The sequence below is a fragment of the Dasypus novemcinctus genome, chromosome 10, assembly GCF_030445035.2.
Source record: "Dasypus novemcinctus isolate mDasNov1 chromosome 10, mDasNov1.1.hap2, whole genome shotgun sequence".
NCBI lineage: Eukaryota > Metazoa > Chordata > Mammalia > Cingulata > Dasypodidae > Dasypus > Dasypus novemcinctus.
Genome location: NC_080682.1, coordinates 129193650 through 129337828, shown reverse-complemented (window position 1 = coordinate 129337828; position 144179 = coordinate 129193650). Strand labels below are relative to the sequence as shown.

Here is a 144179-nt window from a genome sequence, read left to right as displayed (position 1 = left end):
CTAGCATTTACACTATAGGAAAGCGTAACCGGCGGTATAGCAGCTAACTCTTTAAACCTAAATGAAACAACATGGCACCTATCATTTACTTCTGAGAACTAAGCATTGTGTGCAGAGATTTTGCGTCTATCTCCTTTCTTTCAGTTTTTGTGCTAACATTCCTATCTGTAAAACTAGCTTTTACACTATAGGAAAGCCTAACCCGCGGTATAGCAGCTACCTCTTTAAACCTAAATGAAACAACATGGCACATATGCTTTACTTCTGAGAACTAAGCATTGTGTGCAGAGATTTTTCAGTTATCTCCTTTAATTCAGTTTTGGTGCTAACATTCCTAGGTGTAAAACTAGCATATGCACTATAGGAAAGCTTAACCGGCGGTATAGCAGCTAACTCTTTAAACCTAAATGAAACAACATGGCACATATGGTTTACTTCTGAGAACTAAGCATTGTGTGCAGGGATATTGCGGCTATCTCTTTTCTTTCAGTTTTTGTGCTAACATTCCTATCTGTAAAACTAGCCTTTACACTATAGGAAAGCATAACCGGCGGTATAGCAGCTAACTCTTTAAACCTAAATGAAACAACATGGCACATATGATTTACTTCTGAGAACTAAGCATTGTGTGCAGAGATTTTTCAGCTATCTCCTTTACTTCAGATTTTGTGCTAACATTCATATTTTTATACTCGCATTTAATATATAGGAAAGCATAACTGAGGGTATAGCAGCTATCTCTTTAAACCTAAATGAAACAACATGGCACATATGGTTTACTTCTGAAAACTAAGCATTGTGTGCAGAGATTTTGCGGCTATCTCCTTTCTTTCAGTTTTTGTGCTAACATTCCTATCTGTATAACTAGCATTTACACTATAGGAAAGCATAACCGGCGGTATAGCAGCTAACTCTTTAAACCTAAATGAAACAACATGGCACATATGATGTACTTCTGAGAACTGAGCATAGTGTGCAGAGATTTTGCGGCTATCTCCTTTCTTTCAGTTTTTGTGCTAACATTCCTATCTGTAAAACTAGCCTTTACACTGTAGGAAATCCTAAACGGCGGTATAGCAGCTAACTCTTTAAACCCAAATGAAACAACATGGCACATATGATTTACTTCTGAGAATTAAGCATTGTGTGCAGAGATTTTTCAGTTATCTCCTTTACTTCAGTTTTCGTGCTAACATTCCTATGTGTAAAACTAGCATTTACACTACAGGAAAGCATAACCGGCGGTATAGCAGCTAACTCTTTAAACCTAAATGAAACAACATGGCACATATGATGTACTTCTGAGACCTAAGCATTGTGTGCAGAGATTTTGCGGCTATCTGCTTTCTTTCAGTTTTCGTGCTAACATTCCTATCTGTAAAACTAGCTTTTACACTATAGGAAAGCGTAACCGGCAGTATAGCAGCTAACTCTTTAAACCTAAATGAAACAACATGGCACATATGATTTACTTCTGAGAACTAAGCATTGTGTGCAGAGATTTTTCAGCTATCTCCATAACTTCAGATTTTGTGCTAACATTCATATTTTTATACTCGCATTTACTATATAGAAAAGCATAACTGAGGGTATAGCAGCTAACTCTTTAAACCTAAATGAAACAACATGGTACATATGGTTTACTTCTGAAAACTAAGCATTGTGTGCAGAGATTTTGCGGCTATCTCCTTTCTTTCAGTTTTTGTGCTAACATTCCTATCTGTAAAACTAGCATTTACACTATAAGAAAGCATAACCGGCAGTATAGCAGCTAACTCTTTAAACCTAAATGAAACAATGGCACATATGATGTACTTCTGAGAAGTAAGCATTGTGTGCAGAGATTTTGCGGCTATCTCCTTTCTTTCAGTTTTTGTGCTAACATTCCTATCTGTAAAACTAGCCTTTACACTATAGGAAATCCTAAACGGCGGTATAGCAGCTAAATCTTTAAACCTAAATGAAACAACATGGCACATATGATTTATTTCTGAGAATTAAGCATTGTGTGCAGAGATTTTTCAGTTATCTCCTTTACTTCAGTTTTGGTGCTAACATTCCTATCTCTAAAACTAGCATTTACACTATAGGAAAGCGTAACCGGCGGTATAGCAGCTAACTCTTTAAACCTAAATGAAACAACATGGCACCTATCATTTACTTCTGAGAACTAAGCATTGTGTGCAGAGATTTTGCGGCTATCTCCTTTCTTTCAGTTTTTGTGCTAACATTCCTATCTGTAAAACTAGCTTTTACACTATAGGAAAGCCTAACCCGCGGTATAGCAGCTACCTCTTTAAACCTAAATGAAACAACATGGCACATATGCTTTACTTCTGAGAACTAAGCATTGTGTGCAGAGATTTTTCAGTTATCTCCTTTAATTCAGTTTTGGTGCTAACATTCCTAGGTGTAAAACTAGCATATGCACTATAGGAAAGCTTAACCGGCGGTATAGCAGCTAACTCTTTAAACATAAATGAAACAACATGGCACATTTGGTTTACTTCTGAGAACTAAGCATTGTGTGCAGGGATATTGCGGCTATCTCCTTTCTTTCAGTTTTTGTGCTAACATTCCTATCTGTAAAACTAGCATTTACACTATAGGAAAGCATAACCGGCGGTATAGCAGCTAACTCTTTAAACCTAAATGAAACAACATGGCACATATGATTTACTTCTGAGAACTAAGCATTGTGTGCAGAGATTTTTCAGCTATCTCCTTTACTTCAGATTTTGTGCTACCATTCATATTTTTATACTCGCATTTAATATATAGGAAAGCATAACTGAGGGTATAGCAGCTATCTCTTTAAACCTAAATGAAACAACATGGCACATATGGTTTACTTCTGAAAACTAAGCATTGTGTGCAGAGATTTTGCGGCTATCTCCTTTCTTTCATTTTTGTGCTAACATTCCTATCTGTATAACTAGCATTTACACTATAGGAAAGCATAACAGGCGGTATAGCAGCTAACTCTTTAAACCTAAATGAAACAACATGGCACATATGATGTACTTCTGAGAACTGAGCATAGTGTGCAGAGATTTTGCGGCTATCTCCTTTCTTTCAGTTTTTGTGCTAACATTCCTATCTGTAAAACTAGCCTTTACACTATAGGAAATCCTAAACGGCGGTATAGCAGCTAACTCTTTAAACCCAAATGAAACAACATGGCACATATGATTTACTTCTGAGAATTAAGCATTGTGTGCAGAGATTTTTAGTTATCTCCTTTACTTCAGTTTTCGTGCTAACATTCCTATGTGTAAAACTAGCATTTACACTACAGGAAAGCATAACCGGCGGTATAGCAGCTAACTCTTTAAACCTAAATGAAACAACATGGCACATATGATGTACTTCTGAGACCTAAGCATTGTGTGCAGAGATTTTGCGGCTATCTGCTTTCTTTCAGTTTTCGTGCTAACATTCCTATCTGTAAAACTAGCTTTTACACTATAGGAAAGCCTAACCGGCAGTATAGCAGCTAACTCTTTAAACCTAAATGAAACAACATGGCACATATGCTTTACTTCTGAGAACTAAGCATTGTGTGCAGAGATTTTTCAGTTATCTCCTTCACTTCAGTTTTGGTGCTAACATTTATATTTGTAAAACTAGCTTTTACACTATAGGAAAGCATAACCAGCGGTATAGCAGCTACCTCTTTAAACCTAAATGAAACAACATGGCACATATGATGTACTTCTGAGAACTAAGAATTGTGTGCAGAGATTTTTCAGTTATCTCCTTTACTTCAGTTTTGGGGCTTGCATTCCTATGTGTAAAACTAGCATTTACACTATAGGAAAGCATAACCGGCGGTATAGCAGCTAACTCTTTAAACCTAAATGAAACAACATGGCACATATGATGTACTTCTGAGAACTAAGCATTGTGTGCAGAGATTTTGCGGCTATCTCCTTTCTTTCAGTTTTTGTGCTAACATTCCTATCTGTAAAACTAGCCTTTACACTATAGGAAATCCTAAACGGCGGTATAGCAGCTAACTCTTTAAACCTAAATGAAACAACATGGCACATATGATTTATTTCTGAGAATTAAGCATTGTGTGCAGAGATTTTTCAGTTATCTCCTTTACTTCAGTTTTGGTGCTAACATTCCTTTCTCTAAAACTAGCATTTACACTATAGGAAAGCGTAACCGGCGGTATAGCAGCTAACTCTTTAAACCTAAATGAAACAACATGGCACCTATCATTTACTTCTGAGAACTAAGCATTGTGTGCAGAGATTTTGCGTCTATCTCCTTTCTTTCAGTTTTTGTGCTAACATTCCTATCTGTAAAACTAGCTTTTACACTATAGGAAAGCCTAACCCGCGGTATAGCAGCTACCTCTTTAAACCTAAATGAAACAACATGGCACATATGCTTTACTTCTGAGAACTAAGCATTGTGTGCAGAGATTTTTCAGTTATCTCCTTTAATTCAGTTTTGGTGCTAACATTCCTAGGTGTAAAACTAGCATATGCACTATAGGAAAGCTTAACCGGCGGTATAGCAGCTAACTCTTTAAACCTAAATGAAACAACATGGCACATATGGTTTACTTCTGAGAACTAAGCATTGTGTGCAGGGATATTGCGGCTATCTCTTTTCTTTCAGTTTTTGTGCTAACATTCCTATCTGTAAAACTAGCCTTTACACTATAGGAAAGCATAACCGGCGGTATAGCAGCTAACTCTTTAAACCTAAATGAAACAACATGGCACATATGATTTACTTCTGAGAACTAAGCATTGTGTGCAGAGATTTTTCAGCTATCTCCTTTACTTCAGATTTTGTGCTAACATTCATATTTTTATACTCGCATTTAATATATAGGAAAGCATAACTGAGGGTATAGCAGCTATCTCTTTAAACCTAAATGAAACAACATGGCACATATGGTTTACTTCTGAAAACTAAGCATTGTGTGCAGAGATTTTGCGGCTATCTCCTTTCTTTCATTTTTGTGCTAACATTCCTATCTGTATAACTAGCATTTACACTATAGGAAAGCATAACCGGCGGTATAGCAGCTAACTCTTTAAACCTAAATGAAACAACATGGCACATATGATGTACTTCTGAGAACTGAGCATAGTGTGCAGAGATTTTGCGGCTATCTCCTTTCTTTCAGTTTTTGTGCTAACATTCCTATCTGTAAAACTAGCCTTTACACTGTAGGAAATCCTAAACGGCGGTATAGCAGCTAACTCTTTAAACCCAAATGAAACAACATGGCACATATGATTTACTTCTGAGAATTAAGCATTGTGTGCAGAGATTTTTCAGTTATCTCCTTTACTTCAGGTTTCGTGCTAACATTCCTATGTGTAAAACTAGCATTTACACTACAGGAAAGCATAACCGGCGGTATAGCAGCTAACTCTTTAAACCTAAATGAAACAACATGGCACATATGATGTACTTCTGAGACCTAAGCATTGTGTGCAGAGATTTTGCGGCTATCTGCTTTCTTTCAGTTTTCGTGCTAACATTCCTATCTGTAAAACTAGCTTTTACACTATAGGAAAGCGTAACCGGCAGTATAGCAGCTAACTCTTTAAACCTAAATGAAACAACATGGCACATATGATTTACTTCTGAGAACTAAGCATTGTGTGCAGAGATTTTTCAGCTATCTCCATAACTTCAGATTTTGTGCTAACATTCATATTTTTATACTCGCATTTACTATATAGAAAAGCATAACTGAGGGTATAGCAGCTAACTCTTTAAACCTAAATGAAACAACATGGTACATATGGTTTACTTCTGAAAACTAAGCATTGTGTGCAGAGATTTTGCGGCTATCTCCTTTCTTTCAGTTTTTGTGCTAACATTCCTATCTGTAAAACTAGCATTTACACTATAAGAAAGCATAACCGGCAGTATAGCAGCTAACTCTTTAAACCTAAATGAAACAATGGCACATATGATGTACTTCTGAGAAGTAAGCATTGTGTGCAGAGATTTTGCGGCTATCTCCTTTCTTTCAGTTTTTGTGCTAACATTCCTATCTGTAAAACTAGCCTTTACACTATAGGAAATCCTAAACGGCGGTATAGCAGCTAAATCTTTAAACCTAAATGAAACAACATGGCACATATGATTTATTTCTGAGAATTAAGCATTGTGTGCAGAGATTTTTCAGTTATCTCCTTTACTTCAGTTTTGGTGCTAACATTCCTATCTCTAAAACTAGCATTTACACTATAGGAAAGCGTAACCGGCGGTATAGCAGCTAACTCTTTAAACCTAAATGAAACAACATGGCACCTATCATTTACTTCTGAGAACTAAGCATTGTGTGCAGAGATTTTGCGGCTATCTCCTTTCTTTCAGTTTTTGTGCTAACATTCCTATCTGTAAAACTAGCTTTTACACTATAGGAAAGCCTAACCCGCGGTATAGCAGCTACCTCTTTAAACCTAAATGAAACAACATGGCACATATGCTTTACTTCTGAGAACTAAGCATTGTGTGCAGAGATTTTTCAGTTATCTCCTTTAATTCAGTTTTGGTGCTAACATTCCTAGGTGTAAAACTAGCATATGCACTATAGGAAAGCTTAACCGGCGGTATAGCAGCTAACTCTTTAAACATAAATGAAACAACATGGCACATTTGGTTTACTTCTGAGAACTAAGCATTGTGTGCAGGGATATTGCGGCTATCTCCTTTCTTTCAGTTTTTGTGCTAACATTCCTATCTGTAAAACTAGCATTTACACTATAGGAAAGCATAACCGGCGGTATAGCAGCTAACTCTTTAAACCTAAATGAAACAACATGGCACATATGATTTACTTCTGAGAACTAAGCATTGTGTGCAGAGATTTTTCAGCTATCTCCTTTACTTCAGATTTTGTGCTACCATTCATATTTTTATACTCGCATTTAATATATAGGAAAGCATAACTGAGGGTATAGCAGCTATCTCTTTAAACCTAAATGAAACAACATGGCACATATGGTTTACTTCTGAAAACTAAGCATTGTGTGCAGAGATTTTGCGGCTATCTCCTTTCTTTCATTTTTGTGCTAACATTCCTATCTGTATAACTAGCATTTACACTATAGGAAAGCATAACAGGCGGTATAGCAGCTAACTCTTTAAACCTAAATGAAACAACATGGCACATATGATGTACTTCTGAGAACTGAGCATAGTGTGCAGAGATTTTGCGGCTATCTCCTTTCTTTCAGTTTTTGTGCTAACATTCCTATCTGTAAAACTAGCCTTTACACTATAGGAAATCCTAAACGGCGGTATAGCAGCTAACTCTTTAAACCCAAATGAAACAACATGGCACATATGATTTACTTCTGAGAATTAAGCATTGTGTGCAGAGATTTTTAGTTATCTCCTTTACTTCAGTTTTCGTGCTAACATTCCTATCTGTAAAACTAGCATTTACACTACAGGAAAGCATAACCGGCGGTATAGCAGCTAACTCTTTAAACCTAAATGAAACAACATGGCACATATGATGTACTTCTGAGACCTAAGCATTGTGTGCAGAGATTTTGCGGCTATCTGCTTTCTTTCAGTTTTCGTGCTAACATTCCTATCTGTAAAACTAGCTTTTACACTATAGGAAAGCCTAACCGGCAGTATAGCAGCTAACTCTTTAAACCTAAATGAAACAACATGGCACATATGCTTTACTTCTGAGAACTAAGCATTGTGTGCAGAGATTTTTCAGTTATCTCCTTCACTTCAGTTTTGGTGCTAACATTTATATTTGTAAAACTAGCTTTTACACTATAGGAAAGCATAACCAGCGGTATAGCAGCTACCTCTTTAAACCTAAATGAAACAACATGGCACATATGATGTACTTCTGAGAACTAAGAATTGTGTGCAGAGATTTTTCAGTTATCTCCTTTACTTCAGTTTTGGGGCTTGCATTCCTATGTGTAAAACTAGCATTTACACTATAGGAAAGCATAACCGGCGGTATAGCAGCTAACTCTTTAAACCTAAATGAAACAACATGGCACATATGATGTACTTCTGAGAACTAAGCATTGTGTGCAGAGATTTTGCGGCTATCTCCTTTCTTTCAGTTTTTGTGCTAACATTCCTATCTGTAAAACTAGCCTTTACACTATAGGAAATCCTAAACGGCGGTATAGCAGCTAACTCTTTAAACCTAAATGAAACAACATGGCACATATGATTTATTTCTGAGAATTAAGCATTGTGTGCAGAGATTTTTCAGTTATCTCCTTTACTTCAGTTTTGGTGCTAACATTCCTTTCTCTAAAACTAGCATTTACACTATAGGAAAGCGTAACCGGCGGTATAGCAGCTAACTCTTTAAACCTAAATGAAACAACATGGCACCTATCATTTACTTCTGAGAACTAAGCATTGTGTGCAGAGATTTTGCGTCTATCTCCTTTCTTTCAGTTTTTGTGCTAACATTCCTATCTGTAAAACTAGCTTTTACACTATAGGAAAGCCTAACCCGCGGTATAGCAGCTACCTCTTTAAACCTAAATGAAACAACATGGCACATATGCTTTACTTCTGAGAACTAAGCATTGTGTGCAGAGATTTTTCAGTTATCTCCTTTAATTCAGTTTTGGTGCTAACATTCCTAGGTGTAAAACTAGCATATGCACTATAGGAAAGCTTAACCGGCGGTATAGCAGCTAACTCTTTAAACCTAAATGAAACAACATGGCACATATGGTTTACTTCTGAGAACTAAGCATTGTGTGCAGGGATATTGCGGCTATCTCTTTTCTTTCAGTTTTTGTGCTAACATTCCTATCTGTAAAACTAGCCTTTACACTATAGGAAAGCATAACCGGCGGTATAGCAGCTAACTCTTTAAACCTAAATGAAACAACATGGCACATATGATTTACTTCTGAGAACTAAGCATTGTGTGCAGAGATTTTTCAGCTATCTCCTTTACTTCAGATTTTGTGCTAACATTCATATTTTTATACTCGCATTTAATATATAGGAAAGCATAACTGAGGGTATAGCAGCTATCTCTTTAAACCTAAATGAAACAACATGGCACATATGGTTTACTTCTGAAAACTAAGCATTGTGTGCAGAGATTTTGCGGCTATCTCCTTTCTTTCATTTTTGTGCTAACATTCCTATCTGTATAACTAGCATTTACACTATAGGAAAGCATAACCGGCGGTATAGCAGCTAACTCTTTAAACCTAAATGAAACAACATGGCACATATGATGTACTTCTGAGAACTGAGCATAGTGTGCAGAGATTTTGCGGCTATCTCCTTTCTTTCAGTTTTTGTGCTAACATTCCTATCTGTAAAACTAGCCTTTACACTGTAGGAAATCCTAAACGGCGGTATAGCAGCTAACTCTTTAAACCCAAATGAAACAACATGGCACATATGATTTACTTCTGAGAATTAAGCATTGTGTGCAGAGATTTTTCAGTTATCTCCTTTACTTCAGTTTTCGTGCTAACATTCCTATGTGTAAAACTAGCATTTACACTACAGGAAAGCATAACCGGCGGTATAGCAGCTAACTCTTTAAACCTAAATGAAACAACATGGCACATATGATGTACTTCTGAGACCTAAGCATTGTGTGCAGAGATTTTGCGGCTATCTGCTTTCTTTCAGTTTTCGTGCTAACATTCCTATCTGTAAAACTAGCTTTTACACTATAGGAAAGCGTAACCGGCAGTATAGCAGCTAACTCTTTAAACCTAAATGAAACAACATGGCACATATGATTTACTTCTGAGAACTAAGCATTGTGTGCAGAGATTTTTCAGCTATCTCCATAACTTCAGATTTTGTGCTAACATTCATATTTTTATACTCGCATTTACTATATAGAAAAGCATAACTGAGGGTATAGCAGCTAACTCTTTAAACCTAAATGAAACAACATGGTACATATGGTTTACTTCTGAAAACTAAGCATTGTGTGCAGAGATTTTGCGGCTATCTCCTTTCTTTCAGTTTTTGTGCTAACATTCCTATCTGTAAAACTAGCATTTACACTATAAGAAAGCATAACCGGCAGTATAGCAGCTAACTCTTTAAACCTAAATGAAACAATGGCACATATGATGTACTTCTGAGAAGTAAGCATTGTGTGCAGAGATTTTGCGGCTATCTCCTTTCTTTCAGTTTTTGTGCTAACATTCCTATCTGTAAAACTAGCCTTTACACTATAGGAAATCCTAAACGGCGGTATAGCAGCTAAATCTTTAAACCTAAATGAAACAACATGGCACATATGATTTATTTCTGAGAATTAAGCATTGTGTGCAGAGATTTTTCAGTTATCTCCTTTACTTCAGTTTTGGTGCTAACATTCCTATCTCTAAAACTAGCATTTACACTATAGGAAAGCGTAACCGGCGGTATAGCAGCTAACTCTTTAAACCTAAATGAAACAACATGGCACCTATCATTTACTTCTGAGAACTAAGCATTGTGTGCAGAGATTTTGCGGCTATCTCCTTTCTTTCAGTTTTTGTGCTAACATTCCTATCTGTAAAACTAGCTTTTACACTATAGGAAAGCCTAACCCGCGGTATAGCAGCTACCTCTTTAAACCTAAATGAAACAACATGGCACATATGCTTTACTTCTGAGAACTAAGCATTGTGTGCAGAGATTTTTCAGTTATCTCCTTTAATTCAGTTTTGGTGCTAACATTCCTAGGTGTAAAACTAGCATATGCACTATAGGAAAGCTTAACCGGCGGTATAGCAGCTAACTCTTTAAACATAAATGAAACAACATGGCACATTTGGTTTACTTCTGAGAACTAAGCATTGTGTGCAGGGATATTGCGGCTATCTCCTTTCTTTCAGTTTTTGTGCTAACATTCCTCTCTGTAAAACTAGCATTTACACTATAGGAAAGCATAACCGGCGGTATAGCAGCTAACTCTTTAAACCTAAATGAAACAACATGGCACATATGATTTACTTCTGAGAACTAAGCATTGTGTGCAGAGATTTTTCAGCTATCTCCTTTACTTCAGATTTTGTGCTACCATTCATATTTTTATACTCGCATTTAATATATAGGAAAGCATAACTGAGGGTATAGCAGCTATCTCTTTAAACCTAAATGAAACAACATGGCACATATGGTTTACTTCTGAAAACTAAGCATTGTGTGCAGAGATTTTGCGGCTATCTCCTTTCTTTCATTTTTGTGCTAACATTCCTATCTGTATAACTAGCATTTACACTATAGGAAAGCATAACAGGCGGTATAGCAGCTAACTCTTTAAACCTAAATGAAACAACATGGCACATATGATGTACTTCTGAGAACTGAGCATAGTGTGCAGAGATTTTGCGGCTATCTCCTTTCTTTCAGTTTTTGTGCTAACATTCCTATCTGTAAAACTAGCCTTTACACTATAGGAAATCCTAAACGGCGGTATAGCAGCTAACTCTTTAAACCCAAATGAAACAACATGGCACATATGATTTACTTCTGAGAATTAAGCATTGTGTGCAGAGATTTTTAGTTATCTCCTTTACTTCAGTTTTCGTGCTAACATTCCTATCTGTAAAACTAGCATTTACACTACAGGAAAGTATAACCGGCGGTATAGCAGCTAACTCTTTAAACCTAAATGAAACAACATGGCACATATGATGTACTTCTGAGACCTAAGCATTGTGTGCAGAGATTTTGCGGCTATCTGCTTTCTTTCAGTTTTCGTGCTAACATTCCTATCTGTAAAACTAGCGTTTACACTATAGGAACGCATAACCGGCGGTATAGCAGCTAACTCTTTAAACCTAAATGAAACAACATGGCATCTATCATTTACTTCTGAGAACTAAGCATTGTGTGCAGAGATTTTGCGGCTATCTCCTTTCTTTCAGTTTTTGTGCTAACATTCCTATCTGTAAAACTAGCCTTTACACTATAGGAAATCCTAAAAGGCGGTATAGCAGCTAACTCTTTAAACCTCAATGAAACAACATGGCACATATGGTTTACTTCTGAGAACTAAGCATTGTGTGCAGAGATTTTTCAGTTATCTCCTTTACTTCAGTTTTGAGGCTAACATTCCTATGTGTAAAACAAGCTTTTACACTATACGAAAGCATAACCGGCGGTATAGCAGCTAACTCTTTAAACCTAAATGAAACAACATGGCACATATGATTTTCTTCTGAGAACTAAGCATTGTGTGCAGAGATTTTTCACCTATCTCCTTTACTTCAGATTTTGTGCTAACATTCATATTTTTATACTCGCATTTCCTATATAGGATGTATAACTGAGGGTATAGCAGCTAACTCTTTAAACCTAAATGAAACAACATGGCACATATGGTTTACTTCTGAAACTAAGCATTGTGTGCAGAGATTTTGCGGCTATCTCCTTTCTTTCAGTTTTTGTGCTAACATTCCTATCTGTAAAACTAGCCTTTACACTATAGGAAATCCTAAACGGCGGTATAGCAGCTACCTCTTTAAACCTAAATGAAACAACATGGCACATATGCTTTACTTCTGATAACTAAGCATTGTGTGCAGAGATTTTTCAGTTATCTCCTTTACTTCAGTTTTGATGCTAACATTCCAATGTGTAAAACTACCATTTACACTATAGGAAAGCATAACAGGCGGTATAGCAGCTAACTCTTTAAACCTATATGAAACAACATGGCACCTATCATTTACTTCTGAAAACTAAGCATTTTGTGCAAAGATTTTGAGGCTATCTCCTTTCTTTCAGTTTTTGTGCTAACATTCCTATCTGTAAAACTAGCTTTTACACTATAGGAAAGCATAACCGGCGGTATAGCAGCTACCTCTTTAAACCTAAATGAAACAACATGGCACATATGCTTTACTTCTGAGAACTAAGCATTGTGTGCAGAGATTTTTCAGTTATCTCCTTTACTTCAGTTTTGGTGCTAACTTATCTATGTGTAAAACTAGCATTTACACTATAGGAAAGCATAACCGGCGGTATAGCAGCTAACTCTTTAAACCTAAATGAAACAACATGGCACATATGATTTACTTCTGAGAACTAAGCATTGTGTGCAGAGATTTTGCGGCTATCTCCTTTCTTTCAGTTTTTCTGCTAACATTCCTATCTGTAAAACTAGACTTTACACTATAGGAAATCCTAAACGGCGGTATAGCAGCTAACTCTTTAAACCTAAATGAAGCAACATGGCACATAAGATGTACTTCTGAGAACTAAGCATTGTGTGCAGAGATTTTGCGGCTATCTCCTTTCTTTCAGTTTTTGTGCTAACATTCCTATCTGTAAAACTAGCATTTACCCTATAGGAAAGCAAAACCGGCGGTATAGCAGCTAACTCTTGAAACCTAAATGAAACAACATGGCACATATGATTTACTTCTGAGAACTAAGCATTGCGTGCAGAGATTTTTCAGCTATCTCCTTTACTTCATATTTTGTGCTAACATTCATATTTTTATACTCTCATTTACTATATAGGAAAGCATAACTGAGGGTATAGGAGCTAACTCTTTAAACCTAAATGAAACAACATGGCACATATGGTTTACTTCTGAAAACTAAGCATTGTGTGCAGAGATTTTTCAGTTATCTCCTTTACTTCAGTTTTGGTGCTAACTTTCCTATGTGTAAAACTAGCATTTACACTCTAGGAAAGCATAACCGGCGGTATAGCAGCTAACTCTTTAAACCTAAATGAAACAGCATGGCATATATGGTTTACTTCTGAGAACTAAGCATTGTGTGCAGAGATTTTGCGGCTATCTCCTTTCTTTCAGTTTTTGTGCTAACATTCCTATCTGTAAAACAAGCCTTTACACTATAGGAAATCCTAAACGGCGGTATAGCAGCTAACTCTTTAAACCTAAATGAAACAACATGGCACATATGGTTTACTTCTGAGAACTAAGCATTGTGTGCAGAGATTTTTCAGTTATCTCCTTTACTTCAGTTTTGAGGCTAACATTCCTATGTGTAAAACAAGCTTTTACACTATAGGAAAGCATAACCGGCGGTATAGCAGCTAACTCTTTAAACCTAAATGAAACAACATGGCACATATGATTTTCTTCTGAGAACTAAGCATTGTGTACAGAGATTTTTCAGCTATCTCCTTTACTTCAGATTTTGTGCTAACATTCATATTTTTATACTCACATTTACTATATAGGAATGTATAACTGAGGGTATAGCAGCTAACTCTTTAAACCTAAATGAAACAACATGGCACATATGGTTTACTTCTGAGAACTAAGCATTGTGTGCAGAGATTTTGCGGCTATCTCCTTTCTTTCAGTTTTTGTGATAACATTCCTATCTGTAAAACTAGCCTGTACAATATAGGAAATCCTAAACGGCGGTATAGCAGCTACCTCTTTAAACCTAAATGAAACAACATGGCACATATGCTTTACTTCTGAAAACTAAGCATTGTGTGCAGAGATTTTTCAGTTATCTCCTTTACTTCAGTTTTGATGCTAACATTCCAATGTGTAAAACTACCATTTACACTATAGGAAAGCATAACCGGCGGTATAGCAGCTAACTCTTTAAACCTATATGAAACAACATGGCACCTATCATTTACTTCTGAAAACTAAGCATTTTGTGCAAAGATTTTGAGGCTATCTCCTTTCTTTCAGTTTTTGTGCTAACATTCCTATCTGTAAAACTAGCTTTTACACTATAGGAAAGCATAACCGGCGGTATAGCAGCTACCTCTTTAAACCTAAATGAAACAACATGGCACATATGCTTTACTTCTCAGAACTAAGCATTGTGTGCAGAGATTTTTCAGCTATCTCCTTTACTTCAGATTTTGTGCTAACATTCATATTTTTATACTCGCATTTACAATATAGGAAAGCATAACTGAGGGTATAGCAGCTAACTCTTTAAACCTAAATGAAACAACATGGCACATATGGTTTACTTCTGAAAACTAAGCATTGTGTGCAGAGATTTTGCGGCTATCTCCTTTCTTTAAGTTTTTGTGCTAACATTCCTATCTGTAAAACTAGCATTTACACTATAGGAAAGCATAACCGGCGGTATAGCAGCTAACTCTTTAAACCTAAATGAAACAACATGGCACATATGATGTACTTCTGAGAACTGAGCATAGTGTGCAGAGATTTTGCGGCTATCTCCTTTCTTTCAGTTTTTGTGCTAACATTCCTATCTGTAAAACAAGCCTTTACACTGTAGGAAATCCTAAACGGCGGTATAGCAGCTAACTCTTTAAACCCAAATGAAACAACATGGCACATATGATTTACTTCTGAGAATTAAGCATTGTGTGCAGAGATTTTTCAGTTATCTCCTTTACTTCAGTTTTCGTGCTAACATTCCTATGTTTAAAACTAGCATTTACACTACAGGAAAGCATAACCGGCGGTATAGCAGCTAACTCTTTAAACCTAAATGAAACAACATGGCACATATGCTTTACTTCTGAGAACTAAGCATTGTGTGCAGAGATTTTTCAGTTATCTCCTTCACTTCAGTTTTGGTGCTAACATTTATATTTGTAAAACTAGCTTTTACACTATAGGAAAGCATAACCAGCGGTATAGCAGCTACCTCTTTAAACCTAAATGAAACAACATGGCACATATGATGTACTTCTGAGAACTAAGAATTGTGTGCAGAGATTTTTCAGTTATCTCCTTTACTTCAGTTTTGGGGCTTGCATTCCTATGTGTAAAACTAGCATTTACACTATAGGAAAGCATAACCGGCGGTATAGCAGCTAACTCTTTCAAGCTAAATGAAACAACATGGCACATATGATGTACTTCTGAGAACTAAGCATTGTGTGCAGAGATTTTGCGGCTATCTCCTTTCTTTCAGTTTTTGTGCTAACATTCCTATCTGTAAAACTAGCTTTTACACTATAGGAAAGCCTAACCGGCAGTATAGGAGCTACCTCTTTAAACCTAAATGAAACAACATGGCACATATGCTTTACTTCTGAGAACTAAGCATTGTGTGCAGAGGTTTTGTGGCTATCTCCTTTCTTTCAGTTTTTGTGCTAACATTCCTATCTGTAAAACTAGCATTTACACTATAGGAAAGCATAACCGGTGGTATAGCAGCTAACTCTTTAAACCTAAATGAAACAACATGGCACATATGGTTTACTTCTGAAAACTAAGCATTGTGTGCAGAGATTTTGCGGCTATCTCCTTTCTTTCAGTTTTTGTGCTAACGTTCCTATCTGTAAAACTAGCATTTACACTATAAGAAAGCATAACCGGCAGTATAGCAGCTAAATCTTTAAACCTAAATGAAACAATGGCACATATGATGTACTTCTGAGAACTAAGCATTGTGTGCAGAGATTTTGCGGCTATCTCCTTTCTTTCAGTTTTTGTGCTAACATTCCTATCTGTAAAACTAGCCTTTACACTATAGGAAATCCTAAACGGCGGTATAGCAGCTAACTCTTTAAACCTAAATGAAACAACATGGCACATATGATTTATTTCTGAGAATTAAGCATTGTGTGCAGAGATTTTTCAGTTATCTCCTTTACTTCAGTTTTGGTGCTAACATTCCTATCTCTAAAACTAGCATTTACACTATAGGAAAGCGTAACCGGCGGTATAGCAGCTAACTCTTTAAACCTAAATGAAACAACATGGCACCTATCATTTACTTCTGAGAACTAAGCATTGTGTGCAGAGATTTTGCGTCTATCTCCTTTCTTTCAGTTTTTGTGCTAACATTCCTATCTGTAAAACTAGCTTTTACACTATAGGAAAGCCTAACCCGCGGTATAGCAGCTACCTCTTTAAACCTAAATGAAACAACATGGCACATATGCTTTACTTCTGAGAACTAAGCATTGTGTGCAGAGATTTTTCAGTTATCTCCTTTAATTCAGTTTTGGTGCTAACATTCCTAGGTGTAAAACTAGCATATGCACTATAGGAAAGCTTAACCGGCGGTATAGCAGCTAACTCTTTAAACCTAAATGAAACAACATGGCACATATGGTTTACTTCTGAGAACTAAGCATTGTGTGCAGGGATATTGCGGCTATCTCTTTTCTTTCAGTTTTTGTGCTAACATTCCTATCTGTAAAACTAGCCTTTACACTATAGGAAAGCATAACCGGCGGTATAGCAGCTAACTCTTTAAACCTAAATGAAACAACATGGCACATATGATTTACTTCTGAGAACTAAGCATTGTGTGCAGAGATTTTTCAGCTATCTCCTTTACTTCAGATTTTGTGCTAACATTCATATTTTTATACTCGCATTTAATATATAGGAAAGCATAACTGAGGGTATAGCAGCTATCTCTTTAAACCTAAATGAAACAACATGGCACATATGGTTTACTTCTGAAAACTAAGCATTGTGTGCAGAGATTTTGCGGCTATCTCCTTTCTTTCATTTTTGTGCTAACATTCCTATCTGTATAACTAGCATTTACACTATAGGAAAGCATAACCGGCGGTATAGCAGCTAACTCTTTAAACCTAAATGAAACAACATGGCACATATGATGTACTTCTGAGAACTGAGCATAGTGTGCAGAGATTTTGCGGCTATCTCCTTTCTTTCAGTTTTTGTGCTAACATTCCTATCTGTAAAACTAGCCTTTACACTGTAGGAAATCCTAAACGGCGGTATAGCAGCTAACTCTTTAAACCCAAATGAAACAACATGGCACATATGATTTACTTCTGAGAATTAAGCATTGTGTGCAGAGATTTTTCAGTTATCTCCTTTACTTCAGTTTTCGTGCTAACATTCCTATGTGTAAAACTAGCATTTACACTACAGGAAAGCATAACCGGCGGTATAGCAGCTAACTCTTTAAACCTAAATGAAACAACATGGCACATATGATGTACTTCTGAGACCTAAGCATTGTGTGCAGAGATTTTGCGGCTATCTGCTTTCTTTCAGTTTTCGTGCTAACATTCCTATCTGTAAAACTAGCTTTTACACTATAGGAAAGCGTAACCGGCAGTATAGCAGCTAACTCTTTAAACCTAAATGAAACAACATGGCACATATGATTTACTTCTGAGAACTAAGCATTGTGTGCAGAGATTTTTCAGCTATCTCCTTTACTTCAGATTTTGTGCTACCATTCATATTTTTATACTCGCATTTAATATATAGGAAAGCATAACTGAGGGTATAGCAGCTATCTCTTTAAACCTAAATGAAACAACATGGCACATATGGTTTACTTCTGAAAACTAAGCATTGTGTGCAGAGATTTTGCGGCTATCTCCTTTCTTTCATTTTTGTGCTAACATTCCTATCTGTATAACTAGCATTTACACTATAGGAAAGCATAACAGGCGGTATAGCAGCTAACTCTTTAAACCTAAATGAAACAACATGGCACATATGATGTACTTCTGAGAACTGAGCATAGTGTGCAGAGATTTTGCGGCTATCTCCTTTCTTTCAGTTTTTGTGCTAACATTCCTATCTGTAAAACTAGCCTTTACACTATAGGAAATCCTAAACGGCGGTATAGCAGCTAACTCTTTAAACCCAAATGAAACAACATGGCACATATGATTTACTTCTGAGAATTAAGCATTGTGTGCAGAGATTTTTAGTTATCTCCTTTACTTCAGTTTTCGTGCTAACATTCCTATCTGTAAAACTAGCATTTACACTACAGGAAAGCATAACCGGCGGTATAGCAGCTAACTCTTTAAACCTAAATGAAACAACATGGCACATATGATGTACTTCTGAGACCTAAGCATTGTGTGCAGAGATTTTGCGGCTATCTGCTTTCTTTCAGTTTTCGTGCTAACATTCCTATCTGTAAAACTAGCTTTTACACTATAGGAAAGCCTAACCGGCAGTATAGCAGCTAACTCTTTAAACCTAAATGAAACAACATGGCACATATGCTTTACTTCTGAGAACTAAGCATTGTGTGCAGAGATTTTTCAGTTATCTCCTTCACTTCAGTTTTGGTGCTAACATTTATATTTGTAAAACTAGCTTTTACACTATAGGAAAGCATAACCAGCGGTATAGCAGCTACCTCTTTAAACCTAAATGAAACAACATGGCACATATGATGTACTTCTGAGAACTAAGAATTGTGTGCAGAGATTTTTCAGTTATCTCCTTTACTTCAGTTTTGGGGCTTGCATTCCTATGTGTAAAACTAGCATTTACACTATAGGAAAGCATAACCGGCGGTATAGCAGCTAACTCTTTCAAGCTAAATGAAACAACATGGCACATATGATGTACTTCTGAGAACTAAGCATTGTGTGCAGAGATTTTGCGGCTATCTCCTTTCTTTCAGTTTTTGTGCTAACATTCCTATCTGTAAAACTAGCTTTTACACTATAGGAAAGCCTAACCGGCAGTATAGGAGCTACCTCTTTAAACCTAAATGAAACAACATGGCACATATGCTTTACTTCTGAGAACTAAGCATTGTGTGCAGAGGTTTTGTGGCTATCTCCTTTCTTTCAGTTTTTGTGCTAACATTCCTATCTGTAAAACTAGCATTTACACTATAGGAAAGCATAACCGGTGGTATAGCAGCTAACTCTTTAAACCTAAATGAAACAACATGGAACATATGATTTACTTCTGAGAACTAAGCATTGTGTGCAGAGATTTTTCAGTTATCTCCTTTACTTCAGTTTTGGGGCTAGCATTCCTATGTGTAAAACTATCATTTACACTATAGGAAAGCATAACCGGTGGTATAGCAGCTAACTCTTTAAACCTAAATGAAACAACATGGCACATATGGTTTACTTCTGAGAAATAAGCATTGTGTGCAGAGATTTTGCGGCTATCTCCTTTCTTTCAGTTTTTGTGGTAACTTTCCTATCTATAAAACTAGCTTTTACACTATAGGAAAGACTAACGGGAGTATAGCAGCTAACTCTTTAAACCTAAATGAAACAACATCGCATATATGACTTAGTTCTGAGAACTAAGCATTGTGTGCAGAGATTTTTCAGCTATCTCCTTTACTTCAGATTTTGTGCTAACATTCATGTTTTTATACTCGCATTTACTACATAGGAAAGCCTAACTGAGGGTATAGCAGCTAACTCTTTAAACCTAAATGAAACAACATTGCACATATGGTTTACTTCTGAAAACTAAGCATTGTGTGCAGAGATTTTGTGGCTATCTCCTTTCTTTCAGTTTTTGTGCTAACATTCCTATCTGTAAAACTAGCATTTACACTCTAGGAAAGCATAACCGGCGGTATAGCAGCTAACTCTTTAAACGTAAATGAAACAACATGGCACATATGATTTACTTCTGAGAACTTAGCATTGTGTGCAGAGATTTTGTGGCTATCTCCTTTCTTTCAGTTTTTGTGCTAACATTCCTATCTGTAAAACTAGCATTTACACTATAGGAAAGCCTAACCGGCGGTAAAGCAGCTAACTCTTTAAACCTAAATGAAACAACATGGCACATATGATTTATTTCTGTGAATTAAGCATTGTGTGCAGAGATTTTTCAGTTATCCCTTTTACTTCAGTTTTGGTGCTAACATTCCTATCTGTAAAACTAGCATTTACACTATAGGAAAGCATAACCGGCGGTATATCAGCTAACTCTTCAAACGTAAATGAAACAACATGGCACATATGATTTACTTCTGAGGAATAAGCATTGTGTGCAGAGATTTTTCAGCTATCTCCTTTACTTCAGATTTTGTGCTAACATTCATATTTTTATACTCGCACTTACTATATACGAAAGCATAACTGAGGGTATAGCAGCTAATTCTTGAAACCTGAATGAAACAACATGGCACATATGATTTACTTCTGAGAACTAAGCATTGTGTGCAGATATTATTCAGCTATCTCCTTTACTTCACATTTTGTGCTAACATTCATATCTTCATGCTCGCATTTACTATATACGTAAGCATAACTGAGGGTATAGCAGCTAATTCTTGAAACCTGAATGAAACAACATGGCACATATGATTTACTTCTGAGAACTAAGCATTGTGTGCAGAGATTTTGCGGCTATCTCCTTTCTTTCAGTTTTTGTGGTAACATTCCTATCTGTAAAACTAGCATTTACACTATAGGAAAGCATAACCGGCTGTATAGCAGCTAACTCTTTAAATGTAAACGTAACAACATGGCACACATGATTTACTTCTGAGAACTAAGCATTTTGTGCAGAGATTTTTCAGCTATCTCCTTTACTTCAGATTTTGTGCTAACATTCATATCTTTATACTCGCATTTACTATATACGAATGCATAACTGAGGGTATAGCAGCTAATTCTTGAAACCTGAATGAAACAACATGGCACATATGATTTACTTCTCAGAACTAAGCATTGTGTGCAGAGACTTTGTGGCTATATCCTTTCTTTCAGTTTTTGTGCTAACATTCCTATCTGTAAAACTATCATTTACACCATAGGAAAGCATAACCGGCGGTATAGCAGCTAACTCTTTAAACCTAAATGAAACAGCATTGCACATATGATTTACTTCTGAGAACTAAGCATTGTGTGCAGAGATTTTGCCGCTATCTCCTTTCTTTCAGTTTTTGTGCTAACATTCCTATCTGTAAAACTAGCATTTACACTATAGGAAAGCATAACCGGCGGTATAGCAGCTAACTCTTTAAACGTAAAAGAAACAACATGGCAAGTATGATTTACTTCTGAGAACTAAGCATTGTCTGCAGAGATTTTTCAGCTATCTCCTTTACTTCAGATTTTGTGTTAACTTTCATATTTTTATACTTGCATTTACTATATACAAAGCATAACTGAAGGTATAGCAGCTAACTCTTTAAACCTAAATGAAACAACATGGCACATATGGTTTACTTCTGAGAACTAAGCATTGTGTGCAGAGATTTTGCGGCTATCTCCTTTCTTTCAGTTTTTGTGCTAACATTCTTATCTGTAAAACTAGCATTTACACTATAGGAAAGCATAATCGGCGGTATAGCAGCTAACTCTTTAAACCTAAGTGAAACAGCATGGCACATATGATTTACTTTTGAGAACTAAGCATTGTGTGCAGAGATTTTTCAGCTATCTCCTTTACTTCAGATTTTGTGCTAACATTCATATTTTTATACTCGCATTTACTATATACGAAAGCATAACTGAGGGTATAGCAGCTAACTCTTGAAACCTAAATGGAACAACATGACACATATGATTTCCTTCTGAGAACTAAGCATTGTGTGCAGAGATTTGGCGGCTATCTCCTTTCTTTCAGTTTTTGTGCTAACATTCCTATCTGTAAAACTAGCATTTACACTGTAGGAAAGCAAAAGCGGCGTTATAGCAGCTAACTCTTTAAACGTAAATGAAAGAACATGGCACATATGATTTACTTCTGAGAACTAAGCATGATGTGCAGAGATTTTGCGGCTATCTCCTTTCTTTCAGTTTTTGTGCTAACATTCCTATCTGTAAAACTAGCATTTACAGTATAGGAAAGCATAACCGGCGGTATAGCAGCTAACTCTTTAAACCTAAATGAAACAACATGGCACATATGATTTACTTCTGAGAACTAAGCATTGTGTGCAGAGATTTTTCATCTATCTCCTTTACTTCAGATATTGTGCTAACATTCATATATTTATACTCGCATTTACTATAGACGAAAGCATAACTGAGGGTATAGCAGCTAATTCTTGAAACCTGAATGAAACAACATGGCACATATGATTTACTTCTGAGAACTAAGCATTGTGTGCAGAGACTTTGTGGCTATCTCCTTTCTTTCAGTTTTTGTGCTAACATTCCTATCTGTAAAACTAGCATTTACACTATAGGAAAGCATAACCGGCGGTATAGCAGCTAACTCTTTAAACGTAAATGAAACAACATGGCAAGTATGATTTACTTCTGAGAACAAAGCATTGTCTGCAGAGATTTTTCAGCTATCTCCTTTACTTCAGTTTTTGTGCTAACATTCATATTTTTATACTCGCATTTACTATATACGAAAGCATAACTAAGGGTATAGCAGCTAACTCTTTAAACCTAAATGAAACAACATGGCACATATGGTTTACTTCTGAAAACTAAGCATTGTGTGCAGAGATTTTGTGGCTATCTCCTTTCTTTCAGTTTTTGTGCTAACATTCCTATCTGTAAAACTAGCATTTACACTATAGGAAAGCATAACCGGCGGTATAGCAGCTAACTCTTTAAACCTAAATGAAACAACATGGCACATATGATTTACTTCTGAGAACTAAGCATTGTGTGCAGAGATTTTGCGGCTATCTCCTTTCCTTCAGTTTTTGTGCTAACATTCCTATCTGCAAAACTAGAATCTACTCTCTAGGAAAGCATAACCGAGGTTATAGCACCTAACTCTTGAAACCTAAATGAAACAATATGGCACATATGATTTATTCTGAGAACTCAGCATTGTGTGCTGTGGTTTTGCAGCTATCTCCTTTCCTTCAGTTTTTGTACTCATATTCCTATCACTAAAACTTTTTTCCTATATAGGAAAGCATAATCGAGGGTATAGTAGCTAATTCTTTAAACCTAAATGAAACAACATGGCACATATGATTTACTTCTGAGAACTAACCATTGTGTGCAGAGATTTTGCAGCTCTCTCCTTTCCTTCAGTTTTTGCGCTAACATTCCTATCTCTAAAACTAGCATTTACTATATAGGAAAGCATAACCGAGGGTATAGCAGCTAACTCTTTAAACATACATGAAACAACATGGCACATATGATTTACTTCTGAGAACTAAGCATTGTGTGCAGAGATTTTGCAGCTAACTCCTTTCCTTCAGTTTTTGTGCTAACATTCCTCTCTCTACAACTAACATTTACAATATAGAAGGCATAACCGAGGGTATAGTAGCTAACTCTTGAAAAGTAATTGAAGCAACATGGCACATATGATTTACTTCTGAGATCTAAGCATTGTGTGCAGAGATTTTGCAGCTATCTCCCTTCCTTCAGTTTTTGTGCTAATATTCCTATCTCTAAAACTAGCATTTACTATGTAGGTAAGCATATCTGAGGGTATAGCAGCTAACTCTTTAACCTTAAGTAAAACAACCTGGCACATATGATTTACTTCTGAGAACTAACCATTGTTTGCAGAGATTTTGCAGCTATCTCCTTTCCTTCAGTTTTTGTGCTAACATTCCTATCTCTAAAACTACCATTTACTATATACGAAAGCCTAACTACCGGTATAGCAGGTAACTCTTTAAACCTAAATGAAAGAACATGGCACATATGATTTATTTCTGAGCACTAACAATTGAGTACAAAGATTTTGCAGCTATCTCCTTTCCTTCAGTTTTTGTGCTAACATTCCTATCTCTAAATCTAGTTTACTATATAGGAAAGCATAACCGAGTGTAGAGCAGCTAAATCTTTAAACCTACTTGAAAGATGATGTCACATCCTCTTGACTTTCAGGAACTAAGCATTTAGTGCAGAGATTTTGTGGCTTTCTCCTTTCCTTCAGTTTTTGTGCTAATATGCCTATCTCTAAAACTAGAATTTACCGTATAGGAAAGCATAACCGAGGGTATAGCAGCTAACTCTTTAAACCTAAATGAAGCAACATGGCACATATGATTTACTTCTGACAACTAAGCATTGTGTGCAGAGATTTTTCAGCTATCTCCGTTCCTTCAGTTCTTGTGCTAACATTCATATCTTTATACTAGCATTTACTATATACAAAAGCATAACCGAGGGTATAGCAGCTAACACTTTAAACCTAAATGAAACAACATAGCACATTTGATTTAGTCCTGAGAAATAAGCATTGTGTGCAGAGATTTTGCAGCTATCCCCTTTACTTCAGTTTTTGTGCTATCATTCCTATCTCTAAAACTAAAATTTCCTATATAGGAAAGCATAAACGAGGGTATTCCAGCTAACTCTTGAAACCTAATTGAAACAACATGGCAATAATGATTTACTTTTGAGAACTAAGCATTGTGTGCAGAGATTTTGCATCTATCTCCTTTCCTTCAGTTTTTGTGCTAACATTCCTATGTCTAAAACTAGGATTTACTATATAAGAAAGCATAACCGTGGGTAAAGCAGCTTACTCTTTAAACCTAAATGAAACAACATGGCACATATGATTTACTTCTGAGAACTCAGCATTGTATGCAGAGATTTTGCAGCTATCACCTTTCCTTCAGTTTTTGTGCTAACATTCCTATCTCTAAAACTAGCATTTACCCTATAGGAAAGCATAACCGATGCTATAGCAGCTAACTCTTTAAACCTACTTGAAAGATGATGTCACACGTGCTGTACTTTAGGGAACTAAGCATTCAGTGCAGAGATTTTGTGGCTATCTCCTTTCCTTCAGTTTTTGTGCTAATATGCCTATCTCTAAAACTAGCATTTACACTATAGAAAAGCATAACCGGGGGTATAGCAGCTAACTCTTTAAACCTTGTGGCAGCTGCGGTCTGAGCCCGGCTGAGGGGCGGTGGCCATGGGCCAGGCGACTTTCCCGGAGTGGAGGACGAGGCGGGAGACTTGGCCGAGTCTTTGGTGGAGGCGTGCAAGGTTAGGAGGGTGGCGGGGATGAAGGAGACGAGACATACACTTGTGGAGCTGTAACAGAGCCATTTATTGGGGAATATACAGAGATTATATAGGGCTGTGGCGGAGGGGTGGGCAGGGTTCTTGCTGGGATGCCTTATAAGGCGTGCTGGGGAGTCTTTCGATGAGGATTGGTAAGGAGCAACACAGAATTGCTAGGAGGGGGGTACGGGAAGGGGTGGGAATGGCGTCACAGCGAGAAGAGGCAGGAAAAGGAGGGGGAAGGGGGAGTGGGTGAGCCATCTGTATGTTGCCTTTTGGTGGGAACAGTGGGCATAGCCTAGATGACTGGGCGGGCTTTGGAGCGCTGCATACCAATGGCTCGAGAACGCGGCATCCGTACCGGCCGTCTCATAGTGGGCCTGGGCAGGCTGAGGGCTTGCACCCGTACCAGCCCTTCCCTTGACCACTGGCTCCAGGTTACGCGTCTACCTTCTGCCAGGGCTGGCCCCCTACTGAGGAGGAGGCTATCCCACATTTCCCCCTGGTTTTTTAATTAAAAGAATTGGGGGCTCCCCCTATAAAGAAAGGGGCAGGGTAGGGTGGAGAGGGGGGGGAAGGGTATAGGGAAGAGTCGGGTAGGGACTGTGTGGGGAGGGGGGTAGATGGACAGCTGATTGGGCTCGATTGGAGGGTGGCGAGAGTCTCTGGATGAGAACAAGTAAGGCAAAAATTATGAAGTTATTGAGCTTGGTGGCTGGGGGACAGCAGACAGTTCTGAAGTCATATGGTGGTTATCTGGATGTCAGGACAGTGGGAGGGTTTAGTTCTTCTCTTCAGACGTGTGGGCCAGGGCTGGGCAGGGGGGCCGTCTTCTGTAGCGAGTCGCTGGTACTGGACGTGCACATAGGATGTGAAGACTGCATTTGCTTGGTCTTTGGCGAGCTGGATGATTTTTCTGACGGCCCAGTGACCTATAGTGAGGGCTAGGATGATTGTTATTAGTGGACCCAGAAAGGGGAGGAGGTACAGAAGGAGGGTATGAAAGACTCCAGAAAAGTAGTTAGCTGCTTCGCGCTCTCTTTGGCGTCACTCTAATCCTTCTCGGACCTTTCTCAGGCTGTCCACTGCGAGACCTGTAGAGTTAGCATAAATGCAGCATTCTTCCCCAAGGGCGGCACAGAGGCCTCCCTTCTTGAGGAGAAGAAGGTCAAGGCCCCGGCGGTTCTGGAGGACTACCTCGGAAAGGGAGTTAAGAGAATTTTTAAGATGGGAGATAGCGGTTTGGAGATGGGCAATGTCTTCATCGACAGCTTGTCTGAGGGAGGAAAGAGAAGAGGATTGTGTGGCGAGGGCGGCGACTCCTGTGCCTGCTCCGGCGAGACCTAGAAGGGTAGCAACAGTGAGGACAGTGATGGGCTCTCTTTTTTTGCAGGTGAATGGGGAGATTTTGACCCTGCAAGTGGGAGAAGAACTCTTTGTTAGGATGGAAAAGGACTCGAGGGGTGAGAAGAATGAGCAGACAGGTTTCATTGGTGGCATTGAGGGTGGCAACATTGAGGCAGGGGGTTAATCCTGTGGATGTGCAAAGCCATTGAGAGGTGTTATGGGGGATTATGAATTTGGCGGAAGCGCCGGGAGAGGAGTAGTTGGAGCAAGCTTTTAGGGGGGGATGGGAACTTTGGCGAGAATGAATGCAGCGCCCTGTGGAAGAAAAGGATTGAAAGGTTAAGGGGACAGAGGAGGTGTTCCAGTTGCATTTGGCTGGATTCTGTTCAGAGGATTCACTGAAAGTGAGGTTAGTGGCAACAGGCTCGTACAGAGGAAGAGAGGGGGAGAGACAAAGCCAGCAGCTCGCAGTGAGGTTGGGGTGGGAGGTGTTCAGAGAGGTGTACGAAGCTTTGATTAGGTTGATGAGAGGGCTGGAATACCGAGTAGGGGATAGAGCGAAGCTTGGGGTTATGGGAGCTAGGGGAGACAGTTGTGAGAGAGGTGCTGGGCGAAGGAGAGGGTGAGGCAGAGTGGGGCGGAGAGGAGGGTTGTGCCTGTGGAGGATTGAGAACTTTATTTGGGCCAATGCCACTTGGGATGGGGGTGGTGGGGTGTCTCTTCTGTATGGAGAAGAGGCTACCCCAATCATAGCCTTCCATGTAGAGGCGGATGCCATATGTGCGGCCACTAAGCCAGTTGTCCTCATTGGGGTTTTTAACCATAAGGGTTATATTGCACCAATTTTGGTTTGCCCATGCTACTTGGAGGTGCTGATCTCTGTTGGGAGCCTTAGACCATCCGTAGGCCACTGTTTCGCACCCCCAGGAGGGGCAATAAAAATGCGAGGGGTCAGCACAGCCCCTGCCTGTGGAAGGACAGATGTAAAAGCCAGAAACGAGGTTGGATTGGCATTGATTACTTAGCCAATTATTATTGTCTAGATCTGCGAATAGAAAGAGATTACATATATGCACAGTAAGGGAAGGAGCGCCTGCTGTTATATTGAAGGCTAAGATTTTGTCTGGGCTGAAGGTTTTGAGTGTCCAATTGTAAGGTTGATGGGCAGGGTTGACTTGACCTGTGGTAGCAAGAGAGAGGAGGAGGACAAGGAGAGGGACTAGGGAGGGTGAGGGGGGTTGAGATGGGGGATGTAGGGTTCTGGCTTGCCAGTATAGCTGCAGGAGGTTTGCAACTTCTGTTGCAGTGGGGTCTTCCGTTGGACAGGGAGGGTCGTGCAGGGTGACCTGGGTTACACGGCGGATCAGGCTACGGAGTTGACGGCGTTCCTTCCGTTTCAAGCGAGGCTGTTGCTGGGGCGCAATTGGCGTTTCAGGTTGGGTTTGAGCCGGCTGTGGTGTGGGGGCTGGTGGAGGGATACTGTGCTGGGCTTGATGCATCCTTGCCCTCAATCAGCGGCACTCACGTCGAGACAGACTGCTCAGCGGTGGCTGGTCGGACATTCCGCCCTGGGATCCAGATGGGGTGGGAGGCATTTTCTGGAAAAACACAAGAAAACCCTCTCCCTTGGGTGAGGAGGGGGCTGGGTCCCTTCCAGCTATTAGTTTCGGGGTCCTTCCAATAGACCATTGGGGCCTGGGTGGGCCAGTATGATGGCTCCCAATGTCTATGTAGGGGCGAGAGCCCTTCTTTGTTAAATGTTAAGAGGTTTAGATGTATAAGGGCCGCGGTAACCAGGTCCCCTGGGGATGCTTGGGGGAGCATTGCCCTTTCTTTTTCTATTTGTGTTTTTAATCGGTGGTGCTGACTTTCAACGATGGCTTTCCCCTGAGGGTTGTAGGGGATGCCGAAGTGATGGGTGATGTTGTATAGCCGAAGAAAGGCAGCAAAGGAGGCACTGCAATAGGCAGGCCCATTGTCTGTTTTTATGTCCCAGGGAACTCCCATGAAGAGAATTCCTTGTCTTAAGGCCTTGACACAATGTTTGGCTGTTTCCCCAGCAAGGGGGACTGCATGGCACATGGCTGAGAAAATGTCAATTATCACATGCACGTATTTGAGACGCCCAAAGGAGGGAACGTGCGTGACATCCATTTGCCATCTGCAGTTGGGCTTTAGGCCTCGCGGGTTGACCCCTTGAGGTTGTAGGGGGCCAAGTGGTGCGAAGGGCGCGCAGACAGCACAATTGCGGACTAAGTGTTTGCAGGTGTTTAGAGGGAGTCCACACAGATGATGCAGAGATATGGCTGAGAAGTGAAATTTGGAATGTAGCAGCTTGGCCTGGTTGATAGTGTCTCCCGGGGGGGCTGCCGAGATGGCCAGTACCACTTGGTCATTTTGGGCTGAAACTGCTTGGTCTACTATATTATTGCCATTAGCCAATGGCCCAGGGAGGCCCGAGTGACTACGAATGTGGCTAATGAACCAAGGGTTCTGTCGGTGTTCTAAGATACTTCGGAGGTCTGCAAGGGCTTTATCAATGGCTGAGTCCCCCGGAAAAAAAGTGGAAAAGGTGAGGACTCGGCAGACCTGATAGGTGTAAAGGCTATCTGTGAAGATGTTTACTGGGTGGTCGCGGTGGTCCGCGAGCGCACAGGAGACTGCTAGGATCTCACCTACTTGGACAGAATGGAGGTTGACATATCTGGTCAGGTGGGGTTCAGCAGCATTGGGGAGGTAGGAGAGGGTGGCAAACTGGGTTTTGGAGGCATCTGTAAAGACGGTGATTGCCCCGGGGATGGGTGCAGAGGAGGGGAAGGGATGGAAGGGGCTGCAGAAGGGGAGCTTAGCCAGCCCTTGCAGCAGCCGATGGCTAAGATAATGACAGCTGAACTCACCATGAAACCCTTCCAAAAGGATTTGCATGTCTGGGTTATCCCGTATGAGCAGGCTTGTTTGTCCGGCGTCTAGGGGCCAGACAATCTTTTTTGGTTGTGCCCCGAAGACATGGATAGCCAATGTGACTGGATCTGAAGCCAGGCTGATCCAGAGCCACACTGCAGGGCAGATTGTTCTTAATCGGCTCTTGGTGGGATGCACCCAGAGCAGGGGGCCATCTTGCCACAGGCAGCCCATGGGGGTCCCGGGCGTGGGGAGGACAAGTGCTATAAGATGGCTCTCTCTAGTACTAATTCTATGGAGGCAGCAGGTGGCGAGTGCCTTGTTGATGGCGGCTATGGCTTCCTTTGCCTCTTGGGTGAGTTTAATGCGCCGGGAGACTGCTTGCGGCGGGGCTTCGGGGACACTTAATAGTGCAAAGAGTGGTTGGAGCTGTGCGGTGGTAATGGGCAGCGTGGAGCGGAGCCAGTTAATTTGACCGCAGAGCTGTTGAAGTTCAGTTAAAGTGACCCGGTCAGGGATGTCTAACTGGGGGGCGGATGGGGAAATGGTCTTATCAATAGTGAATCCCAAAAAGGTTAGGGGTGGTGTCATTTGGACCTTATCTGGTTGAACGGAAAGGCCGATATCAGCTAAGTTAGTTGTCAGGTCAGCAAGGATCTGAGGAAGAGCAGAGGCGTCTTCAGAGGCTACTAATATGTCATCCATGTAATGAATGAGCATAGCCTGCTCCCGTAGGGGGGCCACTGCATGGTTGACATACATCTGGCAGATAGCCGGACTGTTTTGCATCCCTTGCGGGAGGACCTTCCATTGGTACCTGCTGGCTGCGCCCGCATGATTGGGGACAGGAACAGTAAAGGCAAAGCGAGGGCGGTCCTGCTCATGTAATGGGATGGAAAAGAAGCAGTCTTTTATATCAATTGTGGCCACATGATAATGAACTGGAATGGCCATTGGATAGGGGAGTCCCGGTTGTGGGGATCCCATAGGAAGAATATGCTTATTAATTTCTCTCAGATCATGGAGGAGTCTAAATTTCCCTGTGGACTTCTTTTGAATGACAAATACTGGTGAATTATAGGGGCTGATAGAGGGTTCAATGTGGCCAGTGCTCAATTGTTCCTGAACGAGGGCTTGGAGCGTTGCTAGCTTATGTGTGGGGAGGGGCCACTGCTCCACCCAAATGGGTTCCTCGGTGTCCCACTGCAGAGGAATGGGTGCTGGAGGTGTTAAGCGAGCAATGGCGTATATCATTGGGGGGCTGTGTGGTAAGCACTGCCCCAGAGGCGGCGAGGATATCGCGGCCCCATAAGATTTGGTCTATGGTATGGAGGAATAATGGGTGGAAGGTGCCTGTTTGACCATCTTCATCTTCCCATATGAGGGGTCTCATAGCTTGTAATGAGGGAGAGGTGCCGGTGGCCCCGATTACCGAGGGGCCATCTAGGACCTGCCAAGGCATAGCCAGTTGGGCGGGCATGCAGGAGACTTCTGCCCCTGAATCAAGTGTACCTGTATACCATTGCCCCTCGATCTTTAATTTCCAAGTGGGCCTTTGTGGGGTAATGGGGACAGTCCATAAAAGCATTTTGGGTGGCTCCCCTGGCGGGCCTGCAGGAGTGACTTGGCTCTCATTTGCAGAGCCCGGTTCGGGAGGGGGCTCCAAGGGTGCCTCATTGGTCTGGATGATTCCTTTGGAAATAGTGTGCCAGCAATAAGGGCAATGCCAGTCTCTACAAGGAAACTGGGGGCAGTGGCCATTAATGACCCATGGAAAGGCATCTGAGTGGACTTTGTAGCGGGTGCCTCTTAGGGACGGTCCTGAGGCATGCCCCTTTGGAAGTTTAAAGGCTTGTTGGCCGGTTGTCCAGAGGGCATGGAATGGGGGGCGGATTGGCAGTCATGTGCCCAATGAAACCCCTTACCACAGCGAGGGCAGGGGGTAGTTGGTGGGCGGCCTCCTTGTGGCAAGGGCCGAGGGGGAGGCTTGCCCCTCAACAGCTGACTGGGGCCCTCTGGTGGCAGGGCCTTGTGAGGGCACTCTCAAGCAAAGTGCCCGGTTTCACCACAGCGGAAGCAGCCGGCGGTAGCCGCTAGTGCTGCAGTGACAGCGCCGGAAACCGCATTAGCGAGGGCTGTGGCGGATGGATCAAGGCCGCTACAGGCAAGGACCCAGTCATGGATACCCTTGTCTCGCACTGGAAGGATGGCTTGTTTACATATTGGATTGGCCCCTTCTAGGATTAACTCGCACGCCAATGCCAATTGCACTTGGGGGTCATGAACCTTGCGGGAGCAGGTGTCCTCGACCCTTGAGACAAAGGTGGCAAATGGCTCATCCCAGCCTTGGGTTAACTTTGCAAACTTTTCGGGTTTGCTAGCCGAGCAGTTGCGGAAGGCTCGCAAGGCGACGTCTCGAAGAATTGGCCAGAAGTCAGCCGGGACCCGCTGGTAAGCGGTCGCCTGGACAAAGTCACCCGTACCCGTGTAGGCATCAGGAGGGTGGAGGATTCCCGTGGCTGCGTTTTGAGAGATTTGCCTTTCCGCCTCTGCTTGGAAGTGGGCACGCCAATCGACAAATTGCCCGGGGTTTAATATGGCCCGGGCGAGGGAGGTCCAATCTTGGGGGAGACATGAGCTGGATGGCATAGGGACTACCCAATCCGTCCTCCCTGACAGCTTTCTGGAGCTGCTTAACTGTTTCGGAATCGATTGGGTACCAGTCGTAGGGGCGATTAGCGGTAGGGGCAATATTCAAGGGAAAACAGCTGAGAGAGGGAGGCCCGCGAGAGGGAGGGATGTTGGAGGCAAGCTGGAAACGGGGAGAGGGCGTGGGTGCAGAGTGAGGGGGCCCGGTCCATTGACTTGCCGCTGGGGCTTGCGGGTGATCCCAGTGATCAGAAGATGGCGGTGCGGAGGGCGCAGCCGAGGCGTAAGATGGCAGAAGGCCCCGCCCTCAGAAAGGGAGGGGTAGAGTGCACACGCCTGGGGGTGTGGTGGGGAAGTGACATCATGGTCGGGGTAGTTCTCCTTTTTGGCGCCCTTTTCGGCCAAAGGAGAAGGAGGAAGTGCGCCATCTTGATGAGGTCTCGTGTTGTCTTGTCTAGGCGGGTGGAGTTCGAGCACATTGTTAAGTTGCTCGACTAGAGACTCTGTATCTGAAGGGGGGTCTGAATCAGAATCTTTGTCCTCCTTGGATGCTTGGGCTGATAGGGCCTCCTTTGATTTACTGGGGCTCCTATCTGGGGGATGAGAGCCCTGTAGGCAGGAGCGAATGGTTATTAGGGTGGGCAGCATGCCGGGAGGGAACCGCTTCCCTTCATGCTCCATGGTGGAGGTGACCTGATCGATTAAGCGATCATACGTGATAGGGTCCCAGAGGTGGCAAGTGGAGAGCCATGGATTAAAAGGCAAGAGAAGGTCCCAATAAACTTGCAGTTGTCGAACGGAGACCTTACAGCAGTGAGTATCTAAAACTCCCGCCAAGGCGCGGACCTGAGGCGCTTGCCGGGCAGATAGCCGGCTGCCCATGATATTGCCCTAGAGGGTGAAAAAGGCTAGAAGGGCCGAGACTACAAGGCTAAGAGAGGCGTGGAGAGCAAAGAACAATACTCTTTGGCGACAGGACCAATCCGAGGGAGCAAGTTCAGCGAGACACCAAGTGCCGATTAGAGGGACGATTATACAGACAACAACGCTGAAGACACGAAGGGGTAACAGGGAATCGAGCAGTGGAGTAGGTGAGGGAGAAACAAGCTGGGGTGTGGGAGTCATGAAAGTGAGGCTCTCTGAATTGGGCGTGTGGGGAGAGGTGGCCCCGGGATGGGGGTGGCGAAGGGTGAGGAGAGGCGGCACCGGAGTGGGGGCAGCGAAGGAGGGGCCCTTACCTTGCAGGCGAAAGGAGAGGGGAAATGGAGAGGCGTCCAGGAGAGTGGACTCTGGGCTGGACAGCTGCGCGAAGGCGAAGATGCCTCACATGGGGCACCAGTTGTGGCAGCGGCGGTCTGAGCCTGGCTGAGGGGCGGGTGGCCGTGGGCCAGGCGACTCTTCCCGGAGGCGAGGGCAAGGCGGGAGACTTGGCCGAGTCTCTGGCGGAGGCGTGCCAGGTGTGGAGGGCGGCGGGAACGAAGGAGACGAGACACACACTTGTGGAGCTGTAACAGAGCCGTTTATTGGCGAATTTACAGAGATTATATAGGGCTGTGGCAGAGGGGCAGGCAGGGTTCTTGCTGGGATGCCTTATAAGGCGTGCTGGGGAGACTTTCGATGAGGATTGGTAAGGAGGAACACGGAACTGCTAGGAGGGGGGTACGGGATAGGGTGGGAATGGCGTCACAGAGAGGGGAGGCGGGAAGAGGAGGGGGAAGGGGGAGTGGGGGAGCCATCTGGATGTTGCCTTTTGGCGGGAACAGTGGGCGTAGCCTAGATGACTGGGCGGGCTTTGGAGTGCCACATACCAATGGCCCGAGGATGCGGCATCCGTACCGGCCGTCTCGTAGTGGGCCTGGGCAGGCTGAGGGCTTGCGCCCGTACCAGCCCTTCCCTTGACCACTGGCTCCAGGTTACGCATCTACCTTCTGCCAGGGCTGGCCCCTACTGAGGAGGAGGCTATCCCACAAAACCTACCTGAAAAAGCATGGTATATATGATTTACTTCTGAGAACTAAGCATTGTGTGCAGAGATTTTGCAGCTATCTCCTTTCCTTCAGTTTTTGTGCTAACATTCCTATCTCTAAAACTAGCATTTACTATATAGGAAAGCATAACCGAGGGTATAGCAGCTAACTCTTTAAACCTACTTGAAAGAGGATTTCACATGTGCTTTACTTTAGGGAACTAAGCATTGAGTGCAGAGATTTTGTGGCTATCTCCTTTCCTTCAGTTTTTCTGCTAAGGTGCCTATCTCTAAAACTAGCATTTACACTGTAGGAAAGCATAACCGGGGGTATAGCAGCTAACTCTTTAAACCTACCAGAAAAAGGATGGTACATATGATTTACTTCTGAGAACTAAGCATTGTGTGCAGAGATTTTGCAGCTATCTCCTTTCCTTCAGTTTTTGTGCTAACATTCCTATTTCTAAAAGTAGCATTTCCTATATAGGAAAGCATAACCGAGGGTATAGCAGCTAACTCTTTAAGCCTAAATGAAACAACATGGCACATATGATTTACTTCTGAGAACTAAGCAATGTGTGCAGAGATTTTGCAGCTATCTCCTTTCCTTCAGTTTTTATGCTAACATTCCTGTCTCTAAAACTAGCATTTACCATATACAAAAGCATAACTGAGGGTATAGCAGCTAACACTTTAAACCTAAATGAAACAATATGGCACAGATGATTTACTTCTGAGAACTAAGCATTGTGTGCAGAGATTTTGCAGCTATCTCCTTTCCTTCAGTTTTTGTGCTAACATTCTTATCTCTAAAACTAGCATTTACTATATAGGAAAGCATAACCGAGGGTATAGCAGCTAACTCTTCAAACCTACTTGAAAGAGGATGTCACAGGTGCTTTACTTTAGGGAACTAAGCATTGAGTGCAGAGATTTTGTGGCTATCTCCTTTCCTTCAGTTTTTGTGCTAATATGCCTATCTCTAAAACTAGCATTTACACTATAGAAAAGCATAACCGGGGGTATAGCAGCTAACTCTTTAAACCTACCTGAGAAAGCATGGTACATATGATTTACTTCTGACAACTAAGCATTGTGTGCAGAGATTTTGCAGCTATCTCCTTTCCTTCAGTTTTTGTGCTTTCATTCCTATCTCTAAAACTAGCATTTACTATATAGGAAAGCATAACCGAGGGTATAGCAGCTAACTCTTTAAACCTAAATGAAACAATATGGCACATATGATTTCCATCTGAGAACTAAGCATTGTGTGCAGAGATTTTGCAGCTATCTCCTTTCCTTCAGTTTTTCTGCTAACATTCCTATCTCTAAAACTAGCATTTACTGTATAGGAAAGCATAACCGAGGGTATAGCAGCTAACTCTTTAAGCCTACTTGAAAGAGGATTTCACATGTGCTTTACTTTAGGGAACTAAGCATTGAGTGCAGAGATTTAGTGGCTATCTCCTTTCCTTCAGTTTTTGTGCTAATTTGCCTATCTCTAAAACTAGCTTTTACACTATAGAAAAGCATAACCAGGGGTATAGCAGCTAACTCTTTAAACCTACCTGAAAAAGCATTTTGCAGCTATCTCCTTTCCTTCAGTTTTTGTGCTAACATTCCTATCTCTAAAACTAGCATTTCCGTTATAGGAAAGCATAACCGAGGGTATAGCAGCTAACTCTTTAAACCTAAATGAAACAACATGGCACATATGATTTACTTCTGAGAACTAAGCATTGTTTGCAGAGATTTTGCAGCTATCTCCTTTCTTTCAGTTTTTGTGCTAACATTCCTATCTCTAAAACTAGCATTTACAATATAGGAAACCATAACCGAGGGTATAGCAGCTAACTCTTTAAACCTAAAGGAAACAACATGGCACATATTATTTATTTCTGAGAACTAAGCATTGTGTGCAGAGATTTTGCAGCTCTCTCCTTTCCTTCAGTTTTTGTGCTAACATTCATATCTCTAAAACTAGCATTCACTATATACGAAAGCATAACCAAAGGTATAGCAGCTAACTCTTTAAACCTAAATGAAACAACATGGCGCATATGATTTACTTCTGAGAAATAAGCATTGTGTGCAGAGATTTTGCAGCTATCTCCTTTCCTTCAGTTTTTGTGCTAACATTCCTATCTCTAAAACTAGCATTTACTATTTAGGAAAGCATAACCGAGGGTATAGCAGCTAACTCTTTAAACCTAAATGAAACAACATTGCACATATGATTTACTTCTGAAAACTTGCAGTCACCCCTCGGGCTGAAGTGTGGTTTGCTGACCTGGCGGGGGAGCAGCCGCGGCAGGCCAAGCCGCTGCCCCCATAATAGGGTGGCTGGTCGAACTCACCGCACCCCTGAAGGGAGCTCGGCATGGGCGCAGAGTGCCCTCGGGTCTCCCCTTCTCGGCAGCCATGCTTCCACGGCCGCCCCTCCTCCCGGATGGTGCCACACGATGCCTGTGGGGCGGCACCCTTCTTCTTCTTTCTCCCTGCACAGGCGCAGTGCGGAAAATTCCAGTCTGCCCTTTTCCCCTCTCCCGACAGCAGCAACAGCCAGGCGTGGGCGGGAAACTCCAGTCTGCCCCTCACCCCAGCAACAGCAGCCACCAATCACTAAACCCTGCCACTTCCGCCAGCAACAGCAACAGCCAATCCCTAATCACCACCCCTTCCCCGTCCAGTACTGCCCACTGACCTTTCACCAGCAACCAATAAGAACAGGGCATGGCTTCGACCAATCAGCCTTCCCCAGCCCCTATAAAACTGCTGCCTCTCCCTCAATAAAGTTGGACCTGGGTGTTTACCTCGTCTCTGCGGTAGTTCTTCTGCCATGCGCCCTCCAGTCCTGAGAGCCCCCGACAAGGGCCTGGCCTCCCTTGTCCCCAGTTCGTCGCCTGCTTCTCCGGGTGACCCCTTCGTCGCTGGCTTCGCCGGGTGACCCCGTCAGCCGAACCGCGCAACCCCTGTGAGACTGACCCCTCGTCTGCTGCTGGACCGACCACTCATCCCAAGTGGGACCGACCCCTCATCCCAAGTGGGACCGACCCCTTGTCCTAAGCTGGACCGACAACTCGTCCGCAGCAAGACCCCACCTCTACCAACCAAGCAAACCATCGCAAGAACTAAGCATTGTGTTTAGAGATTTTGCAGCTATCTCCTTTCCTTCAGTTTTTGTGCTAACATTCCTATCTCTAAAAGTAGCATTTACTATATATGAAAGGATAACTGAGAGTATAGCAGCTAAGTCTTTATACCTAAATGAAACAAAAGGCACATATATGATTTACTTCTGAGAACTAAGCATTGTGTGCAGAGATTTTGCAGCTGTCTCCTTTCCTTCAGTTTTTGTGCTAACGTTCCTATCTCTAAAACTAGCATTTCCTATATAGGAAAGCATAACTGACGGTATAGCAGCTAACTCTTTAAACCTACTTGAAAGAGGATGTCACATGTGCTTTACCTTAGGGAACTAAGCATTGAGTGCAGAGATTTTGTGGCTATCTACTTTCCTTCAGTTTTTGTGCTGATACGCCTATGTCTAACACTAGCATTTACACTATAGGAAAGCATAACTGGGGGTATAGCAGCTAACTCTTTAAACCTAAATGAAACAACATGGCACAAATGATTTACTTCGGAGAACTAAGCATTGTGTGCAGAGATTTTGCAGCTATCTTCTTTCCTTCAGTTTTTGGGCTAACATTCTTATCTCGAAAACTAGCATTTACTATAGAGGAAAGCATAACCAAGGGTACAGAAGCTAACTCTTTAAGCCTACTTGAAAGAGGATGTCACATGTGCTTTATTTTATGTAACTAAGCTTTCAGTGCAGAGATTTTGAATCTATCTCCTTTCCTTCAGTTTTTGTGCTAATATGCCTATGTCTAACACTAGCTTTGACACTATAGGAAAGCATAACCGGGGGTATAGCACCTAACTCTTTAAACCTAAATGAAACAATATGGCACATATGATTTTCTTCTGAGAACTAAGCATTGTGTGCAGAGATTTTGCAGCCACCTCTTTCCTTCAGTTTTGTGCTAACATTCGTATCTCTAAAACTAGCATTTACTAAATAGGAAAGTATAACCGAGGGTGTAGCAGCTAACTCTTTAAACCTAAAGGAAACAACATGGCACATATGATTTATTTCTGAGAACTAAGCATTGTGTGCAGAGATTTTGCAGCTTTCTCCTTTCCTTCAGTTTTTGTGCTAACATTCCAATCTCTAAAACTAGCATTTACTATATACGAAAGGATAATCGAGGGTATAGCAGCTAACTCTAAACCTTAATGAAACAACATGGCACACATGGTTTACTTCTGAGAACTAAGCACTGTGATCAGTGATTTTGCAGCTCTCTCCATTCCTTCAGTTTTTGTGCTAACATTCCTATCTCTAAAACTAGCATTTACTATATAGGAAAGCATAACCGAGGGAATTGCAGCTAACTCTTTAAACCTAAATGAAACAACATGGCACATACGATTTACTTCTGAGAACAAAGCATTGTGTGCAGAGCTTTTGCAGCTATCTTCTTTCCTTCAGTTTTTGTGTTAACATTCCTATCTCTAAAACTAGCTTTTACTATATAGGAAAGCATAACCGAGGGTATAGCAGCTAACTTTTTAACCTAAATGAAACAACATGGCATATATGATTTACTTCTGAGAACTAAGCATTGTGTGCAGAGATTTTCAGCTCTCTCCTTTCCCTCACTTTTTGTGCTAACATTCCTATCTCTAAAACTAGCAGTTACTATATAGAAAAGCATACCCGAGGGTATAGCAGCTAACTCTGTAAACCTACTTGAAGGAGGATGTCACATGTGCTTTAGTTTATGGAACTAAGCATTCAGTGCAGAGTTTTTGAAGTTTTCTCCTTTCATTCAGTTTTTGTGCTAATATGCCTATGTCTAACACTATCATTTACACTATAGGAAAGCATTACCAGGGTTATAGCAGCTAACTCTTTAAACGTACCTGAAAAAGCATGGTATATATGACTTACTTCTGAGAACTAAGCTTTGCGTGTAGAGATTTTGCAGGTATCTCCATTCCTTCAGTTTTTGTGCTAACATTCCTATCTCTAAAACTCGCATTTACTATATAGGAAAGCATAACCGAGGGTATAGCAGCTAACTCTTTAAACCTACTTGAAAGAGGATGTGACATGTGCTTTACTTTATGGAACTAAGCATTGACTGCAGAGATTTTGAAGCTATCTCCTTTCCTTCAGATTTTGTGCTAATATGCCTATGTCTAACACTAGCATTTACACTATAGGAAGGCATAACCGGGGGTATAGCAGCAAACTCTTTATACGTACCGGCAAAAGCATGGTACATATGATTTCCTTTTGAGAACTAAGCATTGTGTGCAGAGATTTTGCAGTTATCTCCTTTCCTTCAGTTTTTGTGCTAGCATTCCTATCTCTAAATCTAGCCTTTACTATATAGGAAAGTATAAACGAGGGTATAGCAGCTAACTCTTGGAACCTAAATGAAACAATATGTCACATATGATTTACTTCTGAGAACTAAGCATTGTGTGCAGAGATTTTGCAGCTGTCTCCTTTCCCTCACTTTTTGTGCTAACATTCCTATCTCTAAAACTAGCATTTACTATATAGGAAAACATAACCGAGTGTATAGGAGTTAACTCTTGAAACCTAAATGAAACAACATGGCACATATGATTTACTTCTGAGAACTAGGCATTGTGTGGAGAGATTTTGCAGTTATCTCCTTTCCTTCAGTTTTTATGCTAACATTCCAATCTTTAAAACTAGCATGTACTCTATAGGAAAGCATAACCAAGGGTATATCAGCTAAGTCTTTAAACCTAAATAAAACAACATGGCACATATTATTTACTTCTGAGAAGTAAGCATTGTGTCCAGATTTTTGAAGCTATCTCCTTTCCTTCAGTTTTGTGCTAACATTCCTATCTCTAAAACTATCGTTTACTATATAGGAAAGCTTAACCGAGGGTATAGCAGCTAACTCTTTAGACCTAAATGAAACAGCATGGCACATATGATTTACTTCTGAGAACTAAGCACGGTGTGCAGAGATTTTGAAGCTATCCCCTTTCCTTTAGTTTTTGTGCTAACATTCCTATCTCTAAAACTAGCATTTACTACAAAGGAAAGCATAACCGAGAGTATAGCAGCTAACTCTTGAAATATAAATGAAACAACACGGTGCATATGATTTACTTCTGAGAACTAACCATTGTGTGCAGAGATTTGCAGCTATCTACTTTCCTTCAGTTTTTCTGCTAACATTCTTATCTCTAAAGCCAGCATTTTCTATATAGGAAAGCATGACCGAGGGTATAGCATCTAACTCTTTAAACCTAAATGAAAAAACATGGTACATATGATTTACTTCTGAGAACTAAGCATTGTGTGCAGAGATTTTGCCGCTATCTCCTTTCCTTCAGTTTTTGTGCTAACATTCTTATCTCTAAAACTAGCATTTACTATATAGGAAAGCATAACCGAGGGTATAGCAGCTAACTCTTTAAACCTAAATGAAACAACATGGCACATATGATTTACTTCTGAGAAGTAAGCATTGTGTGCAGATTTTTGCAGCTATCTCCTTTCCTTCAGTTTTTGTGCTAACATTCCTATCTCTAAAACTAGCTTTTACTATATAGGAAAGAATAACGTAGGGTATAGCATCTAACTCTTGAAAGCTAAATGAAACAACATGGCACATATCATTTACTTCTGAGAACTAAGCATTGTGTGCAGAGATTTTGCAGCTATCTTCTTTCCTTCAGTTTTTGGGCTAACATTATTATCTCTAAAACTACCAATTACTATATAGGAAAGCATAACCGAAGGTACAGCCGCTAACTCTTTAAGCCTACTTGAAAGTGGGTGTCACATGTGCTTTATTTTATGGAACTAAGTTTTGAGTGCAGAGATTTTGAATCTATCTCCTTTCCTTCAGTTTTTGTGCTTATATGCCTATGTCTAACACTAGAATTTACACTATAGGAAAGCATAACCGGGGGTATAGCAGCTAACTCTTTAAACCTAAATGAAACAACATGGTACGTATGATTTACTTCCGAGAACTAAGCATTTTGTGCAGAGATTTTCAGCTATCTCATTTCCCTCAATTTTTGTGCTAACATTCCTATCTCTAAAACTAGCATTTACTATATAGGAAAGGATAACCGAGGGTATAGCAGCTAACTCTTTAAACCTACTTGAAAGAGGTAGTCACATGTGCTTTACTTTATGGAAATAAGCATTGAGTGCAGATTTTGAAGCTATCTCCTTTCCTTCAGTTTTTGTGGTAATATGCCTATGTCTTACACTAGCATTTACACTATAGGAAAGCATAACCGGGGGTATAGCAGCTAACTCTTTAAACCTACCTGAAAAAGCATGGTACATATGATTTACTTCTGAGAACTAAGCATTTTATGCAGAGATTTTGCAGCTTTCTCCTTTCCTTCAGTTTTTGTGCTAACATTCCTATCTCTAAAACTAGCATTTACAATATAGGAAAGCATAACCGGGGGTATAGCAGCTAACTCTTTAAACCTACCTGAAAAAGCATGGTACATATGATTTACTTCTGAGAACTAAGCATTTTATGCAGAGATTTTGCAGCTTTCTCCTTTCCTTCAGTTTTTGTGCTAACATTCCTATCTCTAAAACTAGCATTTACAATATAGGAAAGCATAACCGAGGGTATAGCAGCTAACTCTTAAACCTAAATGAAACAACATGGCAGCTATGATTTAATTCTGAGAACTAAGCATTGTTTGCAGAGATTTTGCAGCTCTCTCCTTTCCTTCAGTTTTTGTGCTAACATTCCTATCTCTAAAACTAGAATTTCCTATATAGGAAAGCATAACAGAGAGTATAGCAGCTAAGGCTTTATACCTAAGTGAAACAACATGGCACATATTATTTACTTTTGAGAACTAAACATTGTGCACAGAGATTTTGCAGCTATCTCCTTTCCTTCAGTTTTTGTGCTAACATTCCTATCTCTAAAACTAGCTTTTACTATATAGGAAAGCATAACCGAGGGTATAGCAGCTAACTCTTTAAACCTAAATGAAACAACATGGCACATATGATTTATTTCTGAGAACTATGCAGTGTGCACAGAGATTTTGCCACTATCTCCTTTCCTTCAGTTTTTGTGCTAACATTCCTATCTCTAAAACTAGCATTTACTATATAGGAAAGAATAACCGAGGGTATAGGAGCTAACTCTTTTTTTTTTTATTGACATTGTAATAATATTACATTAAATATATATATATGAGGTCCCATTCAACCCCACCCCTCCACCCACCTCTTCCCCCCCAGCAACACTCGTTCCCATCATCATGACACATCCATTTCATTTGGTAAGTACATCTTTGGGCACCTCTGCACCTCATGGTCAGTGGTCCACATCATGGCCCATACTCTCCCCCATTCCATCCAGTGGGCCCTGTGAGGATTTACAATGTCCGGTGATTGCCCCTGAAGCACCATCCAGGGCAGCTCCATGTCCCAAAGACGCCTCCACCTCTCATCTCTTTCTGCCTTTCCCCATACCCATCAGCCACCATGTCCACTTTCCCAATCCAATACCACCTCTTCTATGTGGATATTGGATTGGTTGTGTCCATTGCACATCTATGTCAAGAGGAGGCTCAGATTCCACATGGATGCTGGATGCAATCCTCCCACTTTCAGTTGTAATCACTCTAGGCTCCATGGTGTGGTGGTTGTCCTTCTTCAACTCCATCTTAGCTGAGTGTGGTAAGTCCCATAAATCAGATTGTAGGTGCTGGATTCTGTTGAGGCTCAGGACCTGGCTATCACATTGTCAGTCCAGAGATTCAAATCCCCTAAATATATCTTAAACCCCAACACTAACTGCACCTCCAGCACATTATCATGAAAGTCTTATGAAGAGAGATCCCATCTGAGTCCAGATTCATCATACATAAACACCATTTCCAAAGAGGGGCCATCTGACCTGGTAGTTAACCCCATCGGCCATGACCATAACTCCCATGGGTCTCTTTAGCCCTCAAAGGAACCAATATCTGGGGGTTGTATCTGCTTTATCTGTCTCTCAGACTCTGCTCAGTTGTGCATAAGGGCAATCCTTCTGCGAGCCTCCAGAGTCTTTTTTAGAGACTCGTAGCCATATAAACTCATTTCTCCTTTCCATTTCCCCCTTACATTAGGTCAAACAACATTTTAAAGACATGTTATTTTATGTAGACAGGGGTATTCTGCTGATCCGCATTGAACCTTCTGTATAAGGTCATTTTCCAGTTGCATCATCAGTTGGTAGTTGATAGTGGTCCCTCGGTGCCAGGGAGGCTCATCCCCGGGTGGCATGTCCCTCGCTGGGGGGAAGGCATTGCATTTACATGCTGAGTTTGGCTTCGAGACTGGCCACATTTGAGTAACATGAAGGCTGACAGGAGGAAATTCCCAGGCACAATGCTGCTCTAGGGCTTGTTCTTATTTTAGGCTTATCAGCTCACAAGCCTAGGAGCTAACTCTTGAAACCTAAATGAAACAACATGGCACATATGATTACTTCTGAGAACCAAGCATTGTGTGCAGAGGTTTTGCAGCTATCTCCATTCCTTCAGTTTTTGTGTTAACATTCCTCTCTCTAAAACTAGCATTTACTATATGGGAAAGCATAACCGAGGGTATAGCAGCTAAGTCTTTAAAACTAAATGAAAAAACAAGGCACATATGATTTACTTCTGAGAACTAAGCATTGTGTGCAGAGATTTTGCAGCTCTCTCCTTTCCTTCAGTTTTTGTGCTAACATTCCTATCTCTAAAATTAGCATTTAGTATATAGGAAAGCATAACCGAGGGAATAGCAGCTAAGTCTTTAAACCTGAATGAAACAACATGGAACATATGATTTACTTCTGAGAACTAAGCAATCTGTGTAGAGATTTTGCAGCTAACTCCTTTCCTTCAGTTTTTGTGCTAACATTCCTGTCTCTATAACTAGCATTTACTATATAGGAAAGCATAACCGAGGGCATAGCAGCTAACTCTTTAAACCTACTTGAAAGAAGATGTCACATGTCCTTTACATTAGGGAACTAAGCAATGAGTGCAGAGATTTTGTGGATATCTCCTTTCCTTCAGGTTTTGTGCTAATATGCCTATGTCTAACACTAGCATTTATACCTTAGGAAAGTATAACCGGGGGTATACCAGCTAACACGTTAAACCTTCCTGAAAAAGCATGGTACATATGATTTCCTTCTGAAAACTAAGCATTGTGTGCATAGATTTTGCAGCTATCTCCTTTCCTTCAGTTTCTGTGCTAACATTCCTATCTCTAAAACTAGCATTTACTATATAGGAAAGCATAACCGAGGGTATAGCAGTTAACTCTTTAAACCTACTTCAAAGAAGATGTCACATGTACTTTACTTTAGGGAACTAAGCAATGAGTGCAGAGATTTTGTGGCTATCTCCTTTCCTTCAGGTTTTGTGCTAATATGCCTATGTCTAACACTAGCATTTACGCTCTAGGAAAGCATAACCGGGGGTATAGCAGCTAACAGGTTAAACCTACCTGAAAAAGCATGGTACATATTATTTACTTCTGAAACCTAAGCATTGTGTGCAGAGATGTTGCAGCTATCTCCTTTCCTTCAGTTTTTGTGCTAACATTCCTATCTCTAAAACCAGCATTTACTATATAGGAAAGCATAACCGTTGGTATAGCAGCTAACTCTTTAAACCTAAATGAAAGAACATGGTACATATGAATTACTTCTGGGAACTATCCATTGTGTGCAGAGATTTTGCAGCTACCTCCTTTCCTTCAGTTTTTGTGCTAACATGCCTGTCTCTAAATATAGCATTTACTATATATGAAAGCATAACCGGGTCTATAGCAGCTAACTATTTAAACCTACCTGAAAGAGCATGGTACATATGATTTACTTCTGGGATTTAAGCATTGTGTGTAGAGATTTTTCAGCTATCTCTGTTCCTTCAGTTTTTGTGCTAACATTCCTATCTCGAAAACTAACATTTACTTTATAGGAAAGCATAACCAGGGGTGTAGCAGCTAACTCTTTAAACCTACCTGAAATTGCATGGTACATGTGATTTACTTCTGGGAATTAAGCATTGTGTGCAGAGAGTTTTCAGCTATCTCCTTCCCTTCAGTTTTTGTGCTAACATTCCTATCTCTAAAACTAGCATTTACTATATAGGAAAGTATAACAGGTGGTATAGCAGCAAACTCTTTAAACCTAAATGAACGAACATGGTACATATGATTTACTTCTTGGAACTAAGCGTTGTGTGCAGAGATTTTGCAGCTATCTCCTTTCCTTCAGTTTTTGTGCTATCATGCCTATCTTTAAAACTAGTCTTTACTATATATGAAAGCATAACCGGGGGTATAGCAGCTAACTTTTTAAACCTAAATGAAAGAACATGGTACACATGAATTACTTCTGGGACCTAAGCATTGTGTGCAGAGATTTTGCAGCTATCTCCTTTCCTTCAGTTTTTGTGTTAACATGCCTATCTCTAAAACTAGCATTTACTATATAGGAAAGGATAACCGGTAGTATAGGAGCTAACTCTTTAAACTTAAATGAAAGAACATGGTGCATATGATTTACTTCTGGGAACTGAGCATTGTGTGCCTAGATTTTGCAGCTATCTCCTTTACTTCAATTTTTTGTGCTAACATGCCAATCTAAAACTAGCCTTTACTATATATGAAAGCATAACTGGGGTATAGCAGCTAACTCTTTAAACCTACCTGAAAGAGCATGGTACATATGATTTACTTCTGGGAAATAAACACTGTGTGCAGAGATTTTGCAGCTATCTCCTTTCCTTCTGTTTTTGTGCTAACATGCCTATCTCTAAAACTAGCATTTACTATATATGAAAGCATAACCGGGGATATAGCAGCTAACTCTTTAAACCTACTTGAAAGAGGATGGTACATGTGCATTATTTTAGGAACTAAGCATTCTGTGCAGAGATTTTTCAGCTATCTCCTTTCCTTCAGTTTTGTGTTAACATGCCTATCTCTAACCCAAGCATTTACACTATATGAAAGCATAACCAGGGGTATAGCAGCCAATTTTTTAAACCTACCTGAAAGAGCATGGTACATATGATTTACTTCTGAGAAGTAAGCATTGTGTGCAGAGATATTTCAGCTGTCTCCTTTCCTTCAGTTTTTGTGCTAACATTCCTCTCTCTAAAACTAGCATTTACTATATATGAAAGCATATCTTGGGGTATAGCAGCTAACTCTTTAGACATACCTGAAAGACCATGGTTCTTATGATTTACTTCTGGGAACTAAACATTGTGTGCGTAGATATTGTGGCTATCTCCTTTCCTTCACTTATTGTGCTAACTTGCCTATCTTTAAAACTAGCCTATGCAGTATATGAAAGCATAACCTCGGGTTTAGCACCTAACTCTTAAAAGATATTTAAAAGCGTATAGCACATATGCATTACTTCTGGGAACTAAGCATTGCGTGCAGAGATTTTGCGGCTATTTCCTTTCCTCCAGTTTTTGTGCTAACTTGCGTCTCTGTAAAACTAGTCTATACAGTATATGAGAGCATAACCTGGGGTATAACACCTAACTCTTTAAACCAATTTGAAAGAGTATGGCACATATGCTTTACTTCTGGGAACTAAGCATTGTGTGCAGATATTTTGTGGCTATCTCCTTACCTTCAGTTTTTGTGTTAATATGCCTATCCCTAACACAAGCATTTACTCTATATGAAAGCATAACCTGGCGTGTAGCAGCTGACTCTTTAGACGTACCTGAAAGAGAATGCTTGATATGATTTACTTCTGGGAACTAGCATTGCGTGCAGAGTTTTGCGGGTAACTCCTTTCCTTGAGTTTTACAACTGGGAACTAAGCATTGTGTAGAGATTTTGCCGCTACCTCCTTTCCTTCAGTTTTTGTGGTAATATGCCTATCTATAACTCAAGCATTTACTATATAGGAAAGCATAACCTGGGTATAGCAGCTAACTCTTTAGACATCCATGAAAGAGCATGGTACATATGATTTTCTTCTGGTAACTAAGCATTGTGTGCAGAGATTTTGCAGCTATCTCCTTTCCTTCAGTTTTTGTGCTAACTTGCCTATCTGTAAAACTAGCCTAAACCATACATGGGAGCATAACCTGGGTTATAGCACCTAACTTTTTAAACCTATTTGAAAGAGAATGGCACATTTTACTTCTGGTATCTAAGAATTGTGTGCAGAGATTTTGCAGCTACCTCCTTTCCTTCAGTTTTTGTGGTAATATGCCTAACTCTATGCATTTACTATATATGAAAGCATAACCTGGTTATAGCAGGTAACTGTTTAGACATACCTGAAAGAGCATGGTACATATGATTTACTTCTGGGAACTTACCATTGTGTGCAGATATTTTGCGGCTATGTCCTTTCCTTGAGTTTTTGTGCTAACTTGCCTCTCTCATAAACTAGCCTATACAGTATATGAAAGCATAACCTGGGGTATAGCACCTAACTCTTTAAACCTATTTGAAAGAGTATGGCACATATGCTTTACTTCTGGGAACTAAGCATTGTGTGCAGAGATTTTGCGGCTACCTCATTTCCTTCAGTTTTTGTGGTAATATGCCTATCTCTAACACAAGCATTTACTCTATAGGAAAGCTTAACCTGGGGTATAGCAGCTAACTCTTTAGACATACCGGAAACTGCATGGTACACATGATTTACTTATGGGAACTAAGCAATGTGTGCAGAGATTTTGTGGCTATCTCCTTTCCTTCAGTTTTTGTGCTAACTTGCCTATCTGTAAAACTAGCCTATACAGTATATGAGAGCATAACTTGGTGTATAGCACCTAACTCTTTAAACCTATTTGAGAGAGTATGGCACATATGCTTTCCTTCTGGCAACTAAGCATTGTGTGCCGAGATTTTGCAGCTATCTCCTTTCCTTGAGGTTTTGTGCTAAGTTACCTATCTCTTAAACTAGCCTATACAGTATATGAAAGTATAACCTGGGGTATAGCACCTGGCTCTTTAAACCTATTTGAAAGAGTATAGTACATATGCTTTACTTCTTGGACCTAAGCATTGTGTGCAGAGATTTTGTGGCTACCTCCTTTCCTTCAGATTTTGTGGTAATATGCCTATCTCTAACAAAAGCATTTACTCTATATGAAAGCATAACCTGGGGTATAGCAGCTGACTCTTTAGACGTACCTGAAAGAGGATGGTTGATATGATTTACTTCTGGGAACTAAGCATTGTGTGCAGAGATTTGGAGGCTATCTCCTTTCCTTCAGTTTTTGGGCTAATTTGCCTATCTGTAAAACTAGCCTATACAGTATATGAAAGCATAACCTGGGTTATAGCACCCAACTCTTTAAACCTATTTGAAAGAGTATGGCACATATGCTTTACTTCTGGGAACTAAGCATTGTGTTCAGAGATTTTGCGGCTACATCCTTTCCTTCAGTTTTTGTGGTAATACGCCTATGTCTAACACAAGCATTTACTATATATGAAAGCATAACCTGGGGTATAGCAGCTAACTCTTTAGACATACCTGAAGAGCATGGTAAATTTGATTCACTTCTGGGAACTAAGCATTGTGTGCAGAGATTTTGCGGCTATCTCCTTTCCTTCAGTTTTTGTGCTAACTTGCCTATCTCTTAAACTAGCCTATACAGTATATGAAAGCCTAACCTGGGGTATAGCACCTAACTCTTTATACCTATTTGAAAGACTATGGCACATATGCTTTACTTCTGGGAACTAAGCATTGTGTGCAGAGATTTTGTGCTACATCCTTTTCTTCAGTTTTTGTGGTAATATTCCTATCTCTAACTCAAAGCATTTACTATATATGAAAGCATAACCTGGGGTATAGCAGCTAACTCTTTAGACGTACCTGAAAGGGCATGGTACATATGATTTACTTCTGGGAACTAAGCATTGTGTGCAGAGATTTTGTGGCTATCTCCTTTCCTTCAGTTTTTGTGCTAAATTGCCTATCCCTTAAACTAGCATATACATTATATGAAAGCATAAAATGGGGTATAGCACCTAATTATTTAAACCTATTTGAAAGAGTGTGGCATATATGCTTTACTTCTGGGAACTAAGCATTGTGTGCAGAGATTTTGCGGCTATCTCCTCTCCTTCAGTTTTTGGGCTAACTTGCCTATCTGTAAAACTAGCCTATACAGTATATGAAATCATAATCTGGGGTATAGCACCTAACTCTTTAAATCTGTTTAAAAGAGTATGGCCATATGCTTTACTTCTGGGAACTAAGCATTATATGCAGAGATTTTGTGGCTACATCCTTTCCTTCAGTTTTTTGGTAATATGCCTATCTCTAACGCAAGCATTTACTATGTATGAGCATAAGCTGGGGTATAGCAGCTAACTCTTTAGACATACCTGAAAGAGCATGGTACATATGATTTACTTATGGGAACTAAGCATTGTGTGCAGAGGTTTTGCGGCTATCTCCTTTCCTTCAGTTTTTGTGCTAACTTGCCTATCTGTAAAACTAGCCTATACAGTATATGAGAGCATAACCTGAGGTATAGCACCTAACTCTTTAAACCTATTTGAAAGAGAATGGCACATTTGCTTTACTCCTGGGAACTAAGCATTGTGTGCAGAGATTTTGCGTCTACCTCCTTTCCTTCAGTTTTTGTGGTAATATGCCTATCTTTAACACAAGCATTTACTATATGTGAAAGCATAAACTGGGGTATAGCAGCTAACCCTTTAGACATACCTAAAAAAGCATGGTACATATGATTTACTTCTGGGAACTGAGCATTGTGTGCAGAAAATTTGCTACTATCTCCTTTCCTTCACTTTTTATGCTAACTTGCCTATCTCTGAAACTAGCTTATACAGAATATGAAAGAATAACCTGGGTTATAGCACCTAACTCTTTAAAGCTATTTGAAAGAGTATGGCACATATGCTTTACTCCTGGGAACTAAGCATTGTGTGCAGAGATTTTGCAGCTATCTCCTTTCCTTCATTTTTTATGCTAACTTGCCTATCTGTAAAACCAGCCTATACACTATATGAAAGCATAACCTGGGGTATAGCACCTAACTCTTTAAACTTATTTGAAAGAGTATGACACATATGCTTTGCTTCTGGGAACTAAGCATTGTGTGCAGAGATTTTGCAGCTACATCCTTTCCTTCAGTTTTTGTGGTAATATGCCTATCTCTATCACAAGCATTTACTATATGTAAAAGCATAACCTGGGGTATAGCAGCTAACTCTTTAGACATACCTGAAAAAGCATGGTACATATGATTTACTTCTGGGAACTGAGCATTGTGTGCCAAGATTTTGCTGCTATCTCCTTTCGTTCAGGTTTTATGCTAACTTGTCTATCTCTGAAACTGGGCTATACATTATATGAAAGCATAATCCGGGTTATAGCCCCTAACTCTTTAAGCCTATTTGAAAAGGTATGGCACATATGCTTTACTTCTGGGAACTAAGTATTGTGTTCAGAGATTTTGCGGCTACCTCCTTTCATTTAGTTTTTGTGGTATTATGCCTATCTCTAACACAAGCATTTAATATATATGAAACTACAACCTGGGGCATAACACCTAACCCTTTAGACATACCTGAAAGAGCATGGTACATATGATTTACTTCTGGGAACTAAGCGTTGTGTGGAGAGATTTTGCGGCTATCTTCTTACCTTCAGTTTTTGTGCTAACTGGCCTATCTCTAAAACTAGCCTATACTGTATATTAAAGCATAACCTGGGGTATAGCACCTAACTCTTTAAACCTTTTTGAAAGTGTATGGTACATATGCTTTACTTCTGGGAACTAAGCATTGTGTGTAGAGATTTTGTGGCTACCTCCTTTCCTTCAGTTTTTGTGGTAATATGACTATCTCTAACACAAGGATTTACTATATATGAAAGCATAACCGGGGGTATAGCAGCTAACTCTTTAGACATACCTGAAAGAGCATGGTACATATGATTTACTTCTGTGAACTAAGCATTTTGTGCAGAGATTTTGCGGCTATCTCCTTTCCTTTAGTTTTTGTGATAACTTACCTATCTCTAAAACTAGCCTATGCAGTATATGAAGTCATAACCTGGGGTATAGCAACTAACTCTTTTTTAAAAATATTTTTTAATTGACTTTGTAATAATATTACATTAAAAAATATATATATATATGAGGTCCCATTGAACCCTACCACCTTCACCCCACCTCTCCCCCCCCAGCAACACTCCTTCCCATCATCATGACACATCCATTGCATTTGGCAAGTACATCTTTGGGCACCTCTGCACCTCATGGTCAATGGTCCACATCATGGCCCATACTCTCCCCCATTCCATCCAGTGGGCCCTGTGAGGATTTACAATGTCCAGTGATTGCTCCTGAAGCACCATCCAGGGCAGCTCCATGTCCCAAAGACGCCTCCACCTCTCATCTCTTCCTGCCTTTCCCCATACCCATCAACCATCATGTCCACTTTTCTCATTCCAATGCCACCTTTTCTATGTGGACATTGGATTGGTTGCAACTAACTCTTTAGACATACCTGAAAGAGCATGGTACATATGATGTACTTCTGTGAACTCATCATTATGTGCAGAGGTTTATGGCTATCTTCTTACCTTCAGTTTTTGTTCTAATTTGCCTATCTCTAAAACTAGCCTATACAGTATATAAAGCATAACTTGAGATATAGCACCTAAATCTTTAAACCTATTTGAAATAGTATGGCACATATGCTTTACTTCTGGGAACTAAGCATTGTGTGCAGAGATTTTGCGGCTACCTCCTTTCCTTCAGTTTTTGTGGTAATATATCTATCTCTAACACAAGCATTTACTATATATGAAAGCATAACTGGGGTATAGCAGGTAATACTTTAGACATACCTGAAAGAGCATGGTACATATGATTTAATTCTGTGAACTAAGCACTGTGTGGAGAGATTTTGTGGCTATCTTCTTACCTTCAGTTTTTGTGCTAACTGGCCTATCTCTAAAACTAGCCTATACTGTATGTTAAAGCATAACCTGGGGTAAAGCACCTAACACTTTAAACCTATTTGAAAGAGTATGGCACATATGCTTTACTTCTGGGAACTAAGCATTGTGTGCATAGATTTTGCTGCTGTCTGCTTTCCTTCAGTTTTTCTGCTAACTTGTCTATCTCTAAAACTAGCCTTTATTCTATATGCAAGCATAACCTGGGGCTGTAGCAGCTTACTCTTTAAACCTACTTGAATGGGCATGGCACATGTGCTTTACTTCTGTGAACTAAGCAGGGTGTGCAGAGATTTTGTTGATATTTGCTTTCCTTCAGTTTTTGTCCTACCTTGGCCTATATCTAAAACCAGTCTTTATTCTCTATGCAAGCATAACGTTGGGCTGTAGCAGCTTACTCTTTAAACCTACTTGAATGACCATGGCACATGTTCTTTACTTCTGTGACCTAAGCAGGGTGTGCAGAGATTTTCCTTCTACCTGCTTTCCTTCAGTTTTTGTGACAGCTTTGCCTATCCCTAAAACTAAACCTTTCTCTATTGCAGAATGACCTGGGGATGTAGCAGCTTACACTTTAAAACTACTTGAATGACCATGGCACCTGTGCTTTACTTCTGTGAACTAATCAGGGTGTGCAGAGATTTTCCTGCTCCTTCCTTTCCTTCAGGTTTTGTGCCAGCTTTGACTATCCCTAAAACTAACCCTTTCTTTTACCACTTGTATACCCCATTCCAAATCCTTACCACTCTACCCTATATAACCCCATCATAACATGAATCTGCAATTCATTCTTAGCCCACTGTTTAAACTTAGTTCTAAGCTCGAGTTCCTTGGGTTTTACATGAAGGACTATGAAGGAAACACACCTCTTTGCTGTCTATGGGATTTTCCTCTCAGTCACAATGTCTGCATATATGGCTGAGATACCAGAATGAGATGCAAGAATTGAACTTACTTTCCATAGGAAATGCAGTACTCCCTGACAGCAATGCGTTTTCCCCTCCAGGCAATCATGCCCTTTGCTGGATCCTCCTTCCCAGTGAAATGTAATGTGTTTTACCATTCTCATTTCATACCACACGGGATTTTTGGCCTGTTCCCTCTGGGCTCTTATCTACAGTCACAATTTTCTCACTCTTCCCACTTAATGCTAGGGTTGAAATTCTAGTGCATCAGGTACACATTTGGGAAACAGCTAAGTCTTTTCCCCCACTTACACTACTACTTAAATAGAACACTGTTTTCGCACAGAGAGAACAGTGTTTCTAGAGACAAAGGCTCACGCAAATCCTGAGTCAATATCAGCTTGCTCTTTATTCCTAGGTGTATGATGGTGGCACAAATGCTTTACTTCTGCAAAGAAAGCAAGATGTGCAGAGATTTCCCTGCTATCTGCTTTCATTCACTTTCAGTCCTTGAAAGTAAGCCTATCTCTATTCCCAAGTATGACCTGGAGAGTAGCAACTAACTCTTTAATCCTGGTTGAAAGACCAAGGCACGTCTTTTTTATTTCTGTGAACTAAGCAAGATGTGCAGAGATTTTCTTGCTATCAGCTTTCACTCACTTTTAGTGCCTGCTAAGCCTATCCCTGAAACTAACCCATTCTGTAAAAGCAAGAATTACCTGGGCCTGTAGCAGCTTACTCTTTAAAGCTACTTGAATGAGCATGACACTTGTGGTCTACTTCTGTGAACTAAGCAGGGTGTGCAGAGATTTGCTGCTATCTGCTTTCCTTAAGTTTTTGTGTTACCTTTGCCTATCACTAAAACCAGGCTTTATTCCATTTTCAAGCATAACCTGGGCCTGTTGCAGCTTAGTCTTTAAACCTACTTGAATGAGTATGGCACATGTGCTTTACTTCTGTGAACTAAGCAGGGTGTGCAGAGATTTTGCTGCTATCTGTTTTCCTTTAGTTTTTTTGCTACCTTTGCCTATCTCTAAAACTAGCCTTTATTCCATATGCAAGCATAACCTGTGGCTGTAGCATCTTAGTTTTTAAACCTACTTGAATGAGCATGGCACATGTGCTTTACTTCTGTGAACTAAGCAGGGTGTGCAGAGATTTTGCTGCTATCTTCTTTCCTTCAGTTTTTGTGTTAACTTGCCTATCTCTAAACCTAGCCTTTATTCCATAGCAAGCATAACCTGGGGCTGTAGCAGTTTACTCTTTAAATCTACTTGAATGAGCATGGCACATTTGCTTTACTTCTGTCAACTAAGCAGGGTGTGCATAGAATTTGCTGCTATCTGCTTTCCTTCAGTTTTTGTGCTACATTTGCCTATCTCTAAAACTAGCCTTTATTCTATATGGAAGCAGGACCCGGGCCTGTAGCAGCTTTCTCTTTAAACCTACTTGAATGAGCATGGCACATGTGCTTTACTACTGTGAACTCAGCAGGGTGTACAGAGATTTTCCTGCCTCCTGCTTTCCTTCCATTTTTGTGCCAGCTTTGCCTATCCCTAAATTAACCCTGTCTTTAACCACTTGTATACCCCTTTCCAAATCCCTTCCACTCTACCCTATATAAACCCATCATAACAGGAATCTGCAATTCATTCTTAGCCCACTCTTCATTCTTAGTTCTAAGCTCGAGTTCCTTGTGTTTTATTTTGAAGAACTATGAAGGAAACACACCTCTTTGCTGTCTATGGGCTTTTCCTCTCTGTCACAATGTCTGCATATATGCTTGAGATACCAGAATGAGATATAAGCATTTAACTTACCTTCCTTTGGAAATGCAGTACTCCTTGACAGCAATGCATTTTCTCCTCAAATCAATCAGGCACTCTGTTGGATCCTCCTTCCCAGGAATGACCTGGGGCAATAGCACCTTACTCTTTAAATCTAAGTGAATAACCATGGAACATGTGCTTTACTTTTCTGAACTAATCAAGGTGTGCAAAGATTTTCCTGCTATCTGCTTTCATTCTCTTTTAGTGCCAGCTTTGCCTATTCCTAAAGCTAACCCTATCTCCATCATCCAGTATAGCCTTATCCATATTCCTACCACTGTACCCTAACTAAACTTAGCATAACACGAACTCCAAAGTTAGTCTTTCTCACCCAGGATGACAATAGTAAGAGCATGCTCACTGCACTCAAGAACTGAGACAGTAGCCAGTTACTCTTTAAACTTAGTTAAATGGCCTTGGCTCATGTACTTTACTTCTGTGAACTAAGCAGCACAGGCAGAGAGTTTTCTGCTATGTGCTTTCTTTCACTCTTCGTGCCAGCTAGGCCTAACTCTAAAAGGAATTCTGTCTATATCACCAAGCATTTCCATAAGCTTTTGCCATCTCCCAGGCCATATCTCAGCCTAGCATAACACGAACCCCAAAGTCAATCATAGCCCCCTCTTTAAACTTAGTTCTATTGTCCAGTTCCTTGTGTTTTACTTTTAATATCTATGAAGGACATACACCTCTTTGCTCTCTATGAGCTTTTCCTCTCTGTCAGAAAATTTATATATATGGCTGATACACCTGAATGAGATTTAAGTATTTAACTTACTATCCACAGGAATGCAGTACTCCTTGACAGCAATGCCTTTCTCCTCAAAGCAATCAGTCACTCTCCTTGATCATCCTTCCCTTTGAAATGTATTGTGTTTTACCAATATCCTTTTGTAACATAGGGGATTTTTTGCCTGCCCACTGTGGGCTCTTACCTAAAGTCACTTTGATCTCACTCTTCCCACTTAGTGCTAGGGCCGAATCGCTAGTGCGTTAGTTTCAGGAACTAAGCAAGGTGCACATTTGTAATCTGTGAAGGCTTTTCCACCACTTACACTGATGTCTAAACAGAACCCTGTTTTCACCCAGAGAGAAAGCCATTTCTAGAGCCTAAGGCTCAACCAAGTCCTGGGAAATATTAGCTTGCTCTTTATTTCTAGGTGTATGACCTGGGCACATATGCTTTACTTCTGTAAACTAAGCATGGTGTGCAGAGATTTCACTGCTATCTGCTTTTATTCACTTTTGGTGCCAGATTTGCCTATCCCTAAAACTAACCCTATGTCTATCCCCAAGTATGACCTGGGGCAGTAGTAGCTTACTCCTTAAACCTAGTTGAATGACCATGGCACATGTGCTTTAATTCTGTGAACTTAGGAAGATGTACAGAGATTTTCCAGCAATCTGCTTTCATTCACTTTTTGAGCTAGCTTTGCCTATCCCTAAAACTAACCCTATCTCTATCCCCAAATATGACCTGGGGCAGTAGCAGCTTACTCTTTAAACCTAGTTAAATGACCCTGGCACATGTGTTTTACTTCTGTTAACTAAGCAAGGTGTGCAGAGAGTTTCCTGCTATGTGCTTTAATTCACTCTTAGTGCCATCTTTGCCTATCCCTAAAACTAACCCTGTCTCTAATCTCAAGTATAGCCTTATCCAGATTCCTGCTGCTGTACCCTATCTAATCTGTGCATAACACAAACTTCAATGTCAGTCTTCCTTACCCAGGATGACATTAGTAAGAGCACCCAATCCACATGCAAGACCTGGGGCAGTAACAGATTACTCCTTAAACTTCGTTGAATGACCATGGCTCATGTGCTTTACTTCTGTGTACTAAGCAGCATAGGCAGAGAGTTTTCTGCTATGTGCTTTCTTGCACTCTTATTGCCAGCTAGGCCTATCTCTAAAAGGAACCCTATCTATATCACCAAGCATATCCATATGAATTTGTCACTTCCCAGCCCATATCTAAGCCTAGCATAACCCGAACCCCAAAGTCAATCTTAGCCCACTCTTTAAACTTAGTTCTATGCTCGAGTTCCTTGTGTTTTACTTTTAATAACTATAAAGGAAACACACCTCTTTGCTGTCTATGGGCTTTTCCTCTCTGTCACAATCTGTATATATGACTGAGATTAGAATGAGATATAAGAATTTAACTTACTTTTCATAGGAATGCAGTACATCTTGACAGCAATTCGTTTTCTCCTTAAAGCACTCAGGAACTCTCCTGAATCCTCCTTCCCTTGAAATGTAATGTGTTTTACCATTATCCTTTTGTTCCACATGGGATTTTGGCTTGCTCCCTGTGGCCTTTAAGTACAGTCACTTCAATCTCACTCTTCGCACTTAGTGCTAAGATGAATCGCTAGTGCATTAGTTTCAGGAACTAAGCAAGGTACACTTTTGGTAAACTGCTAATGCATTTCCACCACTTACACTGATACCTAAATAGAAGCCTGTTTTCCCCCATAGAGACAACCATTTTTAGAGCCTAAGGCTCACCCAAGTCTTAGGACAATATTATCTTGTTTTTTATTCCTAGGTGTATGACAGTGACACATATGCTTTACTTCTGCAAACTAAGCAAAGTCTGCAGAGATTTTCCTGCTATCTGCTTTCATTCACTTTTAGTGCCAGCTTTGCCTATTCCTAAATCTAACCCTATCTCTATCCTCTATACCTGGGGCAGTAGCAGCTTACTCTTTAAACCTACTTGAATGATGATGGCACATGACATGGTCATTCAGCTAGGTTTAAAGAGTAAGTTGCTACTGCCCCAAGTCATACTTGGGGATAGAGATAGGGTCAGTTTTAAGGATAGGCATAGCTGGCACTAGAAGTGAATGAAAGCACATAGCAGGTAAATCTCTGCACACGTTGCTTAGTTTGCTGAAGTAAAGCATATGTGCCACAGTCATAAAACTAGGATTAAGGAGCAAGCTAATATTGTCTCAGATTTTAGTTGAGTCTTTCTCTCTAGATACAGTGTTCTCTCTCAGTAAGGAATGTGCTTCTGTTTAGGTATCAGTGTAAGTGATGGAAAACCCTTAGCATTTTACTAAATGTTTACCAAGCTTAGTTCCTGAAACCAAGTACTTCTGCATCAGTCGTAATTCTAAGTTTGAAGAGTGAGATCAATGTGACTGTAGTTAAGAGCCCAAAGGGAACAGGCAAAAAATCCTGTGTTCTATGAAAGGACAATGTTTAAACACATTACCTTTTAATGGGGATGAGGGACCAATAGAGAGCTTCATTGTTGTGAGGAGAAAATGCATTGCTGAGAAGGTATGCTGCATTACTGTTGAAAGTAGTTTAATTACTTTCATCTCATTCTGGTATATCAGCCATATATAGACACTGTGAAAGTTAGAAAAGCCCATAGAAAGCAAAGAAGTGTGTTTTCTTCATAATTATCAAAAGTAAATTACAAATTAATCAATCATAGGACTAAGTTTAAAGAGTAACTCGGGATTAATTTTGGAGTTTGGGTTTTTCTAGGCTTAGATATGGGCTGGGGACAGGAATATGGATATGGGTATGTTTGGTGATATAGATACCGTTACTCTGGACTCATATGGGATCTCTTTTCACAAGACTTTCATGCTACTTTACTGGAATTGTAGTTGGTGTTGGGGTTTAAGATATATTTAGGGGATTTGAATCTCTGGACTGACAATATGATAGCCAGGTCCTGAGCCTCAACAGACTTCAGCTCCTACACTCTGATTTATTGGACTTACCCCACTCAGCTAAGATGGAGTTGAAGAAGGACAACCACCACACCATGGAGCCTAGAGTGCCTACAACTGAAAGCAGGAGGATTGCATCCATTATCCATGTGGAATCTGAGCCTCCTCTTGACATAGAGGTGCAAAAGACACAACCAATCCAAGGTCCACAGAGAAAAGGTGGCATTGGTGTGGGAAAAGTGGCCATGGTGGCTGATGGGTATGGGGAATGGGAGGAAGAGATGAGATGTGGAGGTGTTTTTGGGACTTGGAGTTGACCTGGATGGTGCTTCAAGGACAATCACCGGACATTGTAAATCCTCCCAGGGCCCACTGGGAGGGATGGAACGTGAGAGAGTATGGGCTATGATGTGGACCATAGACCATGAGGTGCAGAGATGCCCAGAGATGTACTTACCAAATGCAATGGATGTGTCATGATGATGGGAGTGAGTGTTGCTGGTGGGGGAGTGAGGGGGTGGTGGTGGTGGGGTTGAATGGGACCTCATATTTTTTTAATGTAATATTTTTACAAAATGAATAAAATTAAAAAAATATATATTTTTAAAAATACCATTACTTTTAGAGATAGGCATAGCTGTCCCAAAAAGTGAATGAAAGTACATAACAGAGACATCTCTGTCTAAGTTGATTAGTTCTCAGAAGTACAGCACATGTGCCATGGTCATTCAACTAAGATTAAAGAGTAAGCTAATATTTCCCCAGGTCTTGGGAAGTTTAGGGTCCAGATACTGTTGTCTGTGTGAGGAAGATTAATTTTGGAATTCGTGTTATGCTAGTCTTAGATATGGTACAGTGAGACAGATGCAGTTATGGAAATACTTGGCGATTAAGATAGGGTTAGTTTTAGGGATAAGTATAGCTGGCACTACAAGTGTATGAAAGCACATAGCAAGGAAATCTCTGCATATGTTGCTTAGTTCACATAAGTAAAGCATATGTGCCATGATCATACAACGAAGATTAAATCACAAGCTAATATTCCCCCAAGTCTTGGATGAGGCTTAGGTTCTATATACAGCTGTCTCTCTTGGTTAAGAATGGGCTTTTGCTTAGGTGTCAGTGTAAGTGGTGGAAAACCCTTAGCAGTTACCAAATGTGTACCCTGCTTAGTTCCTGAAACTAATGCACTAGCGATTCGGTCATAGCACTAAGTTTGAAGAGTGAGTTCAGTATTATTGTTGGTAAGAGCTTACACTTAGCAGGCAAAATCCCATGTGCTACCTAAAGGACAATGTTAGCACACATTACATTTCAATGTGGATGAGGTTCCAGTATCATGCCTGGTTGCTTTACAGAGAAAATGTATTGCTGCTAATGAGACCTGTTTACTGCATTCCTATTGAAAGTCAATCAATTACTTACTTCTCATTCTGGTATGAGTCATATATACACAAATTGTGTAAGTGAGGAAAAACCAATTGATGGCAAAGAAGTGAGTACTGCATAATTCTGGAAGGAAACATAAGTTACTTGATCATAGAACTAAGTTTAAATAGTATGGTAAGCATGATTTTGAGTTCATGTCATGCTAGTGTCAGGAATGTGGATATGGATATGCTTAGGAATATAGACTAGGTTAGTCGTAGGGCTAGGCTGAGCTGGCAGTATAATTGAAAGAAAGCACATAGAAGGGAAATCTCTGCATATGCTTCTTAGTTCACAGAAATAAAGCGTATGTACCACTGTCATAGAACTAAAATAAAAGAGTGAGCTAATATTGCCCCAGGATGTGGTTAGGCTTAGGGTCTAAATCCAGCTGGGTTTCTTTCTAGGTGCAGATTAGGCTTCTGTTTAGGTGTCAGTGTAAGTGATAGAAAACCCTTAGCAGTTAACCAAATGTGTACATTCCTTCATTCCCAAACCTCATGCCCTAGCAATTCAGTCCTAGCACTAAGTTTGAAGTGTGAGTTCAATATGATTGTAGTTAAGAGCCTACATGTATCAGGCAAAAAATCTCATGTACTACAAAAAAGACAATGTGAAAACACATTACATTTCAATGTGGTAGAGGTTCCAGTATCATGCCAGTTTCCTTCAAAGAGAAAACACACTGCTGTCAATGAGACAAGTTTCCTGATTCCTATTGAAAATAAGTTAATTACATGCAACTTATTCTGATATCTCAGTCATATATACACAAGTTGTGTAAGTGAGGAAAAGCCCATGGATGGCAAAGTGTGAGTACTGCATAGTTCTCAAAAGTAAAGCACAAGGTACTTGAGCATAGTACTAAGTTTAAAGAGTGAGCTAAGCTTGAATTTAGATTCCTGATATGGTAGGCTTAGTTATGGGTGAGGGGCAGGGATATGGGTATGGATATGCTTAGGGATAGAAGTACAGTTAGTTTTAGGAATAGGCTTAGCTGGCACTAGAAGTGAATGAGAGCACATAGCAGGGACATCTCTGCATATGCTGCTTAGTTCACAAAAGTAAAGCATATGTACCATTCTCAAACAACTAAGATTAAAGAACCAGCTAATATTGCCCCAGGATTTGGGTTAGGCTTAAGGTCCAGATTAGGTTAGGTTTCTCTCTAGATGAAGAATGGAATTCGCTTTAGGTGTCAGTGTAAGTAAGAGAAAATCCTTAGCAGTTAACTAAATGTGTACCATGCTTAGTCCCCAAAAGTAATGCCCTTGTGACTCAGTCCTAGAACTAAGTTTTAAGAGTGAGTTCAATAGAATTTTAGTTAAGATTCTACACCTAGCAGGCAAACAAACCCCGTGTATTACAAAAAGACAATGTGAAAACACATTATATTCAGTGTGGACGATGTTCAAGTGTCATTCCAGATTGCTTCAAAGAGAAAATACATTGCTGTCAATGAGACATGTTTCCTGCAGTCCTATTGAAAATAAGTTAATTACTTACAACTCATTCTGGTATATTAGTCATATATACACAAGTTTTGTAAGTGAGTAAATGCACGTAGATGGCAAAGAAGTGTGAGTACTGCATGGTTCTCAAAAGTAAGTCATAAGTAACTCAAGCATAGAACTAAGCTTAATGAGTGAGCTATCATTGACTTTTGGATTCGTGTTATGCTGTGCTTAGGTATGGGTTAGGGACAGGAATATGGATATGAACATGCTTAGGGATAGTTTTACAGAGAGGGTTATCTGACACTGTAAGTGAAAGAAAGCACATAGCAGGCAAATCTGTGCATCTCCTGTTTAGTTCACAGAAGTAAAGCATATGTACACTTTTATAGAACTAAGCTTAAAGTGTGAGATAATATTGACCACAGGGGTTGCATTAGGCTTAGGGTTTTTGTTCTGGTCAGGTTTCTCTCTATGTGAAGAATAGGCTTCTGTTTAAATTTTAGTGTAAGTGATAGAAAGCCCTTATCTGTTAATGAAATGTGTACATATCTTAGTTCACAAAACCAATGCACATGCTATTTTGTCCTAGCACTAAGTTTAAAGTGTGAGTTTTTAATGAGTGTAGTTTATAAGCCTACATATAGCTGGCAGTAAAACCCTTGTATTACAAACAGGACAATATTATAATTCATTACTTTTTAATTTGGATGTGATGCAAGCTTCATGCCTCATTCCTTCTATTAGAAAACCTATTTCTGTCAATTAAACATGTTTCTTGCATTCCTATTGAAAGTAAGTTAATTTCTTACATTTCACTGTGGTAACTCAGTTTTATACACACAAGTTGTGTAAGTGAGAAAAAGTACATAGAAGGTATAGAATTGTGTGTAGTGCATAGTTATCGAAATGAAATTACAAGTGACTTGAGCATAGAATTAAATTTATAGAGTGAGCTTTATTGACATTTTGGTTAGTGTTATGTTAGGGTTAGATTTTAGGTTAGGTATAGGGATAGTGTTAGGCTTAGAGTTAGGGTTAGTGTTAGGGTATGCTTACCATTCAGTATAAGTGAAAGAAAGCACATAGCAGACAATGAAGTGTCTATGCTGCTTAATTCACAATAGTAAAGTATATGTACTGTGTATAGAACTAAGTATAAGAGTGAGCTAATAAGACTACTAGGGGTGGCGGACTTGGCTCAGTGGTTAGGGCATCCATCTACCATATGGGAGGTCCATAGTTCAAACCCCGGGCCTCCTTGATCCTTGTGGAGCTGGCCCATGTGCAGTGTTGATCCATGCAAGGAGTGCCGTGCCACGCAGGGGTGTCCCCCATGTAGGGGAGTGCCACATGCCAGGAGTGCGCCCTGTAAGGAGAGCCACCCAGTGTGAAAGAAAGTGCAGACTGCCCAGGAATGGTGCTGCACACACAGAGAGCTGACCAAACAAAATGACACAACAAAAAGAAACACAGATTCCTATGCCACTGACAACAACAGAAGTGGACAAAGAAGAAGAAGCAAATAGACATAGAGAACAGACAACCGGATTGGGGGGGGGGAATGGGAGAGAAATAAATAAATAAATAAATCTTTAAAAAAAATAAGACTATTGGGTTAATGTTATGTTAGGTTTAGACTTAGGGTTAGGGACAGCATTAGGGATAGGGATAGGGATAGGGTTAGAGCTAGGTTTAGTTTTAGGGATAGCCTTGGCTTTCACTGTAAGTGAATGAAAGCATGTATAAAGCAAATAAGTATATATGTTGCTTACTTCACAATAGTAAATCACATATACCTTTGTCTTAGAACTTAGTATAAAAAGTGTTATAATATTGACTACAGGGATTGGGTTAGGCTTAGGGTTAGAAATCCAGTTAGGTTTCTCTCTAAGTGAAGAATAGGCCTCAGTTTAGCTTTAGTGTAAGTGACAGAAAGCCCTTAGCAGTTAATGCAACATGTACATTGCTTTGTTTGCAAAGACCATGCTGCTATGTCCTCAGTCTAAGTTTAAAGAGTGAATTCATTATGATTATAGTTAAGAGCCTACACATAGCAGGCAATAAAAAATATGTACTATGAAAAGGACAACAGAGAAAATGTGGCATTGGTGTGGGAAGGGTGGCCATGGTGGCTGCTGGGTGCGGGGAATGGGAGGAAGAGATGAGATGGGGAGGCGTTTTCGGGATGTGGAGTTGTCCTGAGTGGTGCTTCACGGACAACTACAGGACATTGTAGATCCCCCCAGGGCCCACTGGATGGAACATGGGAGAGTGTGGGCTATGATGTGGACCATTGACTATGGGGTGCGGCGATGCCCAGAGATGTACTTGCCAGGTGCAGTGGATGTGTCATGATGATGGGAGAGGGTGTTGCTGTTAGGGGGGTGGGGGTTGGGGGCGGTGGGGTTGAGTGGGACTTCATATTTTTTGAATGTAATATTTTTTTAAAAAATGAATAAAAAATTTAAAAAAAGAAAAGGACAATATTAAAACACATTACTTTTGAATGTGGATGAGAAGCCTCGTGCCTCATTGCCTAAGAGATAACCCATTGCTGTCAATGACACATGTTTCCTACATCCATATTGAAATAAGGAAATTTTGTACATGTCATTGTGGTATCTCAGTCATATATACACAAGTTGTGTAAGTGAGAAAAGCACATAGATGGCAAAGAAGTGTATAGTTCTCAAAAGTAATGCACAATTGACTCGAGCATAGAACTAAGTTTAAATAGTGAGCTAATATTGACTTTTGGGTTAGTGTTATATTAGGGTTAGACTTAAGGTTAGGGACAGGGTTAAGGATAGGGCTATGGTTTGGGTTAGAGTTAGGGTTAGTAGTAAGGATATTCTTACCTTTCACTATGAGTCAAAGAAAGCACATAGCAGTCAACAAAGTGTATATGCTGTTTAGTTCACAATAGTAAAGCATATGTAACTCTGTCATAGAACTAAGTTTCAACTAAGCTAATATAGACAGTTGGGTTAATGTTATGTTAGGGTTAGACATATGGTTAGGGAGGGTTAGGGATTGGTATAAGGTTAGGGTTAGAGCCAGGGTTAGTTTTTGGGATAGGCTTAGTTTTCACTGTATGTGAAAGAAAGCACATAGTATACAAATAAGTGTATATACTGCCTTGTTAACAGTAGTAAAGCATATGTACCATTGTCATAGAACTCAGCTTAAAGAGTGACATTATATTGACCACATGGATTGGGTTAGGCTCAGGATTTGAGGTCTGGTTCAGTTTCTCTCTATGTGAAGAATAGGCTTCAGTTTAGGTTTTCCTGTAAGTGATAGCTCTTAGCTGTTAATCAAATATGTACATTGCTTACTTCACAAAACTAGTGAACATGCTATTCTGCTCTAGCACTAATTTTGAAGAGTGAGTTCATTATGAGTGTAGGTAAGATTCTAAACATAGCAGGCAAATAAAACCCATGTATTATGAAAACAACAACACTAAAACACATTACTTTTGAATTGTGGATGAGATGCAAGCTTGGTACTTCATTACTTCTAAGAGAAAACACTCTGCTGTAAATAAGCTATGTTTCCTGCATTCCTATGGAAAGTAAGTTGATTACTTATGTCTCACCGTGGCAGCTCAGTCATATATACACAAGTTGTGTAAGTGAGAAAAAGCACATAGACGGCAAAGAAGTGTGCATCCTGCATAGTTCTCAAAAGTAAAGCCCAAGTTACTCGAGCATAGAACTAAGTTTAAAGAGTGAGCTAATATTGACTTTTGGATTAGTGTTATGTTAAGGTTAGACTTCAGGTTAGGGACAGTATTAAGGATGGGATAGGGTTTGGGTTAGAGTTAGGGTTAGTTTTAGAGACAGGCTTAGCTTTCAGTAATTGAAAAAAAATGCACAAAGCCAGCAATGAAGTGTATATGTTACTTAGTTCACAATAGTAAAGCATATGTACCTTTGTCATAGAACTAAATTTAAAGAGTGAGCTAATATTGACCACAGGTATTGGGTTAGGCTTAGGGTTAGAGATCTGATTGGATTTTACTCTAGGTAAAGAATAGTTTTCAGTACAGGTTTTAATGTAAGAGATAGAAAGCATGTAGCAGTTACACAAATGTGTGTCTTGCTTAGTTTGCAAAACTAATGCACCTGTTATTTTGTCCTAGCACTAAGTTTAAAGAGTGAGTTCATTATGAGTGTAGTTAAGAGTCTACACATAGCAGGCAAAAAACCCTGTGTATTGCAAAAAGGACAATGTTAAAACACGTGGCTCTTGAATGTGGACAAGATGCAAGCATCATGTGTCATTGCTTCTAAGAGAAAACCCATTGTGGTCAATGAGACATGTTTCCTGCATCCATATTAAAAGTAAGTTAATTTATTTGATGTCATTGTGGTAGTTCAATCATATATACACATGTTGAATAAGTGAAAAAAAGCATGTAGGCTGCAATGAAGTGTGTGTGCTGCATAATTCTCAAAGGTAAACACATGTTATTCATTCATAGAAATAAGTTTAGTGTGTAATCTAATATTGACTTTTGGGTTAGTGTTATCTTAGGGTTAGACTTAGGGTTAGGGAAAGGGTGAGGATTAGGTATAAGGTTAGGATTAGAGTTAGGGTTAGTGTTAGGGATAGGCTTAGCTTTTGCTGTAAGTGGAAAAAAGCACATAGCAGGCAGTGCAGTGTATATGCTGCTTAGTTAACAATAATAAAGCATAAGTACATCTGCCATAGATCTAAGTTTAAGGAGTGAGCTAATATAGGCTTTGGATTAATGATATGTTAGGGTTAGACTTAGGGTTAGGGATAGGATTAGAGATAGGGATAGGGTTAGGATTTCAGTGTAAGTGAAAGAAAGCACATAGCAGGCAAATAAGTGTATATGCTGCTTAGTTCATATTAGTAAAGCATATGTACCTCTGTCATAGAACTAAGTTTAATGAGTGAGCTAATATTGTCCTTTCAACTAATGTTATATTAAGGTTAGACTTAAGGTTAGGGACAGGGTCGGTATAGGGATAGAGTTAGGGTGAGAGTGAGGTCTAGTGTTAGGTATAGGCTTAGCTTTCACTAAGTGAGAACTCACAAAGCACACAATGAAGTGCATATGCTGCTTAGTTCACAATAGTAAAGCATATGTACCTCTGTCATAGAACCATGTTTAGACAGTGAGTTAATATAGACTTTTGGGTTAGTGTTTTGCTATGATTAAACTTAGGGTTAGGGACAGGTTTAGGGATAGGGATAGGGTTAATGTTAGGTTTAGGGTTAGAGTTAGGGTTAGTGTTAGGGATCAACTTAGTTTTCACTGGAAATGAAAGGAAGCACATAGCTGTGAAATAAGTGTATATGTTGTTTAGTTCACAGTAGCAAAGCATAGAACTCTGTGTAAAGAGTGAGCTAATATACACTTTTGGGTTAGTGTTATGTTAGGGTTAGACAGGGCAAGGGATAGTGTTAGGGATAGGAATAGCATTAGGGTGAGACGGTTATTGTTAGGGATAGGATTAGCTTTCACTAAGTGAAAAAATGCACAAAGCAGGCAATGAAATATATATGCTGCTTAATTCACAATAATAAAGCCTATGTACCTTTGTAATAGAACTAAATTTAAAGAACGAGCTAATATTGACCACAGGGATTGGGTTAGGCTTAGGGTTAGAGTTCTATTTAGTTTTCACTCTAAGTGAAGAATAGAGTTCTGTTTAGGTGTTGGTGTAAGTGATAGCACTGAGCAGTTAATCAAATGTGTACCCTTCTTAGTTCACAAAATGAATCCACATGCTATTCTGTTCCAGCACTAAGTTTAAAGAGTGAGTTCATTATAAGTGTAGTTAAGAGCCTACACACAGCAGAGAAAAAAACCTGTGTATTGTAAAATGAACAATGTTAAAACATATTACTTTTGAATGTGGATGAGATACAAGCATCGTGCCTCATAGATTCTAAGAGATAACCCATTGCTGTCAGTGAGATATGTTTACTGCAACCATATCGATTAAGTTAACTTTTTACATGTCATTGAGGCAGCTCAGTCATATATACTCATGTTGTGTAAGTGAATAAAAGCACATAGATGGCAAAGAAGTGTGTGTACTGCATAGTACACATGTTATTTGAGCACAGAACTAAGTTTAAAGAGTGAGCTAATATAGACTTTTGGGTTAGTGCTATGTTAAGGTGAGACTTGGGGTTTGGGACAGGGTTAGGGATAAAGATAGGCTTAAGGTGAGTGTTAGGGTTAGTGTTAGGGATAGGCTTAGCTTTCATTGTAAGTGAAAGAAAGCATATAGCAGGCAACAAAGTGTATATGCTGCTTAGTTCAGAATAGTAAAGCATATGTACCTTTGTCATAGAACTAAGCTTAAAGACTTAGCAAATATTGAACACAGGGATTAGGTTAGGCTTAGGGTTAGAGATCTGGTTGGGTTTCTCTCTAAGTGAAGAATAGTGTTCCATTTAGGTTTTAGAGTAAGTGATAGAAAGCACTTAGCAGTTAGTCAATTGTGTACCTTGCTTAGTTGAAAAGCTAATGCACATGCTATTCTGTCCTAACTTAATAATTAGAAATAAAAAGAGAAAGAAAGGATGCAGACACTGAGGAAGAAATGGAAGAAATTGTTTTGTCACTGTACATACACAGCATGAAAGGCAAAACATCAAAACAAACCTTTTTCATTTTTTGATACCCTAATTTATTTTTACTTTATTTATTTTCCTAAATTAGCATGTATTCTATATCTAACCTTTAAACCCATCACTATATTCCATTTTACTATTAATGGAAACTGGCAATATATTAGGCTTCATTTTTAGGAAGTTTTGGACCACAGAGAGGTTCACCTGTGGCAGGGGAGGAACACTGGCATGGGGTGTTATTGATAGAGGGCACATGGCTGGGAGTGAGTTCTTCAGGGCATGTATACAGGGTACATAAAAGTGTTTGAATATTTTCATAGTGGTTAGAGTTAAAAATGTAAACTGAGTTCCTAGTCAGGGGAGCTGTATCACATTCCCCAAGTGAACAGGAACAATCCCCCAAGTGCAATGGCAAAGACCAATAAAAAATGATGGTCCAACAATGAACCCTTGATACTGATGACTATGCTTATGAGCCTGTGTGCCTGAAATATGAACAAGGCCTAGAGGTGCAGGGTGCCTAAGAGTTACCTCCCAAGAGCCTCCATGTTGCTTCAATGTGGCCACTCTCTAAGTCAAACTCGACATGTAAATGTATTACATTCCCCCCAGCATGGGACATGACTCCTGAGAATGAGCCTCCCTAGCACTGAGGAACTACTACCAAGTATCAGCTGATGATGTAACTAGAAAAAGACCTTGAATAAAAGGGTCAACTCAGACCAGCAGAATATCTCAGCCTACATGTAATATCACGTGTTAAAAACTGCTTTTTGACGTTGAATAAAAGGGGGAAATGGAAAGGACAAATGAGTTTACATGGTTATGAATCTCCAAAAGAGTTGGGAGGTCATCAGAGGGGTCATGCTTATGCACACCTCAGCAGGATCCCTAAGACAAAGCAGATACAACTCCAGGTACTGGTTCTTCTGAGGACTACAGGGACCCATGGGTTCTATGGTCATGACAGATGGCTCTGGAGTTCAGTGTCATGTCAGTTGGCCCTACTTTGGAGTTTGTGTTCCTGAACATGATGGAGTTTGACTCAGATGTGACCTTTTCTACACATGCCTCTTCTGTTACTTTTACCAGACTTGTGCTTGGCACTGGGGTTGGTGTACACTCAGGAAACTGGAATCCCTGGCCTGTCCATGTGACAACCTGACCCTGAGCTTCAACAGACTTGCAACTCCTACCATCTGGTTTATTAGATTTACCTCAGCCAGCTAACAGGGAGGCAAAGAAGGTTAACCACGACACCAGGGAGCCAAGAATGCCTACAACTGCAAGCAGGAGAATTGCACCCATCATCCATGTGGAATCCAAGCCCCTTTCTATATAAAGGTGGAGTGGACATAACCATCTCAGGGTCCACAGGATGGAGGCATAGAGTATGGATTAGAGTGCACTTACTGATATTCTACTATGGACCTATTGTGATTGGTAATGGAAGAAATTGTAGCATTGATATGGAGAAAGTGATCATGGTAGCTGCTGAGGGTTGAGAGAGGGAAGAAGAGATGTGATGTGGGGTCATTTCTGGGACTTGGAGTTGTCCTAAATGATACTGCAGGGACAGATGTTGGACATTATATATCCTGCCATATCCACTGAAGGTATTGTGGGAGAGTGTAAACTACAATGTAAACTCTTATACATGAGATGCAGCAGTGCTTCAAAATGAATTCACCAAATGAAATGAATGTGCCACAATGATGAAAAATGTCGCTGATGTGGGAGGGGGTGTGGGGTATGGGGTATATGGGAACCTCTTCTTTTTTTTAATTTAACATTTTTGTGATCTGTGTATCTTCAAAAAGTACAATTAAATATTTAAATTTAAAAACTCAAATAAAAATGAAAAATAAAAATAGCTACAACTCTGAAAGCAAGAGCAAAAAGCCACCGCTAGGTGGTGGTGTTGGATAGGAATTCTTCCATTCTGAAATTTCCTGGAGGAGCATGGAATTGGCTTTTTAATGTAGGAAGAGGGACTGGGACTCTTCAAGAAAGGGGCTGTGTGGGGCTCTGTAGGGTGGCTGTCCTGAGCCTTATTTGTGAATGTTGTGAGACCCTCTCTTGTGCAGATAGGTTACGTGGACACACCATTGCTGGTGGTCCAGGCTGCCAGGGAATTGCATCATGTCCCTCTTTTTAAGTAAAACTGGCCTGGTGAATTGTTTGCCTGATGGGATCTGTCTTGGCTACCTGTCAGCTCTGGAGAGGCATCTCTCCCTACTTTTGTGTGTAAATACAAGAGGGGCTCAGAAAGTTTCATGTTAAATAACAAGTACCTCCCATTCTCTGCCTTTTTTTTTTCTTTCTGTGATGTGATGGGACACTCAGATCCATTATTATTTATTTTTTTAATTTATTTTATTGATTTCTCTTCCCTTCCCCCCCCACCCCAGTTGTCTGTTCTCTGTGTCCATTTGATGTGTGTTCTTCTTTTTGTCTGCTTCTGTTGTCAGCGGCATGGGATCTGAGTTTCTTTTTGTTGCATCATCTTGCTCGGTCAGCTCTCCATGTGTGTGGCACCATTCTTGGGCAGGCTGCACTTTCTTTCACCCTGGGCAGCTCTCCTTACATGGCCCACTCCTTGTGCATGAGGCTCCCCCACGTGAGGGGCACCCCTGCATGGCAGGGCACTCCTTGTGTGCATCAGCACTGCACATGGGCCAGCTCCACATGGGTAAAGGAGGCCTGGGGTTTGAACCACAGACCTCCCATGTGGTAGATGAATGCCCTATCCACTGGGCCAAGTCTGCTTCCCCAGACCCATTATTATTTGTACTAAAGTGTCTGGCTTTTCTCCTGTGCCCACCCATTATTTTCACTGATTAATGACCTCCTTTATGATTTCCAGTTCTTGGTGACCAAAACCAAAGCTGCTGAAATATTTGGGGACAGGACTTTTTGTGGAAATAATTTATGTTCACTTGAATAAATATGTACAAGTGGGGTTACAGGACCATTTGTTAAGTGTATGATTTACAGGATATGAGGCTTCCATTATCTTCAAACTAGTTGTATTGTTTCATTTGCATTGTCCTGGGTAATAAATTTGAATTACTAAAAAAATAAACAAAACTAAACACACGTTGCTCAGTCATAGGAACTAATTGTAACCAATTATTCCTATTGGTTGTGGTGAAAATCTACCCCATAGCAGGCAATTCAGCATGTGTATTGTCAAGATTTCAAAGCTAAAGATTTTAGATTCTTTCCAGTGACCAACTGAGTAGGCACAATCTCAGGTACTGGTATTACTGAGGGCTACAGAGACACAAAAGTTCTACAGTCATGGCAGATGGCTCTGCAGTTCAGGGCCCTCTCAATGGCTCCTACTCTGGAATTTGTGCTCCTCGGGGATAGGGAGACCTAGATGAGACCTTTCTGCACTAGTCTTTTCTGTCACTTTACTGAACCTGCTGTTTCCACTGGGGTTGGTGTATATCTAGGAGACTTTAATCTCTGGACTGGCCACATGCCATCTAGACCCTTAGCCTCAACAGATTTGCAACTCCTAATCTCTGGTTCATTGGACTTACCAAGGTCTGCTAATAGGGTGGCAAAATTTATCCACCACCACATCAGGGTCGAGAGTGTCTGCATCTTCTGGTAGATGAATCACATCCATCAGCCTTACGGGATCTAAGTTCCCTCTTGATTTAGAGGTGGAGTGGACATCACAATCCCTGTGTCATCAGGATGGAGGAATAAAATATATATTAGCATGGGCTTACTATTATTCTACTGCAGTACTATTGTGACTCTAGCAATCAAGAAATTGTATCAGTTATGTGGAGACAACAGTCACAGGATTTGCTGTGTGCAGGAGAGGGAAATGTGCTGTGATGTGGGGTCATTTTTGGGACTTGGAATTGTCCTGAATGATATTGCAGAGACAGATGCAGGACATTATATATCCTGCCATAACCATCTGTGTTGTGTAGCAGAGCTCCAAAATATATTCACCCAATGCATTGAATATGCCACAATGATGAAAGATGTTGTTGATGTTGGAGGATTTGGGGTGTTGGGTTTGGGGTTATAGAGGAGCCTCATACTATTTAATGTAACATTTTTTTTGTGATCTACATATCTTTAAAAGTAAAGACAATGAATTTCACTACTGATGGCTCCTGGAAACACACAGATTCTATGGTCATGTCATATGGTTCTGGATTCAGGCCCTTCCAATGGGCCCTTTGGAATTTGTGTTCCTGGGTGTGATGGAGTTGGACTCAGATATGACCTTTCTACACATGCCTCTTCTGTCACTTTTACTGACTCTGAGGTTGGTGCTGGAGTTGCTGTATACTCAGGAGACATGAATCTCTACACTGGCCAAATGGTTCCTGTGCTCTGAGCCTCAGCAGAGTTTCAACTCCTAATCTCTGGTTTGTTGGACTTACCCAGGTCAGTTAACAGGGAAGTGAAGATTGTCAAACACCATACCCTGCAATCAAGAATGCTTATAGTTGCAAGTAGGAGAATTGCATCCAAACACCATGTGGGATATAAGCCTACTCTCAATTTAGAGGTGGAGGGGACATCAACATCCCAGGGTCCACAGAATGGAGGAATAAAATATGTATTAGAATGGACTCACTGGTATTCTACTATAGAACGATTGTGTCTAGCAATGTAAGATATTGTAGCATTGAGGTGGAGAAAGGGACCACTGTAGTTGCTGAGGGCAGGTAGAGGGAAAAAATGATGTGATGTGGAGGAATTTTCATGACTTGGAGTTGTCCTAAATGCTATTGCAGGGACAGATGTTGGACTTTATATATCTTGCCATAAGCCATTGAAAGTATTGTGGGAGAGTGTAAAGTACAATGTAAATCATTATCCATGAAGTTTAACTGTGCTCAAAAATGTATTCACCAATCCAATGAATGTGCCACAATTATGAAAGAGGTTGTTGAGTGGGGAGAATAGGGGGTGGGGTATATGTGAAACCTCTTGTATTTTTAATGTAACATTTTTTGTGATCTATGTATCTTCAAAAAATACAATAAAATTTTTAAATAAAAAAGCAAAAATAAAAAAATAAACAACTACAGCTCTGAAAGTGAGAACAAAAAGTCACCGCTAGGTGATGCTGTTGGATAAGAATTCTTCCATACTCAAAATTCCTGGAGGAGCAGGGATTGGGCTTTTGATGTTGGAGTTGGGGCAGGAACTTTCCGGTATGTGGCTTTGTAGGGCTCCTGTAGGGTGACTGCCTGGGCCTTACTTGTGGCTGTTGTGAGATCCTCTCTCTTGCTGATAGGTAACCTGGACAAAGCATTGCTGGTAGTAAGGGTCTTAGTTGAGCCAGGTTGCCAGGGAATTAAGAGGGCTTTCTGGGTAAAAAAAATTCCAGGACTGTGTCAAAGGGACCTAGGGCTGGAGATGCACTCTAGATCTCTTCTTTGGCATTGCTCAAAGAAGTGCTCTGTCCATTGCATCATCTTCATCTTCCTAAGTAAAACCTAGCCTTATGAATTCTTTGCCTGATGGCATGTGCCTTGGCTACCTGTCAGCTCTGGAGAGGCCTCTCTCCCTACTTTTTTGTTTAAGTAGATTAGGGGCTCAAAGACTTTCATTTTAATAATCAATTACCTCCCTTTCTCTGTCTTTTTATTCTGTGATGACATGGGCCACTCAGACCCCATATTATTTGTTTTAATGCATCAGACTTTTCTCCTCTTTCCACTCATTTTTTTCACCTGTTAATGCCCTTTTTTATTTTTTTTTTCCAGTTTTTGGTGTCAAAACCCAAAGCTGCTTAAACATTTGGGGCAAGATTATTTGTGGGAATAATTTCTGTTCACTTGAGTAAATATGTACAAGTGGGGTTACAGGACCATTTGTTAAGCATGGGATTTACAAGACATGAAACTGCCATTATCTTCTAAACCGGTTGTATTTTGTTGTCCTGCATTGTCATAAGTAATAAATTTGAATGACTAAAAGAAACAAAACTAAACTAAACACATGTTGCTCAGTCATAGGACTAACTGGAATCATTTAATTCCTATTGGCTGTAGTGAAAAGCTACCCCATAACAGGCAATTCAACATGTATATTGTCAAGATTTCAAAACTAAACACTTTAGATTCTTTCCAATCACCAGGTGAGGAGATACAACTCCAGGTACTGGTGCTCCTGAGGGCTACAGAGACACACAGGTTCTATAGTCATGGCAGATGACTCTGGAGTTCAGGGACTTGCCAGTGGGCCCTACTCTGGAATTGGTCTCCTGAGTGTGATGAAGTTGGACTTGATGTGACCTTTCTGCACATTCCTCTTCTGTCACTTTTACTAACCTGTGGTTGGTGCTGGGATTGCTGTATACCAAGGAGACTAATCTTTGGACTGACCATGTGCCATCTGGGCCCTTAGCCTCACAAATTTGCAACACTAAAATCTGGTTCATTGGACTTACTGAGTGCTGCTAACAGAGAGGTTAAGATATTCCACCACAACACCAGGGAGCCGAGAATGTCTACAACTTCTGGTAGATGAATCACACCCATTAAACATTTGGGATCTAAGCCCCCTCTTGAGTTAGAGGTGGAGTGGACATCACAATCCCTGTGTCTTCAGGATGGAGGAATAAAATATATATTAGTGTGGACTTACTGTTATTCTACTATAGTATTATTGTGACTCTAGCAACCAAGAAATTGTATCATTGATGTGAAGACAGCAGTCACAGGATTTGCTGAGGGCAAGAGAGGGAAAAAGAGGTGTGATGTGGGGACATTTTTGGGACTTGGAGTTGTCCTGAATGATATTACAGAGACAGATGCAGGACGTTATATATTCTGCCATAACCCATGAATGCACTGGGGGTGAGTGTAAACTACAATGTAGACTATAATCTGTGTGATATAGCAGATCTCCAAAATAAGTCCACTGAATGCACTGAATGTGCCACAATGTTGAAAGAGGTTGTTGATGTGGGATGAGTGGGCTCATGGAGTGTGGTGTATAAGGCATTCTTGTATCTTTTAGTGTATAACTTTTTGTGATCTATGTATCTTTAAAATAAGAGACAATTAACTTGTTCTCCCAAGGGCTATGGAGACACACAGGTTCTATGGTCATGGCTGATGGTTCTGGAGTTCAGTTTCTGTCAGTGGGTCCTACTTTGGAATTTGTGTCCCTGAGTGTGATGGAGTCAGACTCAGGTGTGACCTCTCTACACATGTGTCTTCTGTCACTTTTACTGAACCTGTGGTTGGTGCTGGGTTTGCTATATACTCAGGAGACATGAATCTCTAGACTGAACACATATGCCAACTGGGCCCTGAGCCTCAGCAGAGGTGCAAGTCCTACTCACCAGTTCACTGGACTTACCCAGGTCAGCTAACAGGGAGGGGAAGATGGTCAACACCACACTAGGGACCCGAGAGTGTGTACAACTGCAAGCAGGAGAATCACATCAAAACACCATGTGGGATATAAGCCCCCTTTCAATATAGAGTTGAATTGGACATCACTGTCCCAGGGTCCACAGCATGGAAGAATAAAATATGGATTAGAATGGACATACTGGTATTCTACTATAGAACTATTGTGTTTAGTAATGGAAGAAATTGTAGCATTGACATGGAGAAAGTGGCTATGGTAGTTGCTGAAGGCAAGTAGAGGGAAGAAGTGATGTGACGTGGGGGAATTTTCAGGACTTGGAGTTTCCTAAATGATCTTGCAGGGACAGATGTTAGACATATCATATCCTGCCATAATCCACTGAATGTACTGTGGGGGAATGCAAACTACAATGTAAACTATTATCCATGTGGTACAGCAGTGCTCCAAAAGGTGTCACCAATTGCAATGAATGTGCCACAATGATGAAAGAGGTTGTTGATGTGGCAGGAGAGGGCATGGAGTGTGGGGTATATGGGAGCCTCTTCTATTTTTTAATTTAACATTTTTTGTGATCTATGTATCTTCAAAAAGCACAAAACTAAAGCACGTGTTGCTCTTTCAGAGCACTAATTGTAAACCAGTTTGCTCATATTGATTGTAGTGAATAGCCACGCCATAGCAGGCAATTAGCATGCATATTGAGGATTTCAAAACTAAAACATATAGGGCAGTGGGCTTGGCCCAGTGGTTAAGGCATCCGTCTACCACATGGGAGGTCCACGGTTCAAACCCCGGGCCTCCTTGACCTGCGTGGAGCTAGCCCATGCACAGTGCTGATGTGCACAAGGAGTGCCTTGCCACACAGGGGTGTCCCCACATAAGGAGTGCACCCCATAAGGAGAGCTGCCCAGTGTGAAAGAAAGTGCAGCTTGCCCAGGAATGGTGCCGCACACATGGAGAGCTGACACAACAAGATGACACAACAAAAGTGACAGTTTCTCAGTGCCGCATGACAAGAATACCAGCGGACAAAGAAGAACACACAACGAATGGACAGAGAGCAGACAACAGGGGGGAAGGGGAAATAAATAAAATAAAATCTTTAAAAAAAAAAATGAAACACAGATTCCTGTTCCACTGGACAAAGAAGATGCAGAAAATAGACACAGAGAACAGACAACTGGAGTGGGGGGGGGAGGGGAGAGATAAAAAATAAACTAAAACATATAAGCTTTTGGCTGAGCACCAGCTGAAAAAATGGTGGTCCCAATGCTTGTAAGAGAAAGCCCATTGCAGTCAATTAATCACGTGTGCATCCTTTTTACCAGCTATAGGACTGGCTTAAGGTGGTTTCCTTTGTTCCTGCTTAACTTTGGACTGGGAGACTGAGGCAGTAGTCTGCTGGGTTACATTAATTAATATTTTCTTCCTCCCTGCTTTTCAGTATCTTTATGTGAAAACTAAACTGATCCCTGTCTCTTACACAGTGTCACTCAATGGCAATCCCAGGGTTCACTGGTGGATGAGCCTCCAGAAATGTTTTAAAGTCCCACTCCATTGACCTGGACAAGATATAGCTTAGGAGAGAGGCCCATGGAGGTCTTTCCTGGCACCAAACCCTGAGAGATTTGAAGCCAGGAAAGTGTTGGATTACTCTATGTTTTTGGCTATGAATTTAATAACTTGCAATTTAGTTTATGCAGTAAAAAGAATTTATTGGAAAATGGGGGAAAGGAACAGAACTTGCTGAGAAATGGAAGAGAATGATGGAAATATACACTGTGATTTATTACAGGCTCCTCTAGGCAGATAGAGAGGGCTTTGGCTTTTGTGGTCACCCTTTAATCTATTAATTATTCTTTCACTTGTTAATGGTAAGGGGAGGGTTCCAGTTGTTATTGGTTACCCCTCCAATGGGGTATCCAGTTTTCCTTAGGGAAATGGCATAAGCACTTAGCAGGCAGGAGGCTTTTGCTGGTGTGTCTCCTGATCAGTAGCTGTGACCGCTAGAATCTACTTGTGTTAGTGACCTTTCTGAGAAAAAAAAAACGTGCAAAGAGCTGCAATTGTCTTAGGGGATTGTGAGTTCAGGAGGGGTGAGCATTAGCGCTCAGTAGCCATGGGGGCTACCGGCTACAAGGGCCTACAGGGAGTGACAACAAAATGCCACCATGCTGCTCTTCTACCCGAGTGGAGCTGCCTTGACTTCCTTGCAATACCTGTCCTACCTCCTCAGGGCAGCGCTTCTGACTGAGCTCCACAGGGGAGAGGGAGGGAGGGAGAGGGAGGGCGTACATACATGTATGCACAGGTGTGGCAGCTGCAGGGGAAAAAGGGAGTTTGAAGGGAGGCAGGCAACGGCGCGCTGAGGCCATGATGACTGCTGGAAGGCGGGGCCACAGGTCCTGCCGGGGAGCCGCCGCCATGTTGCTCTTCCGCTTGTCTGAGGAACGGGCTGAGGAGGAGGGTTGGAGCGGCCACGCGTTGGCTACGAATCCTGCCACTGTCCAGGCTGGAAATGGTTCCCTCCACACCCACACACACCTGGAGGGATAAATCCAGAGCAGGTGGTCCTACACCTCCTTCCACCACCTTGGACGTGGTGCCCCTTCTTCAACCTCTTCTCACTACTTTCCTTTCAGCTCTAGTACGGCTGGGACTCAGGGCAAGGGCAGTCGGCGGAAGATAGGCAGAGCATGTATGGGTGGCCGCTGGAGGGCCTGGGGCTTGAGGCGGAGGTGCAGACCAATGAGGAGCTTGGGCATCCTGCAGGTTATGACTGGCTGGGAGCTTGTAACCACAGTGTCTATTGGTGGATTGAAGGCTGGGTGCCTGCTGAGCCAATGTGAGGGGGGCGCGGAGCGAGCTTTAGAGCCCAGTGGCTGCAGGGGCTGCTGGGTCTTGGGACTGCCGCAAATGACGGGAAGGGAAGTGACAGACATGCTGCCTTTCTGCCCTGACTGGAAAAAGGCTGAGGAGGGACAGAACTGCTGCCGCTTCTGCTGCAGTACCTGCTCCGTGATGGACATCAGCCCAAGGTGGGTCACCAGGTCTCTCACTTCACAGAGGGCACCCTCCCTGTCTCCTCTTGTCCTTAGCACCAGGCTGCTCCCTGACTTCCCCTCCTCGGGGCTGGCTTCAGCATCAGGTCCCTCAGGCAAGGCCTTTCTGAGGGAGAGAGGAAGAGGTTTATGTGCTTGGGGGCAGTTTTCAGTAACGATAGGAATTCTAGGCAGGCGGGCTGTGGAGCTGCAGCGGCTGTCAGGAAGCCACCGCCATGTTGTCCTTCCTTCCTGGCTGAGGGAATGGGCTGATGAGGACTGACACAGCTGCTCTTGTTTCACTGGCAATTCCCGCCTCCCCATGCATAACTTAAGGTAAGGTGGGTCTCCCAGGTCTCCCTCCTTCACAAATCACAGCTCCATCTCCAACATTCCAGAGTCAGCTCCTCTGCTCTTTCTGACACCCATTTCCATACCTACAAATATACTCAGAATCCAGATGTGTCTAACTGGCTCCAAGCCTCAGCTTGTATTAGGTTATCATATCATTTGTGCAGATACTGCATAGTGCAGAGTATTCAATTTTCCTCATTTTCCCCCCATTTTTTATTATGGAAGTTTTGAGCTTACAAAACAATTATGCATAACGTGCAGAATTCCCATATATCACCCCTCAACCAAAATCTTACATTGTTGTGGAATATTTGTTACAGATTATGAAAAAATATTATAGTATTACCACCATGGTCCATTGCATATATTTGGTGTATTTTTTCCATATGCCCCCCTATTAGTAATACCAAGTATGAGTATTGTACATCTGTGATACTTCATGAGAGAACACTCTCCTATTTGTACTGTTAACGACAGTCCATCTTCCACCACATGGCTCACTGTTTTATAGAGTCCCATGCTTTTTACATTCTATTCAAAGTGTATACTCAGTGGCTCTCACTTTCTTCACAGAGTTGTGCAGTCCTTGTCAACTAAACCTTTGAATATTTTCGTTAGTCTTTTGTCAATCTTTTTAAAATTTAAGTTTGTTTTATTCTGTTAACATATATACTGCATAAAATTCAAATGAAGAAACACCAGTTTTTATTTACAAACCTCAAAGCATAATAATAATGAGTGCAATGTTTTGTGATACAGTTCTCATGATGGGAAGAATGAATACCACCATTTTGCTTCACTGAGCTTATGGGTAAGTGTTCCCTATCTTCAAAATTGATTGCTAATCTATATCCGTGAATACTGATTGTGTGCATGAGAGCAATAAAAGTTCATGTGGCACTATCATTCTTTTTTTAAAAATTATTTATTTATTTTTAAAAATTACATTAAAAAAATATGAGGTCCCATTCAACTCCACCGCCCCCACCCCCCACTCCCCCACAGCAACACTCTCTCCCATCATTGTGACGCATCCATTGCACCTGGTAAGTACATCTCTGAGCATCACTGCACCCCATAGTCAATGGTCCACATCATAGCCCACACTCTCCCACGTTCCATCCAGTGGGCCCTGGGGGGATCTACAATGTCCCGTACTTGTCCGTGAAGCACCACCCAGGACAACTCCACATCCCAAAAACGCCTCCACATCTCATCTCTTCCTCCCATTCCCCAAACCCAGCAGCCACCATGGCTACCCTTCCCACATCCATTCCACATTTTTTCTGTGGACATTGGATTGGTTGTGTCCATTGCACATCTATGTCAAGTGGGGGCTTAGATTCCACATGGATACTGGATGCACTCCTCCTGCTTTCAGTTGTAGACACTCTAGGCTCCATGGTGTGGTGGTTGACCTTCTTCAACTCGATGTTAGCTGAGTGGGGAAAGTCCAATAAATCAAAGTGTAGGAGCTGAAGTCTGTTGAGGCTCTGGGCCTGGGTGTCATATTATCAGTCCAGAGATTCAAATCCCCTAAATATATCTTAAACCCCAGCACCAACTACAATTCCAATAAAGTAGCATGCAAGTCTTGTGAAAAGAGATCCCCTCTGAGTCCAATTCCATCACGCAGAAACACCAGCTCCAAAGAAGGGCCATCTGCCATGGCAGTGAACCCCATCTGCCATGACCATAGAACCTGTGGGACTCTTTATCCCTCAAAAGAACCAATACCTGGGGTTGTATCTACTTTATCTGTCTCTTAGACTCTGCTCAGTTGTGCATAAGGGCATTCCTTCTGACAACCTCCAGACTCTTTTTTAGAGACTCATAGCCTTATAATCTCATTTCTCCTTTCCATTTCCCACTTACATTAGGTCAAACAGCATTTTGAAGTCATGTTATTATATGTTGATAGGGATATTCTGCTGATCCGTATTGAACCTTTAATTCAAGGTCCTTTTCTAGTTGCATCTTCAGCTGGTATGTGGTAGTGATCCCTCGGTGCCAGGGAGGCTCATCCCCAGGTGTCATGTCCCTCGCTGGGGGGAATGCACTGCATCTACATGCTGAGTTTGGCTGTGAGAGTGGCCACATTTGAGTAACATGAAGGCTGTCAGGAGGAAACTCCCAGGCACAGTGCTACAGGCCTTGTTCTTCCTTGTTCTTATTGCATGTGTATAGGCTCAAAAGCATAGCCATTAGTATCAGGAGCCCACTGTTGGGCCCTCCTTCCTTCCCGGTTCTTGCCGTTGCCCCTGGGGGACTGCCGCTGCTCCCCCATGGTCCATGACAGTGACCCCCCGGCCAGGGGCCCAGTACCTCCCCCATCTGTTGTTTTTAATTGTTTCCACTATGAGTATATCTAGACATTACTATATACCCTGGGCATATGCCCTGTATAACTCCCTGTCAACCATATATCTCCTGTCAATAACATCCTATATCAGTATTCCTCCGCTGTCTTTGTTGAACCACTCTGTGATCCAAAATTTCCTGTAAAGTGAATCCCAACATACTGTCAAAGACAAGAGTCTTAGATCACTGAAATTCATATATACAATATACAGTACTTCCCCAGATCCACCATAAAACCTTTTCCCTTCCACAGCAATAATCTTTTAACTTATTCATATCATATTTCCTGAAACTGATGTACAGATTCTGAGACAATAGCTTTCAAACAAGGTGACATCTGTGCTTACTATGTGGTCCATACTTTAGGTTGTACAGTTTTCTAAATTTTTTAGTTATCCTATGTTTTGCCTTATGGTTTACATTATTAGTCTGTCATCCCCTATATGTTTTTGGTGTAATATTACATGTTTTATGTTCATCCCCGTGTACTCTCACAAAACTCCTCTCTTGCCCCCATATTTACCTTTGTTCCATCCATTCCACATCCATTTTCCCCTCCCCTTGGGGCCCACAACGCCAGCCAATCTCCATTTCCCGAGAAGCCATGTCCAGAGATACTTGCAGCAGTATTCAGGGCCTGACTTTCTCAACTGCCCTAATGCCCTGGGAGCCTTCCTTTCTCACGAGAGATACAGTTCTCTCTATTTGATGGCATTAGTCCTCCCCAGGATGTGGGTCCACCCCAACTCTCACTTCTTGGGTCTCTTCCCAATGGTACAACCCACCTTGGCAAAAAGAGCCTTCAGCTATTCCCCCGGAGTCTGTCCTGCATCAAATCATGCCCCCTGAGCATCCTAAACAGGTAACCCTCCTACTTATACTTTGATACGATTTTCTCAACATTTTGTTCTCAACGAACACCTGACACTTTCCCATGTTCGTATATTGCCCCTCCCTCCCCCCAATATTTGGACAATATTACCCCTCTGCCCATCCCCAGCCCCCCTCAAACCCACAAAGCCCCACCCGAAGGCAACCCCTTGCCCCCATTTTGTCCCTTCTTTGTGCTCATACTTACCGCCAGCTCATCATAGATTCCACCCCTGCAGACGTTAACTCACATCCTTCCTCCACCCCCCGATTTCCTGTAAGCCTCTTTTCCAGACTCTAACTCTCTGAGGCAGTTTGCTTATTTCATATCATTGAGGCCATGTAGTATTTGTCCTTCAATGCCTGGGTTGCTTCACTCAACATAAGATTCTCAAGGTTCATCCATGTTATCACGTGTGATTGTAGTGTATTTGTTCTTACAGCCGAGTAGTATTCCATTGTGTGTATATACCACATTTTATTGATCCACTCATCTGTTGATGGACATTTGGATTGATTCCAACTTTTGGCGATAGTGAACAATGCTGCTATGAACATTGGTGTACATATATCTGTTTGTGTCCTTGTTTTCAGTTCTGATGGGTATATATCCAACAGTGGTATTGCTGGGTCATATGGCAAATCTATGTTTAGTTTTTTGAGAAACCGCCACACTGTCCTCCAGAATGGTTGGATCCTTCTGCATTCCCACCAGCAGTGGATGAGTGTTCTCCTTTCTTCACATCCTCTCCAGCATTTGTATTCTTCTGTTTTTTTCATAGCTGCCAATCTTATGGGAGTAAGATGGTATCTCATTGCAGTTTTGATTTGCATTTCCCTGATAGCTAGAGATTTGGAGCATTTTTTCATGTGCTTTTTAGCCATTTGTATTTCTTCTTTGGAGAAGTGTCTTTTTAAATCTTTTTCCCATTTTTTAAATTGGTTGTTTATCTTTTTGTTTTCAAGATATATGAGTTCTTTATATATGCAAGTTATAAGTCTCTTATCAGATATATGGTTGCCAAATATTTTCTCCCATTGTGTGGGTTCCCTTTTTACTTTCTTGACAAACTCCTATGAGGTGCAGAAAGCTTTAATTTTGAGGAAGTCCCATTTATCTATTTGTTCTTTTGCTGCTCATGCTTTTGGTGTGATATTCATGAAGCCATGTCCTATTACAAGGTCCTGTAGATGTTTCCCTACACTGCTTTCCAAAGTCTTTATGGTCTTGGCTCTTCTATTTAGGTCTTTGATCAATCTTGAGTTGATCTTTGTATAAGGTGTGAGATGGTAATCCTCTTTCATTCTTCTACATATGGGTATCCAGTTCTCCAGGCACCATTTGTTGAATAGGCCATTCTCTCCCAGTTGAGAGGGTTTGGTGGCTTTATCGAATATTATATGGCTATATACATGAGGTTCTATATCTGAACTTTCTATTTGATTCCATTGGTCTGTGTGTCTCTCCTTATGCCAATACCATGCTGTTTTCACTACTGTAGCTTTGTAGTATGTTTTGAAGTCAGGAAGTATGATTCCTTCTATTTCGTTTTTCTTTTTCAACATGTCTTTGGCTATTCGGGGCCTCTTTCCTTTCCAAATAAATTTCATAGTTAGTTTTTCTAGTTCCTTAAAGAAGGCTGTGTTGATTTTTATTGGGATTGCATTGAATGTGTAGATCAGTTTTGGTAGGATAGACATCTTAATAATATTCAGTCTTCCTATCCAAGAACAAGGAATATTCTTCCATTTATTTAGGTCTTCTTTGATTTCCTTGAACAGTCTTGTATAGTTCTCAGTGTATAAGTTTTTTACCTCTTTAGTTAAATTTATTCCTAAGTATTTGATTTTTTATTTACTATTGTGAATGGTATTTGTTTCTTGATTTCCTCCTGATCTTGCTCATTATTGGTATACAGAAATGCTACTGATTTTTGCGCATTGATCTTATAACCTGCGACTTTGCTGAACTCATTTATGAGTTCTAGAAGCTTTGTTGTAGATCTCTCAGGGTTTTCTATGTATAGAATCATGTCATCTGCAAATAATGAAATTTTGACTTCTTCCCTTCCAATTTGAATGCCTTTTATATCTGGTTCTTGCCTCAGTGCTCGGGCAAGTACTTCCAAGACAATGTTAAATAGGAGCGGAGACAATGGGCATCCTTGTCTTGTTCCTGAGTTTAGAGGGAAGGATTTCAGGACTTTGCCATTGTAAACAATGTTGGCTGTAGGTTTTTCATATATACTCTTTATCATGTTCAAAAAGTTTCCTTGTATTCCAATCTTTTGGAGTGTTTTTATCAAGAAGGGGTGCTGTATTTTGTCAAATGCCTTTTCTACATCTATAGGTATAATCATGTGATTTTTTTCCTTCAATCTGTTTATATGGTGTATCACATTGATTGATTTTATGTTGAACCATCCTTGCATACCTGGAATAAATCCCACTTGGTCATGGTGTATAATTCGTTTAATGTGTTGTTGAATACGATTAGCAAGTATTTTGTTAAGTATTTTTGTGTCTAGGCTCATTAGAGAAATTCGTCTGTAATTTTCCTTTCTTGTGGTGTCTTTGTTTGGCTTTGGTACTAGGGTAATGTTGGCATCATAGGAGGAGTTTGGCAATGTTCCTTCTGTTTCGATTTTTTGGAATAGTTTCAGCAGGATTGGTGTTGGTTCTTCCTGGAATGTTTTGTAGAATTCCCCTGTGAAGCTGTCTGGCCCTGGGCTCTTCTTAGTTTGGAGGTTTTTAATGACTGATTCTATCTCTTTACTTGTGATTGGTTTTTTGAGATCATCTTCTTTCATCAATATGGGCTGTTTATGTGTTTCTAGGACTTTGTCCATTTCCTCTGAATTGTCATTTTTGTTGGAGTATAGTTTTTCAAAGTATCCTCTTATGATAGGCTTTATTTCTGTGGGGTCAGTGGTGATATCTCCTTTCTCAGTTCTTATTTTGTGTATTTGCATCTTTTCTCTTTTTTTCTTTGTTAGTCTCGCTAAAGGTTTGTCAATTTTGTTGATCTTCTCAAAAAAAGCAGCTCTTGGTCTTGTTTATCTTTTCAAGTGCTTTCTTATTTTCTATTTCATTTAGTTCTTCTCTTATCTTTGTTATTTCCTTCCTCTTCTTCCTGTTGGATTACTTTGTTGTTTTTTTTCTAAGTCCTCCAAATATGCAGTTAGTTCTTCAATTTTTGCTCTTTCTTCTTTTTTGATATATGAATTTATGTCTATAAACTTCCCTCTCAGTACTGCTTTTGCTGCATCCCATAAATTTTGGTATGTTGTGTTATCATTATCATTTGTTTCAAGGTAGTCGTTGATTTCTTTTGAGATTTCCTCTTTCACCCACTGTTTTTCTGAGAGTGTGCTGTTTAATTTCCTAATCATGGTGTGAAATCTTGGCCTCTGACCCTTGCAAATTTCCAGCTTCACTCCACTGTGGTCAGAGATATTACTTTGTATGATTTCGATCTTTCTGAATTCATTAAGCCTTTCTTTGTGGCCTGGCTTATGGTCTATCTTGGAGAATGATCCATGTGCGCTTGAGAAAAATGTATGTCCTGCTGTGTTTGGATGTAATGATCTATATATGTCTATTAGATCCAGCTCCTCTAATATACTGTTCAAATGTTTTGTTTCTTTACTGATTCTCTTTTGAGATGTTCTGTCCAGAGTTGATAGTGGTGTATTAAAATCCCCCACTATAATTGTAGATGCATCTATTCTTTCACTTAGTTTTTCCAGCGTTTGCCACACGTATTTAGAGGCACCCTTGTTAGGAGCATAAATATTTATGATTGTTCGATCTTCTTGACAGATTGTCCCTTTCACTAAAATGTAGTATCCTTCTTTGTCTCTCACAATTGTTTCGCATTTAAAGTCTATTTTGTCTGATATTAATATAGCTACTCCTGCCTTTTTTTTGGTTATTGTTTGTTTGTATGATTGTTTTCCAGCCATTCACTGTCAACCTCCATGAGTCTCTGGATCTAAGATGTGTCTCTTGTAGACAGCAAATAGATGGGTCATATTTCCTCATCCAATGTCTCAGTCTGAATATTTTGATAGGTGAGTTTAATCTGTTGACATTCAGTATTATTACTTTCAATGAATTATTTGTGTTAGCCATATTTTGATTGGACTTGTGTTTGTCATTTTTTGTTTGCTTTTTTTCCCCTTCTCTTTCTGTCTTTTTTGTTGCTCTTACACTCTTCTCCAACTCTGCCTGTCCTGTTTTTTCCTTTCTTCCTGCAGAACTCCCTTTAGAATTTCTTGAAGGGGAGGTTTCTTGTTGGCATACCCTTTCAGTTTCTGTTTATCTGTGAATATTTTGAACTCTCCATCATTTTTGAATGCTAGTTTAGCTGGATAGAGTATTCTTGGTTGGAAATTTTTTTCCTTTAGTACCTTGACTATATCATACCACTGCCTTCTTGCCTCCATGATTTCAGATGAGAAATCAGCACTTAATCTTATGGAGCTTCCCTTGTATGTGATGGTTTTCTTTTCTCTTGCTGCTCTTAGAATTTTCTCTTTGTCTTGAGCATTGGATAATTTGACAAGTATATGTCTTGGGGTGGGCCTGTTGCAGTTTATGATGATTGGGGTACACTGTGCTTCTTGGATATGTACTTCTGTCTCTTCCAGTAGATTTGGGAAGTTTTCAGCCATTATTTCCTGCAACACTCCTTCTGACATCTTTCCCTTCTCTTCTCCTTCTGGAATGCCTATAATATGTATGATTGAGTGTTTTGCATTATCATTCAGGTCCCTAAGTCCTAGCTGGATTTTTCTACCTTTTTATCGACCAATTCTTCTATCTGTTTGATTTCCGATGTACTGTCTTCCACATCACTAATTCTCTGCTCTGCCTCTTCTAGTCTGCTGATATTTGCTGCAAGTGTATTTTTGATTTCTTGAACTGTGGTGTTCATTCCCATAATATCTGCTAGCTTTTTGCATATGTCTGCAATTTCCCCTCCCCTCCAAGTGTTGTCTTCATGTTGTTAACCTCTTCCTTTACTTCATTAAATTTGTCGGTGATAAATGTTCCTTAAATCTTTCATTACTTGTACAAAGTTCTACTCCCCTTCCTGATTTTTAGTTTGTTGATTGGATTCAGCCATGTTTTCCTGATTACTGGTTTGGTTTGTAGATTTTTTTTTGCTGTCTGGTCATCATTTTATCTTGATGGGTTTAATCAGTTCCTTAGTTTCTTTGTCTAGTCTTAGGGATTAATTAGCTGTTGTTTTTGTGTAAGTGTTATATCTTCTCTTTGTCACTTTGTTCTTCTTATTCTAATTTCTTATTGATGGTTGAGTTCACTTTAAAGGAAAATATTAGGGCCAGGGAAAGGCAATTGTATAAGCAAGGAAATGTGTAAAGTAGTATTGGTGATAAATGTTAATAGAGCAACAATATGAGATCTGGGAGGATGGATATTAGATTCATGTAAGTTGTGTAGAGTTATAGCAGTAGGTAGAGTACCTATAATGAGGTAGTCGACTGAATATGGGAGGAATATGGTATGAATTAAAAAGCTAATATTTTCATGAGAGAGGGAAAGAGAAAAGAAAGGTAATAGTTTCAAGAGTGGATAACAGACCAAAAACAAACAAAGGTATTAGAAATTAAGAGTTAGATGCTTTGTGGATCAAAGAAAGGGAGGTGGAATATAGGAGAGACAGTAGATGATGGAGGATATCAAGATGTAGGGGAAAGGGGATAGTGTAGCTAGCCAAAATCAATTCACACAGAAATGAGGCAGTGGAGGATGAGGAAACCCAGCAAATGTGAGGTGTTCCCTGTAGCACCTATTGTATAATTAAGATAAAATAAGAAGAAAATGAGGGACAAGAGAGAGAGAAAAAACAGAAAAAAAAGAGAAGAAAGGAAGAAAGAACAAGGGTGTGGGTAAAGGGCAGGAAACAGGTAGGGAAAAGAAAAAAATATATACACCAACCAGAACATGAACAACAACAACAATAAAAAACCCTAAATAACTGAAAAAAAAAAAAGACTTTGGGGGATACACTGGGAGAAAAGACTAGGGGATAATGCAATGTTAGCAATCAGGACATTTAAAAAAATAAATAGAAAATAAGATAAAATGAAAATAAAAACAAAACAAAACGAAACAAAAAATAAAAAATGCAAACGTTGAGGGCTAGAACATTCACGGACCTCAGATGGACCTCAGGGCATGATAGATTCAGGGATGGAAAGTCTGAGATATTGAAGACTCAAGAGGTGTAAGTCTCTGGGGTGTGGGCCACCCGGGTTTAGGGGACTCAGACCTGGCAACCTCAAATCTGGTCAACAGGGAGCATGGGAGCACCTCAGGGTAACACAGCCTTCAGGGATCCCTGCAGCTGGGTGCCAGCCCTATGGGGGAAGTCAGATCCGCAAACTCTATTTTATGTGTCTGAACCCCACAATTCACTCACTCACTGGGGTCTATTCTGTGGATGTATCATCAATTCAACTTCAGGACACCTCCCACCCTGTAAGCCCCCGGAACGGCCACCTGAGAGCACCTCTACACTGCATCCAATTTAATGATGCAGATCAGAAGCCAGGCCCAGGGGCGGGGCTCCAGCCAGAAATACTGACAACAGAGTCCAAAACTGAAATTCACAAGCTTCGCAAAATATTCCCCCAATCGGCTTCCAGAAGTGTTCCCCACCCCCGCCCCGCTACACCCTGTAACAGCCTCTGGTTATGTCCCTTTATTGCCAGCAATCTAAGTCTGCTGCAGATCCGCAGCCAGGCTTGGGGGGGCGGGGCTCCAGGTGGAAGCGCTATTACTTGTGTCCACAATCAAAAATCCCCTGCTTCACAACGAAATCCCTGTTTGTCTCCCCAAATCTGTCTGCAAAGGCATCCCGTCCTGTCAACCCCCTAACAGCTCGCCCAGGGCTCGTGAATTCCCCAGTACCACAGAGCCTCCAAAAAGCACGGCAGCAGCGCTGGTTCCATGGCTCCACACACCCCAGGAGGGAGTGTCCCATGTGCAGCTCTCACTTCCATGCAATAGAGTTTCAATTATATCTTATAGACTAATCCTCTCCATTACCTTCCCACCAAATCGATGCCCAGACACCTCCTGTCCTGCAAAAATCCCAAAACAGCCTGGTCCGGGGAAACTCCAATGCTGCCCAGCCACTTCTTTGCAGGAAAAAAGGTCAGGTAAGCTCACTCAGCCACCATCTTGCCCTGCCCTCCAGAAAGAACTCTGCTTTCTTTCTTTCAAGTCCCAATTCACAGTGCCCCTGCATTATTTTTATAACCTAGATATTTGACCTGAGGTAGGCATATTTGGGCTTTTTTCTTAGACACTCGATAGCCTTTTTGCTGTAGATGCTTTAAAAGAGCATGGGTTCCACCAGCACAGTCTTGGTAGGTGGGACTTCTGAGAATGAGGTCATCTACATAATGGAGGAGAAAACAGTTATGGTTTTCTGGCTTAAAGGATTTGAGATCACTAGCCAGACCTTGTCCAAAAATAATGGGGGCATTTTTAAACCCCTGAGGCAGTCACATCCATGTTAGCTTCTGCTTTTCATCTGAGTTCAGATTCTCCCACCTAAAGGTGGAAATTGGCTGGCTGCAGGGCACTACCCAAATGCAGAAGAAGGCATCCTTAAGATCTAGGCATGAAAAATAGATTGCCAATGAGGGTATTAAGCTGAGAAAAGAATATGGATTAGAAACTGCAGAATGAAGGGTTATTACTGCCAAATTAACTGCTAGTAAGTCCTGGACTAGGCGGTAATCCCCATCAGCTTTTTTAACTGGAAAGAGTGGGGTGTTCCATGGAGACTGGCATGGCTCAATATGCTTTGATTCAGTAATCTCTGAATAAGTAGCTGGACATTTGCTTGTGCTTCACATGGTACTGGATATTGCTTTATGCTTATGGGACTGGTTGTGGCCTTTATTTCAATAATAATTGGAGGAATGTCATGTGCCATCCCCATTGGGTTACCCTCTGCCCATACTTCAGGCACATCTTTGAAAAGGGAGCAGCATGGGCATGGACTGGCCAGTTTCACTGAGGCAAAACAGTCTCCATTCCTCCTGCAAAGAAAGGGTTAGCACTATTCTCAGAGGGTCCTGTGGCCCCTGTGTCAGTGTGGATTGCCCCATGATATCAAAGGTAATTTGAGCTGCAGTTTAGACAGCAGTTCACAACCCAGGAGGGAGACTGGGCACTCTGGAAGATGAAGGAATTTGTGAGTGACCTTTTTTCTCCCAATGTTGCAGGTCCTGGCTTGCAGGAAGGACCGTTGGGTACATTTACCAGTTGCCCCTATGACAGTGGCCTGTCTTTTTGAGAGAGGCCCAATTGGCTTGGTCATTACAGAATGTTGAGCCCCAGCATCAACCATCATATGTATGGTGCGGCCCCCAATTTGGACTCTGACCATAGGCTCTGCAGGGCTGGGAGAATAGGAGCCCGGTCTGTCCTAATAATCTCCATCAGAGTCCTCTATTCCTGCCAGCCCAATTATCTGACTTGCAGGGTTTTTTCCCTGAACTTTTTTGGGCCCAGGTTTTGGTTTGTGATGCCCCACTAGCTTTTCTGGCTAATGTTTTGGCTGCAGTGGCAGGGTCGAGTGGCCAGCTGGGACACTCTTGCTTCCAATGCCCATCTTCTTGGCAGTACACACACTAATTTTGCCCTAGCATAGGCCCTTCCCTCTCCTTAAGGCAGGGGATTCCCAGTTTACTCTCCTTGACACAGGAATGGATTTTTCCATGATTGCCACTGTCAGAAGATCTGCCTTCTTCTTCATCTTCTGACTTTCTTCCCTCCTTGTTTCTACATCATGGTTGACATAGACTTTAGTAGCTACTTTCATGAGCTGAGAGATATTCATTCCAGCAAACCCATCCAACTTCTGCAGTTTTCTTTGGGTGTCAGCTTGTGATTGGGAAACGAACACTGCATTAACCATTGTTTGGCTCTCAGGAGCATCTAGGTTTGAAGGGTATGCATACACAAAACATGTTGCACAGCCTCTCATAGAATTGAGCTGGACTCTCATCCAGAGCCTGTAGAATTTGAGTAGTTTTTCCCATATTTACTGTCTTATGGCTCCCCACCCTGAATCATTCAACTAAGGCCCTATGGAAAGTTTCTAGTCAGTTGAGCCTGGTTGTGCTCTTTGGATCCCACAGGGGGTGCTCCACTGGGTACTGCAAGTGGGCATATTGGTCACTGTCCAAACTTTCCTCAGGTGGGTGCTAAGCCAGGTTAGAGTTCCCTGCATGACACACATTCTTTCTTTAAAATTTAATAAAGTCATTATAAATTGTTTACAATCAATCCAGGTGGGTTTGTCCATCATGGCTTGAGGCTTCTCTGAGAATGGTGAGGTGTGGCTTTTCCAGTTAAAAAGGACCATTGTGGTAAAGGGCTGATAGATGAATGTCCAGTTTCCCCCCGAACCTAGCCATGTGCATCGTAAAATATTGGGGTCCAGCCTTCATTGAAAGGTAGCTGGTAGGCAGGCTTTCTCTCTGCTTCCTCTGCCCGTAGGGCTTCCTGTGGTTTAAGTTGCTACCTCTCAGCATCTCCCCCCTGACTGAACGGCAGCACTGCAGCAGCATTGCCAGGGGCAATGGGCTGTAAAAGCTGCAGATCTGTATTTTCCATTGCAGAAGGTATCAAAGAACACTGAGGAGATGGTAAAAGCTGCTACAGGGATGGTGTAGGGCTCTCTGGTGCAGATGTCGATAAAGGCAACTGCAGGGATGGTATAGGTGCCCTCTCAGATGGTGATAAAAGCAGTGGTGGGGGTGGTATGGGTGTCACACTTCCCTGTGTGGATGATGACAATGTGGCACTGCTTAGAGAGACTAGCTCATTTTCATTCCTTAGTATTGCTGGGGCAGGAGTCATTGAATAAGGGGGCAGAAATTCATGTTTGTATGGCCCTTCTAAAATGGGCAGATTGGCACTGCACTCAGGGTACACTATCTCTGGGCCCTTTGCATGATGATTGTTTGGTCTGGTCCCTGGGACAGCACTCCTTGGTTTCTGTATTAGGCAAATTCTAGCTTCCATATTCATACTCTACCCTAACCAAGGTGGATTTTGGCTTACAGCATTTTCCCAAGGATCAATGTAGGGGAATTGGGTGTCCTGGGTTTCCAGTTATTGCATCATGGACTTTATGGATGATCCAGGGATATAAAATGCCATCCTATGGCCAGTCCATGCCAAAAGTTGGCCTTTCTAATTCACAAAGCATCCTAAGCTTTCCTGGTTGGAACCTTATGCTGTATACATCTTCATGGAATGCACGGGGGAAGTTTTTCAGCATACATATGAACAGGGTCCTACTTTGTGTGTTTCCCATGTTTCCACCCTGTGCTGATGGTACACAACAGTCACTCAAGCCATACACTTAGTCCATCTCTGGTCGCAACCCTCATGGAAACTTTCGGCACCTCTTAACCTTAGCAGGTCTGTATAAGCCTCCAACGTGGAAGAGGGTCCCTTTGCAGGGACCCCCAGACTGCCCTTGATCATATGAGGTCACCACAGAACCACAGATCAGGACTCTGCACTTGCCACACAGAAGTGACTTTCTGCACCTCACCCAGTTGCCACAATCACATGCACACAACCACCCCCCTTTCCTTTTCTCGGACCTGGAGAGGAGGTAGCTTCCTCCTGTATTCTCAGGTGTACTGGGGCCTCCCCTTTTAGAGAGCTGATCAGTCTCCCTCCTTATTTTAGAATTAGGCTTTTCCTGCACTATGCCCCTGGGGGTCTTACCCATCTGATTTGTTGTGCTCCTTGCTTCATTCTCATCATCTCTCAAACCCACTTGTGCTCTGGTTCTTCCAGGAGGGCTCCGGTGAAGACCACAACCTCTTTCTGTACTAAAAGGGGAGTCCAGGGGCACCCAGGGCTGGGTTTCACCTGGGCCCTCCCAGCCTCCTCAGAGACATCCGAAAGGGGCAAACAATTGTTGCCACCTCTGACCTTCTCAGCACAATCCTGGACAAGCCCCCAGAATTGTAGTAGCAGAGAAGTCAGGTGTATGTGGTGTTGAAGGCCAGGACATGAGAACTCTGAGAAGGAATTTGACTTATTATTTTTTTTAAAGATTTATTTATTTATTTCTCTCTCCTCCCCCCCACCCCAGTTGTCTGTTCTCTGTGTCTACTTGTTGCATCTTCTTTGTCCACTTCTGTTGTTGTCAGTGGCATGGGAATCTGTGTTTCTTTTTATTGCGTCATCTTGTTGTGTCAGATCTCTGCATGTGCAGCACCATTCCTGGGCAGGCTGCACTTCCTTTTGTGCTGGGCGACTCTTCTTACAGGGTGCACTCCTTGTGTGTGGGGCTCCCCTATGAGGGGACACCCCTGCATGGCACGGCACTCCTTGTGCACATCAGCACTGCACATGGGCCAGCTCCACATGGTCAAGGAGGCCCTGGGTTTGAACTGCAGACCTCCCATGTGGTAGGTGGACACCCTAACCACTGGGCCAAGTCCACCACCTGGAAGTTGATTTATTTTTACCAGCCAGAATTGGTGGACTCCTGTCCTAATAAAAACTGAGCCCCAAATAGAATTTTTTGGGTCCCTATTATACAGAGGAAATAAGAGTGGGAAGAAAAATTGTGCTTGTATGTATGCAAAAATATTTTTGTTAGTTTCTTCAAGTGTTTTGTCTGAGTATTGGATTGGTTATTTCCCCCAGGTAAGCTTGAATTAATGCATATCCCCCACATTCCAAGTCAGCGTTTAGCACTAACACCCCACATTCCAGCTTATATCCTTCCTGAACATGCAAAGCCTACAGAGTTTATACTTCTCAATTGGCTTTCTAGGCACATTTGGAAATGAAATAAGTTTGGATTTGTGCACAGGCTATATTACATCTGCTGCTTTCAGCCCTCCATTTATAAAGGACTCCAGCAAGAGGACCGATACCCACCCTAGACTCACTGAAGCAATCCAATCAAAGACCCCAAATTGAATCCAATTCAAGATCTCAAGCCCACAGGAATGAATTAGCTCCAAGAATATGTGATCTTTCCTGGGCTCCACATGAAGTTTCAAAGTGCCCCAACATGAAGGTCAGTTTCTTTCTCTTGCCTAGTATTTTATTGTTGATTGGCTTTATATTAAAACTCTTCTCTGACACTTAGAATTGGCTGTATTTAATTGATCAAATTTTCCCAGTTCTTCATCTCATTCTAGCCCTGGATATTTGCTATAATTTTTAAGATTGTACTATGTGTGCAATTGTTTTACCCTAAGAAAAAAGATTTTTTCTAGTTCCTTCTCTGAGAATATTGATCTGTTTTTTTGTTTTTTTTTTTTTACACACTTCTTTCATTGCCTCTAGCTGTTTTACATGATATACAAAATCTTGGAGGATGGTCACCTCAGAAAGGACTTTCTGAAGTCAGTATTTCCAGTCAAATGAGGACCAGAGACTCACAAAAAGGGCTCAGGCCAGCCCCAATGAGCCCTGGAGAGAGGTACAGGTAAGACACCAGAATCCTTTTTCACAACTCGGTGAAGCTTGAATTCCTGGCCTGCCAAAAATATGGCACCCTTTAGAAAACTATTCCCTGCAACCCTAAGGAGGCATTGTGCCTTTAAGCTTTAACTGCCTTCCTCCATGTCAGCAGTGGGGTTGAGTCAATGGGAGTGGCTGTCCTTGTCTGGATTAGCTAAAACAGCAGTTCAGAACTGGAACTCAGTAATCAAAACTTCCTGATCAAAACATATGCTCAACCCCACCATTCTCAGGGTAGACTTCCATGTTCCTCTCCACCCACAATAGCCAGCCAGAGACTAGATCCTAAGATAGCTCATATCATGAATGGGGGAGGGGTGCCAGCTGTCACTGCAGAGTGAGCTACTCAGTATTTTTTAAACTTGATAAAAATTGTAATTAGACTGTGTAGTGTTCCTTTTTAACAAGTCAATTTTATTTATACATATTAATAAAGCTTACAATTCATACAAAGTATAAAAACAGTGGAATTTGGTATGATCACATAGTTGTGCATTCATCACTTCAATCATTATTGGAGCATTTCCATTATTTCAGTAATAATAAAAAACAAACAAGAAAATTCCTCACCTCTCAACCTCTCTATGATTCCTCTGCTGTTCATAGTTGCTATTTCTGTCTACTCTTGCAAAATTATTTATTAGTTCATTAAGTTGCTTTTTTGAGATGTATTCACATACACTATGATCTATCCAAAGTGTATAATCAGTGGCTTTTATTATAATCATAATGTTGTACATACAGTTTTTAGCACAATTTCTCAGCCTTTTCCATACACCATTGTCTGGACGCTGTATAATGCTCCTTTGGCCTCCTGAGCTCCAGAACAGTTGTTACAGACAGTTTCTGACTCTTCACTAGCTCTTTTGGAAGAGAAGTGAGTCCTGAATCTCCCTGCTCTGCCATCTTCCTGGAAATTCCCTTGCTAGTGTAAATATCTTTGGTATACATGGAACAAGATAACCTAGTACACATCTTCCTGACCAAACATGGAGAAAAGTTTTATATATTTTCCCACATGGAAAATAAGCAATCCAATATAATCTAAAGTTAGGTTAAGATTAGATCCAGAAAACCACCTTGAATGTCTCTCTATTTGTATTTTTTTACCCTTTAAGGAGGTCATATAAGCATCAGCACATTGCCATTTTACAAGAGTCCATTAGTCTGACAAAGAAGAAAGCATTCCTATTTAAATGATGTAACAATTCATGTATATTACTCCCAATTAAGTATGTTGAGTTTCCATTTTAAATATAACCTGAATATTGACTAAATCATGTTATATAAGTTTATCGTATTGGGGAAAGAGATAATGCAGGCATTACACATGCAAGTGGGATACTTGTCATTGAGTGAATATCTAATTTAGTGATTTTCTTTGTTACATCAGTAAAAGTATCATTATTGGAGTCACTTTTAAGCTCTCAGTCTTTGAATATGGAAGTCCCATCTCTATTGTCTGAATCTAACCTGATTGATTGGTTATATACAACCAATATATACAACCAGTCTTGTATATATCCAATTTGGCCCTGTCTTATTAAAGTTTTCTTGCATAAAGAAGAGTTTATAGTCACCAAATTATAAGTTGTGAAAAGCTAGTTAAAGCTTCAAATAAAGTGTCCCAATGCCAAATACATTTAACTTATTGATCTGTAACAAGGGCTGACTAATTTTTAACAGGATACCAAATCTTTTTATTAAACATTTACCTCTTTTTTTGACCAATGATCACTTTTGCCTGAATGGAATACTATTTTAGGTCCATCTTTATCATCTAGATATTGGCAAACCCAGCAATCAGTTAAATTCATAAAGCTAGAAACCCTATAAATAACTGGAGTTGAGATAGATCTAACCTTAGAGAAGTAGCAGTGATTAATAGCATTGCTTTTTAAATTTTTAAAATCACTTAATAAGTTGTTTCTTTGTAAATCAATCAATAATATTTTACACTATGCTTTAAAATTTAGGTAATCAAGACCACATTAATAATCCATAGGCATTTAGAGTGAGATTCCATTTGCTCAGAATTTTGCATTGTAAGCAGCATAATCACTGCAAAGATATACTCTGAATGTATATTAAATTATCTCATTTATACTAACTCTTCTTAGAAAGGATGTATTCTGTTTAGCTCTAGTTGGAGGTATCATAAATTAAAAATTAATTAAGCTTTACTGTATTTGAGAATAGCTTTGGCTTAATTACCAATACCTTCAGCCATTTGTTTTATATTTACATACGTATACATGGGTAAGTCATATGTGGATGTGTTTATTGTTTTTATGAAGTCTATCTATAACAATCTACTGCTAGTAACAGACACACTATGTTGCTGTTTAAAATTGTCCCTCAGTTCTATTCTAAACTCATAGTTCAGTTTATTTTATTGCCCTCAACCTGTCATAACCAGAAGCAAAACACTGGAACTTTAAATTAAAACTCAACTCCACTTATCTAAAGGTTTGTTTATTCATACTATTTTGCTGAAGGACTCATATGTATATATAAATCAATAAGTTAATCTGTGCAGTTTGACAGCAATATTAGAATCCCATGACCCTGTAATTCTTGAAGGAAGTGATGTATATTTTCTGGATAATTTAGAGAAATGTTGACCTTTCCAGCTATTTTTTTTTAATGAACAGTTCTTCCTTTTAAATAATTTATGAATTAATCTTTCTGAATTCACTGGTTTCTGAAACTGGTCCTAAGCAAAGTTCTGATATCTAGGCAAATAATAGAGACTGTGTAATCCTGTCTAAGAAGACACTTCAAAGTGAATTAAACTGTTTTTCACTTGAGAGAAACAAACAATTCCCACCAAACCCTGAAAATGTTTATCACAGTGGACCTCCCAGAACAACTCCACATTTTACTACAGAGCTTTAAAAAGTTGTATTGGCTCTTCTGAAAGACTCTCAATGGACAACATCATCACCACCTATACCTGGAGAACAAGTGGTACATTTTTTACTTCAGTAGCAGAGAATATAACTACCAATTTCTATTTATCTGTAAAGAATATTTTTTAAAGATTTTTTTTCTCTCCCCTTCCTGCCCCCCACCCCCAGTCATTTGTTCTCTGTGTCCATTTGCTGTGTGTTCTTGTTTTTGTTGGCTTCTGTTGACAGTGGCATGGGAATCTGTGTCTCTTTTTGTTGCATCATCTTGCTGCATCAGCTCTCCATGTGTGTGGTGCCATCCCTGGGCAGGCTGCACGTTCTTTCATGCTGGGCAGCTCTCCTTACAGGGCACCCTCCTTGCACATGGGGCTTCACTACACAGGGGACACCCCTGTGTGGCACGGCACTCCTTGTGCACATCAGCACTGCATGTGGGCCAGCTCCACACAGGTCAAGGAGGTCCAGGGTTTGAACTGTGGACCTCCCATGTGGTAGACAGACGCCCTAACCACTGGGCCAAGTCTGCTTCCCTGTAAAGAATATTTTAAGAGACTCTGAAAGAGCAGAGTAAGGATGAGAAGATTTAAGAGTATCTAAAATTTAAATTATAAATCTCTCTCACAGAATTTATCTCCTTAAAAGAAAGGTACTAAGTAACATATATGTGAATCCCCTACTTATATTTTGAAAAATCAGATATTTTTATTTAAGTGAAGGTGGAAATGAATTAAAATATGAAGGATAGAATTTAAAAAAACAGCTATATAGCCAATTCAAATTACATTAAAACCCAAACATGAACTATAAACAGAAGTGAAATTTTCCTAAAATGAAGTGAATATTCACTAAACCCAATCCCTACCCCAAGTAGGTAAATTATATGAAGGAGAAGAATTCTACATGAACTGAGATACTTTTAAGCTTCAATATGTATGAAAACATAAAAATAAATTTAATGTTGCCAAAATAACCAGATATACAGCCAATTCAAATTACATTAAAACCCAAATATGAACTATAAAGAGAAGTGAAATTTTCCTAAAATGAAATGAATATTCACTAAACCACATCCCCTCCCCAAGTAGGTAAATTATATTAAGGAGAAGATTTCTACATGGACTGAGATACTTTTACACTTCAATATGTATAAAAACATAAAAATAAATTTAATGTTGCTAAAATAACTGAGTTTTTAGGGTTACATAGTTAGAAATATATAATTCTACTCTTACAAACAAGTCAACTAGGAGAAATAAGTTAGCATAATCATTTGAACTAGCTGCCTACATATTGGGCAGGACTTATTTTGGTTTTTTTGTGTGTGTTTTTTTAGCTTTTTTGAACATGTGAAACAAGCCATAAGATGTCCTTTTTTTGTCATGGATGATACAGTCAATTTTAGGTCACAAGGTTCAATGGCACAAAGATGGAAACTAGATTCCATGCATTTTTCTTTATCTTGTGTTTCATTCCTTTCAAACTCTCTGACAGCTTTAATTTTTTTTTTTAATTTTTAAAGAAGCTTTAGATTATATAAGCGTTTAATAAAAAATATAGGGGATTCCCATATTCCCCAACCCCTCACCCTAACCCTCCCACACTTTTCACATTAACATCTTTCATTAGTGTGGTAAATTTGCTACAATTGATAAACACATATTGAAGCATTGTTATTAACAATGTACTATAGTTTCTATTATAGCTTACACTCTGCCTTACCCAATTTTATAGGTTATGACCAAATGTAATGGGCTATACCTGTCATTGCAATGTCATGCAGGAAATTCCAATGCCCCAAATGTCCCCATATTATATCTATTCTTCCCTCTCCCTCACCTCAGAACCTCTGGTGGCCACTATCTTTACATCATTGATAAAGGTTCTTCCATTGCTAGAATAATATTAAGTCTATTATAGAATAATACTAAGTCTACTTTAGGCCATTGTTCACTCCCCAGTCTTGAGAATTTCAGGATGGTGATCCCACTGCTTCTACTTGAGAGGGGGCTTAAATCCCAATGGGCAGATGGCTGACATCTTCTTGACTGGTATAAATGTTGCTACTAGAAGTTGATGGCTGAGAATAGCCCTCATTTTCTTGGGATTGGGAGGCTTGTGTGATTTTACTATTTTCCTCTATGTCATTTTTCTGAAATCAGGAACATTAAAGCCCTCTTCTACATGTGTTGAGTTTTCTAGTATGGCTTTCCCAGGTATTTTCCCTTTATCATTTCCTTTATCTTCAGGAAGCCAATTCTCACATCTGTTGTAATGCATTTTCACAAGGGGAGGATACAATTCATTGCATGAAGTACATTTCCCACAGAGAGCTAAGGAAATTTTAGGATCTTCTTCAGATGAGTCTGTATCACTCTCCCCTGCTTGATAAACAGTAACTTGATAAACCTGATCATCTTCATATGAGAGTTCTTGTCCTTCTTCACTAATCTTCTGAATCAAGAGATTCAACTTCAAATTATACACTGAATTGATCTGAAACTGAATCCTGATTCAACCAATCACCAGAATGTTCACTTAAACCAGTATCAAGATCCAGATTTGATAGTCTCCATTGATTCACTCCTACAGAATCTTTTACACCATATCTTCATTATTATAGAGCAAGACTTTCATCAGAGGAAAGGTAAATGCTAGCAGATTTGTGGTGCTTTCTCTGTTGTCCACCAGCTAAGTCTTCTGAATTTTCTGTCTCACTAAGTACTCTCCTTTTAGATGAAGGTCTAAAAATCAAATTTGAGGATGAAGTTTTCTCCTCCTACACCTCTTGCACAGGGTCCCTTTGATGGCTGCCATCTTTTTTTTTAAGATTTATTTTATTTATTTCTCTCCCCTTCCCTCTCCCCTGCCCCAGTTGTTTGTTCTCTGTGTCCATTTGCTGTGTGTTCTTTATCTGCATCTGTTGTTGTCAGTGGCATGGGAATCTGTGTCTCTTTTTTGTTGCACCGTCTTGTTGTGTCAGCTCTCCATGCATGTGGCACCATTACTGGGCAGGCTGAACTTTCACACTGGTCGGCTCTCCTTATGAGGTGCTCTCCTTGTGCATGGGGCTCCCCTATGTGGGGGGCACCCCTGCGTGGGGCAGCACTCCTTGTGCACATCAGTGCTGCACATGGGCCAGCTCCACATGGGTCAAGGAGGCCCAGGGTTTGAACCACAGCCCTCCCATGTGGTAGATGGACACCCTATCCACTGGACCAAGTCTGCTTCCTGATGGTTGCCATCTTGGAGGTGACACCTGTTTTCACTTAGAGATGCACCTGAATCTGATGGTTCCTGGTGGTTGACTACTACCAAGTTTCTGTAGACATTTTCCTGTGTTCTTTCACAGAGGAGTTTGGTACTACAAACAACTCCCCTAGAAGATAATTTAAACAATATACAATATATTGTTGTTTCTCATCACTTGGTCATAATATAGTGGCCAAGATAAAATATAATGTCTTTCATTGTGTGTCTTTTTGTGCACCAACAGACTTTAGCAACTTCAGTAATGATTGTTTTGTTCTAACCAGGGTCTCTGGTTCTGAAACAGGAATCTGTGAGGTGCTCATAGCATATCAGTAGCTAGATAATTGTTGGTATTGCACATTTGCCATGCAGGGTTTTTTGTGCCTACCGTGGGATCTTTTGAGGCTCCCCAGTTCTGTTCATGGGGCACATGAAAGCCTTCGTGTCAATTTCACACCACTATTGTATTCCAACACATTAGGTTGGGAGTAGGAGATCCCTTGAGGCAAAAGCATCAGAACCTGAGTCAGAGGTTCCGACCAGAAAAAGGCTCAGCTTCTTGCTCCATCCCCCTTCCAGTCACACAGGGCAACACAAGCCCCAAACAAAAGGAACAAAGGTTGCTAATAGCCATGCTCCCCCCTCTTCCCATCTGTCCTCTTGATAGTGGGAGGCCACTGGGGCTGGGAAGCTAAGTGTGGAGGCCCCCCCAACCTCCTGACAGCCCATATGGATCAGAGCATTCTGCTTTGATGCCTTGAGAGACATGCTTGTTGTCTCTACTAACTAAAAGGGAAGATTAGAGCTCTTCTTTTTTACTTAAGCTCTTAGATGCTCTTATCTTTTTAAACAAAAGAAGCAGTATTTCAAAATGTGCACACACATCTTGTCTATTCTCCTGTAGGTAGCCAGAAATGAAACAGTTGCTTACAGATAATAAAATGCTTCTCAGTTTTACTACTGTGTGGTTAGACTGGTAAGAGGATGTGTCTGTCCCCTTGAAGCTGGCACATGGTCTGTATGAATGCCCAGAGCCTGGAGAAGCCCTGGGCTCCCACACAGCTCTTCAGGATGACAGTGGCCCTCCACCCTGCCATCCTCCCCAGCCCAAGGCTGTGCTACTTATATGTCACCAGGTCCTTGTCTGGTCAGCATCAATGTGAAACACCCTCCTCCATCCTAAAAGATTCTAAAAAGGAATCTTGTGGCTCTTTTAATAATATTACTATGTAGCAAAAGTTTTCTCTTCCTTTCTAGCATGGTATTTTTTGTTTGGGTTTTGTTTCTGTGCTGAAATGACAATTCTCTTTCTTGCTCAGTCAGCCTTGTATCTGTTCTGTATAATATACCATGGCCAGACTCGGTACAGGCTCAGCACACCAGTGTCTTCCCAGCTCATGGCCATGATAAAACAGCCCACTTCCCTCATTGGCTAACCAACCTTGTGGGTTTAAATTATGTGACACTGACAATTTTCCCAAATTGAGTACATTCAGTTGTTCATATGACCCTCATGGTATTCATGATATATGTAGGTTCACAACATAAGATGATACATTATCAATATGATACCTAAATAATAGACTGCATATGTCATCATTTCTCACAATGTAACTTCATCAAGAACTTCCCCCTGAAAGTTCTTTTTTCAGATTTGTGCTAACATGGGGGTCAGGAGCTGATTCCACAGGCATCATGTAGACATTAGACAAGGTTGTTTTCAAGCACCATTTTTAAAAAGAAAATATTTATTTTGCCCCATAATGATAGCAATGTATGTAATCTCTGCCACAAATCTCAGCCCAAGTCTAAATATTTTTAAGGTACTATGAATTTAGGGCAGCACTGGGCACATTAGCACTTGCTGAAATGTGTTCAGTGTTCAATTATATTTGTGCACATTTCTTTACTGTACAATAAGGAAAACAACATTAAATTTTCTAATTATCCAGAGAAAGTAATGTAAAACAATGTTTTACTGAGAAATGAGACATTTTTCTTGTCGTTTTTCAGGGGGTTAGGATTATTTTCTTTGCTCTATTTATTTCTAAAGTTCTTTTGCATTCTCCTTTTCATATATTTCCTTCATTTTACCAAAAGCTGTCCTTTATTCTTCAACCTTGATCTTTTTGTCTTCTAAAAATGCCATATTTTCTTAATGAAACCTCAGGGAAATGATAATGCCTCATACACACTGGATGTGTCACTTGTCTTTATTTTATTTGGTCATTAAATTTTTGTTTGGGGGAAGAGACATGCATGGCAACTGCATGGCATATTCCACTTACTAGCTGCCCTCTCCACAAGTATGGCTGAAACATTTCTATAATTGTACAGAAGATGCAAGGAGTACATAACTTCATTTATATCACAAAATCAAAGATTGGGTTATTTTTCTTTTAATGTTTACAAGCTATTTTCTCCATTTAAGGAGTGCTGCTTCAAGAACTATGTGGTATTACAGAAAAGTTGGAGATTAGTTTGATGACTATTTATTGTTATACTCCTTGTCAATCCCCCACTGATTGAAAGAAAAATTGTTCCAGATAGCTTATCTTATCTTAGGATGAGGTCTTAGTTGGTATTTAAGAAAACCAGTCCATTCTTAGATTTAAGCTTTCAATTTTAAGAATAAATGCATACAGCAGGAATTTAGAAACTTAAATGTGTGCTTAACTTATTGCAGTCATAGTTTCCTCATAAATTCTTTATCAGCTATTTCATGTGCATTAGAAATAACAAGCTGGGCTCCAGTCTTGTGAAGCTGCTGCTGGTTAAAGAAGGATGTGCAGATGCTACCAAGTGTGGCATCTGGAACCCACACTGTCATGATGATGTGGGCTATGGGTGGGAGGCTCTTTGTCTCTTCAGAGATAACCTAAGCTGTTTGACTTGTGGGTGTAGAACGGTAAGAGGCTGCAGTCCTGCCCTTAGTGACAATGGCAATGACTCCAATCCCAGGAAACAGTTAAACAATGCAAGGTCTATAAACTTTAAGTATTTAGGGGTAATGCAAACCAAATATGTTGAAAGCTTATCTAGAATGTCTGGAGTCCATGCTAAAGATGTGGAAGATATATATGCTAATTCAAGCCTATTGAGAACTGAAAAAAAGGGACCATTTGGCCTTTCATCTCTGTATAAAAGACAAACAAAAAGCTCCCGAGTCCAGCCGGCCGTCAATAAACCATTTTTCCTTCTCAGAATCATTCCTGAGTCCTGGCCTCTCTATACACAAATAATTGAACCTCTCTCAAATTCTGCAACATTTTTGGCGAGTCTGGTGGGACAGCAAATGAAGGCCAGAGACAGTAGCATTTTGCTGCCCCTTCCAAATCCCCAAGGAAGCCAGGAGGACTCAGGTGAACCCCAAATCTGGGTGCCCCTGGATTAAATTTAATCCAGAAAAGATGGGGGCTCCACCAGAATCTTCCTGACAAAAATTGAGGGCAATAGAAGGTCTGAAGAGAGATTCTGGGAATGAAAAAGAACTCTGAACATGGAAGAAGGTAAGACTCCCTGGGTGAGCACAGTCTGGAAAGCCCTAGCTTTATTGCCAGGAAGGGGAGGCTGATCACCTCCAGAGAGAACCCTAGTAGCCCCAGAAAATTGGGGGGAAGCCATTCTCTCTAGGCCTGGGAAAAGGAGAAAAACTGGGGAAAAGCCCTTGTGTTTTAGGTTTGTCTAACTGCATGTTAAAAGCTGGTACTGGTCTCACATCCACTAAAGGAGTGGAGTCTTGATTTTCATAGGAAGGGCTATTTATAGGTTCGAGTCCTAATGTCCTGGAAATTGGTCTAGATAAAAAAAAACTTGGTTACAGGACAATGGATTGGCTTTTCTAGTGGAGCTTAGTCTGGGTGTAAAGTTAAACAGTGGGAAAAAGTCTAGCTGAAATCTTTTGATATAGTGCTAAATTGTGAATGAATTCACTTTATACCAAATGTTAAGTGTTCTAAGGTTTGTGATGGCTGTGGGGGCAGCCATGCTGAAAATATATATATAGAACTTGTGGGTCAGATTAGTGACCTTTGTGCTTCTATGTCAGCTCAATGCTACTGTTGGAGTTGTGTCATTATGTAAAGTAGAATGCAGTAGAGGTAGAACTCTCCCTTTTAATTGGCAAGGGGGTGAAATGATTATGGGGCAAAACTGAGGAGTCTGGATGTTTGTGGAGTCTAGATGTTTGTGCATGCTCTGCTGTCTTGTTTCTGGTCTGCCCCTTTGCTGGGGCTTGAAGGCCATCTGTGTCTGCGCCACACACCCAAGTTTGTTGGGGCTGCCCCAGTCAGAGTGACTCGGCCCCCGGGAGAGTTGCGAATTTGAGTAGGTTCTGTCTGCCCATTTTGGCTGAAAGCTGGAAAGGGGAGAGGGGCTTGCCCCTTTCCAGTGAGTCCACACCTTCTATTCATAAGCCACATTCCTGTTTAATTGTTGTGCACCCGACTGCCTGGAAGGGGGGAAGTGAAGGTGGTGAAAGGCAGAATCAGAATAAATGCAGTAAAGTTCCCTCCATAGGGTGTCAAAGCCAAAATACGTTTGCATTCTGCCCACGTACTTAGAAGGTATTGTAGTAACTTTAAGTAAGAGAATGTGTTCTGTGAAGGTAAAATTTGTCTTAAAAGTATAAATAGTTATAAAAGTTTTAACAAAGCATTGTTTAAATTAAGGTATTTAAATGGCTAATTGCAGAAAATCATTATTAAACAAAAACTGAATTGATAATACCAGCCTTCCCTGCCAACTTGCATCCAAAAAAAAACTGTTTCTGGTATTACATGCTACTAAGTATTAAAAGCAAAGAAAAGTTCATTATTTTAACAAGCTTGTTTAATATTAATGACAATTATATGTTGTAAGAAGTTTGCCTGATAACTTAGTATGTGGGATATATGGAATGTGTTTTTATTGTTAAGGAAACAGAAGATGAGTTTGTCCTAAGATAAAATGATTGATTATTGGAAAGAGTAGAGTGTGGGACAAAACCTGAATGAATACTGAAAGTGTAGAAGGTTTGTGGAAGGAAACTTTTATGATTAAAATTGAGTAAGAGCAGTATACAAAGAAAATCTGTTTTATCAAAATAGCTTCTTGTGCTTTAACCTCATCATTTCCTCAGTGTTTGAAGAAGGGTCTTATCTCTTTTAAAAGAACATTATGTTCTAGAAATCCTGAAAAGTAGCTTATTTCAAACTAACTGCAAGAGATTTATTTTACCTTAAAAGAAAAATTAAAGTAATGGTTAAGTTCATTTAATATGTTATAAGTCAAATGAAAAGTGTTTAAAAGTGTTATAAAATTAACAGGTTTTTAAAAAATTAATAAAAACTGTAACTAAGAGTTAAAATCATTTATAAATGCATTTATATTATAAAACAGTGAAAAGATAATAACTGAAATTATAGCTGAGTGAATTTAGCCTGAAACTATTATTTAAGTGTAAATTCTAAACTAAACTTTCCTTTATTTATGGTTACTTCAAGCCTAACCTCACCCCTTGCCTTTGCCTATGGTTATTTCATAATAGCTTTTGCCCCTACAGGCCAGAGAAGATCTGGGACATCACTGTCTCCTGTCCTGGTATTAGTAATCATTTCTCTCATGAATTAAAGTGTAAACTAAATAAATTGCTGCCTGATAGAATAAGGTTAAATGACCACTGGAGTTTTATCTCCAAAATCAAAAAGGTGGGTGGAGGGGGAGAAGTCTCCTGCCTTGATGGTCAATGTTCCTAAGAGTGGCAATTCAGGAGAGAAACCAGTCTGTGCCCTGAGGCTTCAAATAGCTTCAGTAAATATATATAAAATTAATCTTGTTGCTTCTCCAAAATTCTGCTAATTTCAAAGTAAAATATAAAGTTCTAAAACAAAATGGTGCTAAAGCATTGAGAACATTTTAGTTACAATCCATTAATTAAGAAAGAAAATTCTTGTGTAAAACTTCATGGTCATAGTGTAAAACTGCACAGTCATAGTACAAATTAAGAAAAGTTTCAGGAGTCTTTGAAATGTTTTGCAGTCACACTTGCTTTGTAAAAATTATAAGTTTAAGGTAACTAAAGTTATGTTTTTGTGTCAAACTATTCATGTCTGCCTATTTGCTCAAATTGTTGAGGTTAAATATGCAGTTATATAAGTAATATATATTTCTGGACCCCAAATTAAGCTAAACAGTATATAAAATAATGCAAATTATAAGTAATATCAATGAGTTGTGTTTCTGTGTCTAACTCTTTGTCTGCCCAGTGCTCAGTGTATGTCTTCATACATCAATAATATCAAATTAACAAATGAAAATTCTTAAAAGAGCTCTATTCAAATTGTTAAAAATTAAATATGCAGTTATATATGTAAATATTCTTAAAGCCTGAATTAAACTAAGCAGGATGAAAAAGTCATATAGAAATCTGATTATAGAAACAATTGGGAAAGGGCCTCCTTTGCAAGAGCTTTAAAGGCAAGACTAGGTGTGGCAGATTAAACCTATCTACTAGGCTAGGGAATTAAGAATCAGTTTGCCCTGTAATTTCCCAGTTTAAACCTTTTACCAGCCATGAAATGTAAAAAAAAAAATTAGGTTAGTTTTCACATAAAGGAAAAAAAATGTTGATTGGTATAACCTGGTGGCCTGCTGCCTCAGTCTCCCACTCCCAGGTTGGACAGCAGTGGAGGAAACCAGCTTAGGCCAGTCCTATGGGCAGTGAAATGTTGCCCAAGAAGGAGCTAGGTCGGTGCCATTTCAGCACTAAATTCTATTCCTTAGTTAACAAAGGGGAACAGGTAAAAACTAAAATGGTTAAAATGTGATAGAGGAAGCAGTTAAATCACAAACTTTTGCACAAGAAAGTTAGATCTTCTCAGATAAACTGTAACTTCTGAAGTATCCAATCTATGGAGAAACAGGAAGAGCTTGTGTGCTAGGCTTAGGGGTATAAATTGTGTCATTTTTCTTTGTTCGAGGCACCACCCATATCTGGCTCTGTGCCCCTTCTTGCAAGATTGAGAATAAATTATTTTTTTCTCCACAATCTGGTGAGCCTTATTTTCTTCCAGAAGATTTCTTTCCAACAAAATAAAGGTAATTAGTGGCTCTATTAACAAATTTCAGTAAGTAAAAGAAGAGTCCATGAAAACTATGGAGAGATCTTTCCTGGATTATGATTAAACAAATTAAGTAATTGTGTAATGTGTTTTAAAACCTGGTAGTCAGTATGCTTTTAAATTATTCATTTTCATAACTTAAAGAAAAGAAGTTTTTAGCTTCCTGTAAGAGAAAAAGAGAACATTCCTTGCATAAACTATAATAGTTTCAATTTTATTTAACTTGAGTGTAAACTCCCATAGTTAATTTATAAACTAAATTAACATTATATGTATTAAATCTTTAGAGTAATAAAATTATAAGTTCACATTGGTGAAATTAGGCTAAAGGATAAAATTGTAGATATACTCTCTTAAATAAATAGAGTAAATATCTTTGGTTGGTAATTGTAATTTATTTTTTTATTTTTTATTTTTTTTATTTTTATTTTTATTTTTATTTTTTTTATTGACTTTGTAATAATATTACATCAAAAATATATATGTGAGGTCCCATTCAACCCCACTCCCCCACCCCCCCCTCTCCCCCCCAAAACACTCATTCCCATCATCATGACACATCCATTGGATTTGGTAAGTACATCTTTGGGCACCTCTGCACCTCATAGTCAATGGTCCACATCATGGCCCATACTCTCCTCCATTCCATCCAGTGGGCCCTGTGAGGATTTACAATGTCCAGTGATTGCCTCTGAAGCACCATCCAGGGCAGCTCCATGTCCCAAAGACAGCTCCACCTCTCATCTCTTCCTGCCTTTCCCCATACCCATCGTCCACCATGTCCACTTTTCTCAATCCAATATCACCTCTTCTATGTGGACATTGGATTGGTTGTGTCCATTGTACCTCTATGTCAAGAGGAGGCTCAAATTCCACATGGATGCTGGATGCAATCCTCCCATTTTCAGTTGTAATCACTCTAGGCTCCATGGTGTGGTGATTGTCCTTCTTCAACTCCACCTTAGCTGAGTGTGGTAAGTCCAATAAATCAGATTGTAGGTGCTGGAGTCTGTTGAGGCTCAGAACCTGGCTATCACATTGTCAGTCCAGAGATTCAAATCCCCTAAATATATCTTAAATCCCAACGTTAACTGCACCTCCAGCACATTAGCATGAAAGTCTTATGAAGGGAGATCCCATCTGAGTCCAGATTCATCACACATAAACACCATTTCCAATGAGGGGCCATCTGCCCTGGTAGTTAACCCCATCGGCCATGGCCATAACTCTCATGGGTCTCTTTAGCCTTCAAAGGAACCAATATCTGGGGGTTGTATCTGCTTTATCTGTCTCTCTGACTCTGCTCAGTTGTGCATGAGGGCAATCCTTCTGCCAGCCTCCAGACTCTTTTTTAGAAACTCGTAGCCATATAAACTCATTTCTCCTTTCCATTTCCCCCTTACTTTAGGTCAAACAGCATTTTAAAGTCATGTTATTTTATGTAGACATGGATATTCTGCTGATCCGCATTGAACCTTCCATATAAGGTCCTTTTCCAGTTGCATCATCAGTTAGTATTTGATAGTGGTCCCTCGTTGCCAGGGAGGCTCGTCCCTGGGTGTCATGTCCCACGCTGGAGGGAAGGCATTGCATTTACATGCTGAGTTTGGCTTCGAGACTGGCCACATTTGAGTAACATGAAGGCTGACAGGAGGAAATTCCCAGGCACAATGTTGCTCTAGGCCTTGTTCTTATTTAGGTTTATCAGCTCACAAGCATAGTCATTAGCATCAGGGGCTCACTGTTGAGCCCTCACTCCCTCCAGGTCCCCGCCGCTGTACCTGGGAGACTGTCGCTGCTCCCCTAGGGACCGCGACAGAGCACCACTGGCCAGGAACCCAGTACCCCCCCTGCTGTGGTTTTTAATTGTTGCCACTATGAGTATATCCAATCATTACGATGCCCCCTGGATATATGTTCTGTACAGCTCCCTGTCAGCCATATATCACCTGTCATTGGTATCCCATACCAGTATCCCTCCATTGCCATTGTTGAGACACTCTGTGGTCCAGAGCTCCCCGAAATTTGAAGCCCAATATAATGTCATGGTCCCTTACTAGGGAATGGCATATAGCGATGGGTTTAAAGGATAGATAAAGAACTTGGATAAAGTTAGATAAAGAACTTAGATAAAGAATGTTGACTTGAAAAAATTCCACATCCTATCCTTTTTTTCCCCCCCCCCCTAATTATTCAGCATTTCTTCACAGGAGTCCTAGACCACAGCAATGCATATATATAATATACAGCACTCCCATACATCCACCACAAAACCTTTTTCCTTCCACAGCGATACTCTTACACCCTATTCACATCATATTTACTTAAGGTGATGTACAGAGTCTGAGATATTAGCTTTCTAACAAGGTAATATCTGTGCTTACATTATGGTGCATACTTTAGGATACACAGTTCTTTACATTTTTAGTTATCCTATGTTTTACATTATGGTTTACATTATCAGTCTGTCATCTCCTATATGTTATGGTGTAATATTACATGTTTTATATCCATCCTTGTGTACTCTCAAAAAACTCCTCTCTTGCCCCCCTTTTACTTTGGTTCCACACATTTAACGTCCATTTTCCCTTCCACCTTGGTGCCCACAGTGACAGCCAACCTCCGTTTCCTGAGGAGCCACTTCCAGAAATAGATGGAATAGTGTTCAGGGCCTAACTTGCTCAACTGCCCCAATGCCCTGGGAGCCACCCTTTCTCTCGAGGGATACAGTTCCCTCTATTTGGTGGCATTAGTCCTCCCCAGGATATGGGTCCACCCCCACTCTCACTACTTGGGATTCTACCCCATGGTGTCACCCACTCTGGCAGAATGAGCATTTAGGCATTCCCCAGGAGCCCGTCCTGCATCAGACCCTCCCCTCCGAGCATTCTAAACAGGTAACCCTCTTTATTATATTTTGATATGATTTTCTCGGCATTTTACTCTCCACCACCTCCTGACCCTCTCTTGTGTTCGTATGCTCCCCCTCCCTCCCCCCACTTTTGGGCAACGTTACCCAACCATCCCTCCCCAGCCACCCTCAAACCCGTAAAGCCCCAACCAAAGGCAACCCCTTGCCCCCATTTTATCTCTTCTTTGTGATCATACTTACCACCATCTCGTCTTAAATTCCACCCCTGCAGACATCGGCTCATATCCTTCCTCCACCCTCCGATTTCCTGTAAGCCTATCGTTCAGTCTCTTGCTATCTAGGGCAGCTTGTTTATTTCATATCATTGAGGTCATGTAGTATTTGTCCTTCAATGTCTGGGTTGCTTCACTCAACATAAGGTTCTCAAGATTCATCCATGTTATCACATGTGTTTGTAGTGTGTTTGTTCTTACAGCCGAGTAGTATTCCATTGTGTGTATATACCACATTTTATTGATCCACTCATCTGTTGATGGGCATTTGGGTTGATTCCAACTTTTGGCAATAGTGAACAATGCTGCTATGAACATTGGTGTACATATATCGGTTTGTGTCCTTGTTTTCAGTTCTGCTGGGTATATACCCAGCAGTGGTATTGCTGGGTCATATGGCAAGTCTATGGCTAGTTTTTTGAGAAACCGCCATACTGTCCTCCAGAATGGTTGGATCCTTCCGCATTCCCACCAGCAGTGGATGAGTGTTCCCCTTCCTTCACATCCTCTCCAGCACTTGTATTCTTCTGTTTTTTTCATAGCTGCCTATCTTATGGGTGTAAGATGGTATCTCATTGTAGTTTTGATTTGCATTTCCCTGATAGCTAGAGATTTGGAACATTTTTTCATGTGCTTTCTTGCCATTTGTATTTCTTCTTCGGAGAAGTGTCTGTTTAAGTCTTTTTCCCATTTTTTAAATGGGTTGTTTATCTTTTTATTTTCAAGATATAGGAGTTCTTTATATATGCAAGTTATAAGTTTCTTATCAGATATATGATTGCCAAATATTTTCTCCCACTGTGTGGGCTCCCTTTTTACTTTCTTGACAAACTCCTTTGAGGTGCAGAAGGCTTTAATTTTGAGGAAGTCCCATTTATCTATTAGTTCTTTTGCTGCTCGTGCTTTTGGTGAGATATTCATAAATCCATTTCCTATTACAAGGTCCTGTAGATGTTTCCCTACACTGCTTTCTAAGGTTTTTATGGTCTTGGCTCTTATATTTAGGTCTTTGATCCATCTTGAGTTGATCTTTGTATAAGGTGTGAGATGGTAATCTTCTTTCATTCTTCTACATATGGCTATCCAGTTCTCCAGACACCATTTGTTGAATAGGCCACTCTCTCCCAATTGAGAGGGTTTGGTGGCTTTATCGAATATTATGTGGCTGTATATGTGAGGTTCTATATCAGAGCTTTCAATTCGATTCCATTGGTCTATGTGTCTCTCCTTATGCCAATACCATGCTGTTTTCACCACCGTAGCTTTATAGTATGTTTTGAAGTCAGGTAGTGTGATTCCTCCAATTTCGTTTTTCTTTTTCAGTATGTCTTTGGGTATTCGGGGTCTCTTTCCTTTCCAAATAAATTTCATAGTTAGTTTTTCTAGTTCCTTAAAGAAGGCTGCGTTGATTTTTATTGGGATTGCATTGAATGTGTAGATCAGTTTTGGTAGGATAGACATCTTAATAATGTTCAGTCTTCCTATCCATGAACAAGGAATAGTCTTCCATTTATTTAGGTCTTCTTTGATTTCCTTGAACAATCTTGTATAATTCTCGTTGTATAAGTTCTTTACCTCTTTAGTTAAATTTATTCCTAAGTATTTGATTTTTTTATTTACTATTGTGAATGGTATTTGTTTCTTGATTTCCTCCTGATCTTGCTCATTATTGGTGTACAGAAATGCTACTGATTTTTGCGCATTGATCTTATAACCTGCGACTTTACTAAACTCATTTATGAGTTCTAGAATCTTCGTTGTAGATCTCTCAGGGTTTTCTATGTATAGGATCATGTCATCTGCAAATAATGAAATTTTGACTTCTTCCTTTCCAATTTGAATGCCTTTTATTTCTGGTTCTTGCCTCAGTGCTCGTGCAAGTACTTCTAAGACAATATTAAATAGGAGTGGAGACAGTGGGCATCCTTGTCTTGTTCCTGAGTTTAGAGGGAAGGAGTCTAGGATTTCTCCATTGTAAACAATATTGGCTTTAGGTTTTTCATATATACTCTTTATCATGTTCAAAAAATTCCCTTGTATTCCAATCTTTTGGAGTGTTTTTATCAAGAAAGGGTGCTGTATTTTGTCAAATGCTTTTTCTGCATCAATAGATATAATCATGTGATTTTTTTCCTTCAATCTGTTTATATGGTGTATTATGTTGATTGATTTTCTTATGTTGAACCATCCTTGCATACCTGGGATGAATCCCACTTGGTCGTGGTGTATAATACGTTTAATGTGTTGTTGAATACGATTAGCAAGTATTTTGTTAAGTATTTTTGCGTCTAGGTTCATTAGAGAAATTGGTCTGTAATTTTCCTTTCTTGTGATGTCTTTGTTTGGCTTTGGTACTAGGGTAATGTTGGCATCATAGAAGGAGTTGGGTAATGTTCTTTCCATTTCAATGTTTTGGAATAGTTTCAGCAGGATTGGTGTCAGTTCTTTCCGGAATGTTTTGTAGAATTCACCTGTGAAGCCATCTGGCCCTGGGCTCTTCTTAGTTGGGAGATTTTTGATAACCAATTCTATCTCTCTGCTTGTGATTGTTTTGTTAAGATCATCAATTTCTTCTTTCATCAATATGGGCTGCTTATGTGTTTCTAGGAATTTGTCCATTTCCTCTAGATTGTCATTTTTGTTGGAATATAGTTTTTCAAAATATCCTCTTATGATAGTCTTTATTTCTGTGGGGTCAGTGGTGATATCGCCTTTCTCATTTCTTATTTTGTGTATTTGCATCTTTTCTCTTTTTTTCTTTGTTAGTGTTGCTAAAGGTTTGTCAATTTTGTTAATCTTCTCAAAAAACCAGCTCTTGGTCTTGTTTATCTGTTCAAATGCTTTCTTATTTTCTATTTCATTTAGTTCTGCTCTTATCTTTGTTATTTCCTTCCTTCTTCTTCCTGTTGGGTTGCTTTGTTGTTGTTTTTCTAATTCCTTCAAATGTGCAGTTAGTTCTTCAATTTTTGCTCTTTCTTCTTTTTTGATATATGAATTTATGGCTATAAACTTCCCTCTCAGTACTGCTTTTGCTGCATCCCATAAATTTTGGTATGTTGTGTTATCATTATCATTTGTTTCAAGGTAGTCATTGATTTCTTTTGAGATTTCCTCTTTGACCCACTGTTTTTCTAAGAGTGTGCTGTTTAATTTCCAAATCGTGGTGTGAAATCTGGGCTTCTGTCCCTTGCAAATCTCCAGCTTGACTCCGCTGTGGTCAGAGATAATGTTTTGTATGATTTCAATCTTTCTGAATTCGTTCAGCCTTTCTTTGTGGCCTAGCATATGATCTATCTTGGAGAATGATCCATGTGCACTTGAGAAAAATGTATATCCTGCTGTGTTTGGGTGTAGCGATCTATATATGTCTATTAGATCGAGCTCCTCTAATATACTATTCAGATGTTTTGTTTCTTTGGTGATTCTCTTTTGAGATGTTCTGTCCAGAGTTGATAGTGGTGTGTTAAAATCCCCCACTATAAGTATAGATGTATCTATTCTTTCACTTAGTTTTTCCAGCGTTTGCCTGACATATTTAGAGGCACCCTTGTTAGGGGCATAGATATTTATGATTGTTCGATCTTCTTGACAGATTTTCCCTTTGACTAAAATGTAGTATCCTTCTTTGTCTCTCACAATTGTTTCACATTTAAAGTCTATTTTGTCTGATATTAATATAGCTACTCCTGCCTTTTTTTGGTTATTGTTAGCTTGTATGATTGTTTTCCAGCCATTCACTTTCAATCTCCATGCGTCTCTGGGTCTAAGATGTGTCTCGTGTAGACAGCATATGGATGGGTCATATTTCCTTATCCAATGTCCCAGTCTGAATCTTTTGATAGGTGATTTTAATCCGTTGACATTCAGTGTTATTACTATCAAGGAATTATTTGTGTTAGCCATATTTTGATTGGATTTGTGTTTGTCATATTTTGTTTGTATATATTTTTTTGTCTTTTTTGTTGTTGTTGTTGGTCTTATACTCTCCTCCAACTTTGCCTTTCCTGTTTTTCCCTTTCTTCCTGCAGAACTCCCTTTAGAATTTCTTGAAGGGGAGGTTTCTTGTTGGTATACTCTTTCAGTTTCTGTTTGTCTGTGAATATTTTGAACTCTCCTTCATGTTTGAATGCTAGTTTAGCTGGATAGAGTATTCTTGGTTGGAAGTTTTTTTCCTTTAGTACCTTGACTATATCATACCACTGTCTTCTTGCCTCCATGGTTTCAGAAGAGAAATCAGCACTTAATCTAATTGAGCTTCCCTTGTATGTGATGGTTTTCTTTTCTCTTGCTGCTTTTAGGATTTTCTCTTTGTCTTGAGCTTTGGATAATTTGATAAGTATATGTCTTGGGGTGGGCCTCTTCGGGTTTATGACTTGTGGAGTGCACTGTGCTTCTTGGATATGTACATCTGTCTCTTTCAGTAGATTTGGGAAGTTTTCAGCCATTATTTCCTGCAACACTCCTTCTGACCCCTTTCCCTTCTCTTCACCTTCTGGAATGCCTATAATACGTATGTTTGAGCGTTTTGCATTGTCATTCAGGTCCCTAAATCCTAATTGGATTTTTTCTATCTTCTTATTGACCCCTTCTACTATCTGTTTGATTTCTGATGTACTGTCTTCCACATCACTAATTCTCTGCTCTGTCTCTTCTAGTCTGCTGATATTTGCTGCAAGTGTATTTTTGATTTCTTGAACTGTGGTGTTCATTCCCATCATATCTGTTATGTTTTTGCGTATGTCTGCAATTTCCCCTCCAAGTGATGTCTTCATGTTGTTAACCTCTTTCATTACTGCATCAAATTTGTCGGTGATAAATGTTCTGAGTTCTTTCATTGCTTGTGCCAAGTTTTGCTCCCCTTCGTGATTATTGGTTTGTTGATTGGATTCAGTCATGTTTTCCTGATTATTGGTTTGGTTTGTAGATTTTTGTTGCTTTCTGGTCATCTCTTTATTTTGACGAATTTAATCAGTTCCTTAGCTTCTTTGTCTGCTTTTGGAGGTTAATTAGTTGTTATTTTTGCATAGGTGTTATATCTTCTTTTTGTCACTTTTTTCTTCTTATTCAAGTTACTTGTTGTTGGTTAAGTTCACTTTAGAAGAAAGTATTAGTGTTGGGGAAAGGCAATTGTGTCAGCAAGGGAAAAGTGTAAAGTAGTATTAGTAATGTATGTTAACAAAGCAAGAATATGAGATCTGGGAGGATGGAGGTTAGATTCATGTAGATTGTATAGAGTTATAGCTGTAGGTAGAGTACCTTTTATGAAGTAGATGACTGAATATGGGCGGAATATGGTATGAACTACAAAGCTATTGTTTTCATGAGAGAGGGAAAAAGAAAAGAAAGGTAATAGTTTCAAGAGTGGATAACAGACAGAAAACAGAACAAAGGTATTAGAAATTAAGAGTTAGACACTTTGTGGGTCAAAGAATGGGAGGTCGGGGGTGGAATATAGTAGAGACAGTAGATGATAGTGGATATCAAGATGCAGGGGAAGGGGGATAGTGTAGGTAACCTAAATCAGTTCACACAAAAATGAGGCAGTGGAGGATGGGAAAACCCAGCAAATGTGAGGTGTTCCCTGTAGCACCTATTGTGTACTTGAATTAAAATAAAATAAGTGGAAAATGAGGGACAAGAGGGAAAGAGAAAACCGAAAAAAAAACTAATTATAATAAAGAAAAAAAGAAAGACAAGAAGAAAGGAAGAAAGAAAAAGAGGATAAGCAAACGGTGGGGAACAGATAGGGGGAAGAGTGATACAGGTATACACGTGTCACAATTGCAACACTATCTAAAACAACAACCAAAAAAACCCCTAAATAACTGTAAAAAAAAAAAAAGGACTTTGGGGGACACGCTAGGAGAAAAGACTAGGGGATAATGCAATATTAGCAATCAGGGCGTCAAACAGAGTAAAAAATAAGATAAAGTGAAAATAAAAACAAAACAATATGAACCAATATAGATAAAACACAAAGGTTAAGGTCCAGAGCACTCAAGGATCCCAGGTAGACCCCAGAGCGTGATGGATTCAGGGGTGGAAAGTCTGAGACACTGAAGACTCAAGAGGTGTGAGTCTGGGGTGTGGACCGCCAGTCCAGGGGACCCAGACCTGGCACCCTCAAATCTGGTCCACGGAAAGCTTAGGAGCCCCGCAGTGCAACACAGCCCTCAGGGATCCCCGTAGCTGGGGGCCAGCCCCGTGGGGGAAGCCAGATCCGCGAATTCTATATTGACTGTCTGATCCCTGAAATTCACCTACACCTCAGGGTATCAGCCTTTGGACAGCTCACTCCCTGTGCTCCCACGCAAAGGCCACTTGAGGGCGCCTCTACACCACGGCCAGTTCAATGACCCAGATCCCAAGCCCCACCAGGTGGGGTGGGCTTCAGCTGGAAACGCGGAAAACAGACTCTAAGTTCTGAAATCCCAAACTTCGCAAAATATTCCCCAATCAGCTTCCAGACGTGTCCTCCTCCCTCACTGCACCCTACAACAGTCTCCCAATTGTATCCCCTTATTGCTCAAAATCCAATTCTGTTGCAGATCTGCAGCCGGACCTGTGGGGATGGGGCTCCAGGCGGAAGCGCTTCCCCCCCTGTCCGGCGACCAAAACGTCCCCCACTTCACAAGAAAACACCGTCTGTCTCCCCAAATCAATCTGCTAAGGAGTCTTGTCCCAACAATCCCTCACCAGCCAGGCCAGTATCCGCGAATTTCTCAGCACTGCAAAGCCTCCAGAAAGAGGAAAAAAAAAACCAAAAACCCCTGGCCGCCGCGGCTCCGGAGCTGCAAGAGCGCCCGCTACCGTGGCTCCGCCCACCCAAGGAGGGAACTTCCCGCGCCCAGCTGGGACCTCCGTTTATATATTATAGATGTATCCTCTCTGTTACCTTCCCACTGAATTGACGTCCAGACACCTTCCAACCAGCAAAAATCCCCGAAACAGCGCGGTCCTAAAGAGCCTTCAACGCTGCCCAGCCGCCCCCTACAGAGACACTACCAGGCAAGCTCACGCAGCCACCATCTTGCCACACACTCTTGGTAATTGTAATTTAATAAGTTTATTTAAACATGAGGTGGCTAGTCAATGTGGTTATAGTAAATTATAAAGTTTGTAAAACATCTTCCAAACTAAAAACGTTTAAATAGTTCTAGTTCTAAAAGTCATTGTTAACTAAAACTTAGATTGGTATTGGTTGCAAAAAATAACTTCGTAATAATAAAACCTGTCTGAAGGCCACAGCAAGGTACATATTTAAGTAAATGGTAATAAAAAGTTATCTTAATTCTATTGGAAATCTTCTGTTTTCATTTTAACAATGAAAAATAATTTTTTGCCCTCTATTACTAAAGTAAAGTACCTACTGTTATCTTCATGGTAAAATTGTGTAAGTAAACAGTCGTTTAATATATGATGTGTTGCATTAAATTGTTTAAAAAATATATATAAAAACAAAGAATAAACGTTAACATTATCAAACTCTTGTGCATTCAAACCAGGCCTTGTATACATTGCATTTTGCCTCTCCATGTGAGTTATTGGCTAGGCTGCTCACTAACTCCTCAATTAAAATATTTGCTATCTCAGCCTCTGGTTCTGCTCCTAAAGTCAATGGAAACTACGTTGCAGTTTCAAGCTCCTGCAGCAGCCAATAATGACTCGGTACAGCCAAGTGTACAATGGATATCGCCTCCAGACTGGCACTGTTCCATAGTGCCAGAGAGCACTATGCACCAGGCTAGTAGAATACTGGAAAATCTTTCTAAGATCAAGGATGCTGTGACTTGCTCACTGCATTGAAAAACATGCTAAGTGGAGCTATGATACCAGGATACTGTAAGTGAAACTTAAACACAATTGGCATTATGGCCTGCTCTCATGGAGAGATAACATGTAAAGTATTACAAACCTGAAACTTAAAACTATTAATTGCAACTCTAAATCCTTTGTATTAAGTAATAATACATTAATTAATATTAAGTGCTATACTCTTATCCTGTGCTAAATGTATGCCTAATAATTATAACGTTATCTTTTCTGTTTTAGATCAAATGTGAAAGTATATTGGACATGTTAAATTCTTAGTGAATTCATTTTCTAAACAGTTAGTAAACATGTCTGTAGAATGGGGTGGCAGTCTCAGCCAGGCTCAGTCAACTTAACTATATTCTGCTGTACTCTACTGTGTAGCAAAGGTGAGGCTTGCTTGCTGATGGTGAGTCACCTATTAAACAAGTCAAAATTGCTGGAAATTGTACAATTAAAGGCAAGGTATAAAAAAACCTTTATTCTGTAGTTCTGATCACTCCCACAGCTGAAAACTAAGAAAATTTCCAATTTAGTGTTCTAATCCGGAATGAAGCCAGTTGCCCAAGGAGTGCCAGTTCACCAGGAGCATCTGACAGAGCAAATGAGTGCCAATCATTAAACAGCTTGGAATGTGTCTTGATTCAGACAAAGCTAAGTGTCTGTTGCAATTTCTCTCTAAAGATAAATAACTTAAAAGAGAATATATATGCTGTTCCCACCAGCTTTTAAGAAGGAATGCCATCTTTATAGGCACCTAACTTTGTCTACCTCTGTAATCCAATGTCCTCTTTTAAAAATGGGTATTCCAAATTTTTTATTAAATTTATTTCTTTCAGAGTAAACATCTTATTAACCATATGAAAACTTCATCCAGCTTCGTACAGAATGCCTGATGCATCTTCCTCCAGTTAAAATAAGAAGTTTACACCTTGTTAGGCAATTACTACAGCTCATGGCCAGCAGGAAGCAGTTACAGAAAAGAAATCATCTCCCTTCAGCACCCCTTTTAAATTAAAGGTGTAAACTCTTTAAGGGTAAAATGAAAGTAATAGATGGATCTGGAAACTGACTGGAAATCCACGTGAGTGCTGGTGGCAGCAGAATAACTGCAGGAGGCCCCTGCCCCAAGATTCTGCTGTCCAGAATGAAAAGTTCTAAACTTCTAAAAATAGCCCTGGATGCTGCACTAAAGACTAATAAATAATCAGTCAAAACAACAAACAGCCATCCACCTCATAGCTCCAACAATAATTATGCCAAAGCTTAGCAAGTTAAACTTTGGCAAAGGGGGGAAATAATGTGGGCTATGGGCGGGAGGCTCTTTGTCTCTTCAGAGATAACCTAAGCTGTTTGACTTGTGGGTGTAGAATGGTAAGAGGCTGCAGCCCTGCCCTTAGTGACAATGGCAACGACTCCAATCCCAGGAAACAGTTAAACAATGCAAGGTCTATAAACTTTAAGTATTTAGGGGAAATGCAAACCAAATATGTTATAAGTTTATCTAGAATGTCTGGAGTCCATGCTAAAAGCTTACCTAAGATGTGGAAGATATATATGCTAATTCAAGCCTATGAGAACTGAAACAAAGGGACCATTTGGCCTTTTGTCTCTGTATAAAAGACATTTTGAAAATCTTGTTCAAGGCTCAGGATTCAAACAAAAAGCTCTCAAGTCCAGCTGGCCATCAATAAACCATTTTTCCTTCTCAAAATCATTCCTGAGTCCTGGCCTGTCTATATGCAAATAATTGAACCTCTCTCAAATTCTGCAACAATGAAGCCCGAGTCAGGGGAAAGGAACTGAAATAAAATCATTGCCTTAGTAAACATGAGAACCTTTACTTGACCTTATAAGGTGGGAAGGGAAAGCTAATATTAAAAATCAGCCTTGAAGGGTGGGTGCAACACCATTTGCTTCGTTAGGTGGTTTGGTGAACGTTTTTGCATGTGAGTCTTTCTCTTTTTACAGAGTAGATTGAGGTCCAGCCAAATTGACTACAAAGGAAGTCAGATATCCCATTAAATTGCTATAAATTAGGAATGTCCCATTGGAGATTGCAACCACCCTAAATTATTCAGAGCAGCAGCAGCTGTTTGCTGAGGGAGAAGGTTCTGTGGTGTCCTCATCACCTGCCACCTTGAAAGGCTGCTGCCTGCTCCTCTTTTGACAAAACTACCACATCCAGCCCTTCCATTCCTCCCCAGTGTGCTTTGCTTTTAGAGTGGAAATTCACAGAATGAATTCCAGCCCTTCATTTGCATGGCTGTGGCATTGAGTGAGCCTCAACTTCAGGGTCATAGTGGTCGGGAGGCACTGGTGGCTGTCCTGAGTGCAGTGGCCCTCACTGAGCACCTGCCATCCAGTCTTCAGTCCATGATAAGTGTTGCTGCTGGGGAACCAGAGCTGAGTCTAAGCACTTCACTCATCACACTGCATAGGACAGACAGAGGATTTGAGTCCACATCTGGGAGCCCAGTGTCTGGAATTTCCCTTCCTGGGTGTTTCTCAGTCAGCTAATTAAAGTATTTAGAGCAAGCATGCCTATTTTAAATAAGCAGCATTTCTAATATTCATTGTGCTGTTCTAGTATACATAATATTAACTATAGTCCTTTGAGAAACATGTATCTGCTGTTCACATCTTATTACAGCTACTTAAAAAGATAATCAGCTTTTCCAAAAACAGGGTGTTTTTGCTTTCACTTATTTTCTTAGAATTTTAGGTATTGTTTGTTTAGTTTTTTAGTCAACAGTGCATTCAAATCAAGTTCTGGAAATATAAAATTACTGCCTTATGTTACCTAATATAAAGGCATTCCATGAAGTTTGAAACAAGCTAAAAGGACACTGAAGTTCTTCTTCCTTATAAAACTTCAATAATTTCCTGATGAAATTAAAGAGTGTGGTTGAAGACAGTTGTTCATCCAACTTTTTCTTTCTGGGGAAATGTGGTCTCTTCCCCTTTACACGTTTAGAAAAAGGGTCATATTTAAGTAGGTTGGTAAAGTTGTGGCAGTGAATGAGCCTTCCTGTCCGCCTGCAATAAACATAGACTTTTTCCTTTCTGAGTGATTTAAACTACACAGAAGTTCATTAGAAGGCTCTCTGGAGCCATTGGGCTTCTGTCTTCTCTCCTAAAACTGCTGAGCTCATGACCCTGTATAAATAGCCCTTATTTTGTTTGTCACTGACATAAGAGAGGTTGAATGGGAGGCTGGGTCATGACAAGACTGGGAATCTTAGGGCACAGAATACGCAGAGAGCTTTGTGTTGATCATGGTGTTTGTATGTCAGGGGCACTGTGGACCTCGGTTTAGGCAAGAGGTTCCTGGGAACCTGAGTCCTGCACCCTCTCCCCCATCACTTCCAACTGCACACACATCTGTGGCTCAGCGGCACCCTGCAAGTGGGGTCTGGGGTTGGTGTGCTGCTCTGCCAGCTACTTCAGGGGTAACTCCTCTCCTGTCTGCCTCACCTTCACACAGAGAACCTGCAGTTTTGGAGGATTTGACCTGACAAACCATTCTCTGCACATGGGCAGTAGTAATGCCCCCCCAGTGGTGAGTGCAGTCAGAAAGAGACCATTGGTTTATACTGGAGGGATGTGGTTGGCAAGGGCTCGAGCTTGGTGCTTATAGAATAGAGGCCCTGTGAGCAGGTGGTCCTTTATGACCCTCAGGCTCTTCCCTGCTCTGTGGGGGTAAATGAGAGCTCCCCCAGCCTGGTCTTCTCCCTGGAGGCAGCCACTTCCCCAGGTGCTTCTATCACTCTCCTCACACAGTGGATCCAGGTGCCTTTGGTTTGTGCAGAGAACGCCAAACAGAGCATGGCTGAATGGAGACTGAGATTTCCCACCAAGCCTCTGGGCTCCTGTGGCCTCTCTGCTGCCTTCATGGTCCAGTTCCCACTCACAGGGGGTTCTGCTTTTGGACCTCAGCCCCAGAGGCTGCTGGGGTGCCCAGCTTGCTCCCTAAAGCCCACTCTCTCAGGGCCCAAGTGTTTAGGTGAGCTTTCTGTGCAGCTTTGGAAAAACATGCATTTTGTCACAAAACTGAAATTTAGATTACCTGCTTTATATTTGTTAGCATCATATATGACACAGGAAGAGTTTGAGAAATTCCTGGGAGAAAAACTATTTTATTTGGATGTCAAATTTTATTACTTTGCAAACCCATAATTTTATGTAATGATGCTTTTAAAAAATGAGAGAAAGTATGATTTTTTTTCCTTTCTCAGGAGAAAGTTTTTTTTTTTAAAGCAAAACAAAATGAGTGCTGACCACAGTCTGCCTTTTCAGACTAGGAAATTCAAACCTAGAAGAGCCAGTACCCTTGGTCACCTGATGCTGGCTTTGCTGACTTGCCTTTTGTTCTCCTGGGAAGGGTTACCTGGATATTAGTCCATATAAACCACTGTTGGACTGATGAAGTGCAGTCCCCTTGGGATTTTTGTTGTTGTTTTTGTTGTCTGTTTGAGGTACCAAGGCCAGGGTTTGAACCAGAGACCTCATATGTGGGAAGCTGGAGCTCAAACATTGAGCCACATAGGCTTCACTGAATTGATTTTTTCTTTTGTTTTTCTTGTTTGTTTTTCTTAATTTTTTAGGAGGCATGAGGCAACTGAATCCAGGATCTCCAATGTGAGAAGTGGACACTCAACCACTTGGGCCACATCTGCTCCTAATAGTGTTATTTAAACTAAGGGTTTTATCTTGATGTCTAGAGAAAGTATGGAAAATCGGCTTTTGAGGAAGATAACAAAAGCATAAAAACAAAATTGTAAATATAGATAAAAGCACAAGGGTGTCAATTAAACAAGGGAATTTTGGTGTAATGAAATAAATTATTTCAACACATCTTCACCTTGTCCTGACTTAGTCATTTTGAGTAACCACCTGAGTTAACACTTCCCCGGATATAACCACAACTAGCAACACCTGCACCTTCACAGGTATGGATGATAAGAGCTAACCTCAGCTTCTATGATCAGCCTCTGCTGCTTCTTTTCAATTGCCCCCTTGCCACTGCAGCTCTTTCCTGCTGTGTAATTTATTTGCAAGGCATCTATTTCCATATGGCTTGGATGATAAGAAGCTGTTTTCAGCTTCTCCACATGGCCTTAGTCACATCTGCTTTTTGTACCATATATTGTGAAACTGCCAGGCCCAGGATCCATGGGATCCTTCCCATCTGGGTCACAGTAAAGACAAGAGCCTGGAATAAACATGTGCTCCAACCTGCCTTTCCATGAACCCTCACAGGAACCTAGGCTAGGTAAGCTGGGACATGCCATGCCAAGATTCTCCATTCTCCCCCTCCAGATTCTTTGATATTATGAACCTCTCATTTCATGCTATCTTGCTGGGTATCTGTGTTTGTACCTCATCACTGAAAAAACTTCCCCATAATCTACAAAACACTTGGCTGAATGGGTTCTTGTTCCATGATCTTGGCAGTACCTGTCCACATCAGATACACACACAGTGTCAACTGCTTCTGGATTATTTTGGTTAATTTTAATTTTGAATCATGTACCATTTCATATACCCACCTTGGAAGTGACATCAGTTTTAGCTGCATGTGTTGTACTCAAGTCTCATTTCCTTCTAATTTGAGAGCTATATGTGAAGTTATTAACACCTGATAAGTTTATTTCAAGTAGGTCAGAGATTGGTTTTTCATTGTTTTCTTTTCCAGAATATAATGTCATCAGTTTGCAGGTGGTGGGATGTTGTCTTTAGGTGGTAGAGGGTCAGTAAATCTTGAGTAACTTAAAAAAAAAATCCCTAAGGATATTTCACTGATTTCCTACAATACTGAAAAAAACTCAATTCACTATCATTGGATCCTGTTTTAGTTAACCGAGGCTGATGAAAACAATACTTCCCCAAATGAGTTGGCTTTTCCAAAGGGGGTTTATTGACTTGCAAGCTTACAGTTGTGAAGCTGAGAAGAGAGTCCAAATCAAGACATCTTCAGGCCATGCTCTCTCCTCAAAGATCAGCTGTGGGTGATCCTGGACTCTTCTGTCATATGGGAAGGTACATGGTGTCATCTGTCAGTCTCTGCTTTCTCCTCTGAACTTTGTTGCTTTCAGTTTCTGGTTTCTCTCTCAGCTTCTGAGCATTTCACTCTGAGCACCTGCATCTATCTCTTTCCATATGGACTTTAGTAAGAGAATTAAGTCCCACCTGGGGCATGCCTTACAGAAGTAATCTAATCAAAGAGTCCCATTTACAATAGGTCCACTCCCACAGGAATGGATTGGCTCTAAGGACATGATTCTCTGGGATCCATCCAACATCAAACTGTTACAGATCCTCTCTAGTGAACTCTTCCCCATACATGGGCTGCCCTATAATTACCTCTGGTGGGATCAGTGGTGTTTGCCTGATAGCATAGACCTCAGGGCCATGAGGACCAAAGGGAATGTTTTGGCCAGACAGCACCAGTGAGTCAATATTTAAGCTTTAATTTATATATCTCATGGATTTATTCTACCTTACCACAGGTGTTGGATGGTATGGGCAATGGATGATTTGCTGGATGGGAAACACTTGAACCAAACTTTATATATATATAAATATATATTTATTTATTTATATATATATATATATATATATTTTAAAGATATTTAGATTACATAAATGTTTATTGACACACTTTTTTATAACCTTTCCAGTGAAGTGAGTTTGAAGCTTGCTTGAGAGTTCAAAGCGTACTCCCTGCTTTGGAAAACCATTTTCTTTTTTTCCCCTACAGTTAAAGCATTCTTATTTTGACAAGAGAATGCCTCAACCCATTCTTAATACCTGTAAGCCATAAACTATATATAATTATAATCCATTGAAAGAACTGGCTGGTAAAGCCCTTCAGCTGATGTTCAAATAGTCCAGTTGTGGAGGTTAAGTTTATGGAGATACATACATTAATAAATTTTGCCTAGTTTACAAGCCTGTCACGTATGATCCTGGTTACAGATTTTTTAAAGTACCTTATCAAAGACTGCTCACCAATATATTTCCTTGTCCTTTTTCATTTTTTGCATTCTGTAATGGGTAATTTCATGGAGGGCTCACATGTAGTTTCTTCTAGGGACTCTAGGGCAAACAGGGCACTATCCATCACTTCCTAGATTCTATCCCCAGAATTTAATTGGTGACCCTACTGACTCTATTTTTCTTTTTCAAATACAAAAACACTTTCCTAACTGTGAGCTAACTCATTTGGAGAGGGCTTATGAGGTACATTGTATAGGGAAACTGTTTTGTTGTCTCCACATATTGTTGAGCTGCTAGGTTGGCATTTTTCTTCTAAGTTTTGTGAGTGTGAGCTTCCATTTTTATCACAACATTTTTTCTTTGTTTTACCTTTTCCTTAGGTGATAGAAATACATCTATTATTTCAGATATTAACCATTCTTTATTTGGTTCCTAATGACTTCAGGGAGTCCTTTGTTTTCATAAACTTCCCAAATCATGAATTACTCCAAACACATATCTATGGTCAGTGTAAATATTGTGATATCCTTTTAGCTAAATGACTGCCTCTATTTAAAAGTTTTACCACAGCTCACTAGGGCATGGTGAGGCTAGGGGCTTGTTGACAAGTAATTGCTTCTACTGTAGTGGTTACTTCATAGTTTGCCTTATAATATCTGTTTCTGTTTTATGATAAGACACATCTTAAAATGTGATCTAACCCAGGTTTAGCAAGGATTTTTATGTTGATGTTTGTTTTTTGTTTTTTGGTTTTTTTTTTTTTTGTGTGTGTGTGTGTGTTTTGCTTTGTTTTGCTTTATTTTTGGTAAATCTGGTCCTGGGGATGATAACTGAGAAACAGGAACCTCACAATCTTGAGAATCCATCTTTTTCAGGCATGGACAACAGAGTACTGGATTTAAAGTATCACAGTAGAGGATTTGGATATTTTAAGGAGTGAGCAATATGATTTCAAAAAAGGTCAGTCTGTGAGTTGACATATGCTAGGTTTTTCTTGAGATCATGAGCTCTATTAACTAAAAAGTACGCCCCCTGCCCAAGTCAGCTGATACATCATGTAATGTTGCAACCGCAGCTACTATCCTTTCATGACCGAGTATGGTATAACTTCTGCATCCAATTACAGACTGGAATATTCTATAGCTTTTTCCCTTTGGAAACTGAGGCACAGTGGTCTCACAAGGAGAGACATGTGGCTTCCATGGCTATGCTTGCAACCGAAGGAATGTGATAATAAAGAGTTCCCAGTAAACAGGAGGAAGCTGTTAAAGACTAAAAGAAAAGTCGAGCACATATGTTTTGTAGTAAATTGAACACTTAGACTTTGTACCTTGAGATAAGAATTTTTTAAGTTCCTTAGACTATGAGTAATGCTGATAGTTAACTGCATGTTGCTGCTTGTTCTCATGTAGACTGGGGTATATATAGAGTGCCTTGTAAACAAAAAGTTGTCTGATGAGTCTCTACTCACAGACCCCTGATCCCAGCTCTCTCTCTCTTTCTTTCATTCTTCTTTTTCTCTTTCTTTCATTCCCAATAACGTTCAGGACCAAATCTCCAACAAATGGTGCCCAATGCAGGGCCCAAAGAAGTGAGTCTTCCAAAACAGCATTGGGACCCACGGAAAGGACTCCTATGAGGGTCATGAATGATGTCCAAAGCAGTGTGTCTCAAGTCTTCTTTTAGGTAAGTAACATTTCCACGAAGTCATCAGGGTAATGGGTATTCAAACGGGAAGTGTAGAAGAATATTTGCAAGTGTTAAAAAACTTTGTTGAAAGCTAGTGGGGTGCCTGTAAAATGTTGTGAGTTAATTGAATTGTTTGCTTTAATACAAAAGCATTGTGGTTGGCTTCAGCCTCAGGGGCGTAATGTTTTAAATTTGAAACAGTGGAGATGTGTAATGAAAGCTTTACAGAGAGCAAATCAAAGAGGGGAATCCATTCCTTTTATCTGCATGAGCTTTGTGCCAGCAAATTACTGCCACCGTAGATCCTTTACAATCAAAGGAAGATGACAAAGAGGAAATTACTATATTTTCAAAACCCATAGACAAACAGAAAGTGGAGGGCCATTTGAAAGAAATAAATTCTGAGCCAAAAGGCAGAGGAGAGTCTCCTGGCTTTATGCCTAGTCCTAGTCCTAACCCTTTTATAGTTAAGAAAATAACTGTCTACTCTAATGAAATATGCAGTCTCCATATGTCATTCAGATCTTATTCCTAGCTTATATCCAGTTCAACCTAATGCACCTATTGAGCCAGCAATTATGGCTGCCCCAGCATCAACACCTGGAATCTTTTCAGATATGGCAGATGCTTTACCCTATGTTAAAAAGATAGTTGTGGGCAGGAGGCAAGATGGCGTCTGAGTGAGTGCACCTTATAATCTCTCCTGCAAAGAAGTGACTGAGTAGGGTTGGAGTCCTGCTAGACCAGGCTGTTTTGGGTGTTTGAAGGGAAGGAGGTGTCTGGACATAGATTTGGTGGTATGGTGACAGAGGAGATTCTTGGGAGAGGTAGAATTTTGGGTCTCTTTCATGGAGGTCACGGTTGTGAGGGGGACCCTTCCCCCTGGGGCTGGCAGCCCAGTGGCGGTGATTCCTGGAGGCTTTGCTTTGCTGGGGAGTTCCCAAGCCCTGAGCAGGCTGTTTTGGGGGCTTGCAGGGTGGGAGGTGTCTGGAAGTCGATTTGGTGAGACAGTGACGGAGGAGATTCTTGCAAGAGGTGGAATTTTGGGTTTCTGATTCAGAGGTCAGAAGTTCTGACTGGAGCCCCTCCCCCTAGGACTGGCGGCTGGGCCGTGGTGATCCCTGGGATCTTTGTTGTGTGGGGTGTCCCCAAACCTGAGCAGGCTGTTTTGGGGGCTTGCAGGGCAGGAGGTGTCTGGATGTCGATTTGGTGAGACAGTGATAGAAGAGATTCTTGCAAGAGGTGGAACTTTCGGTTTCTGACATGGAGGTCAGAAGTTTTAGGAGGAACCCTTCCACCTAGGGCTGGCAGCCTGTCTGGGGTGGTCCCTGAACTCTTTGTAGTGCAGCAGCACACCCAGCAGGCTGTTTCAGAGGCTTGCAGGGCAGGAGGTGTCTGGATGTCTATTTGGTGAGACAGTGACAGAAGAGATTCTTGTAAGAGGTGGAATTTTGGGTTTCTGACACAGAGGTCAGAATTTGCAGGTGGGGCCCCTCTCCCTAGGGCTGGTGCCCAGCTGCAGGGCTCCCTGAAGGCTGTGTTGCACTGCAGTGCTCCCAGGCCCCTGTTAGCTGGACGCATAGTTCCCAGGTCTGTGTCCCCTAAACCCTGGTGGCCCACACTCCAAAGACTCACACACCTTGAGTCTGCAATATCAAAGGCTTGCCATCCCTGAATCCACTGCACAATGAGGTCCACTGAGGTCTTTGATTATTCTAGCTCTCAGCATTTGTTTTTGTTTTTTTTTCCTTTTTCTTTTTTCTTGTTCTTTTTTTGTCTTGGTTGCTAATATTGCATTATATTCTGGTCTTTTCTCCCATTTTATCCCCCAAGGTTCTTTTTTTTCATCTACTGTCTCCCTGACATTCCATCTCCCTTTCTTTGGCCCCCAAATTGTCTGACTTTTAATTTCTAATACCTTTGTTCTGTTTTCTTTTATCCACTCTTGATATTATTGTCTTTCTTTTCTCTTTCCCTCTCTCATTAAAACACTGGCTTTTTAATTCATACTCTATTCCTCCCATATTCAGTTGACTGTCTCATTATAGGTAACTCTATTTACTGCTATAACTCAACACAACTTACATGAGTCTAATATCCACTCTCCCAGATCTCACATTTATGCTCTGTTAACATTTATTACCAATACTACATTACACACTTTCTTTTCTTACTCATTTTGCTTTCCCTGGCCCTAATATTTTCCTTCAAAGTGAACTTAGCCAGCAAGAAGAACATAGAACAAGAAGAACAAAGTGACAAAGAGAAGACATAACACTTACGCAAGAACAACTAATTAATCCCCAAGATGATTAAACCCATCAAGATAAAATGATGACCAGACAGCAACAAAAAACTACAAACCAAACCAATAATCAGGAAAACATGGCTGAATCCAATGAACAAACTAAAAGCCAGGAAAGGGAGCAGAACATCGGACAAGTAATTAAAGATCTCAAAATATATATTAGAGACAAGCTTACTGAAGTATAGGAAGAAATTAACAATATGAAGAAAACGCTTGGAGAGGAAATTGCAGACATATGCAAAAAGATAACAGATATGATGGGGATGAACACCACAGTTCAAGGAATGAAAAATACACTTGGTGCATATAGCAGCAGATTAGAAGAGGCAGAGGAGAGACTTAACAACATGGAAGACATTACATCTGAAATCAAACAGATAATAGAACTGATCAATAAAAAGATAGAAGAAATCCAGCTAGGACTTAGGGACCTGAATGACAATGCAAAATGCACAAACATATGTATTATAGGCATCCCAGAAGGAGAAGAGAAGGGAAAGGGGACAGAAGGGCTGTTGGAGGAAATAATGGCTGAAAACTTCCCAAATCTACTGAGAGAGATGGATATACATGTGTCTAGGAAGCACAACACATCCCAAACATCATAAATCCCAACAGGCCCACCCCAAGACATATACTTGTCAAATTATCCAATGCTCAAGACAAAGAAAAAATTCTAAAAGCAGCAAGAGAAAAGAATACCATCACACACAAGGGAAGCTCCATAAGATTAAGTGCTGCTTTCTCATCTGAAACCACGGAGGCAAGAAGGCAGTGGTATGATATAGTCAAGGTACTAAAAGGAAAAAAAAAATCCACCCAAGAATACTCTACCCAGCTAAGCTAGCATTCAAAAATGATGGAGAGTTCAAAATATTCACAGATAAACAAAAACTGAAAGAGAATGCCAAAAAGAACCCTGCCCTTCAAGAAATAGTAAAGGGAGTTCTGCAGAAAGGAAAAAACAGGACAGGAAGAGTTGGAGGAGAGTGTAAGAGCAACGAAAAAGACAAAAAGAGAAGGATAAAAACAAACAAAATATGACAAACACAAGTCCAATCAAAATATTGCTAACATAAATAATTCCTTGAAAGTAATAACACTGAATGTCAACAGATTAAACTCACCTATCAAAAGATTCAGACTGGGACATTGGATAAGGAAATATGACCCATCTATATGCTGTCTACAAGAAACACATCTTAGACCCAGGGATTCATGGAGGTTGAAAGTGAATGGGATCCCTGTTAGAGTCTTCTGCAGGGAATCGGCTGGGCGGCGTTGGAGACTCTTTGGGACCGGATTGTTTCGGGATTTTTGCTGGTCCGGAGGTGTCTGGACATCGATTTGGAGGGAAGGTAACAGAGAGGATTCGTCTGTGAAATATACACGGAGATCCCAGCTACCTGTAGAGGATTCCCTTCTTGGGTAGGTGGAGACGAGGCATCTAGCCCCGCTCGGTGGGGCTGAGCCAGGCCGGGCCGCAGCGGCGGACGCCGGAGCCGGGCCGCGCTGCGCCTGGCGGTGAGCGGGGCCGGGCGGGGCCGAGCCAGGCCGAGCCGGGCCGCGGTAGCGCTTGGAGCCGGGCGGGGCCGGTGCAGGCCCCGGCTGCGGGCCGCGGTAGCGCTTGGAGCCGGGCGGGGCCGGTGCAGGCCCCGGCTGTGGGCCGCGGTAGCGCTTGGAGCCGGGCGGGGCCAGTGCAGGCCCCGGCTGCGGGCCGCGGTAGCGCTTGGAGCCGGGGGGGCCGGTGCAGGCCCCGGCTGCGGGCCGCGGTAGCGCTTGGAGCCAGGCGGGGCCAGTGTAGGCCCCGGCTGCGGGCCGCGGTAGCGCTTGGAGCCGGGCGGGGCCGGTGCAGGCCCCGGCTGCGGGCCGCCGTAGCGTTTGGAGCCGGGCGGGCCCGGGTCAGGCCGCGGCGGGTACGGAGCCGGGCAGGGCCGGTCCAGGCCGCGGTGGCGGGAGGTGAACGCCGGAGCCGGCTGGGCCGCTGTAGCGAGCGGAGCTGGGCGGAGCCAGGCCAGGCCAAGGCGGCGTGAGGAGCCGGGCAGAGCCGGTCCAAGCCTCCGCGGCGGGCGGAGCCGGGCCTGCGGAGGGGTTTCTGTTTTTTTTTGTTTGTTTGTTTGTTTGTTTGTTTGTTTGTTTGTTTTTAATTTTACTTAATTTTTTTTTTTTTTTTTTTGAGCATCTGCAGTACTGGGGAGTTCGTGGGCCCTGGGCGGCCTATTGGGGGTTTGTGGGAAGGGAGGTGCTTGCAGACCCATTTGGGCAGACAGACGGGGGGGGTTTAGGGCAAAGCGGGGGGAAGTTGTTGTTTTAGATAGTGTTGCAATTGTGACACGTGTGTACCTGTATCTCTCTTCTCCCTATCCGTTCCCCACCGTTTGCCCATCCTCTTTTTCTTTCTTCCTTTCTTCTTGCCTTTCTTTTTTCTTTATTATAATTAGTTTGTTTTTTTTTTTTTTCGGTTTTCTCTTTCCCTCTTGTCCCTCATCTTCCACTTATTTTTACTTTAATTCAAGTATACAATAGGTGCTACAGGGAACACCTCACATTTGCTGGGTTTTCCCATCCTCCACTGCCTCATTTCTGTGTGAACTGATTTAGGCTACCTACACTATCCCCCTTCCCCTGCATCTTGATATCCACTATCATCTACTGTCTCTCCTATATTCCACCCCCCACCTCCCGTTCTTTGATCCACAAAGTGTCTAACTCTTAATTTCTAATACCTTTGTTCTGTTTTCTGTCTATTATCCACTCTTGAAACTATTACCTTTCTTTTCTTTTTCCCTCTCTCATGAAAACAATAGCTGTGTAGTTCATACCATATTCCTCCCAAATTCAGTCATCAACTTCATAAAAGGTACTCTACCTACAGCTATAACTCTATACAATCTACATTAATCTAACCTCCATCCTTCCAGATCTCATATTCCTGCTTTATTAACATACATCACCAATACAACTTTACACTTTTCCCTTGCTTACACAATTGCCTTTCCCCAACACTAATACTTTCCTCTAAAGTGAACTTAACCAACAACAAGTAACTAGAATAAGAAGAAAAAAGTGACAAAGAGAAGATATAACACCTGTGCAAAAATAACAACTAATTAACCTCCAAGAGCAGACAAAGAAGCTAAGGAACTGACTAAATTCATCAAAATAAAGAGATGACCAGAAAGCAACAAAAATCTACGAACCAAACCAATAATCAGGAAAACATGGCTGAATCCAATCAACAAACCAATAATCACGAAGGGGAGCAAAACTTGGCACAAGCAATGAAAGATCTCAGAACATTTATCACCGACAAATTTGATGCAGTAATGAAAGAGGTTAACAACATGAAGACATCACTTGGAGGGGAAATTGCAGACATACGCAAAAACATAACAGATATGATGGGAATGAACACCACAGTTCAAGAAATCAAAAATACACTTGCAGCAAATATCAGCAGACTAGAAGAGACAGAGCAGAGAATTAGTGATGTGGAAGACAGTACATCAGAAATCAAACAGATAGTAGAAGGGGTCAATAAGAAGATAGAAAAAATCCAATTAGGATTTAGGGACCTGAATGACAATGCAAAACGCTCAAACATACGTATTATAGGCATTCCAGAAGGTGAAGAGAAGGGAAAGGGGTCAGAAAGAGTGTTGCAGGAAATAATGGCTGAAAACTTCCCAAATCTACTGAAAGAGACAGATGTACATATCCAAGAAGCACAGCGCACTCCACAAGTCATAAACCCCAACAGGCCCACCCCAATACATATATTTGTCAAATTATCCAATGCTCAAGACAAAGAGAAAATCCTAAAAGCAGCAAGAGAAAAGAAAACCATCACATACAAGGGAAGCTCAATTAGATTAAGTGCTGATTTCTCTTCTGAAACCATGGAGGCAAGAAGACAGTGGTATGATATAGTCAAGGTACTAAAGGAAAAAAATTTCCAACCAAGAATACTCTATCCAGCTAAACTAGCATTCAAACATGATGGAGAGTTCAAAATATTCGCAGACAAGCAGAAACTGAAAGAGTATACCAACAAGAAACCTCCCCTTCAAGAAATTCTAAAGGGAGTTCTGCAGGAAGAAAGGAAAAAACAGGAAAGGCAAAGTTGGAGGAGAGTATAAGACCAACAACAACAACAAAAAAGACAAAAAAAAAATATACAAACAAAATATGACAAACACAAATCCAATCAAAATATGGCTAACACAAATAATTCCTTGATAGTAATAACACTGAATGTCAGTGGATTAAACTCACCTATCAAAAGATTCAGACTGGGACACTGGATAAGGAAATATGACCCATCCATATGCTGTCTACAAGAGACACATCTTAGACCCAGAGACACATGGAGATTGAAAGTGAAAGGCTGGAAAACAATCATACAAGCTAACAATAACCAAAAAAAGGCAGGAGTAGCTATATTAATATCAGACAAAATAGACTTTAAATGTGAAACAATTGTGAGAGACAAAGAAGGATACTACATTTTAGTCAAAGGGAAAATCTGTCAAGAAGATCGAACAATCATAAATATCTATGCCCCTAACAAGGGTGCCTCTAAATACGTCAGGCAAACGCTGGAAAAACTAAGTGAAAGAATAGATACATCTACAATTATAGTGGGGGACTTTAATACACCACTATCAACTCTGGACAGAACATCTCAAAAGAGAATCACCAAAGAAACAAAACATCTGAATAGTATATTAGAGGAGCTCGATCTAATAGACATATATAGATCGCTACACCCAAACACAGCAGGATATACATTTTTCTCAAGCGCACATGGATCATTCTCCAAGATAGATCATATGCTAGGCCACAAAGAAAGGCTGAACGAATTCAGAAAGATTGAAATCATACAAAACATTATCTCTGACCACAGTGGAGTCAAGCTGGAGATTTGCAAGGGACAGAAGCCCAGATTTCACACCACGATTTGGAAATTAAACAGCACACTCTTAGAAAAACAGTGGGTCAAAGAGGAAATCTCAAAAGAAATCAATGACTACCTTGAAACAAATGATAATGATAACACAACATACCAAAATTTATGGGATGCAGCAAAAGCAGTACTGAGAGGGAAGTTTATAGCCATAAATTCATATATCAAAAAAGAAGAAAGAGCAAAAATTGAAGAACTAACTGCACATTTGAAGGAATTAGAAAAACAACAACAAAGTAACCCAACAGGAAGAAGAAGGAAGGAAATAACAAAGATAAGAGCAGAACTAAATGAAATAGAAAATAAGAAAGCACTTGAACAGATAAACAAGACCAAGAGCTGGTTTTTTGAGAAGATTAACAAAATTGACAAACCTTTAGCAACACTAACAAAGAAAAAAAGAGAGAAGATGCAAATACACAAAATAAGAAATGAGAAAGGCGATATCACCACTGACCCACAGAAATAAAGACTATCATAAGAGGATATTTTGAAAAACTATATTCCAACAAAAATGACAATCTAGAGGAAATGGACAAATTCCTAGAAACACATAAACAGCCCATATTGACAAAAGAAGAAAGTGATGATCTTACCAAACCAATCACAAGCAGAGAGATAGAATCAGTTATTAAAAATCTCCCAACTAAGAAGAGCCCAGGGCCAGATGGCTTCACAGGTGAATTCTATAAAACATTCCGGAAAGAACTGACACCAATCCTGCTGAAACTATTCCAAACCATCGAAACAGAAAGAACATTACCCAACTCCTTCTATGATGCCAACATTACCCTAGTACCAAAGCCAAACAAAGACATCACAAGAAAGGAAAATTACAGACCAATTTCTCTAATGAACCTAGACGCAAAAATACTTAACAAAATACTTGCTAATCGTATTCAACAACACATTAAACGAATTATACACCACGACCAAGTGGGATTCATCCCAGGTATGCAAGGATGGTTCAACATAAGAAAATCAATCAACGTAATACACCATATAAACAGATTGAAGGAAAAAAATCACATGATTATATCTATTGATGCAGAAAAAGCATTTGACAAAATACAGCACCCTTTCTTGATAAAAACACTCCAAATGATTGGAATACAAGGAAATTTTTTGAACATGATAAAGAGTATATATGAAAAACCTAAAGCCAATATTGTTTACAATGGAGAAATCCTAGACTCCTTCCCTCTAAACTCAGGAACAAGACAAGGATGCCCACTGTCGCCGCTCCTATTTAACATTGTCTTAGAAATACTTGCTCGAGCACTGAGGCAAGAACCAGAAATAAAAGGCATTCAAATTGGAAAGGAAGAAGTCAAAATTTCATTATTTGCAGATGACATGATCCTATACATAGAAAACCCTGAGAGATCTACAACAAAGATTCTAGAACTCATAAATGAGTTTAGTAAAGTCGCAGGTTATAAGATCAATGCGCAAAAATCAGTAGCATTTCTGTACACCAATAATGAGCAAGATCAGGAGGAAATCAAGAAACAAATACCATTCACAATAGTAAATAAAAAAATCAAATACTTAGGAATAAATTTAACTAAAGAGGTAAAGAACTTATACACTGAGAACTATACAAGATTGTTCAAGGAAATCAAAGAAGACCTAAATAAATGGAAGACTATTCTTTGTTCATGGATAGGAAGACTGAACATTATTAAGATGTCTATCCTACCAAAATTGATCTACACATTCAATGCAATCCCAATAAAAATCAATGCAGCCTTCTTTAAGGAACTAGAAAAACTAACGATGAAATTTATTTGGAAAGGAAAGAGACCCCGAATAGCCAAAGACATACTGAAAAAGAAAAACGAAATTGGAGGAATCACACTACCTGACTTCAAAACATACTATAAAGCTACGGTGGTGAAAACAGCATGGTATTGGCATAAGGAGAGACATATAGACCAATGGAATCGAATTGAAAGCTCTGATATAGAACCTCACATATACAACCACATAATATTCGATAAAGCCACCAAACCCTCTCAACTGGGAGAGAGTGGCCTATTCAACAAATGGTGTCTGGAGAACTGGATAGCCATATGTAGAAGAATGAAAGACGATTACCATCTCACACCTTATACAAAGATCAACTCAAGATGGATCAAAGACCTAAATATAAGAGCCAAGACCATAAAAACCTTAGAAAGCAGTGTAGGGAAACATCTACAGGACCTTGTAATAGGTAATGGATTTATGAATATCTCACCAAAAGCACGAGCAGCAAAAGAACTAATAGATAAATGGGACTTCCTCAAAATTAAAGCCTTCTGCACCTCAAAGGAGTTTGTCAAGAAAGTAAAAAGGGAGCCCACACAGTGGGAGAAAATATTTGGCAATCATATATCTGATAAGAAACTTATAACTTGCATATATAAAGAACTCCTACATCTTGAAAATAAAAAGATAAACAATCCATTTAAAAAATGGGAAAAAGACTTAAACAGACACTTCTCCGAAGAAGAAATACAAATGGCAAGAAAGCACATGAAAAAATGTTCCAAATCTCTAGCTATCAGGGAAATGCAAATCAAAACCACAATGAGATACCATCTTACACCCATAAGATTGGCAGCTATGAAAAAAACAGAAGAATACAAGTGCTGGAGAGGATGTGAAGGAAGGGGAACACTCATCCACTGCTGGTGGGAATGCAGAAGGATCCAACCATTCTGGAGAACAGTATGGCGGTTTCTCAAAAAACTAGCCATAGATTTGCCATATGACCCAGCAATACCACTGCTGGGAATATACCCAGCAGAACTGAAAACAAGAACACAAACCAATATATGTACACCAATGTTCATAGCAGCATTGTTCACTATTGCCAAAAGTTGGAATCAACCCAAATGCCCATCAACAGACGAGTGGATCAATAAAATGTGGTATATACACACAATGGAATACTACTCGGCTGTAAGAACAAACACACTACAAACACATGTGATAACATGGATGAATCTTGAGAACCTTATGTTGAGTGAAGCAACCCAGACATTGAAGGTCAAATACTACATGACCTCAATGATATGAAATAAACAAGCTGCCCTAGATAGCAAGAGACTGAACGATAGGCTTGCAGGAAATCGGAGGGTGGAGGAAGGATATGAGCCGATGTCTGCAGGGGTGGAATTTAAGACGAGATGGTGGTAAGTATGAACACAAAGAAGAGATAAAAGGGGGGCAAGGGGTTGCCTTTGCTTGGGGCTTTGCGGGTTTTAGGGTGGCTGGGGAGGGACGGGTGGGTAACGTTGCCCAAAAGTGGGGGGAGGGAGGGGTAGCATACGAACCAGGAGAGGGTCAGGTGTTGGTGGAGAGTAAAATGCCGAGAAAATCATATCAAAATATAATAAAGAGGGTTACCTGTTTAGAATGCTCGGAGGGGAGGGTCTGATGCAGGACGGGCTCCTGGGGAATGTCTAAATGCTCATTCTGCCAGAGTGGGTGACACCATGGGGTAGAAACCCAAGTAGTGAGAGTGGGGGTGGACCCACATCCTGGGGAGGACTAATGCCATCCAATAGAGGGAACTGTATCCCTCGAGAGAAAGGGTGGCTCCCAGGGCATTGGGGCAGTTGAGCAAGTTAGGCCCTGAACACTATTCCATCTATCTCTGGAAGTGGCTCCTCAGGAAATGGAGGTTGGCTATCACTGAGGGCACCAAGGTGGAAGGGAAAATGGACGTTAAATGTGTGGAACCAAAGTAAATGGGGGGTAAGAGAGGAGTTTCTTGAGAGTACACAAGGATGGATATAAAACATGTAATATTACACCATAACATATAGGAGATGACAGACTGATAATGTAAACCATAATGTAAAACATAGGATAACTAAAAATGTAAAGAACTGTGTATCCTAAAGTATGCACCATAATGTAAACACAGATGTCACCTTGTTAGAAAGCTAATGTCTCAGACTCTGTACATCACTTTAAGTAAATATGATATGAATAGGGCGTAAGAGTATCACTGTGGAAGGGAAAAGGTTTTCTGGTGGATGTGTGGGAGTGCTGTATATTATATATATACATTGCTGTGGTCTAGGACTCCTGTGAAGAAAAGCTGAATAATTAGGGGGGGGGGGGAAAAAAAAAAAAAAGAAAAAAATAGGATGTGGAATTTTTTCAAGTCAACATTCTTTATCTAAGTTCTTTATCTAACTTTATCCAAGTTCTTTATCTATCCTTTAAACTCATCGCTATATGCCATTCCCTAGTAAGGGACCATGACATTATATTGGGCTTCAAATTTCGGGGAGTTCTGGATCACAGAGTGTTTCAACAATGGCAATGGAGGGATACTGGTATGGGATACCAATGACAGGTGATATATGACTGACAGGGAGCTGTACAGAACATATGTCCAGGGTGCATGGTAATGTTTGGATATACTCATAGTGGCAACAATTAAAAACCACAGTAGGGGGGGTACTGGGTTCCTGGCCAGTGGTGCTCTGTCGTGGTCCCTAGGGGAGCAGCGACAGTCTCCCAGGTACAGTGGTGGGGACCGGGAGGAAGTGAGGGTTCAACAGTGAGCCCCTGATACTAATGACTATGCTTGTGAGCTGATAAACCCAAAATAATAACAAGGCCTAGAGCAACTTTGTGCCTGGGAATTTCCTTCTGTCAGCCTTCATGTTACTCAAATGTGGCCAGTCTCGAAGCCAAACTCAGCATGTAAATGCAATGCCTTCCCCCCAGCGTGGGACATGACACCCGGGGATGAGCCTCCCTGGCAACGAGGGACCACTATCAACTACCAACTGATGATGCAACTGGAAAATGACCTTATACGGAAGGTTCAATGCGGATCAGCAGAATATCCATGTCTACATAAAATACCATGACTTTAAAATGCTGTTTGACCTAAAGTAAGGGGGAAATGGAAAGGAGAAATGAGTTTATATGGCTACGAGTTTCTAAAAAAGAGTCTGGAGGCTGGCAGAAGGTTTGCCCTCATGCACAACTGAGCAGAGTCAGAGAGACAGATAAAGCAGATACAACCCCCAGATATTGGTTCCTTTGAGGGCTAAAGAGACCCATGGGAGTTATGGTCATGGCCGATGGGGTTAACTACCAGGGCAGATGGCCCCTCTTTGGAAATGGTGTTTATGTGTGATGAATCTGGACTCAGATGGGATCTCCCTTCATAAGACTTTCATGCTAATGTGCTGGAGGTGCAGTTAATGTTGGGGTTTAAGATATATTTAGGGGATTTGAATCTCTGGACTGACAATGTGATAGCCAGATCCTGAGCCTCAACAGACTCCAGCACCTACAATCTGATTTATTGGACTTACCACACTCAGCTAAGATGGAGGTGAAGAAGGACAACCACCACACCATGGAGCCTAGAGTGATTACAACTGAAAATGGGAGGATTGCATCCAGCATCCATGTGGAATCTGAGCCTCCTCTTGACATAAAGGTGCAATGGACACAACCAATCCAGTGTCCACATAGAAGAGGTGGCATTGGATTGGGAAAAGTGGACATAATGGACAAAGGGTATGGGGAAAGGCAGGAAGAGATGAGAGGTGGAGGCGTCTTCGGGACATGGAGCTGCCCTGGATGGTGCTTCAGAGGTAATCACCGGACATTGTAAATCCTCACAGGGCCTACATGATGGAATAGAGGAGAGTATGGGCCATGATGTGAACCAATGTATATGAGGTGCAGAGGTGCCCAAAGATGTACTTACCAAATCCAATGGATGTGTCATGATGATGGGAATGAGTGTTGTTGGGGGGGGGGGAGAGGGGGGGTGGGGGGGTGGGGTTGAATGGGACCTCACATATATATTTTTAATGTAATATTATTACAAAGTCAATAAAAAATAAAAAAATTAAAAAAAAAAAAAAAAAAGAAAGTGAATGGTTGGAAAACAATCTTACAAGCAAACAATAACCAAAAACAGGCAGGAGTAGCTATATTAATATCAGACAAAATAGACTTTAAATGTGAAACAATTGTGAGAGGCAAAGAAGGCTACTACATATTAGTGAAAGGGACAATCTCTCAAGAAGAACAAATAATCATAAATATTTATGCTCCTAACAAGGGTGCCTCCAAATACATGAGGCAAACACTGGAAAAACTAAGTGAAAGAGTAGATGCCTCTACAATTATACTGGGAGATTTTAATACACCATGACCAACTTTGGATAGAACATCTCAAAAGAGAAACACTAAAGAAACAAAAACTTTAAACAGTATATTAGAGGAGTTGGATCTAATAGACATATACAGATCATTACACCCGAATACAGCAAGATATACATTTTTCTCAAGTGCACATGGATCATTCTCCAAGATGGACCATATGCTAGGCCACAAAGAAAGGCTCAGTGAATTCAGAAAGATCAAAATCATAAAAAATAATATCTCTGACCACAGTGGCATGAAGCCAGATTTCACACCAAGATATGGAAATTAAACAGCACACTCTTAGAAAAACAGTGGGTCAAAGAGGAAATCTCAAAAGAAATTAATAACTACCTTGAAACTAATGAAAATGATAACACAACATACAAAACTTATGGGATGCAGCAAAAGCAGTACTGAGAAGGAAATTTATAGCCATACATTCATACATCCAAAAAGAAGAAAGAGCAAAAATTGAAGAACTACCTGCACATTTGGAGGAATTAGTAAAAAAACAACAACAAAGTAACCCCACAGGAAGAAGAAAGAAAGAACAAAGATAAGAGCAGAACTAAATGAAATAGAAAATAGGAAAGCACTTGAAAGGATAAACAAAACCAAGAAGCTGGTTCTTTGAGAAGATCAATAAAATTGACAAACCCTTAGCTAGACTAACAAAGAGAAAGAGAGAGAAGATGCAAATACACAAAATAAGAAATGAGAAGGGAGATATCACCACTGACCCCACAGAAATAAAGATTATCATGAGAGGATACTTTGAAAAACTATATTTCAACAAAAATGACAATTCAGAGGAAATGGACAAATTCCTAGAAACACATAATCAGTCTATATTGATGAAAGAATAAATTGATGATCTCAACAAGCCAATCACAAGTAAAGAGATAGAATCAGTCATTAAAAATCTCCCAACTAAGAAGAACCCAGGGCCAGATGTCTTCACAGGTGAATTCTAGAGAACATTCCAGAAAGAACTAATGCCCAATCCTGCTGAAACTCTTCCAAAAAATCGAAGCAGAAGGAACATTACCTAACTCCTTCTATGATGCCAACATTATCCTAGTACCAAAGCCAAACAAAGACACCACAAGAAAGGAAAATTACAGACCAATTTCTCTAACGAACCTAGATGCAAAAATCCTCAACAAAATAGTTGCTAACTGTATTGCACAACACATTAAGCAAATTATATACCATAACCAAGTGAGATTCATTCCGGGTATGCAAGAATGGTTCAACATAAGCAAATCAATCAATGTAATAAACCATATAAGCAGATTAAAGGGAAAAAAATCATGATTATATCTATAGATGCAGAAAAAGAATTGGACAAAATACAGCACCCTTTCTTGATAAAAACACTCCAAAAGGTCAGGATACAAGGAAATTTTTTGAACATGATCAAGAGTATATATGAAAAATCCACAACCATCATCTTTTACAATGGTGAGATCCTAAAATCCTTCTCTCTAAGATCAGGAACGAGACAAGGATGCCCACTCTCACCCCTTCTATTTAACATTGTCTTAGAAGTACTTGCTCAAGCACTGAGGCAAGAACCAGATACAAAAGGCATTCAAATTGGAAAGGAAGAAGTCAAAATTTCATTATTTGCAGATGACATGATCCTATACATAGAAAACCCTAAGTAGTCTATACAAGGCTTCTAGAACTCATAAATGAGTTTAGTGAAGTTGCAGGTTATAAGATGAATGTGCAAAAATCAATAGCATTTCCATATACAAATAATGAGCAAGCTCAGGAGGAAATCAAGAAACAAATACATTTACAACAGTAAATAAAAAAATCAAATACCTGGGAATAAACTTAACTAAAGATGTAAAAAACTTATACACAGAAAACTACATAAGACTGTTCAAGGAAATCAAAGAAGACCTAAATAAATGAAAGAATATTCCCTGTTCATGGATAGGAAGACTAAATATTATCAAGATGTCTATCCTACCAAAACTGATCTACACATTCAATGCAATCCCAATAAAAATCAACACCGCATTCTTTAAGGAATTAGAAAAACTCACTATGAAATTTATTTGGAAAGGAAAGAGGCCCCGAATAGCTAAAGACATATTGAAAAAGAAAAATGACTCAGGCCCCTCCAGCCCTGCCACCGACCGTCCTCTGCCAGCAGCTCTGGAGCCTCTTTGGGCCAGCGGTCCTCCAGCGGGAGGGAGCGAGGTGGGCAGCGGTGGTGGCAGCATTGCGGGCTGTAGGACCTCCTCGGGGGGTGGCCCTGGCACCCAAGTGCTAGGAGAACATTTCCACTACTGCATCAAGGGCACAAGTCTTATAATTCAGCAAGATTTGGAATTCCTGGAGAATTGCCTTCCTGAAAAGCTCAAAGAAATCTCTTTAAATTCTGTCTCTTAGTTTTCCATTTTGTTGTGTTTCAGTGGAACATCAAGAAACCATGAACAACTTCAGTAATGAGGAGTTTGACTGCCATTTCCTTGATGAAGGTTTTACTGCCAAGGACATTCTGGGCCAAAAAATTAATGAAGTTTCTTCTGATGATAATAAAGATGCCTTCTATGTTGCGGACCTTGGAGACATTCTAAAGAAACATCTGAGATGGTTAAAAGTTCTTCCTCGTGTCACCCCCTTCTTTGCAGTCAAATGTAATGACAATAAAGCCACAGTGAAGACCCTGGCTTCCATAGGGACAGGATTTGATTGTGCTAGCAAGACTGAAGTCTAGTTGGTGCAGAGTCTCGGGGTGCCGCCACAGAGGATAATCTACACAAACCCTTGTAAACAAGTGT

General features: G+C 40.5%; 1 pseudogene; it reads right to left on the bottom strand.

Moving 5' to 3' along the window:
* Positions 1-99171: 99171 nt before the first annotated feature.
* LOC131280261 (E3 ubiquitin-protein ligase Mdm2-like) lies at positions 99172-101538 on the bottom strand (annotated as a pseudogene).
* Positions 101539-144179: the final 42641 nt, after the last annotated feature.